General features: G+C 41.6%; 3 protein-coding genes and 1 pseudogene across 3 annotated transcripts; 2 read left to right on the forward strand and 2 right to left on the reverse strand.

Annotated features, from left to right (window-relative positions):
* Positions 1–26,496: 26,496 nt before the first annotated feature.
* Positions 26,497–64,219, reverse strand: ALDH7A1 (aldehyde dehydrogenase 7 family member A1). The gene is made up of 18 exons (XM_054986737.1): positions 63,983–64,219; positions 63,069–63,122; positions 61,111–61,176; positions 53,052–53,132; positions 51,209–51,332; positions 50,397–50,529; positions 46,004–46,048; positions 43,385–43,462; positions 42,691–42,788; positions 41,853–41,894; positions 40,599–40,693; positions 39,014–39,098; positions 37,679–37,785; positions 33,958–34,074; positions 32,598–32,695; positions 32,365–32,438; positions 28,998–29,073; positions 26,497–26,895 (listed from the first exon to the last, which is right to left on the reverse strand). Exons 1-18 carry the CDS (start codon positions 64,178–64,180, stop codon positions 26,841–26,843), a joined length of 1,626 nt encoding a protein of 541 aa, XP_054842712.1. The 5' UTR covers positions 64,181–64,219; the 3' UTR covers positions 26,497–26,840.
* A 4,683-nt stretch (positions 64,220–68,902) lies between these two features.
* On the forward strand, positions 68,903–82,309 carry PHAX (phosphorylated adaptor for RNA export). The gene is made up of 5 exons (XM_054987527.1): positions 68,903–69,135; positions 74,927–75,549; positions 77,616–77,736; positions 79,885–79,968; positions 81,999–82,309. The coding sequence occupies exons 1-5, from the start codon at positions 69,031–69,033 to the stop codon at positions 82,266–82,268; spliced, it is 1,203 nt and encodes a 400-aa protein (XP_054843502.1). The 5' UTR covers positions 68,903–69,030; the 3' UTR covers positions 82,269–82,309.
* A 4,904-nt stretch (positions 82,310–87,213) lies between these two features.
* On the forward strand, positions 87,214–96,130 carry TEX43 (testis expressed 43). The gene is made up of 3 exons (XM_054987528.1): positions 87,214–87,293; positions 92,989–93,097; positions 95,924–96,130. The coding sequence occupies exons 1-3, from the start codon at positions 87,214–87,216 to the stop codon at positions 96,128–96,130; spliced, it is 396 nt and encodes a 131-aa protein (XP_054843503.1).
* A 1,432-nt stretch (positions 96,131–97,562) lies between these two features.
* Positions 97,563–99,675, reverse strand: LOC129335125 (A-kinase anchor protein 17A-like; annotated as a pseudogene).
* Between the last annotated feature and the right edge of the window lie 37,587 nt (positions 99,676–137,262).

Below are 137,262 nucleotides of genomic sequence, written 5' to 3' on the forward strand. Positions count from 1 at the left end.
AACAGTGTGGTATGCTTGTTGACAGCTACCAAAGCACAGGCAGATGCCTGCGGGAATCCCTAGGGACAAGGCCTTCCCTCACGCTATACGGCTGGGGCATTAGGTGCTTGATGGGGAGATCCCATTCCAGGGATAGCCTACACCCAGGGCTGTGGGGCTCACCCAGACAGGTCAAGGCGGAGGTCTGGGGATGACCCCGTGGCTTGACCTGTACTGCTTATTTAGCCCTTGCCGTGGTTTATGTTTAATGGTCATGTTAATAAACGGCCCTTTAATTCCAAGCCTGTGTCTATCTCTTCATTCCGGCTGGGGTTGCAATGAAGTCATTCTTCACTACCTCCATTGTATTTGCAAAGTATCTTGTCCAACCCAGTTACTTAAGATGGTCCATGGGCTAATAACACCTGTGGCAAAGGTAATTCAGTCCAATGCTATTATGCTATTACTAGCTCTTTGAGGATAAGATTACTATCATTTTATTAAAAAATAAATAATTACAAAAAAAGATAGGTAAAGGTGCAAGCAACGAGTCATTACTGTGCAAGCACAGAGTCATTACTGACCTATGGGGGGGGCGGGGACATCGCATCACAATGTTTTCTTGGCAGACTTTTTGTTATGGGGTGGTTTGCCATTTCCTTTCTCAGTCATCTACACTTTACCCCCAGGAAACTGGGCACTCATTTTACCAACCTCAGAAGGATGGAAGGCTGAGTCAACCTTGAGCTGGCAACTTGAACCCGGCTTCTACCAGGATCGAACTCAGGTTGTGAGCAGAGCTTGGGCTGCAGTACTGCAGCTTACCACTCTGTGGCACAGGGCACCTACAATCGCAATTACAATTACTAATTACAGAAATGGTCTTTAAATACAAGGTTTGTTTTGGTTTCGCAATTTATCATTGAATCTAACCAAGCACAGTCTTTTTAAACCTCATGAAATCTTCTCCAACTTAAATGTGAAGTGGCAGCTCTGGAAGTTTCATCCTAGAAGTATGACTACGCAAGTAAACTGGAATTATCTTCTTAAGTGGTATTTAATAGCTATTCAGCAGCTTCACTGAATTATATAACATCTGCGATAACCCTTTTTGATAACTGCTCACATATTTTTCTTAAAATTATACACGTGCTTAGAAAACTTTAAAGCATTATATATCATATGTCAAGTAAATTTCATTAGATTTTTTTTAATATCACAGCAATAAACAAGGCTGTTAGTAACATCACAGATATACTATTTATTTTAAATATTTTTACCATGAACTCTCACCTAACAACATTTAGGTGACTTAGAAACATTAAAACAATATAACAGGGAAAATGATAAAAACAGCAAACTGAACAGCAACATAAAATCACACTATAAAGCCAACACCACAAAATTGTAAACAGAGACTATCATCAGAGATAAAACAAATCAAAATAAGAAATTAAAAATAACCAGAACTACTCTTCAAGTTTCAAATCAATCCATTTAACTCATAGAATAATATATATATTTTTAAAAAATGGTGACTAAAAGTGGTAAATAGGTAGAGATAGAATGTTCCAAAGGAGACTCATCACAACCAAGGGAGTTCTTATAATATATACTAGCTAGCAGTCTGGCTGCAACATATTGAACCAAAAAAAGTCTCCAGTATTCAAAGGCAGTTCTATAGAGAATATAATGCTGGTTGGGATCAGAACGTGGATGGCTGTAGCCAGACTCCACTTCATAAGTGTTTTAACATTTTCACCAGCTCTCTGAAGCCTGACCTTGTACTCTATAGCCTTAGACCAGCTGAAATCAATTTGCTCACAGACTTTGAACGCTGCCTTTTGTTAACTCTCTGACTATAACCTGTCACAAAAATACATTATAGTTATGAAAACTAGGAACTGTAAAATGACAACAATATTAAATAACCTCTACAGAAACAGGAATACAGTATGGGTGCTATCTATGTGAAAGCCTTCAGCCAGAATTAACACAAGTTAACATTCTACTCTTGTTTTTCACTGTCAATATTTCCACCCTAATTAAATCTTTTCTTTTTCTCTGTTCATCTACTTAATCTGCCACACAATTGATTTTCAAAACAGAGATGTTTCCTAGTACAACAGAGTAGAGACTCTGAAAGATCAAGACAGAAATATATTACCCAACTAGGAAACTAGGAAATAAAGAAAAATGGAAACAACACACTGGAGAACAATACAGAAGAAATAAAAAGACGACAGATTCCTTCAAAGAAGAATCTTTTGATGAAGAATCTGCAATTTTAGAAAGTGAAGTGAAAGCTCACCTCAAAGCAATTGGAAGAAACAAATCACCAGCAGTAGATGGGATATCTGTAGCTATTTCAAGCTACATAAATTGAATCCATCAAAATCTTAACAAGAATATATGCACAAATACAGAAAACAAAACAATGGCTCACAGAATGGAAATGTTCGATCTATATTCCAAGGAGTTGCCAAAGATAGCAGCAATTATTGAACTGTCGCGTTAATTTCACATACAATCAAAATGATGGTCAAAGTTTTTCAACAAAGACTCTCACCATATATGGAACAAGAAAATCCAGGTGTTCAGCTTGTTTCAGAAAAAGATATTTTGAGTCTTTATAGATATTACAAATTTATGGTAGTGATGCGAGCGCGCCAGAGAATTTCTGAAGAAAATCAGTTTGTGTCTTATAGATCACAGCAAAACCTTCAAATGTGGATCATGAAAAGCTGTGGACTGGAAAAGACAATGCCAGGAAAAATTTAAAGCAGTAGAAAAAGAGGAAGACCCAACATGTGATGCACAGACTCAATAAAGGAAACCACAGCCTTCAGTTTGCATGACCAGAGCCCAGACTGTTAATGATAGGATGTTTTGGAGGTTGAACTCATTAATTCATAAGTCAGAAGTGGTACATAAAACACATGCTCCCTGATCCTAGTTTGACACTCGTCTCTAACCACGATACAACTCTGGCTCTGAGAGTGTGTGTTTTATGTGCCACTTCTGACTTATGAATTAATGAGTCCAACCTCCAAAACATCCTATCATTAACAGTCCTATCAGGGTGAATCTTCTACATACCTTTTAAGTTTCATGTAATAATTCAAACGACAATATTACAATGAGAACTCTGAAGAGGATAAGAAACATTCAGGAAAGATTATACCATGGTCTTGTTACAAGTGGAATGTACATGACGTGGAATTTGACTTGGTGGTGCTTAAGTACCTGGTTGTGTCATTAAGTACTTGGCAGCTACTGGATGCCCAATTTTCTGATTTTAGATTTATTTATTTTCTACAACAACAACAAAGTTTATTAGCCAGAGGCCATCACATTCTTGACATTTATTTTCTAGTTTTGTGGATCCAGTTGTGCTTTCCCCAAAGTCCCAGAACATTATTTTTTTTAATATCAATTTTTATTGGGTTTTTATAGTAGCGGGAAGAGGTTACAACAAGAAGTCAAATTTTAGCAGGTTCACCACAAGACAGATATACATCAATCCAAGTATAAAAAGCCACTAAATATATAGTTAACGCCCCATATACCTTCAAGTTTCCCTTTTTTCCCCATAAACATTATTTAATTGTTACGCTTTCTAATCCACTTATCCTATTCCTTATGTCATTTCTAACATTCTTTTCTTTTATATATATTATATGTGAGTCATTCTAGGAGCAGAAAGTGAGAATAGCAGAACAGTAAATATCAATTTTACAATGGTATACATCTATATAAGAAGGAAGTATTTTTGTGCTAGTTTTCCTCTTTCTTGCCTCTGTTCTGGCCACACCCACCAAACTAGTGTACTTAGGTTTTCATAGTGGTAGAGGTAGGGAGGCCAGATCAGTATTTGATTCAAAAAAGGAAAAGTCCAGCCAGAGCTATTTGCTTGGGTTTTCATATTAATAAGGCTGGAATGTCTACATAGGCTACAAGGCTAGAGCACAGTTTCACATTTAAAAAAGAAAAAAGAAATAGGTTGTATATATTATAAATGAGTCATTCTAAAAGCAGAGAGTAAGAATAATAGAACAGAAAATAACAATCAAACAGTGGTATAACATCTATATAAGAAGGAAGCATTTTTATGCTAGTTTTCCTCTTTCTTGCCTCTGTTCTGGCCAAACCTTCCAAACTTGTGTGCTTAGATTTTCATAATGGTAAAGGTAGAGAGGCCAGATCAGTATTTAGTTCAAGAAAAGAAAAATCCAGCCAGAGCTATTTGCTTGGATTTTCATATTGATAAGGCTGGAATGTCTACATAAACTACAAGGCTAAAGCACAGTTTCCCATTCAAAAAAAAAGAGAGAGAAGAGAAAACTAGGTCCTTCATCTGTTTTATCTTGAGCATCTGCACTATTACTTGGGTTTTCATAATCGTAAGGTTAAAAAGAGCAGTCAGTCACTTAGCTTAGCCACTCATTTATATTCTAAAAGAAAAAACTAAAATCAACAACAGGTAGAAAGCTTCAAGGGCCCAGCCATCACATCAGCATCATCCCTTTGGCAGTAAACATTCAAAATCTCTCATAATACAGAGCCTCTAGAGCTTTCATTAGATCTATATTGCATATCATTTGACATACAGAAAGAATCAGATCATAATCCATATTTCTCCTTCCATAGAGACAAGGTGTTAGGTCTAGATTATTAGGTATTCATTCTGGAATTTGTCCTTATTTTTTCTTCTTTCTTCCTGTAAAGTGATACATCCAGTCTTTATTCCATCTACGCCGCCGAAGGTGAATTTTCTTATCTTCCATCCAGTTCAGGGGAGGGTCAGCAAGAATGTTGTCACTTCTCTGTTTAATTCTCTGCTTGAGGGACCACTGCACTCCTTTTTCTCCATTCAGTAGTGAAATGCTGAATTCTCTCTTTACAGGTCTGCTTCGTGGTTTTGCTCCTTTCTCAGTACTGCCTTGTATCTTAAAGATGACATACTGGTACAACCGTCCATTTTGTAGACTCAATGGATTATCCCCATTTTGTAAATTTGTCTTACTTCATTCTATTTTTCTTTCAAATGGGTCTGTCTCCTTAGAGACTTGCTCTGTGTTGACATTTTTTATCTTGTTTTTATCCACTTCTGCTCCAAATATCCCATCTGCTTTAATTAATATTTCTGCCATTATTGTCGAAGGCTTTCACGGCCGGAGAACGATGGTTGTGGTTTTTCCGGGCTGTATTGCCATGGTCTTGGCATTGTAGTTCCTGACGTTTCGCCAGCAGCTGTGGTATAGCACCAAAAGACAGAGATCTCTCAGTGTCACAGTGTGGAAAAGATGTTGGCAGGCATTTATATCTACTCAGGAGGGGTAGGGTTGAGCTGAGTCATCCTGTAAGAGTTTCCTGGGGTGTGGAATGCTAATGGCGGGAGGCTTCACTGTATCCTGAGGAGGTTCTTTTGCATATGGATTGGTGCTTGATGTGCTAATCTTCTCTGCAGGGCTATTGTCGGGTATAGAGTGTTTTGTTAGCTTGGTGTTTTTCAGAACTGGAAACCATGCTCTATTCATTCTTAAGGTTTCTTCTTTCCTGTTGAAGTTTTGCTTATGCTTGTGAATTTCAATGGCTTCCCTGTGCAGTCTGACAAAGTAGTTGGAAGTGTTGTCCAGTATTTTGGTGTCCTGGAATAAGATACTGTGCCCTGTTTGAGTTAGTCTCTGTTCAGCCACTGCTGATTTTTCAGGTTGTCCAAGTCTGCAGTGTCTTTCATGTTCTTTTATTCTTGTCTGAATGCTACGCTTTGTGGTCCCGATGTAAACTTGTCCACAGCTGCAGGGTATACGGTATACTCCTGCAGAGGTGAGGGGGTCTCTACTGTCTTTTGCTGATCGTAGCATCTGTTGTATTTTTCGGGTGGGTCTGAATACTGCTTGAAGGTTATGCTTTTTCATAAGCTTTCCCATCTGATCAGTAATTGCTTTGATATATGGCAAAAACACTTTTCCTGTAGGAGACTGTTTTTCCTTGGTTGTTTGATTCATCCTGGGTTTGATTGCTCTTCGGATTTCATTTCTGGAGTAGCCATTTGCCTGATGTGCATGGTTTAGATGATTAATTTCCTCATTGAGAAAGTGCGGCTCACATATCCGTCTTGCACGATCCACTAATGTTTTCATTATGCTTCTTTTCTGTTGGGGGTGGTGATTGCAGTTTTTGTGTAAGTACCGATCAGTGTGAGTTGGTTTCCTGTAGACTTTGTGACCTAACTGAAAGTTTGCTTTGCGGATGACCAAGGTATCCAGAAATGGGAGTTTTCCCTCGATTTCTTTCTCCATTGTGAATTGTATGTTCAGGTGGATGTTGTTGAGATGATTCAAAAACCCCATCAATTCTTCCTCCCCATGGCTCCAAATGATAAATGTATCATCCACAAACCGGAACCATACACTAGGTTTGTGGGGTGCTGATTCTAGAGCTGTTTTTTCAAAATGTTCCATGTAGAAGTTTGCTATAACTGGGCTGAGAGGGCTGGGGAGCATGAGCTCACGAACACAAGGGAAGCGACATTAAATTCCCTTTTCGTTGCCTTCACTGCTACCTCATAGGCTTTCATAAATGTTCTATAAGATGTTCTTGCCTCCTCATCCCAACTCCACCTCCACACTCGCTCAATCCATCTCAGTTCCTGCTTCTTCCATCACAGCTCCTCAGTATACCAAGGAACCAACTTGGGGTGGGGGCAGAGAGGGCAATGGGGGAAATTGCATCGATGGCTTTGGAAAGACTGACATGCCAATCCTTCACCAGCACATCTAACAAACCACCAAGGGGCATCAGATCCTGCAGAGCAGTCTGGAAACCAATTGGATCCATTAGTCTCCACGGGCAAGCATAAATTGCAGGGGGGGGGGGGTTGGTGCACCTAAAAGAGCCTTCAGGACAAGTGATCTGACCATGGCACTGCTTCAATCACATCCAGATCCACATGTATTCCCATCCCAAAGATCGGATCCAGCGTGTTGCCTGCTTGATGTGTGGGAGCTGATACAAACTGAGAGAGTCCCAATGTTGCCATGGTAGACACTAGGTTCATAGCTTGTGCGGAGGCAGCAGCATCAGCATGGATGTTGAAATCCCCCAACACCGGAAGTTTGGAGTACTCCAAGGCCCAGCCGGCTGCTACCTCCAGCAGACTTGACAGGGTAGCTGCTGGTGCACTAGGCGGTTGGTACACCAGGTAGATAGCCAAACTCTCCTCAGCATCCCATACCAGACCCACACACTCAATGCCAGCAATCTTTGGCATAGGCAGTGGCCTGAAGGAGAAAGACTCTCGAATGAACATGGCCATCCTTCTGCCCTGGCCACTTGTCCAGTACTGATGAAGGACCAAGAAACCTGGGGAGGTCAGTTCTTTCAAGATGACTGTCTTGCCTTCCTCCACCCAGGTTTTGGTCATGCATACCAGGTCCATAACATGCACAGTAAAATACTCATGCAGTGTTCTGGTCTTATTATTGATGGACCTGGCATTACAGAACATTAGTGCCAGAGAGGGACTTGCATTCCTAGCCCCACAACCAGCATACCTCGGGATGAGGTGTAGGTTCACAGGTTGAAAGGACACCGAGCAATGCCATATCTCCGTGTCCAGCTCCACCACCATACCTCCCATGTCCCTGGATTACTGGGATCCCCAGCTCTATGCCAGTCTCCTCACCAATGACCGCTAATGCCACCCTGCACCCCACAGTACAGACTCAGAACAATTCCCATCAGCCATGCTACACATTACAATAACAATATCCACCATGCCTACACTTCCCTTGTCAGGCTATGTGTACATGAAATAATCGGCCCTACTTCCTCCCAATAGCCCAGTACAACTTGGCCACAACAATCCCAATCAACAGTCAGTTGAGCAATTTAACAAATTCAACAGAACAACAGCAGGACCACCCCATCCATCCAATAAAATGTACACAAGACATTAGCTAAACAATTCCAAGCCAGAGCAGTCCAGAGGCGGGGCTGAGCAGCTGAAGGGACTCAGCCTCAGGTGGAACAGCCTCCCTGATAGCAGCAGCACAGATAATCACCAGGCAGTCCTAGGCAGCAGCTCTTTTCAACCAGGGCAGTCAGGGGGCAGGGCTGAGCAGCTGGAGAACCTCAGTCCCAGATGGAACAGTCTCCCTGGCAGCAGCAGCACAGGTAATCCTAAAAATAGAGGTGTTACAAGTATGTTATTTTCCTATGGAGGGTATGATGCACAAGTTAAACAATAAGCCTTAAATACATTTTCTTTAAGATACACTAGATGAATCCTATTCATGCATTAGTCTCTATAAAAAGGTGAGCTATAATACGCAGTTACTGCATATGGATGGAACAGACCACTCTCATACTGGCTTACTTCCAAAGCTTACATTTATCTCAGAAACTCCACATAGGACATTAAGCTCATTTGTGTACAGAATTATCTTTAGCTGCCACTCCTACCCAAATACAGAAAGTAAATCCTAGATTAATCCTTCTATTAGCTTTACGCTAGCAAACTAAAATGTTCAGAGAAAGTGTTCACTTGACAAACAACTGGGAAACTAGGAGGGCTAGAAGTTTTCTACAATGCATATGTGATATTCACATATGTTTTTAATAGTCTGCTACTAAGATTTGTGAAGCAGTGTTCACACAAATGAATCTTTCATCTCAGACAAAAGCAGATCAAGACCCCACCACCACCACCACTAAAGAGCAGGTAACAGATATTCTCCTCTATTTTAGGAAGCTTTGCAATGCTGTAGCACTAAATCAAAAACAGAGAGAAGTATTAAAACTAATTATTGCAATTGTGTAGTTCACACAGTTGTTGGCTTGGGCTCTGTGCTAGTTTATGACTGTTCTTTGAAGTAGCTTGAAGAGCCCAGGTGCCTCCACATAACTTTCATGTGTTAGGTAAGGAACCCCTCATCCAGAACAAAGCAAAACATAGGAAGAACTCAGAGGTGCTTCATAGAGATTTGATGTATCTTATTTGTTTAGGAAACAGAGGGACCTTTTTTTTTACTTCTATGCTGGCATAACATAATAGATTCATATAATGCCAAGGATACATGGTTTGTTTATCCCAAGTAAAGGCCCAGTGGCACCCTAAAGCCTAATGACATTTATTTCAGCATGAGTTTTCATGAGTCAGCACTCACTTTTTCAGATACATGAAGAGAAAATTGTTTGGGGGATAATAGGGGGAACTATGGGGTGCAGGGGTTGAGACTGAGAAAGGTTCTTTGTAGTTCTCTGTGTAAGAGACTGGAACTGAATCAGTCATTCCACAGAACTGATTATGAGAGGCACCAACCCCTCTTGGGTTCAAATAATTAAACTATTGTAAAGTTGTATTGATTAGGAAGATGCGTTCTGAAGTTTAAGAAAATGATCTGATCAATACAATAGCAAGATTTGGGTCCAGTATCATGTTAAAGATCAACTAGATTTCCAGAGTATGACCTTTTGAGAGTCAAAGTTCCGTTCTTCAGATACCCTGGAATCTATTTGGTCTTTAAGGTGCTACTGCACCTGAATCTTGCTCTTCTATTGCAGACCCATAAGGCTGCCCACCTGAAACTATGATCAATACAAGGCAATGATAAAACATGTTAGGAACAGCCAATTAAAGTTTCTTTTTAAAAATTGAGAACTATTAGAAACTGTTGTGGGTAAGGAAACCCATTAGTGTGTTTAAACATTACCTGCCACCATGGCTTAATTTATTGATGAATTCTAATTCAGCACTTTAATTTCATGTTGGTTTAACCAAAGCATTTATTTGTTGAGTCTGAAAACCTTAGGCCATTCTGGCATTACCTAGCAGAAGGCTTTATACCAGTGTATACATCATGAGCCAGGTGAGTATGCCAGGACTGAGTCGCATATCAACATTTTCAGGTTAATGGATAATGGACGTCACGCCAGCCTCAGAACAGGGGGAAGCACAGCACGAACAGCATTGGGAGCAATTTTATGGGCATCTCACTCCTGAGCCAGATCATATTTCAAATTCAAACTAATTTCCAGAGTTCAAGTATCTGAATGTGAGAAAGATTCGCATCTTACAGCTTCTAGCATAAAGGGACAAAATAATGAATTTAATCATTTTTCTCAGGCAGCCTCCCCCATTCCAATTTCTCATAGTTAAGGCCTCTTGTGAGAACATACAGTGGTCAGATTATTTCACCATATTTGTTCAATTTTTTTTTAAAAAAATGTGTTATAATATAAATCAGACTAAATGTTTGTAATTGGTGTGGGGGGGGGAGGAATGTAGCTACAGAAATATAACAGAAGAAAAACAAGTGCGATTTGCTTATCCAATAATCATATTGTTAAGTGTTAACACTATTTCATAATATTCTACTCTCTTCTAAGAACCTTCAGAGGCACATTTAAAAGAGACAAGGCATTGTATTATCTCATTAAGTAGTAATGTAGTAATACACTTCACAGTAACATGATAGTTGCTAGACTACAATTACATTGAAACTATATTTTCATCTTACTTTTTGAGCTGTGTGTATATGCACATGCAGAATGATATTAATCAACAGAGATTTAAACTGAGTGAAGTAGAGGTAATTATCAACTAAAAAAAAGTAATGTCCCCAGCTGCGCTGGAAAGTAAAGGAGCTCATAAAAGTGGAGGCTTGCATTTCACACATCTGCCTTAATGAATGCTAAGGCTGATCCACTGTGACCTCATAAGAAAAAAAGAGAGAACTGGGAAAAGCACACAGTTCCTGCAAACAGAGAAGGATGCTTTCTCCTGACCAAGAGCGACACCTAAAGGCTACAAAAGAATAATTGTAAAAACCCATACAACTCTCAAGGTTGCAGTTTCCTCTTCCTCCACAGTTTGAATTCCATTCATAGCTGTCTTTGTTTCTTTTTCCACCTTTAATAAAATCTTAGTGGGGAGATGAATTATTTATCGACAGGTCAGCGGGGACAGAGAGAAGAAGAAAGGCGAGAGGCTGTTCCATTTCTAAAAAGAAACATTTTGTATTAGTGTAATTACTGTACATTTTATTTCAGATTATTACAGCAGATTGTTGGGTTACAGAAAAGACTAATAGATTTATTGTAGCATCAGCTTACTTTGACAGATGTGTGAAGTGTTGCTGTCAGCATATCTAGACAGTTTTTTGCCTGCGTACATACAAATGAGAGAGATTGAATAATCAGGGCTGAAAGGCCATAAGAGGGATGATCTCAAAGATCTCAAGATCTGAATAATGACTAACTTTAGTAACTGGTCATAGATCAGCATAACAAAGTAAACAGCATCAACAACTCTCTCTTGATATAAACCCATGGTCCAAATTAATCTTTAATACAGTCAAATTTGCAGGTGAATTTGCAGCTTCATTTTCAACTACAATTCATCATCAATTTGGAGTTAATTTGGAACATGGATTAGTTTCACACTATAGATGTTAGGTTAGCGGAGCAAAGGTTAAAAAAACCAGGATTGCACTTACCTGTAACTGTTGTTCATTGAGGTCTTCTGTGCAGGCACACATGGGACTGTGCACACTCAGGCCTGACAATCTTCTTTTTTTTTTTTTTTTTGGTAAAACAACCAAAAAAGAGGAGCTCCTCTGGACTCAAAAATTCTAGCAACTAGCAAGGAAAGTTACCGGAAGTACACACAATTCAAATCAATTCATTCAACCATTCATCAATATTTAAATGAATTTTGCTATATAACAGTGTAAAGTGCTATGTGCCAGAGTGCTTATAAATATTAATGGTTAAATATAATCAATATCATAATTAAATACATCATATACATCATACAAAAATATCCCATCTAATAAAATACGTTCGTACAAAAAGTCCAACCAGTGTAGAGCTTCCACAAAGAAGACCAGCAAAGCAACAGTTTTCATTATATATCACTATGTCTTGTTTCCTGATGCTTTTATATTTATCCTTTGCAAGTACTGTATATCGCAAGGAGTATATGGACACCTCCAAAGACAACGTGGTCTGAAAATTCACATCAAATCACCAATATTTGGTTGTAGAGACTGACGGGTTTCGCCAGCATATTCTATCCTGTTTCGACCCTCGGCTTTTTCAAAGGCTCGTATTTGACATGACATACACTATAAAATCAAATTTTAATAAATTTTATAATTGAATATTTATCAGCGTTGTCTGTCAAGCATTACAACTGTCAACTAACTATACACAACCCCATAATACACTATATAAAAATTATTTCTTCACAATTTTCAATACAATTTATAAACAAGTCACCAGGTTGATAAGAAATCTGACCGTCTGTATCCATAGAGGGCAATTTACACCCATTCCTTTTAAGTAGCTCATCCACAGAATCCTAAACCCTTAAAGGGACAATAATATTGCTGTAAAATCACATAAATAATTCTATAAGAAACATGAATACTCCATCTCATTGTTTAATCCATGAGGTGATAATGAATTTAGTCTATGGATCCATTCAGATACTTTCTGTAATAATTTTTTATGTGTGTCATAATTTACAGAGAGTTTGATAACAGTCAGTACTGACACCTTAAAATCCCTGCAGTTGGAGTGACATTCTATAAAATGAGAAACAAGAGGGGCATCCAAAATTTTATTTCTAATTCTAGACACATGCTCTTTCACCCTCACCTTTAATGAATGCAAAGTGCTCACTACATAAAGTTTGGGGCAGCTACATATACAACATTGGTACTCCTACAGGTAGAGACATCAGAACTATAGAGGGGTTTATCAGTTTTTGGATGCAAACTATGTGCTACTTGAATAGATAAATCACAGATATTGCAATTTCCACATGGGAAATGCCCTTCGGTTGTTGTCTAATATTGGAACTCTCCTGGAGGGACTGCATAAGCATGTCCCTTAAGCTCCTAGTCCTCCGATGTCCAATTGTTGGTCTTATTTCACAACCTCCTGTATCCCTGATGATATGCCAGTGTTTATTTATAATCCTGCTAATTTTCATGGAAAGAGGAGTATAATCAATTGCCCACTGCATTCTGTTAACTGATTTCTTATTTTTAGGAGTGAGTAGTGTCTCGTGTGATGTTATAGCTGCATCTTTTACAACTTGCCCTAGGTACTCCCAACTCAGAAAGGATCTCTCTAGAGCTTTCCTTTCCATTATAAAGTCTATATCCCTAGTAGAATTCCTCCTTATGTGCAAATACTGTCCAGTAGGTGTATTGTTTCTCAGATGTCCTGGGGGGAATGAGGTAAAATGTAAGTAAGAGCACTTAGTTTCTTAAAGGGACATACACCCAATTTTCCATTGCTTTCTTTAAAAATGGTAACATCTAAAAAGCTAATGCAGTTTGCATTACTGTCCCAAGTAAATTTGATATTATTGTCTAGGGTGTTAAGCCCATCTGCAAAATCCCCTGCATGATTAGGAGAATTCATGATTACAAAGATGTCACCAATAAAGCGTCTGAAAAAATGTACCTCATTATAATAAGGGTTTGTTTCCTCCTTTAGTATGTAACTACATTCGAGATCGGACATATATAGGTTTGCAATGCTAGGAACAGTGAAACAACCCATCGTCACCCCTTTTATCTGAAAGAAGAACTGGTTTTTAAATTGAAAATAATTCTTTTCTAATACTATATCAAGGAGATCTAGAAGGAAGTGAGCAAGAGGTGACTGATTTTCCCGAGCTTGCAAAGCAGCTTCAATAACCCTTCTAGCCCCTTCATGTGAGTTCACTGCGTAAAGTGACCTAACATTAAGGGTCATGAGGAATGCAGTTTTGGGAATGTGTAAATCCTCTATCATCCGTATAAAGGCAGTGGCGTCTTTAATATATGTAAGTGTCTTTATGACGAAGGGTTGGAAGAAGCTATCAAGGTAGCATGCAAGCAGTTCTAACACTGAATTGGACCCCGATACAATCTGTCGTTTAGTTGTCTATTAAACTCCTGGACATAGTCGTCAGTGTTCATAACAACTATTTCCCCTCTTTTGTCAGTTTTTATGATGATGTGTTTATCTTCATTTAATTGCTTTTTGGCTTTTAATTCAGCTTTTGTCAAGTAATGCCATTAGAAAACACTATGCAATTAGAAAACAGTAAAGGTGTTTTCTAATTGTTCAATATCTCTTAGAACTAAACATTCAAAGGTCCCAATCAATGGGTCTGAAACAGTAGACATAAAAGATGACTTCGAGTGAATAGGTGCTCTTTTGCAAGATGTTTGTGGGAGTGTTGGCTGATTTCCAAAATATCTTTTAAATTTAATTTGTTGGATTAATTTAAAGAGGTCCACCCATGTCCTAAAAGCATTATAAATGGGTGTCAGGACAAAGCCCAAGCGCCTTATTAGGACCGATTTTTCTACCTCACTAATGGACCTGTTGGACAAATTAAAGACTAAGTCTTGAGTTTCCCCTGTCATGAAGGATGTTGCTGTTGTCTTCCTAAAAAACACCCTCTATTATTGCAGTATGGGACAGTCCTATTCTTTAAAGTCCTAGAGCCACCATATTCATCCCCTGAAGTGGCTGTCTCTGATGGGTCGGTGGTTTCAAATTCGGATATATTTTCCATTGTATGAGCCCATGAGACCTTTTTATGAGTGGTGGATTTCTGTTCTTTCCACCACACACAAACATTCCCTGAATTGTAATCCTTCTTATTTCTATTTAACTTTTTTAGTTTGAGTTCTTTAAGCTTAGACTCATATTCCTTAATTAATGATCTATCTCATTCTTATTCCATTCAAATTCATCTCCAATGACAGAAGTCTTCACTTGTTCTTCCACTCTAGTAATATCGGATGTTAATCTGTCAGCTTCATCACTATATGTTTCTGTCAAAAGTAACATTAAATCTAGTGAACATTTGTTCAAAATAGATGTCCATCTTGATTTAAAGGTATCGTTGTCTTTGAACATACCAGGAGGCTTATGAATCCTAAATCCTCTTGGTATAATGTTCAATCTGGAATAATCAGTAAGGGAGGCTGCATGGATGTTTGGTTGCTAATTGCTGTAAGTACATCCAGTCCTCTAATTGAGATTCCTTAACATTTGTAACCATCAAGGGAAACTTAGAAAGAATCTGTTCTCTTTGTTCTGCCAAATAGGCAAAGATGCCAGAATATGAATCCAAATATGTTAAGGCAAAACAACCAGAAAAGAGGGGTTCCTCCAGACTTGAAAACGCTAACAACTAACAAGGAAAGTTACTGGAGGTACACACAATTCAAATCAATTCATTCAACCATTCATAAATATTTAAATGAATTTTACAATAAAACAGTGTAAAGTACTACATGCCAGAGTGCTTATAAACATTAATGGTTAAAGATAATCAATATTATAATTAAATACATCATAAACATCATACCTTGGGGGGGGGTGGAAGGACCTTTTTAATTATTTAGGCAGAAATTAATTGACATAGAAGTTTGCATAACTAAAACTAACCAAGAAGAGGGAAGGAGGGAAGGAAAGGGAAGGAGAATTATGATGTAACTATGCTTAGGTATAATAAATTTAGAATATTTTTTGTTTATTAGGTCAATGTAAGTTTAAATGTATTGCTTATTTAACTTGTAAAAACCATACATATAGCATAGTTTTAAAAGATTGTATGAGTCTCAACACAATTTCCAATCTAATATCTGTATAATCGTTTATTAGCACTTCTTATTTTTATATCTTATCTTTTTAAATAAGGGAACGTAACATATAGTTGAGTTGATATAGTAGTTTGTGTAAGTATAAGTAACCAAGGAGGGGGAAAGAGAGCCATTATACAATGATGTTTAGTTATGACAAATTCTGAATGTATTTTTATATTAATTCAATCTAATTTTAAAGCAGTACTGGTATAAGTCTTAAACTAATTCCAAATATACTGTTTACATAAGTTTGTATGTCTCAATTCAATTTCAAATGTAGTGTTTGTATAATCTTTAACTATGCACTTTGTTTTCATCTTTTTTAAAAATAAAATTGCTATAAAAATAAGTAAACATCATACAAAAATATCCCATCTAAATATCTGAAAACAACATTTTCCCTTTGAAGGGCAGGTCCTCAGACTCGCTACATGTCTCTGTGGGCAGTGCCATAGCTCTCAACCAAGTATGCCTTCTCAGAACGATGGCTGACGTCAAGATTCTAGCAGAAGTGTCACAGCATTCCAGCCTGCGTTAATTCGCTGTCTCGCCAGTCTCAGAGCCTCTTCCTGAATAACTTTGACTAAGGACTTTTGGTCCTCTGGCAGCTTATCATGGAACATGGCAGCCTTGTTCCATAGGAAGATTTGACACACGCCCATCAGGGCGGCGTAGTTGGTGATTTTAATAGTTAATGCAGTTGATGAATAAATCTTTCTTCCAATGGCATCCAGTTTCTTCCCTTCCTTGTCAGATGAGGTGGAATGTGGACCTTACCTCTGCCTCATCTGCATCTCTTCAGTAACTAGTGAAGAGGGGGGTGGATATGTTGACAGGTAAACACAGGAGTCGTCCTTAATCTTGTATAGACTCTCGGCCTTTCAATGGGGACCGTAGTGGATGCAGGTCTTTCGTATAGGGCGTTCATCATGTCCACAAACCCCTCTATGATCGGGAAGTAGATCCCGAGTAGAGGTGCTGTAATATTTTGTTGCTGGGTTTGGGTTCTGATGATGAAATGTCAATCTCCAAGGATCTTGCCATTCTGAGGAGTTGCTCCATGTACGAAAAGAAATGATGCTTGGGTGAAGTTATCTAGTGAGAAGTGTTTTCCCCAATGTGCAGTAATTAATTGTCAGGTAATTAAATTGTAGAAAAAGGTAGAATTTACATTTATTGACGTAGATTCCATTCAGAGGCTAAAGCATAACTTTCCCCCTTACCATGGACAGCTAGTTCAGAATCATGGCTGCCTGAGTGTAACTGATAAATTCCCCATTGCCGGGTAGAGAGACGTAGATGTGACTTTTATTTGCAGGTGTGCGCCCCGATGAGGGTGTGATGATGTCACTTCCAGATGTGGTCACTATGCCCTGCATGCGGAAGCATCACTTCTGTGATGTCATTGCGCCAGCTGTGTGGGCACTCCTGCACTCCGCACAGCTCTGATTCGGCCAGTTTGGGGCCTAAATCGGCCCCAAATGAAATGTGGGGATGCTCCCGTGGCTGGTGCGATGACATCACTTACGGAAATGACGTCGCCATGCCAGGTGGGAGCACATGCCATGTGTGTGCTCCTGAAGTGCCTTCTGGTGGTGGGCAAGCTCTGGTAGTTTGTCCAGTAGTTTGAGGGGACAAATCCCCGGGAGTTTGCCTGACACTGGTGGGGATCTGGGAACCCTACACCATAGAAAGCTGTCCAAAAGCCACCTCTAAGAAAGGGGGAACATGTATGCGGCCTACAATCAGGAGACCCCTGAGGCAAGTTTCTTCATCTTCTGAGTATGAGGGAGCATCCAGGACCTAGTGGCACATCTAGATGCCAGGAAAGGCCAGGGCCCAGAAGAGGTGGCTACTTGGGGAATCATCTGGGGGGGGTGGAGTGCAAAAACCTGCAAAGCTGTCACACAGGGCACAGAAGTCTTAAGATATTATCTAACCTTTCTGACAGATTAGTGCAACTGATGGACAGTAGCTGATCCAGGCTAGTCTGACTTAATCCAGTCCTGTTGCAATGGCAGTGGAACTGATTGACAAAGGTGAGTCCATCTGGCCTGGGAGGATCATTCAGCGCCTCTGGCAGCAACGAGTCTGGCAAACAAATTTGTGGGTTGGATCGTTCCCACACCATAGTAGTAATTGTGCATGGGAATTTGTTTCTGCCCACCCCTCCCCATTTTTGTTATTAATTCCAGACAAGAATGTTTTGTTATTGAAGTGTTTTGTATGGTTTTGTTTCCTTACTTCTTTGGTTATTGCTGTTTTGTTTCATAATTCTATTTCATTATTATCTCCCGTTGGTTTCAATAGCAGATCACCACCCTTTTTCTCAGAATCTGCACCTTCATGGTTTTCCATCCAAATTTAACAAAATTCAGGAGGTTGTAGTATTTCCCAAGGACCATCCACATTGCCAAATCTCAGACAGATAGAATACCCCCCTCTTGTGAGGCAATGTTTAACATTAAAGACTCTGGGAGAATTGATAGGAAAGATTCAAAACAGTAATAAAGACAGCATTGCAGCCACTCAGTTTGAAGAAAAATAGTACGAGCAAGAGGCCAGCTGAGAAGGCAAGGGCATTTGGTGACACAAGAAGTGTAAGGCTTGTGGCAGGCAGGCAGCAGGCAGAGAATCTTGAGGTAGATTTGTTCAGAAGGAGGATAAAATTGGAAGAGAAGCAGACAAGCAGGGGAGTGCAGATGGCAAGGGAAAATTCAATATAGCAGAACAGGCACTGGGAGGAAGGAGGAAGGGAAAGTCCCATTGCATATCCTTCAGGACTGGAATACCTCGCGCATGTAATCCTAGAGGCTGATTACAATCAGTCACGGAAACCCAGACTCTCTCTCCTTCAGCCCCCAAGGAAAACTGCGCTCTCTCTATGCCAAATGCTGGCTGCCTTGTAAAAATGGAACCAGTACAGGCAGAGTTCAATAATGAAAGAAACCAGAACAAAATTAGAGAATCAAGGTTTATTACTGATGCAGAGGAGTTAGCCGTGTTAGTCTGTGGTAGCAAAATCAAAAAGAGTCCAGTAGCACCTTTAAGACTAACCAATTTTATTGTAGCATAAGCTTTCGAGAATCACAGTTCTCTTCATCAGATGCATGATACAGAGACTGGTCACACACAGTCCTTTGGGTAGAATGTCCAGTTTTTTGCATTACTATTACTATTACTATTACTATTACTATTACAGGCTGTTTAAATGGGAATTTGTTTCTTTTTCATGTTAATTATGATCATTACAAAAAACACCAGTTTTGTTATTATTGTAATTAATAATGAAAAAGATACAGAAGTCTAGTAGTAATTAATAAAATAACACCCAGAATACAACTCAGAACCTTTATGCAGGGCTTTCTCACTGCCTGGCAGTTGCATTATTAAGGCAATTTGGGTTGACTTCCCTGTACAAGGAGTGTACAACTCAATACAGGGCCACTACATGAAGTTTTCACATCCAAAGAAGGTTCAGTGTACAACTCAATACAGGGCTACTACATGAAGTTTTCACATCCAAAGAAGGAACAGTGTACAAAAATCGTCCTATCAGAAAATAACCTGACGTCTGAGAGGCTGGAACCCCTGGTACAGAAAAGAGAATAGTAGTAATTATGGAAGAACTCCATGAGATAAAAGCGAATACCAAAAGATCTACTGATCAAACTCTTGATAAACTTGCTGCTACAGAAACAATGCAACTTTGTTTTTCAGATGGCAGATGTTAACCTAAAGATTACAAATGGATTTTTATGGGCCACTGATTCAAAACATATGTGAGCTGATTCATATGCAGACTTTATAAGAATATTCCTGTAATTGCTATTTTCTGTGAGTCCTCACATGTCTGTTTTGCTGTAAGTAGACATAATAGGAAACCATGGCCAGTTGCAACTTCTAATACACACACATCAGTTATACATAGGGATGGGTATTAGAGATGGGCACGAACCACAAAAAAACCAAACCATGAGGTTCGTGGGTTTTCACGAACCAGGAACCACGAACTGGCACAAACTGGGGCCAGTTTACGAACCAGTTCACGGTTCGTGGGGTTTAAATGCCCCTTTCTGGCTGCTTAGCAGCAGCCATTTGACAGACAGGAAGGCTGTTTTCGGCCTCCTCCGCCACCCTGCGGGTCTGTGGCAGCCATTTAAGGGGCGGGAAGGCTGTTTTCGGCTTCCTCTGCCACCATGTGGGCCCGCATGGCAGTAGAAGAGGCCAAAAACAGGCTTCCTGCCCCTCATGGGAGGAGGGGGAGGATGCTGTGGGCCCACAGGGCAAGGTAATTGTGGGGCTGCGGCTGGGGTTTGGGCAGTTTAAAGGGCCCTGTAACCTGCAAGCAGCAGGTCCCTTTAAACTATCAGCTGGCAGGCAGCAAGCGGGAGATCCCGTCCTGCCGCCTACCAGCTGATAGTTTAAAGGGACCTGCTGCTTGCAAGCTGCAGGAAAAGTTTATATGGCCATTTCCCTGGGCCATTTCTCCAGGGAAATAGCCACTTAAACTGCCCCTTTATGACCCAAATGAACCAGTAGACCAGTTTGTGAAAGTTCGTGGAAACGAGCTTTCTTGAACCGACCTGGTTCATGCGTTTTTTCGGGTCGTGATTCAATTTGTGCCCATCTCTAATGGGTGTAAGCTTGCCAGTGATTCCTAAAGTGGGCGATATCACTCCCTGGAGGTGGGTGGGATTACCTGGGAGGGCACTAAGAGGTAAGGGGGTGGAAGGGGGGTGCTAAATTTACTGAACAGTGAAGTAGTTACTAAATGTGATATCTGAGAACCAGTTTGGTGTAGTGGTTAAGAGCAGCAGATTTGATTCCCCACTCCTCCACTTGAAGCCAGCTGAGTGACCTTGGGTCAGTTACAGCTCTCTTAGAGCTCTCTCAGCTCCACTCACCTCACAGGGTGATTGTCATGAGGATAACAACATACTTTGTAAACCACTCTGAGGGGGTGTTGTCCTGATGGGCGGTAGATAAATCTATTATTGTTGTTAAGATTTTTGCTAAATGACTATCAGATTTGAAAAGCTGGTATCACTGTTGACACACTGTTTTGTTGAATTAATTAAAATAAAAAGTTTTAATTGAATTTTGAATAAATGTGCAATTAATTGCAAGTGTTTGGGATTTTATTGCTATTATCTTCTTTAGTGGGTTGTGCAAACTGCTATTCTGAATAATGCTTTTTATAGGGTAGGAAGCATTGAGGATAAGTTTATGTAACCAAGGGTATGGTGGCCTGAAACAATTTGGGAACCACTGAGCTAAACAATGATCCACTGATGGAATATTAGGCCACACCCAGGAGTCAGACTAACTGAAAACTGCTGGCACTTTGGAATACAGCTGGACCTTGCTATGATCCTACAAATTATATTAGAAGAAGATTGTGCTCATTTAGTACTTAAGACAAAATTAATGTATCTTAAAATATCCAGGTTATGCATATAATTTGTGGATCTGAGATAAAAGACCCACACATATACACGTTACTTGCAAGAGATACATCCAGCTGCCCTACATGAAAATAACTGCCATCTAGTTACAGCCTTGTTCAGGCAGATGTTTCTTCACCTAGTTTTGAACCATGAATGGTCATGAGGAAATAATAAATGAAGAACACATGAATTTACACTCTACGAGCGGAACTACAAGTTTTGATGGGAAATGTAGGCATCCTGGTCTTGCAGCTTGGCTCTCTGACTGCTGTCCAATGGACTTTTCAACTGTCACTTGTCCAACATTCCGCCAAGCAGGGCCGGCGCGCCCATGGAGGCCAGGTAGGCGGTGGCCTCGGGCGCGCGGCCACTGGAGGGGCGCTGGAGGGGGTGTTGGGGGCGGAGGCACGCGCAGCAAAGCTGGCATGACTGGGCTGCAGCTACTGCTGCAGCCAGCTCGTTGCTGCTGCCGCCGCCGCCGCCACTCACCTCAGCTTGGGCGCAGCCTCCGTGCGCCGCTCGAGCAGCGGCTCGCGGCTTCTGCGCCCAGCTGGGGCGCACGGCGGCGGTGGTGGCATGGAGCTGGCTGGATGGCTGCAGCAGCAGCTGCAGCCAGCCACGGCAGCTCTGCAGCGCGCTCCTCTGCCCCCACACGCCCCAGCCAGTCGCAGAAGCCGCGAGCCGCTGCTGGCGCATCGCGTAAAGCAGCCTCCGTGCGGCACCCGCCCCAGCAGCAGCTCGGGGCTTCTGCACAGGGCCGGCGCGCTGCCGCCGCCACACGCCCCAGCCAGGCGCAGCCTCTGCGCACCGCCCCAGCAGCGGCTCGCAGCTTGTGCACCCGGCTGGGGTGCGCGGTGGCGGCGGAAGGACGGGGCTGGCTGGCTGGCTGCAGCAGCAGCTGCAGCCAGCCACGCCAGCTCCGTTGCGCGCTCCTCCGCCCCAGCCAAGCGCAGAAGCCGTGAGCTGCTGCTGGGGCGGCGCACAGAGCAGCCTCCGCGCGCTGCTCCAGCAGCAGCTCGCAGCTTCTGCACTCGGCAGTCCTCCGTGCGCCGCCCAGCCCCGCTGTGGCACGTGATGACGTCTGCGATGACGTCATCACGCAGGCCGTGGCGGGCGCGCACATGCACGCCGCCGCGGGCGCCAAAACCTCTGGCACCGGCCCTGCCGCCAAGCTGCCTACATTTCCCATCAAAACTTGAGGGAAGCTGACAAGTGTCCAATCTGTGCCTTTTGTCACTTGTAGTTCCGCTCTCAGTTGCATCAATTGTGGCATCAGCATACGAGAAGCTACTTTTACTTGTTCAGTTATTCAGTAACAGTCATACATGACAGCTTTGTAGCAAGGTTTGTATCAAGCATGTCTACTGTACAAACTCTAAAGGGGCTGTAAGAGGGGAATATTAATTTCAGCCTTTATTTTTCTTCAAGGTCATACTAGAGTGAAGCAATACCAGTGCAAGCAAATTAATTATTGATCATCCTTGTAATTTAACACTCAGGATTCATTGATGTTATGTATTCCACGGTAATTAAGTATATGCTATAGCAGAAACGGCAGATGTATTAAACTGCAAGCAGCTTCCTCCCCCCTCCCTTTTTTGCAGCACATAATACAGTATCAGCTTTAGGACATATTTTACAAGGAAACAGTGATCATCAGGGAACAATAATCAACTAGCAGCTACTGCAGTTTATAATCTGTTCAATGGCCTCTGATAATTAAACCAGAAATTAAGGAACATCGACTTGTTTACAGTATCTTTAAACTCATCTTGGTTTTATTAGCTCCTTGTAAATATACAGCTTTTCTAAAATGCTTATCTGTAACACTAGAATCTATGCCAAGAATGTCTGCAGGAGGCCACATGTGCATATCTGGAAATGGCTCTTCCTCTTATCATATTTGTGAAGGCCACCTAATAATTCTGAATATATTTGTGTGTGTGTGTGTGTGTGTGTGTGTGTGTGTGTGTGTGCGATGAATAATTACGAATAGAGAAATGGATAAACAGACTGACAGATAAATGAGACTGACTTCCTTATTAGACCTGGTCCTTGCATCTGAAAGATCAGATCTTTCTAGATAGAATGGCAGGTTGTGACTGGCAATTTGCCTGCAGGCATTGTAGAGATGAAGGTGGTTGGGAGGTCCTGTGGTTCTACTTGCTGTCATGCATTCAAGTACATATAAAGCAGTTTCCATGAGAAGGAATATACTTATTGAAAGGCATACAAAAGATGTTCCATGATATTTGAACATCATAGTTTAATATAACAGAGCCTCTTTTAAAAAGATTGAAAAGTCACATGTTTCCATAATGTCTATTAAAAGAATCAAAGTTCACACGCTGGTGCAAACCATGTTTGTTGTGGTAGTGGTTTACTTAAAAAAAAAAGATGCAGGCGTGAAGGTAGCTTCGCTGTAGCATCAGATCTGGCTCCATTAAAATGTGAGGAAGGGGGGGGGGTTCCTCTTTGCATTCTTTATTATCAGAGATAGTGGTCAATTGCTGCTGGTGAGCAGCCATTTTAGACTGAAGGGTCATCTAAGTTAGAACAGGCCTATCATCCAAGTGAAAGAAGCATCATGGTCTTGGATGGGTTTGTAGATTATGGACAATACATTGGAACAATTAGGATCGGAAAACTAAGGAAAAAGACAAATGGCATAGTGATATTTTTCTTCTGCATCTCTCCCATAGTATGGAATTTCTGGCTTGACCAACCTGTTCCCTCTTTTTCAGGAGGCAGTCTAACATTTCTTCTTTCAATGTGAATCACTAGCAACAACAGACATTAACCCAAGGGGGAAAAAAAAGACCCAAGAACTTGCAAAACACCCACATTAACTTATCCACTATGATGTGTCAACCATGTCCTTCTCCTGTGTATGCAGAACAGGTCAGCTTTCACCAGGGTTGGACTGGACATTATAGCCACGAGGGAATTTCCTGGTGGGCTGATGGCTTCCCCCAAACTAAACACACACACTTGGCCCAGCCCATGGAAAGCAGCTTCTGAGAGGTACAAGCCTCGCCCAGCCTGGGGAAGGCTGCTCCAGTCAGGGTAAGTTGGGTACAGCATGCAAATAGCTGTACCCAAGCCCAGCAGAGCTGGAGGAGCCACCCAACTGAGCAAAGTGCAGTGCTGGCTGGCTGGCTCCCTCCCTTGTGAAAGGGGGAGGTGTTTTCCTCCCAATCAACCCCGGTCTTTTCTCTCTCCCTCTCCCTCCCTCCCCCCCCTCTCTCTCTCACACACACACACGGCCAGTGTCAGCACATGGTGAGGTGGAGCAGCTGCCATGGCCCACAAATCTCTCATTATATACAAAGTTTGTATTATCAAAGTTAGGAAGATGATAGCACCATTATTGTGGTTCTGAATGGTCACTATTCTTATCCTTTGTATAATTTCACTTTGTATGGAAGCATCAGTGACCCATTGGATAGCTTCATTTCATGGTCTCTTGGCCCCATTTTTGATACAGGACTCAAATTTCAGAATGCAAAGAATTGCCAAAAAATTAACCTTGTTTCCACTGGAAACAATGAATTATGCTTGCAGGATAATCTTAGGATCAATGTTTCTTTGTATATGTATTATTGGTGTACATGCCCATGCCCCCTTTATAACTAGGGATAACATTTCATACTACCTGTTTTGTTAGTTCAAGTTCATGAAAATGTATGCTTGAATAAAACTTCTTTGTTGTTAAGGTGCCACAAGATTCCTGGCTACTACTACTACTACTACTTCAAATTACATATATAGTAGAGGAAGATGTTGAGAAGATCCTGCTAGCTGCAGCTGAATACCATCTAAGCTTTGTTTACTCCTCTGCTTGAAGCTACTTAAACCTGGGTGCAGCCAAGGTACGAGCTGAAGGGTAAAATCCAGAAGACTCTTGGCTCACAGCTTATAGCCTGCATTAACGAGCCCATTATATCAGGAGCAGCTCACAACGTCCTTTCTTTATTTAAACTGAATTGTTTAAATTGTTTGTTTTGTATTTTGAAAATGCCTAAACTGCTTTAGATCTATTTGGGTTACCAGCAAAGAAATGCCCCAGTATAAAACTATATATGGGGATGCAGCTCCAAGAGAGTGCTGGGCTTTGATATTAAGTCTTCCAAGACCAATTCAATAGTCAGGGTTTCAGGCTTGCAGCTGCTATTCATCTGCTTTTGTGTGGAAAGTAAATATTGCCTCCAGGACAGTTTTCCGTGTTGAGAAAACAAAGCTACTGGCTCCTTAAGAGTTAGAAGTGAGACACAGAACCACATGCTATCATGCCGGGTTGCATCACAGAAGCAACACATGGTGAAACTTCAGAGCATTCCCCGAAAACAGAAACCCCCATGCTCATCCATGCACCATAGTGGGCTCTCTCATCTTGCAGTCTTGAAGCTTCAGGCCCAGAATATCAGAAGACAGGTATCAGCCAGCTCAGCAGTGGACATGAAAAAAACAGTATGCAGGGAGAGGAAACAAGAAGAGAACAAAGAAAAGGAACGGGCTACTAGGAGCTATTTGCAATACTGTCATACAACCCTAACCACTTCCCCCTCCCTTCTCTCACATACGCCATAAGAACAAAACATGAGTTTCATGGTATGCTCCTGTGCCACAAATATAGGAGTCAAAACCTTTTGATCCACTGGAAGTAGTATAAATCAGACATGACTGTGGGAGTGTCAATCCACCCACATCCAAGCATTATCTTGGGGCTGCATCTGTTCTGCAAACATACCATATGTTCATGATACTTCACAGACAGCACAGAATTCTGCTGTCTACAAATCTCAGCTTTGATTAACTCCCAACACACACCCCTTTTAAGACTGCAAGAGGACTTGAAGGCAGTATCTGCTAAAACAGCAGATGCTGGAGTGCAGCGTGCACATGCCAGCAAGAGACTGATCAGGATCAGAGAGCGCAGCTGTAGTGCTGCATATAGCTCCTTGACTGCACCCCATAGCTAACACCTTCCATTCATAGTAACCCTGGCTCTTAAGAACCTTAAAACTAAACCTTTGGATCATCCTGTTGTACTGCTCACCTTCCTGTGTTTTGTGTTCTACTCTTGAATGAAACACAGCAACCATTTCAAGCTGCTCTTGAAAACAGTGAAAAAACACAGGATTTTCACATACACACACAGGCAAGGTAACCCCTGTGGATTGTTTCAGCTGAGCCTTAAAGCAGATTTCTTTTTCTTTTAGTATATAGTACACAGAGGCCAAGCAAGTGTTTCATCTCATTCTAAACAATACAACCTTAACTACACAAAAGTCAGAAAATATTGCCTGCCTAATTTCAAGGATTTGGCCAAATGGAAATTGTATCTTGCTCTTCATAAAATGTGAGGTTAAAAAAATATAACTAGGTACACTGTAATATCCAGATGTTTAAAATTTTATTTATGCATTGCATAACTATGTATATTCAGATACATCAGGCACTTAAGTTTTTCTTCCAGTGCACATAAAAAAAACTCTTCTGATTTTGCAGGTCATAATCCGAATTTTAGATAAACATAGAAAAAGATTTAACATATTCAGAGTCCTGTATACATTACTGAAATTACTGCAGTGTTCAACATAATCCGCTTTTCTGAATGTGCAAACTCCAGCCACTACAATAAAGCTAGATGTTTTCATGTAGCCATCTCAGCAGATTCAAATCGACAGGTTCTGGATTCTTAAATGCCAAGCTCAGTCAATGTGGCACATCCGGAAGGCAGCTATTGAAACTTGATCCCTTGAGCCAGAGGCAAATCTTTGCTGTAATTGATTGTACTAAGGGATAAACAGAGAAGCAGATTTGATCACTAAAATCAGTTAGATGTGTACTCTAAGGATGCCCTTTAAAAGATCAGGAGAAAGAGGGGTTAAACAAACTACTTCTCGCTAGTGCCAGAATACCTGAAGAGCTATTGACACACAACTCTCCTAAGGATGTTTCTGCATTCATGCCTATAAATAGGTTAGCAGATGAATGACATGAAAACATAAATTGGCAACATAAGCAGAGAGCAATTCTTTCTTGCATGGGTCTGTAATGCCCAGAGAAAGGAAGTCAGCACCTATGATGTTGTTCATTAGTATAATACCAGAGGGGACAATTAAAGTGAAGACACACAAAACCCCTCTGAACCGCCTGACCACAAAGTGATTGTACTACACTATAGAGATGGGCACGAAATGGGAAAAAAACTAAACGGGCGTTTCCTGTTTCATCACATTCCATGAATCACAAACTTTCACAAAATTGTCCCATTTCGCAAAACAATTTGTTAGTTTCGTGATTCGTCAGAATCCAGGACACTTCAACGGCCCCCTTCATACCCAGAGATGCCAAACTCGCTGGGAGTCTTCAGCAGGCTCTCCTCCACCCACCCTCACTCAACAAGCCAGCAAGAACAAATGTTCTAAATAACAATATAAGCAAAGAAAATTAAAGAAAAAGGTAGGCCTCAGTCAAGCTAGGCCCCAGAGCCAAGCAATGCCCTGAGACTGGAGTTGGGTAGGGTGGAGGAAAGAAGGCACCCTCACTCAATGACCTTCCCAGCAAGGCCAAGAACTGAAAATAAGAGGCTTTTCAGTCTCATTTAAAACAGCAGCAAATCCAACCAAAAAGCTCCCAATTACACTCCAAATCCCAGCAACAGGTCCTCCCTCTTCCTCTCTCTACTGGAACTGAGGCAGAGAGCATGAGGCAGAGAGCTGTGCCTTATATAAGAAATGCTCACATAGAGCAGAACAGGAGGTCTCTGGCTGGCAGACAGACCTGCCTAACAGGGTTTGGAGGGACGAGACTGGTGCTCCCATGGCTACAGAAGGCCCATCTCCTCAGTCGCCTAGGGGATTAACCCCCCGCTCCTTGCAGTATAGGGCAGAATGGAAGCTCTCCAGTTGGCAGGGAGAACTACCTATCAAGATTATGTGGGCTAAGACTGGGGTTTCCAATGACAACAAAAGGTCTGCAGACATTCCGGGCCTATGTTGCCTAGGGAATCAATGGATTGGTGCCAGCCTGTCTGGCATCACAAACTATTCACGAATCGGCCCCAAAATTCATGAATTTCATTAAAACTGCGGCCCCACGAAATGCCTTTCACAAAACACGAATCGGCCCTATTCGTCACAAAATTTGATTCATATTTCGATTCATGCCTATGTCTACTACACTATCTGAGTTGAACTTATAAAATTAAATCCAAACACTATGTAGAAGTATAATTGCAAAACCAGACTGGGAAAAAAGATCAATGCTGTCATGCCAATAAATAAATGAGGTCCAAATCTTCATCAATCTGTACTGCGAAACTGCCACAAACACAGGTCTAGTTAGTGAGTTTATATACTAATGTTGCGCTTCAAATTCTAAAATCTAACTGTGGGTGCTTCAGGACAACTCTATATTCCTGGGAAAAGCTGTTTTCCTTTTTGCAGCAGCTGATTCAATATTAACCTTATTAAAAATCAGAAATGTCCACAATTCCTTTAAGGCAGTCTGGAAAGTCTGTAGCAAGATTAAAAACATACCTCTGGTTGCCCTTCCTGCCACAAAGAGTCATTTTCCAGTACTTTTTAATGTTCTCACACTGTCAAAAGACAGTCATGTTCTCTACTGAAACTGTACTTGTAACTTAATTTGTTTTATATATTTCTGTATATTACATTATTTGCATATTCTTCTAAGTCTATGCCAATTAAATTTTGGGCTACATTACTGAAATAAATTATCTGGTGCACCTCACTTTCCTATTTGGGGGGGAGGAATCTTTTATTTATAAATTCTACATATTACCAGAGGGCATCATAGGACTGGCTGAGTGACAGGCAATTTGGAAACCTGCCAGAGAATGATTCTGCATATGTAGACCCACAGTTCTTACCAGGTGGATCGTCTCATATATTGTTTCCATGAATCACTGCCGGATTCCCTTCCACCACCAGTGTGCTTTTCACCACCTGGAAAAGGGAAAGAAAACAAGAGTTACACATCTGTAATCAAGGAACATTTTTCAAAGAAGTGTTAATAAGTGACAGACAGAAGAATCAAACTTCATCCCTTTCCTCAGGAAAGTAAACAATCCCAAGCATCCTCTTATCTGAAAATACCAATCTCAGTTTCAGACATTTCACAATAGCATGCATTTGTTTTAAAACTGGTAATATTCTCAGATGTCCTTTCAACTCACAGTGAGAAAAATGTACCGAAAGAAAAAAAATTAGTAATGAGCAGGGCCACACAGAGTCTATATTCTCATGCTGCCACTATAGAATCACAGAATCCAGCATGTAGCTTAAGATTCAGGAATATTTGGAATAACTGCTTTCTTTCTGGAAAAAGCTACAGCTTTTTAAAGCCCTTGTGGCTGCACAAATGAGCACAAGATAATCTCTCAGAAGCCATTTAAGAACTGTATAGTTTTCAGAAAAGTAGTGTTTTGAAGTTCTACTTGGCCACTTTTCCCTCCCTTGGTTAAGAGAAAGAGAAAAACCAGCACAAAAGCAAATGTTTCACTTGCTTATTTATTCAAATTCCAGAGTCTTCTTTCTCATCACAGTGCATGCCCAACTTTAGTGCAGAACTAGAATTTTTAAAGTTCAGAATCTGTTCACCTTTAACAATGGGCAACATGTCGTCTGTCAGGATTATGAGTTTGAAAATTTATCACACCAAGGGATTTAGAAGATCACTATCTTTAACAAATGAAGGAAAAAGATCATCTTATGCTGACTAACCTTTCAGAAATCATTCTATAAACTGGGCTGAGGTTCTGTGACAGAATAGGGCATTCTTTTACACTGTTACATTCTACAGGTCACACTGAATATTTAACCTTTTTAAAAATTGTTATTATTTATCCTAAGCCAGCAACTAAAAAGATGGATGGAGAACAGTCACCTGGAAGCAGGCTAGAACCGGCTGCCAAAATAAGTATGCCTGGGCCCTGGGGGCCCTACCAAATGTTAGTCAAGAGATGCCATTAAGTTTTTAAGTAGACATATGCCATAAACTGGCTGTACAAATCCTGTTTTTACTGCCAAAAAAAAGAAAGAAAAAGAAGTACTACAGCTTCTGAGTTGCATGAGAGTCAGTGTCAGAATGTTAGATTGAGACCTAGGATACCCCAGTTTAAGTGCCTGCTTGGCTATGAAGCTCCCTAGATGTTTTGGCCTGGTCACTGTCAATCTAGCCTACCTCATAGTGGTGTTGCAAGGTTAAAATGGAGACGGAAGAACCTCAGAGGGATATAAATATGCTAGAATAGAGATATGACATATAATATGCAAACATAAAATGCTATTTGTTCGTAATGGTGAAGTCCCTATCACTAGATGGAGCCAGTCTACATAGCAAAATATACTTCGGGCAACCAAACCAGTATTAAGAATAGCTGTTCCCAAGATGGAACCCATGGGCGCATCCATTTGATTCTGGTGCCAACTTACTGCTTGAGTCTTAGAAATAAAATCTAAATGGCCTTGAATATAACAGAACTGGGAGCTTGTCGGGAGCTTGATGTTCCCTGCCATGCTTCACTCCTGCTGAAAGCTGGCATGAAGGGCTTGGACTCTAATGCTGAACTCTAATACTGTTTGAATTCTGATGTTAGCTACTGTGGGTGCCTGCTCTCTCTCACAGTCCCAGGAAAGCTTATCGATCTGTCTGCCAGAGAAGAACCACTGTCCTGGATGCTTAACCTTGGAGCTCCTGAACTTTCTAAAACATCTTTATTCCTAGTTGCTTTGCTTGTTGCTTTACATACGGGGGATGGGAAGTGGGAACTTAGAGCGCTGGAAGTTAAAGGGGTGAAGACTGGGCTGTAGTAGAGGCTTGGGGCTTGACGTAGGTTTTCATTCCTGGCAATGTAGCTGTACTAGATTGCTGAACTCATGGATTCTCAATAAAGCTTTAACTCATGCAGTTCTGGCCTCGTGCAGTGAAGTCATTGAGATCTACCTTTCAGAATCCTGACAGAGCTCCAGGCTACACCTTACCAGCTGACTGACTAGCAAAGAGTTTAGCACATCCTGGGCAGATATGTCATAATTAGTAGTGTGGACTCTGCCCTCCCCTGCCCCAAAATCTGAGTTTCAGGGATTAAAAAATCCAGGATCCCTGAAATCTGGGTTAGATTCTCTGCTCTGGGTTAGATTATTCAGGACTTAAACTATTATTATCCCCTATGGGGAAAAATGTCTGGGGAGCATTTTTAAGCAATCTCCATCAAATTTGCACAGAACCTATTTCTGCTTGTGCACTAAGGACCCCCAAATTTCAGGGGGGGGGGCTTCCTGGGACCCCAGGATCCAATTCTATGGGCCTCTGAATGGGCTGCCCCAGCTCCATTGTTTCCCATGGAGGAAACATTTCCAAGGCTTTTAAACTCTGCTGCTCTCCTGCCCTTGCTAGGGATTCTCTGATTTGACATTACTCCCTTGAAAGCTTATTATCAAACCAGAGGGAAGGCTGAAACAAAGGAGGCTGAGGGTTGCTGAGCCACAGAATTTAAAAGGCGGTCAGTGGTGACAGCTTAATGGAGCTCTTCTGGAGCTCAGGCAGTGGGGAGGAGCAGAAAGCAATGGGAGTCCACTCTGCCTGCTGCCTCCTCCCTCACCCCATCAGCCTTATGCTGCTCTCCTGCAGCACTGCAGAGCTTGACTCCATTCACACTGCTGCCCTCTTGCCTCCACTGGGGCTGTCCACGGTGGCTGAATATGACCAGTTAATTTAGCCCAGCAAGTCTGGGTGCCCAGATCCAATCCTGGGTAAAGGCATGTGATCCAGTTTAACAAGATTAAGCCAGATGGTCATAAATTTGACTTTTAAATCAGTTTCTGAACCCAGATCACACACCACTAGTCACAACTGTGCATTCTGGACTTGGCCATGAACAGAGACACTCTTATTTCACTGGGCATGGCAACCTTTTCCTGTTTTCTCTTTTCTTTGGAAACTGAAACCACACAAATGTCTCCCACAGAAAAGAGCTAGTCCTGCCACTCTTGGTAGCCATTCTGTGATTGGTCTGCCTTTTATAATAGCCAATTTGTGGTGACACATACTACTCTTTCATACAATTTCAAAATGTCCAGAGGATCAACTCTTGTTTAGAGTACAGGGCTTCTCCAGAAGATAAAGACTAGTAATCCCTGAACTACATTTAGGGAACTGCTGTTTTATGCCGTCATCCACATCATTTCTGTATCTACAGAACAAGTAATGATTTACAATGCAAAACATCAACGTACCAAAAGCTCCTCCAATTTCTGCCCCACTAGTGGGAATATTGACATTTACGATGCCACAGTCTGATCCCATAGGCCTAGGAATAACATAAATAAATTACTAAAATATCCCCTCAAAAGGGAAAAGAATCCAGCAACAAAGACGAAAATAGAAAGCTCGTCCAGGAGTAGTTTTAAGAAGATTTGTTTCTCTCTTTTTACAAGAAAATTACACACAAATAAAACAGAGACTATACCCAAGCCATCGGAATATCCTGCCCAAATCCTTGGTAAAAATGCTGCTGGAGAGACCTTGTTTTACTTCATTGTTCCATGCAAAGGCTTCTTCTTCTGTCTGGAAGTAAAAGCACCAAAGTTAAATGACAGTTAACGATCTAAGCAAAAAAACCCATATTAGACAGAAGTCTACGCAGATTTCAAAACAGCACATCATGACACCTTGAACAACAATGAAGAAAAATTAAGCCACCATGTTGGATTCGCCCACCACTTTGCCCATCAGAATAGCCAGGCAACATGCAACACTGATCCCACGCTCTCTGCCAATATACTGGACATCAAAGCATCTGAGAATGAGGAAGGTAAACAGGAGTTTTCTAGTACATCATCTAGACCTTAGGTTTCAAATAGCCTTCCCTAAGTTTTAGTGCCATTCGTGCATATCACTTTATCCTTTCTGCAATCAGTTCTCAATTCACAGTGTCTTAGGAGGACACCCATCAAACTTGGACATGATTTTCTCCATGATTATTTCACCCAGATGGAAACTCATACAGTATGAATCATCTGGCTCACAGAAAAAGAAATGGTGAGAAATTATAGATGTGGACACACAAAACTTATGTTTAGTAGTGAGAACACTGTAAGGTACTGGTGAATATGGACCCACAATGCAATTCTTAGCTGAGCCAGAACAAGTCCTGTCTGCTATCTCTGAGATGCATTTGACCATGAGATAATTACTGGTTGAACTCAAACAGTATATTGTGGTTCTGACTATCGTTAAGTCAGGAAATAAGGCTGCAACAGGATTCCCTGATATAGTTAATAATACAGCTGACAGCCATGGAAGAATTCCAGAAATAAAGTTTCATCCCTGTCTGACTGGACAAAAGGGGAAAGTAGCATGCTGTTCTACCCCTTATCAGTAAGAGCATTATTTAGAGATTTGAGAAAGAATACATGCACAGAGAGAGAGAGAGAGAGAGAGAGAGAGAGAGATCTGTGAATTAAGAATGTGTTAATTTTAATTCAGAAAAAGCTAAATATAAGTATAAGACTGCAGTTTGAGTTATAATAAAGACACAGATAATGCATGGTTACAGTGGCACTCCCTGCACAAAGATCAATACCCACACAAGCAAATGCTTTTAAATACAGAGCATCAGCTCTGCTTTCAAGCAGTGACTAGTTCATGTAATTACATTGGCTCATAATCCACTGTTCAACACCATAATCACTGGCCATATAAATTAACCCAAACTGCACGTAATCCCCTTTCTTCCATGATGCCTCTGAAGTTTGAAACAAAAGAGTCTTGGCTAGTGAGACATTAGAAAGCATACCTGCATCTCATCACAGACCTGTATTACCTACCTTGAATTTTAGCACATACAGAATAGGGGCAAATGTTTCTGTCTGCACAATAGGTGCATTGTGTGGAAGACCAATCACAATGGTTGGTTCCACATAGTTTCCAGGCCGCTCTACAATCTGAAAAAAAATGGTACCCATTAGTTTCAGATGGATCAGGTAACACATAAAATGTTCCAAATTCACTAACTTGCTTAACTGTCTCAGTTCAAAAACTGGAAATCGTCAGGGCATAAAGTCATCACCTCCTAAAACTGCATCAGTTTCTGCAGTCATATAAGAAAACAGTGGTCATGACTGACTGTCATGTCCAGAGCTACAGAACCTACAAAGCAGGGTCAAAGTGAGATAAAAACATGGTATATTAATCCCCAGCAGAAGACTATCTTGGCAACAGTTGTTCAGCCAAATCTCCTCTGTGAAATGCAGCATCATATATCAGCTTTAGTTGATAAGCCAGCTATGGTTGTTCTTTGAAAAGCATGCTCTGGCCACAGTGATCCATGCTCTGATTACATCCAGGTTAAATTATTCTAATGTGCTTTACATGGAATTGCTTCTGAAAAATATCCAGAAACTTCAGCTCATCCAAAATTCAGCAGCCAGGCTACTGTCAGGGGTGAGATACAGGGTTTGTATCACTTCCGTGCTGAAAGAACTGCACCGGCTGCCCATTTGTTGCCAGGCACAATTCAAAGTGCTGGTTCCCACTTTTAAAGCTCTAAATGTCTTTGGGCCACAGTTCCTAAAGGACCATCTCATCTCATATTGTTCAGACTGCCAGTTAAGACTTGCCTCACAAGATCTCTGTGCCCCTTCGGAGGGGAAACAAGTGCTAACCAGAGACAGGGCTTTTTCACTAGCAGCGTTTCACTTATGGAATACCTTTCCACTTGAGGCTCGCCTGGCTTTCTTTTAGGCTCTAAACCAAAACATTTCTTTTAGGTTCTAGATCAAAACATTTCCCTTTAACTAGACCTTTAATTAAGGGGCTGATTTTTAAAAAATACTATTTTAGAGTGAGAGATCCAGAGGAGTTAGCCATTTTAGTCTGTAGTAGCAAAATAGAAAAGAGTCCAGTAGCACCTTTAAGACTAACCAACTTTACTGTGATTCTTGAAATCTTATGCTACAGTAAAGTTGGTTAGTCTTAAAGGTGCTTCTGGACTCTTTTCTATTTTAGAGTGGAAATTGTTATTTTAAGCTGCTAGTGGTCTGTTTTTACGATTTATGATTTTTCTTAGATTTTTGCTGGGTTTTGTGCTGATGCTGGATTTTAATTATCTTAATGATTTTTTATTATTATTTTGTATTTTGTAAGCCACCTTGAGTAGTTCCTGAAGAGGTGGCATAAAATTTTTCTAAATAAATTTGCAGCCCTCCAGAGAGCCAAGTTTTTTGTAAGCAGTCTGCATAGCAAATTCTGAACCTGATAACGGAAACACACTTATAGTAGAATTGGACCCGAATCCTTATTCCCATCCACCCCTTTCCTGAGCATAACATGCAGATCTGATTAAGAATAATACAATGGAGCTGAGAAGATACTAGTTGGGGATTTATTTAGTTACAAAAAAGTGACTAAATAGGAGATAGGAGAGAATACAAAGACTGGGTTAGAGCAGAATTAAGGTAAAGTGCCCTGTACAAGCACCGAGTCATTACTAACTCATAGGGGAATGTCACATCACGACATTTTCTTGGCAGACTTTTGTTATGGGGTGGTTTGCCATTGCCTTCCCCAGTCATCTACACTTTACCCCCAGGAAACTGGGTACTCATTTTACTGACCTTGGAAGGATGGAAAGCTGAGTCAACCTTGAGCTGGTTACTTGAACCCAGCTTCTGCCAGGATCGAACTCAGGTCGTGAGCAGAGCTTGGGCTGCAGTACTGCAGCTTACCACTCTATGCCACGGAGCAGAATTGTGTGTCTAAATAAAGAGCAGAGATGAAAAGTAGCTGACTCTCCCTAATGATACTACCTGACCACTACAATCAGCTTTTGAGGCTCTGCTTCAGGTGCCCATACCTTCTGAGATTAAATGGATGACAACCTGGAAGAGGGCCTCTCTCAGTCATGGCACCAAACTCTGGAACTTTCTCCCCAGAAAGACCCACCTGTCCCTTCCTGTTGCTGTTTTCCACTGGCAGGTGAAGACTTTTTTTGTTTTGTCTAGCATTTCCTCAGTGTTTCCTCCTCCCTGCTCTATGTTTTGGTAGGGGTTTTTGGTTTTAAAACCATTTTATTATACATGCTTTTAATCTGTTAGCCACCTTAATAGCACAGATCATAAATTTTATAAATAAATAATAAATAAAGTGTCTGGAAACACAATAGAAAAAATATTACCACCACCCCATTTTGGGTAGAAAAATGAACATTTTGAGAAACATAAGTATATGCAATGTTTATTTTCTTAATAAAACTACGTTTACAGCTTTAACATATGAGGCATCATTTATAACTTAAAAAATTGTACTATTTGGCATATTTATGAAATTTAAACATCTTGGTAGTTTTAAAGGCAAAGTTGTGAGCGTGCCCAATACTGAGGAGAGACAGATGCAAACTGATGCATCCTATTCTACTTTGGCACAGGTAACTGACTTTTTGCCATATGAGAGGTAAGGGAAAAATGAAAGTTGAAAATATAAAAATAGAAAATAGAAAACAATAGAAAACAATTTTCATAACCAAAAAAAGTGTTACCAGCACAGAAGCAGTCTCATATAGCTATAAAAGGGTTAGCAACATATTTGAACATAGAGCTAAACTCTAATTTTAACTTTTCAGTGAATCATAAACATAAAAAATTAATTATTAATGAAATTAGTCTCATTTAAACATTCTTGAAAATATGTTGTAAAAGTCAGACTACACAGGAATTAGCATTATCTAATACTGTATCCTGCCTTACATTAAAATCTTCATACTATACATTCTGAGTGACTAAAAACTTGCCTTTCAAAGCATTTCCATCTTTTAAAAATGAGAAAATATTTCATAAGCATTTTTCTCAGTAGTCCCTCAATATTTCCATTGGAAAAATTCAAGCAAGTCCCAAGGAAGGAGGTCCTGAGCTTTCACAACTCCAGAAGATATTTAACACAAAGGGGGAAAACAATTGTACTGAAAACTACGTTGAAAACTGGAAAACCAAAACATGAGATATAAATAAAGTGCTATTTTAACAACGCAATTGGGAAAAGTGGCTTACAGTGAAATCCTCAGCAGAGTCACTCCCGTTGTCAGAGTCCCGTTGTCAGAGTCACTCTGAAATCAATGGGCTTAGACTGGAATAAGTGCTTAGGAATGCGCTGTTAGTCAGAAGAAATTCTGCTCCCTTTAAAACACCCTCAAGCACACTTCTGGGTTCCAATCATTCTTTGTTCCCTTTGCAGGCCTCCAGAGAGTCTTACACAGTTCAGTCTACCACACATAATCCAGACAACCCACCAATGCTTACAGTACAGCCTGTTCATACACAAACGTGGGCTTCCTATTTGCCGTCCTTTAATGAATGGAAAAAGTTTTAATTACCAAACTGGAAGATAAGCCAGTCATGAACCATCTTTCCATCTGAACTGTACAGAACAGGTTTGTATTCTTCTGTGGTGAAGCAACTGTGAAATATATGTGCTAACTTGGCACTGTTTCTTGAGTCTGACAATGTTGTCAAGCAAAATTAATTTTGAAACCAGAGAGAGAGAATAGATAGTCACCTTCCCACCATAGACCACAGATCCTCCTTGCTGCTTGGCCAGCTCCACTGCATTAAGGAACATCTTCACTGCTTGCTTTGTATGGAGGGGGCCATACAGGGTGTTAGCTACAAAAAATATCACATACTTTTTTTTCTTTAAAGGTTTTATTGAGAAGATTATTCACATACAACAGTTATAAAGACACACAGGAAAAAGAATGTACATCATAACAAACTTTACTATATTAACTATATACATAGAACGCCCCAAAATAGCACATACTTGAGTGTGACCCACAAATATTTATGAGTGCCATGCCCACTTGCGTTCTGTCTTCAGAACATAATTTTTTATTTCCATCTCAATGTTTAAGAAAAAGAAGCTCCAGTTTGCCACATTTGCCATTTTCAGCTGTTTGAACCAGTTTTCTCATAACTGCAATGGCAGCTGTGAAAGGAGGCATCAATAGCTGCTCTACAATAAACAGTACTTTTGGACATCATGAAGCCATGTCCACTCTAAGTTCATGGTAAGGAGTCAAGAGAAGAAGCAATGCTCTAAGCTTGCCAGCTGACATCTTTCACAGCCCAACTGTGAAGTTATAACTGAAGAGGCCAGAGATTAGTCCCAGGCCTTTCAAGGCATATGGATCTATACAGCCTACTGGTTTACAGGGATCACCTGTGTTAAGAACTGCCTTCTCTTACTGGCATATTAACAGCTTGAGATACTGATCTGGATCCAGGGCCTTCCTTCTCTCCATAACCGGTTTGTCAGTTGCTTCGGTGGTTCTTTGCTGTGCAACATATTTCAGCACACTGAAAACTGCTGAACTTGCACAAACAAAATTTCCTACTGCTAGAGGAACATGCTGTGCATTTCAGAGCTATCACGACAATGGAAAAGGGTGCAGCATGAACAGCAGCAAGGCTTCAGATCCAAGCATGTATTATCCCCTTTGTGCAATATAAATCCATATGCATGCACACAGTGGTCCTTTTCAGACCTCACTCTTATTCCCCTGATGGGGTGGGGAGAGATGAGAATTGGGGGGTTGGATCTTATATAAATTCCATGGATGGAAGTGCAACTTTGCCCTTCTGCCCTCCTGAAGCAACTCAAAAATGCCCTCTGAAAAGCTATTTCTGGAGGAATAAGAACCTCCAGGAACAACTGGAGGGATTTTGTGCATGTGGATCCTTTCAAAGGGATCCAACCCAGGTAAAAGGAGGTGCTTCCCTAGTGATCACTTGAAAGAAGCAAAGCCCTAGCCTGTTAGGTTCTACCAACAGCTACTCTTGACTGATTGAAAACCACTACTCTATGCTTCCACAAACAGGGTTAAGCTCTTACCATCCCATGGATCTCCAATGCGGACTTGTGCATAGGCCTTTGTGAGTTTTTCCACTACTTCATCATGGATGCTCTCATGCAAAAGCTAGGGAAAACATCAGGAGGATAAGGTTGTTTGTATTAATAAACATCAGAGACTTGGGAACAGTGACATCTTCTGAAGATCCAACTAATCATACAGATTTAGAGAAAAAGTACTTCCATATCTTCTCTTAACCTTTGAATCTTCAAACTAAAAAAAGTTATGGTTCGGTGGCTTATTCCTTATGTACCTATTCCACGCACATATTTATTCCCAGCCGTAATGCAGTTCATAAGCTAAGTGTTCATTTTATCTCAAGATGATTCTGCCAAGACCTAGAAATGAGGAACTGAAACTTTAACAGACTCTAAAGAACTGCAGCAATAGCAAAGTCTAAAATGTTACCATAGCCGCAGGAAAAGTCTTCTGAATCCAGTCATCTTGCTGTACACGTGCCTTCCTTTATACTACAGCTATGTTGATGGTCTATGTATCCATGGACTGGAAATGGACTAATGCCCATCCCAGCCTTGAAGACAAATATTTTAGCCCAAACCCTAGCAAGCCAGGCACTACAAGCTTCAGATTAAACATCAAAACAAGCAATAACTGCATCAGCCACCTCTACAACACCAGATGTAAAAGAGAAAATTAAATATGCCTAAATCCCTCTAAAATCTATATGGATTAAAAAGGTAGGTGTTAGTAACACTGTTTTAAGTATGTAAGTGCATTGATTTGCAGAACTGGGTCACTCATGGGGCAGTCCAATTTGTTGTTAAGAAGAACTGAAAATAACTTGATTTTAAAAATTGGCAGCAGTCATGAGTTTAGCATTAACGGCAGCAATATAATTTATTTTAAATGGCCTTTTCTTTAATGGCAAGGGTAAACTGAAAAATCAGAATGTCAAGATCTAAAACACACCTTCAATAATGTTTTAAAGATTTAGATTTTTAAAGAAATATTTCTAATTCTATGAACAATAAATTTCTTTGCACTATCGGTTAAATCTGCATGGCTACTGGGTGATTTTTTCTTAATTTTTTTACCACTGGTTACAAATATGTTTGTATCACAAAAGCAAACTGCTTTCACATACACAAGCATATGCGCAAGCGCACACACTGAGCCAGTCTGCTAGCATGAAACATAAAAGCTCCCTAATTATTTAGACCTATTGCTAAAGACAGTACATGTGTGAAATGCAAAGGACAGATTTCATAATGAAATACTTTTCAGCAACACATCTGTGAAGCCACAGATCTTTAGAGACTTTTTAAAAAATCTGTTACCCAAATAATATACAATATTTCTTCCTGAACATTTTGATGCAGGTTTTAAGATCACCCACCTCCTCTCTCATGCCTCCACCAACATACATGCACACACCGCATTACATGCAGAACACAATACTTGAACCAAGAAATGACATCTTCAATAAATGCTGGATAAGACACAGTACCTGGAGGGCAGCTAGAGGCATGCAGAGACTCCAAATCCTGCTCCTAGTGTCACCACAGCAGGGACTATCATCTGGACATTTTTAACATGTCTACTTACCAGCCTCCTGGCAGTGGTGCACCTCTGGCCTGCTGTCCCCACAGCCGCAAAGAGAGCTGACGGAATGACTAGATTAAGGTCTGCATCTTCAAATACTGCAAGGTATTGAGCAAAAGGAGACTGGTGAAAGATCAGATGCAACTGGAAGGGGAAAAAACAGACCCTAACTAGTAGTTTGAAAGTTCATCAAAAAGCATTAGGGAAGAGAGGAAGTGACAGCAGTTTTGCATCTAAGTACATCATATGGCATTTGGAGCCAAGAGCTCAATATTTGCCAAAGCCACTGGACACAGAGCTTGCCAAGGAACAGAATTTTTAACCAGGGAAAAGTATTCTGCTCAGTGCAATGTTGCTGAGACATAATGCATAATGCTGTGAAACCATATACAGAAAGAAACTCTGCAAAGGTTTATAATGCAAAAAGAGCACCTACACATTTTAAGCTAGCTTCAAGATACACTAGCAGTATACTGGGACGCCAAAGGAGAAATCAGGAGGTTGTCATGCTGTTTGTGGTGATGTACATTACCACCACCAGGGCTTTTTTCTAGGAAAAGAGGTGGTGGAACTCAGTGGGTTAGCCTCCGAGAAAATGGTCACATGGCTGGTGGCCCTGCCCCCTGATCTCTAGACAGAGGGGAGTTTAGATTGCCTTCTGCACCGTTCCAGTGGCGCAGAGGGCAATCTAAACTCCCCTCTGTCTGGAGATCAGGGGGCGGGGCCACCAGCCATGTGACCATTTTCAAGAGGTTCCAGAAGTCCGTTCCACTGCGTTCCAGCTGAAAAAACGCCCTGACCACCATATGCTATGATGCCAACTCATGCTCATCGTTTACCAGGAAGGGTAATAGATCCTATTGAGCAGCTTTTGCCTTTTGTTTTTCAAAGCCTGTATGAAGATGACAACGTATAGGAGAAAGAAGGCAGCTGGTGGGCTTTCTGAGGACTGGGAAAGAAGGGGGTATTTTCCAGGCATATTTTTCAGGTTTATTATTCAGGTATATTAACAAATCAGGGATTCCAGGGATTTTTTTTAGCAAGAAAAAGGAGAACAGACAAAGCAAGGAAGAACATGTGCAACAAGGGTATTTAATATGCAGCTCAGAAAGAATAAGTGACTTGCTAACAGAGACGTTTCCCTTCTAGACAAAATGTTATGTACATAGCAAGACTTTGCATTATTCTCACATACAAGATGAAAAGTATTACCAAAATATCAACTTTTAAGTCTAACTGAGAAAACAGATATATTACCAGTAATAGCATTGTTTCCACCAAGCTCCAACAAACTCCGTCCTATTAACATAAACAAACAGTAAGTCATAAGCATACTACTTCCCATTCCCATTAATATTATGCCCTTTTTCTCCCAACAGCAATCACATACTGCAAACTAACTTTGTTACATTAGGTGATAAGGGAGGCAAGTCCCTCTCCACATGATAATTTTAGGATTGCTACAAAAACTAGATTCAGCAGCGTGGGAACTCCTGTAGAACCACTGCATGTCCCACTGTAGGGTAACAAGAAAAATTCAGAACTACTTAGGAAGAGTCTATCATGCAGCTCTTCCTCCAATAGCATTAAGCAAAATTTTGAGGGTTAATGATGGTGTGGGGAAGAGCTATAGGCTGGGCTCCTCTTGCTCAATCCAATCTCATGCTACCAGGCCAGGTAGGAAGGAGCTTCTAGCTCTCTTAGTTATAGGTATCTACATATTTAGTGTGGTGTAGAAGTTAGAGGGTCAGGCTAGGATCTGGAAAACCCAGGTTCAAACCTCTACTTAGCCACGGAAGCTTCCTGGGTGACCGTGAGCCAGTCTCACACACTCAGCCTAACCTTCCTTGCAGGACTACTGAAGGATAACATGGAGGAGAAGAGAACGATATAAATCCCTTTAGGTCCCCACTGGGATACAAATGAAATTAATATATATTTGCTATTATATTTTTAATAAGGCTCAATATAGAAGATGTTATACAAGACAGTATACAGACAAATGTACGTGCAAGCCAAGTTTCACATGTGGACTTCTCTGCTTTTAAAGCAGGCAGAAGAAAGGGGGAGATCTACTGAGCCATACTTTACTCACCAAATCTCTCCTGGACCATCAGTGCGACCTGCTTGCCCACATTGGTGCTACCAGTAAAGGAGAGCAGATCAACCCTTCCATCTTTTGCCATTGCTTTGCTACACAAAGAGAATATAAGAATGTTATTAATTAAACATGCACATGGGACAGAAGAGCATGGACTAACTCTTCAGTTTTAAAACAACTGGCATACTTACAACAATGAAGTATCTAAAATATAATTCATGCAGTACTTTTCAATTAGCTCAATTAGCTATTTGTGTGTCCAAATGAGATATTTTTAAAAGAGTATCTATTTTGATAGTATCAACCAAACATCAAGTACTTTACTGTTCTGCTCTACAACCCAAGCTTCAACTGCACAGAGAGAGAGAGATTTTCTACAATGTAACTGATAATTTACAACCATAACAAGTATTCATTTCCCTCCCCCACCCCAATGGATTACTGTTTCCTAGCTGTTGTCTTGTGTGTGGTAACTGACCACATCAGAATGTCCTCTGAGAAACAATGGATCACCTTTTAAGGATCTCAAAGTTTAAGGGAACAATTAAATTATTATTCTTGTTTCACCAAAACCATAGCCAACAATGAAGGAAACACTGGCAGCAGTGGATTAAAAGATGGAACAGAACACAATTTGAGTTCCACTGGGCTCACAATACTGAATTCTACTTAAAGAGGCTGTACCTACCCAATATCTGCTCCACCGCACGTCAGAGAACAGATCGCACCAGGCAGTTTATTATCCTCCAAAACCTGGGCAATTATTCTAGAACCAAAAAGAAGAATGTATTAGAACCACTGAACCTTTCTCTCTACTTTAAGCAAAGAATGGCACGTGATACCCTTGTTTGGGCATGTTTTTGTTCAGCAAGGCCATATGTACATTTTTTAACCTCTTCTCAAACATGGCAATGTCAATGTTCAGCTTACTCAGTTTTAGAGCAAGACTTAAGTATCAGAAGCAATACTGCAATTCCTTTCAGAAGTGATTTGATAATACCTCCTTCTACAACAGAATGCCAGCTCCCAAGAAAAGACAGCAACAAATATACAGTGCCTTACATGTAGATACAGCATTTCATGAACTGTTAGCTTTTGCTGTGTAAGATAATATAGTTACATAATACCAATATTTTTGTAGTCCAATTCACATGGCACCCAAGCAAAAGGAATGCCACCTTCCTGAAACTGCATTCCTGCAATCCTTTATACTCAGGTTACATGTGAAATAAGGAAATACAAGTGGAGACCGACAAGTTCTTGTGGGGGATATCTCATTTTCCCCTTCCCCACCAAGTCCTCTTTCCCTTCCCTGCCCCTATAACCTGTCCCCCTTTTCCTGCTTCTTTCTCTCCTTCCCACCCACCTTTGTGTGCCCCCCAGACTTTCTCCCTCCCTTCCCAGCAGCCTCTCCCCTACGGCCCAGTTGTGTGGTCCCAGGTGAGCTGGCAGAGAACTGCAAGGATTTGCAGGGGCTACCTCACTTTTCCCCACATGATTCCCTCTTTTCCTCCTCCTGGCAGCCTCCATATGCTCACCCTTCCTTAACTCCTCCTCTCTTTCAAACCCACTAAACTATGCGGCTCCCCATCTTTACCTATATTCCTTAATTTACGTTTATATACTGCCTTTCTCCCCAATGGGGACTCAAAGCAGCTTACATCATTCTCCTTGCCACCATATTATCCTCATAACAACTCTACGAGTAAATTAGGCTGAGAGTGAGTGACTGGATCAAAGTCACTCAGTGAGCTTCCACAACAGAGCGGCAATTTGAACCTGTGTCTTCCACATCCTACTCTGAAACTCTAAGCACTACATTACACTGGCATTTGTAGGGAGAAGGTGCTATTGAATAGCAAGCAGCCAGACCTCAGTGAGTCATGCAATTAATTTCATTTATTTTATTTTTACTTGCCCTCCCCACAAGCGGGCTCAGGGCTGGTTACAAAAATTAAGTAACAATAAACAATTTAAAATACAATACATAGAAGTAAAAATAGTTAAAAATGGTTTCAAGTTAAAACAAGGTTACTTAAGATGGCTAACAGCGTTCACAATACACCCTATAACTTGAGATGTTATGGGGTGGGGTAGGCAGTTGATGTATAATGTAAATAACAGGTGTGCCACAGATCACAGCAAGGGGGGGGCAGTTGGACAGTTCACCCAAGCCACAGTCACAACCATAGGCCTGGCAGAACATCTCCATCTTACAGGCCCTGCAGAACTGTAACAAGTTTTGACAGAGAGGGAGTTCCACCAGGCTGGTGCCAGGGCTGAAAAGCCTGTGGCTCTGGTCGAGGTAAGGTAAATATCCCTGGAGCCAGGGACCACCAGAAGGTGTTTGCCAGCAGAACAAAGTGCCCTCTGGGAACTTATGGCAAGACAATCCCACAGGTTTATTGGTCCCAGTCCGCTCTTCACTGTCGGAATAGGTGTCAACAGTGCCCCAATCCAAGGATGGCAGCTGAATTCCCAAATCTGTCAGCCCATGGCTCAAATACAGGACCTCCATCTTCGTGGGGTTCAGCGTCAGTTAGCTTTATTTTAACCGTTCGGTCACAGCTCCCAGAGCCCTGGCCAAAATGTCTGGGGCAGCATCCAATCTAACAATAGATATAACTGGGTGTTATCTGCATACTGGTGATATGTGGTATCAAGTCATGTGGTATCAAGTTGCTCAGTGGTTGCTTCTGGGCCTGGCCCCAGTGAGTCCTCCCTCAAAGACCAAAACAGCCCTGGCTCCCTCTGCCTTTTACTGACAGAAAATAAGCCTAGAATACTGGCTAAACTGTTATGGTTGCTTAGCAACAGCCACTAAGGGCAGCTGGTTAAAGCTACAGGCTCTCCTTTTATCTTTTTGGTTTTTTTTTAAACCCTCCATGTATTTTTTTTTTTTAAGATTTCAGATTTTTCTGCAAACCTGGGGTATTTTTCAGGTGTGCAGGAAGATCTATACTGTCTATTCATAGCTCCAATCTCTGAATTTAAGTATTCTCAGATCAGGGCCACTTGGTTATTACTATATAAGATATGACCGTGTCAGTATCCCACCTCCAACTCCAAATGTGGTAGGGTCATTAATGTGGGAAACATCTAAATGATCTACCTCTTCTGAGCGTTTCCTTATTGCACACATGACCAAAGCAGCTTAAATGAAGTCACAGGGAAGAAATTTTTGCACAATTTGGATACCATGAAATCAGCCCCCTGGAAGCAAGGTAAGGGAGAAAAAGTTATATCCACAACTTCCAAACTTTTAAAAATAATGTGGAAGAGCAAACAAGAGAAGATAGAAACTCACTTTGTAACAGCTACACTCACGAGGGATGTTGTGGGAGCACCTTTCCTACAAAGAAGGAAAGGTTATTTGTATTCCCGCTTTAAATATACATTGCATAGTATATTAAGGGAGGAATCCTAAGCATTCTTAGGATCGTGGCCTAAGACAAGTCCTAGGCTTATTGCAGTGCAGTCCTGTAACAAATTACTTCATCCTAAACCCGTACTTGTACACGCTTAGACTGGAGCTCTGCATAGAATGGCATAGTTAGAAACATAAAACAACTTCAATAGTAAGTTACCAAAGAGACTGTCATTCAAAATACACACTCAAGTCACAGAACTCTGAAATACCAGTCAATTATCACTCACCTACCCAAGCTTTCAGCAGCCAAAACATAATGGTAAGCTATTCCTATTGTAATGCCAAGATTGCTTCGTTATTTTAGGCCATCATAGGTGTTGAAAAGAGATTTGGTTTAGAAAAGGACATGGTCAGTGCTTGGTTGTTGTGGATTTTCCGGGCTGTATAGCCGTGGTCTTGGCATTGTAGTTCGTGACTTTTCGCCAGCAGCTGTGACTGGCATCTTCAGAGGTGTAGCACCAAAAGACAGAGATCTCTCTACAGCCCGGAAAATCCACAACAACCATCGTTCTCCAGCCGTGAAAGCCTTGGACAATACATGGTCAGTGCTTGTTGGGAAAATCCAAAGATTGCCGAATCCATATATAAATGCTAAGGATATAGCATACTGACAACCATGTCAATACACCCAAATGGTACAAAGGTTCAGGATCAGATTCATGTAGCTAATAGAGATGGGCACGAAATGGGGAAAATGAAATGAGAGTTTTGCATTTTGTCACGTTCCACGAATCATGAACTTCCACAAAATTGCCCCATTTCACAATACAATTCATTAGTTTCATGATTCATCAGAACCAGGGGCACTTCAATGGCCCCCTTCATACCCAGAGATGCCAAACTCACAGGGGGACTTCAGCAGGCTCTATTCTAACCACCCTCTTGGTTTGGCCAAGATTGCAAAACGTTGACTGGAACCCACAAAGCTGGACCCCAGAGCCAGGAAGTGGCCCTGAGACTGGGCTTGTGGGGAGGGCCCCAAAACCACCACACAGACACCTGCCCAGGCAGGAGAGGTGCACAAAATAAAACCAAAAGAAACAAGAGTGTGAGTCCTCAAAAGATCAGAGAAAGAATTAAGAAGAAACAAAGACAAGCAAAGAAAAAATAAAGGAGGCCTCAGTCAAGCTAGGCCCCAGAGCCAGGCAAAGGCCTGAGACTAGGGTGGGGTGAAGGAAAAAAGGCACCCTCACCCAAAGACCTTCCCAGCAAGGACAAGTGAGGAAAATAATAAACAGGCTTTTCAGTCTCTTTTGAAGCAGCAGCAAATCCAGCCCAAAGCTCCCAACTCCACTCTTTCTCACTCCAAATCCCAGCAACAGATCCTCCCTCTCTCTGTGTCTATTGGAACTAAAAGTACAAGGCAGAGGGAGGTGCCTTAAATAATAAATGCTCACATAGAGCAGAACAGGAGGTCAGTGGTTGGCAGACAGACCTACCTAACAGGGTTTGGAGGGATGAGATTGGTGTTCTCATAGCTACAGAATGCCCATCTCCTCAGTTGCCTAGGGGATTAATCCCCCTGCTCCTCGCTGTGTGGGACAGAATGGAAGCTCTCCAGTTGGAAAGCTGCCTATCAAGGTTACTTGGGCTAAGATTGGGGTTTCCAATGGCAACAAAAAGTCTGCAGACATTCTGGGCCTACGTTGTCTAGGGAATCAATGGATCAGCGCCAGCCTGTCTAGCATCACGAATTGTTAACGAATCAAAGGAACCGAGCCAAAAAGTCATGAATTTCATGAAAACCACAGCCCCACAAAACGCATTTCGCAAAACACGAATCGGCCCGAATTGTCACGAAATTTGATACGTATTTCAATTCATGCCCATGTCTAGTAGCTATCAGTTATAGAGAAGCAACTGCATTTTGGTCCTCAAGAAGAAAGCAGGTGCTCTTTCCATCTCCACAGTATTAAGTTTATAAAGCATGCCTGGTTGATATAGCAGACATCACTGGTTTAACAGGGAATAAAATCTAAACCAATTCCACAAAATAAATGCTGCAAATCAATATAACCCTGTTATTTGTTCCTCTATACTCAATAGCACTACTGAGCGGCTTCCCAAATTATCTGCTGCTCAATTCCAAAATGTGTTCATATGTCTGTCACTTCTACTTGTTGCAGCTTGGGCCATGACAATACTGCTGACAACCCATCCTATAAATGCAAGCGTTGGTTATTTGAATACCCACCTAAGTAAAAGTAAAATGTTCTGGATAACTCTTGTCAGGCCTGACTCAGAAACAGATGTGCATTTAAGAAGCCCTATGCATCTAGCTAGCTATCTTATATCAAATCATTTAACTTCTGGCAAGAGGTACACCACTGATAACAGTTTAGGTTAATTACTGAGTATAGTACAGAAGTAATACTTTTTAATCACTGTTTTCGCGACCAAAGTCAAACAGTGAGCCATTACCTACAAAAAGGAAAACCTAGAGTTTACCGCCAGAGTTAGAACGTGATTTTACTACAGCTGCCAAAGATTTAGCCACACACAAAGTTACTTTTTTATCTTCAAAATTTGGCATTTTTATCAGAGGAATGATACCAACTGAAAGAGAAGAACATACTCTCCAAGCTCTAACCAACATGCTATTATAATCAAGATCCTTCAAACGTCTTTTGATTAACTTACTCTCATAGCAATAGCTATCTGTCTCACTTCAAAGGTGCACATTCTTGGCTAATTTACTATCTTATAACTTCAAACATCAGACAAGGTTATTCAAATTTGAAACATCTTAAAATATATAAAAAACAGTTCATTCTTGCTACGTCTTAATCTTAACAAAGGCTATGTAAAATTAGTGATTACAAGTTTCTCATTCATATGCATATACTTTGGCCCTCTACAAATACTTCTATCTGAATTTTTATTTCTGACTTCCATGAAATTAGACTTTTCTGCCACTCTCAGACACCCTCTGCACTTAGTACATTGTATATATCGATGTGAGGCTCTGATAATCGACACATGGCCGTCTAACTGTGTTACTCCATTGTTTCATGCCCCTCTCCAAGGTTGTTCTATTCTGGACCTCTAGACTCCTTTTGTGGCCTGTCTAGTTATGGGGTCGGGCTAGCCCTGCTTCTGTGTGCAAAGGCATAACAACAATAACAAATTTATACACCGCCCTTCAGTACAACTTAATGCCCGCTCAGAGTTCGTTTACAAAGTGTGTTATAATTATCCTCATGACAATCACCCTGTGAGGTGGGTGGGACTGAGAGAGCTCTAGAGAGCTGTGACTGACTATAAAGGTCACCCAGCTGGCTTCAAGTGGAGGAGTGAGGAATCAAACCCAGTTCTCCAGATTAAAGTCCTGCTGCTTTTAACCACTATACCAAACTGGCTCTCTTTTATTACTTTCTTGGTCATATCCAGCAACTGTTTGCCTATAGTTCTAGCTATGTCCATGGCAAAAGTCACCCAGAACTGCCCTGTGATACATCTGTAAAGATCTGGCAATGACTATGCATTTGACCATCTCATAGCAAGTTTGCACTGAGACTGTCAATAAGCATTCTGCGTATGCATATATTCGACTCAGGATCAATATTAAGGAATATCAGGGTTAGGAACCATTAACAATAACATGGGAAGGGTGTTAACAGAGAGAAAAGGTAGTAATAACCACAATCATTTTTAAAGACAAGCATGAAAAGTGTACCATTAGGAAATTCAATGCTGTTGCAAATAGGATTTGATTGAATTACTGTAGCATCGTATATCTAATTCCCAACTGAGACGCATCATTTTTACAAATCCAGGGGAAGCAACCAATTGCAGAAAAATCTGGAGGGAAAAATAAAAAAGCAGTATCTGCACACGGGGATATTTAGTTGGAATTTTAGATTGCTATAGCAACCTAAAATGGCGTTCAACTCTGCTGAGCCCCAAGAGAAGGTGAGAGGACAAGCTGGGAAAGTAAGTGGCAACTAAAGCAGGTGGAAAAGAAACAGAAGAGGACAGGAGAAGAGAAAGGGAAGCAGAAAAGGGGGGGATGGATCAAATCAGGAAGAAATAATGGGTAAACGGAAACAGAATGAGAAAAGTGACCAGTGGGGGAAGCAAGTGTGAGATTTCTCCTCCTTCCATGGGTCTTCCATTTCTAACACTTAACTGACAATTCCTGAACATGTAAGCAATTGTACTTTTTGTATATCTTCTGAAAGCAGAATTACTATACACACATGCTTGCATAATAAATTTAGAAAAAAATCACCATTAAAAAAATTAATCACAAAGATGGGGAGAATCTTACCAGAGACAGACATTGCCACAGACCATTGCAATGGCATTGTTCCAACCATAAACTGCTACCGGAAAGTTAAAGGCAGTGATGATTCCTACCAATCCCACAGGATTCCACTGCTCTATTAAGGCATGCCCAGGTCCTGAAAACAAAAGGTCAAGAAGATGACAGTTTTTGTTTGGCAAGCACAACATTTCATTTCTTGTATTTGTCTCCAAGGAGCTGAGGCAACATACCCATTTTATCCTCACAGCCGCCTTGTGTAGTAGGTTAGGCTAGGTAAGTCTGGTTCAGCAAGCTTAATTTAGTCAACAGCAAAAAGGGCACAGAGCCTGGTATCATACACAGAACAGGAGCTTAATTCAATGGTAATTCCCAAGTCAATGTTGGTTAAAGATAATTTTTGCTCTTATTTTTGAAGGGTAAAGCAATTACGGGAGATATGACAGAACCTAAAATAAGGATTTTAACATTCTCCAGTCTACAATCTTACCCACCTTAAACAAGGTGGGGTTTATTTCCAGGTAAGCATACATAATACCTGATTGTATGCCATTATTTTTAGTACTTGGAGGGGTCAAGATTACACAAGGTTAACAGAAAAGGCTGGTGCAGTTTCCTCCTTCAGCTGGATACAGTTATCTCAGTCTGTTTCTGAAGATAGGAGCTCCTTAAAACTTGCCTGATCTTAGCTGTATGCTTTGAATTTATATACAATGCCTATACATGCAGTCACGGAGCCCACACTGCTGATATTCTCTACAGGGTTCTTTTAACAGTAAGCAGTACAAACGTATAGGAAGACTAATATGCAAGCTTACTTTCGGAAGGCAAGATTGGTCCTCCAATCATTCGGGATAAACCAACAGCATAATCACAGATATCCACATACTCCTGAACTTCACCAACACCTTCAACAAGGATTTTCCCCATCTCTAAAGAAACCTGAAAGGATTAGAAACATGTATCGGTAGTGGACCAGAATAGTGTTTGTCTAACTGTGCTAAGCACCCAGAATGCTTACAATCTAAAAGGACACACACTAGAAGAAAGAGAGAAGGAAACAGCAACTCTTCCTTTTTTTGCATTAAATGAAAAATTAGAACACTATGCAGTAAAGACACTGAATTCCCCCTTCACAGACTTCAGGCAGAGCATATTGTATGTACGTGAAACAGATACCAGTCAATGATGATGAACCTCTGGAACAGTCAGGATGGAACATGGATGGATCTCTGCATGATCATATGAGGTTGAATGGTCAAGAAACTCCACTATACTCAGCACCTGCTCTGCAAGGCCAGCTTCTATGACCCACTGATAAGCAAATCTCTTATAAGGCCAGCAGCCCCCCCCCAACACACTGGAGATGAAGAACCAGCCCCACACAAGTTTATATACAGAATTTACTGGGCACAATAAAACACGTGTGCTACCACCGAGAAGTGTCCATGTACATGCACAGATAATGCAGAGGACATTGTGGGGATGAGAAATCCACATATGCTTCCATATTTCTGTCTCGCTGCCTCTGTGTACAACGCAATTTACACAGCCTTTGAGCACAAACATCTTGCATGAAACACTGAATATATGCCAGATGAGAATATATGGATGGAAACAAATCTCACATTCCCTACCATGTCACTCACACTGCTAGTATTTGAATGTCTACAATTACATTGGCCAGGGAGAACAGGAATGCGTCGAATAACTTGGTACAGAAATACAAGTGTTACTTCATACATTATTTTACTACCAACGAGAAATGTTTACATATGTTCTATGCCACTTAGATACATCTCAACAGCCCTTTACACTTGTACAAGTGTACAAGTCCAACATCTGATTCCCATGTAGCTTAAAAGCAGTTTTCAGATTTGCAGGAAAAAAATACTGTGGCCAGAACTAGTTCCCATAGTTAAGGCAGCCTAATTCAGCTACCAGAGCCACACAAAAAGCAGAATTTAAGAGTGTAACCAAATAAAGAATGGCAAAGAGAGGAAAGTGAGGTAAGATATTTGAGGTAAGATAAATTTGGGCAGTGATATGACCCCTGTCGTTAATACACAGCTTTGAAATTCTAGCATACAGCTTCTTTCACCAGATTTATAGAGACAAAGAATTTGTCCTGTGCTTCCCCCCTCCTCCACCACACAGTATATTCCATTGAGTTTCAGCAGTAGACACGAGATGACTGTTATCTGTCACTGTCAGACGGCACAAGCCACTGGCTGATCTACTGTGACTGCACAGAAGCTTATAACAGTTTTAAACTTCACACATGACCTCAGCTCCCTTGGAGATATTTACAGTAAGGCAAACTTTTGTTTGAGCCATCTACTCAACACATACACATACGCGTGCATGCACACACACACACTCCTCTGAGTTAATGGGATATGACAATTTAAGGATGGCCACATTAAGAATCTTCCGCAATTGAGGGGGGGGGATGTCTTCCACTTCTTTTGACATCCTGCTGTCTTTCACTCAGGTTCCATAGGCACAGCACATTCATATTTTAAAGCATTTCCTCCCTATTATAAATGCTGCTTTTGGAAAGATCTTTAGAAGTCAAAACACAACACAAATGGTACCATTTCTTATGATATTTTGGTAATGTATGTAAGAACAAACCATGGTTTCTGCATCAAAACTTACCAAGTTCCCCAGAACTTTGATTTTCTGTCTTAAGGCATCACCAATTTGTCTCACAATTTCTCCTCGCTTGGGAGCAGGAACCTATACAAAAAACAAAGCTCTTTAAACCCAGCCTTATGAACCTCAGAACACTTTGCTGTAGACACAGTAAAGGTTATTTGGTATTTTATCAAATACCCAGTGTGGTAGTAGTTAGTGTGTAGGACTATGATCTGGGACACCGTGCTTTGCCATGGAAGCTCACTGGATGACCTTGAGCTAGTCACACTGTCACAGCTTAACTTTCCTCACAGGGTTGTTGAGACGATAAAACGGAGGAGAATGATTAAGCTGCTTTGGGTCCCCATAGCGGGGGGATAGGCAGGCTCCAAATGAAGAAAATAAAATAAATAAATTTGAACACTCGGTATAATTTCAAAACTTAATTCTGAATGGCAACCCAACAACACTGAGCCAGAGTGTGATCAGAGTGCTAAAGTTGTCATTAGTTGAACAACAGAATTCATTGATTATGAGAGCAATCCTAAGAAGATCTACTCAGAATTAAGTCCCATTATAGTTAACAGGGTTTACTACCAAGGAAGTGTTTTTCAGACTGCATCCTACATAATGTTACATTTGAGCCACAGTATTACATAATATTACATTTGAGCCATAGTAAAGGTCTGAGGCATTCTCTGGTAAAACCACAAAATTCTGTTCTATAAAAATTGAGATGTTTGACCAATCAATGTTAAATCTGAAACAGTAGATCTTAGGTGAGGGGTATAAGACATGATGTTATAGAAGTTCAAAATTGGAAGCAGAAAGGTTCTAGGTGCCTCCCACTTCAAAAAGAATCAGAAAACATAATTCAAACTCTTCTATTTGGAAGTACAAATGTTTACAAAAGTTCAAGTGTATTACAGAGCTGTACCTTTTATTTAGTTTTTGATAGTTCATTGTATACTTTTAACATTTTTCTATTACTGTGTTATTCATCAGAGATCAGGAGAGGTTACTTAGCACATGTGTGCTCAGCTATCAAAGAGGGAAGAAACTGGAGCCCTGTTCACAAGTCAGTTAACACACATACAGTCGGTGCACATTTATGTTACTTATAGTCTCCCTTTCTCACTGAAACTGAAGACGAATTACATAATGTAAGCCAGCACAACAGGATGAGGAGACAACAAACAATGTAATAGGACTAGGACTGCAGAGAATTTGAAAATTCCCATATCATATTCAATACACATACAGCTGAATGTGTGGCTGACACGCTCTTCTATACAACTCTGTTCACACGTTAAAGATTTTTCTTTGCTCTCATTTTATTCATCACTCCCCCCGCCACATGTGCACACAATGTAATATTTGACTGTTTCCATGGGAAAGGAGTTGGACATCACTGTAATGCTGGAGGCTGCCACTGCAGGACATACAGAGGTGTCAGAGGCACCCAGCAGCTGAGCACCATTGCAATAGTCATCCTAAGATCTGCTGAGAAGAGGAGATTGCAGAGATGCCAGGGCTGTTTCAGGAGCCTGCTCCCTCTTCAGCCTCCCCACATGAGATTCCTTTACATTCCTTCTGCCCCAAGAGGAGAGTAAAGGGATTCAGCAGACCCTACAGGGAGCCAAGAGGAAGCGCTCAAGGGAGGGACCAAGTCCCTATGGAGGGGCAATTCAGATTTGGGGTTCCTTTAAAAATACTGGATTCCAACTAATTTGGTGAAATTCAGTATTACAGAACTCAAAAGGGAATACCAAATCAGATTCAGTATTCCTCAACTGAAGTTTACTGAATTGATTCAGGTGAATTGGTAAAACACAGCTGGGCTACTTCTTTGCTAAGGAACAGCTAAGGAACACTGTTTCTTGCCCTTCCTGGGTTTCCTGCCCAGATGGGAGGGGGGGAGAGGGGAAGGGGAGGGAGGCAGAAGCAGAAGAGAGGGGGAATGTGGAAGGGAGGGGAAAGTGAGCAGCCAATCCTTGCAGGAGCTGTCCTTCTTTGACCAATGAGATTCTCTAGAAGGAGATTGCCTTTTTTAAATGTCCTGCAACGAGTTAAATTGGGCAGGCTTGCCTCTTACCTGCTTCTTTCTACCTTCAAGACAAAGATGAAAGTTTCCATATTAACAGTGCAAACCTAAGAAGAGTTACTCCAGTCTAAGCCCATTGAAGTCAATGGGCTTAGACTGGAGTAACTCTGCTTAGGATGCAGAGGAGTTAGCCGTGTTAGTCTGTGGTAGCAAAATCAAAAAGAGTCCAGTAGCACCTTTAAGACTAACCAATTTTATTGTAGCATAAGCTTTCAAGAATCAAGTTCTCTTCCATCTGACGAAGAGAACTTGATTCTCGAAAGCTTATGCTACAATAAAATTGGTTAGTCTTAAAGGTGCTACTGGACTCTTTTTGATTCTGCTTAGGATAACACTGTAAATGTCTAAACTTCCAGACATCTTTGTTTTCTAGTAGAAGATTTCCCCACTCCCCATATAAGAAATTATTGGTTGTTCCCTCCAAATTCAGAGTTTTCCCAAATTCAATTAACATAAATCAATCACTAACTCAGGGCACATCCCCTCAGCCACTAAAAGAGGTAGTTATCCCACAATTATTTTTAAAAACATCCCTAGACAAAAGTGATGTGACTAGTTATCACCCAGTCTCTAATCTGCCCTTTCTAGGCAAAGTGATTGAGAGAGCAGAAGCAACCCAACTCCAGGTCTTCTTGGACAACTCTGGTGCTCTGGACCCTTTTCAGGTTAGTTTCAGGCCTGGCTATGAGACAGGGACAGCTCTAGTGACTTTAACTCAGTTTGAATATAAACAAAAGCCATGCTTCTTTGTTGCTCCTCCTGGATATATCTGCAACCATTGATACAATAGATCATGGCATCCTGTTGAGGTATTTGGAGGCAGAAGTAGGTATCAAGGGATGTCCCTTGGGCTGCTTTAAATCAGTCCTCATAAAACAAACTCAAAGGTTTGCTGCTGGAGGCTAACTATCTTCAGTGTGGGAAATGTCTTGTAGGGTTCCACAGGGCACTATCTAACCCACATGCTACTCAGCCTCTATGAAAAGCCTTTAGGAGAAATCATTCTTAGCTAGAGAACTCAATCTCATCAATATGTGGATGACATTCCTTCTCTCTCCAAATCCCCTTGGCTATGTGGTGGTGGTGTTGAGCCACTGCCTGACTGCTGAAAGCAAACAAATTGAAACTGAACCCAGGCAAGACAGAAGTGATGCTGGTTGGAAAGACAGATCTTGAAGGTCATTGTGATCTTCACTTTTGATGGGGTTCATCTGACTCTTACTGACTTGGTTAAGAGCCTAAGGGTTATACTAGATCCAGTATTCCTGCTGCAGAAGCAAGTTAACATAGCTGCAAAAAAGGCTTTCTTCCAACTCAGTCTAGCCCTGAAGATGCCCCCCTCCTTTGACACAGCCAATCTAGCCACCTGGATCCATGCCACAGTAACACCGAGAATACACTTCTGTAATGAAGAACATTTAGCTCAGTGTTATGTACTCTGGTTGGTAGAGGCTCTTGAAGTTTTTCATACAATGGTCTGTTCCATAGATACTTTAAACAGGAAATGCCTAGAATCTTCTACACTCAAGACATGTGCTCTACCACTGATCCACAGCCCCTCCCCATGAGTGGGGATACTGAGGGTATTGCTGGGATGTATCTTGCTGCAATACATAAACATGGACAAGATTTGGGGACAGACACAAATGGTAGCAAACTTTGTATATTGTTCACACTTTCTCTTGGGATAGGAGCAATGGACACTCAAGAACCATTAAGCAGAAGCAACAAAGTTTACAGACATGGGATTTGTACTTGGGGCAGCCAGGGATAGAGATCACTGCATACAGATGCTAGGGTAGCGTATAGGGAGGACAAAGCTCCATGTCAGTTGCAGGTACAGAATACCATCTCAGTACACCTCTTCAAATATCTACTATTATTACTTTCCAGGACACTGTTCTGATGATAGCTACTGCCTGAATTGTTACCTAAAAAACTAGAAGTTCAAACAACACTGATGATAAGGATTATGTTTAAAAGATTTGTTCGACAAAAGAGATTGTCTTTTCTATCATACACTGAAAAGATGGCATGGAAACAAACCAAGGCTGGAGTCAATATGACTGGATCAACAAGGAGTTAGCTTTGGAGTCTGAATGGAATTATAGGGAATGCATACACACCCCTTGGTGCCCTATCTTTCTTTCCAAATCATATTCTCGCTTAGATTTGAGTCCAATGGCACCTTAGAGACACCCTACTGAAGAAGAGAGCTCTGACTCTCGAAAATTTACACTTTGAATGTCTTGTTGGTCTCTAAGGTGCCACAGGGCCTAAATCCTGCTATTCTACTGCAGAACCAACATGGCTACCCATCTAAAAACATTCTAACCACTACAAGTCATGACATTTGTTCTACCACAGCACCCATTTCCTTCCTATCGAGTCAACCTCCATTGCCTTCCCCCTTTTCATTTCACTCATTCCATTTACACCCCACTGTTCGCCCGTTATTCCATAAACTCTTTCCCCTCCCATTCCCAAAGATTCCGCTTCATTGTATTCTTTCACTGCCACTTAATAGGATCTGCAAATTATAATTTCTGATCTAGCACTGTTGTTGCTTCTGTCCCACATGAATAACTTCAACATGTAACTAAGCACTCACTACATTTATAAAGCACTCTTCAGGGGTGCCCCCAACCTGCGAAGAAATTTACATACGAGAAAGCACAATACACTTTAATCAATGAAATTTACTCCTACATAACGTGCAAAGGATTTAGAAATTAAGCAGGAGGTTTAATTAGCTGTTCTTATGCATTTTTACTCTTAAACAATGGGTTTTTTTAACCCTAGAACGATTCAAAAAGCATAGTTGCAACTTGCAATATGACTACAATGCTGAACAAAGTGCTTCTTATCAACCAGTGATGAGACAGTACACAAAGTATCTCAGTGTGACAAAACCATCAACAATTCAGAAAGAGATACAAATCTAGCTGCAGCTGCTGAAGCCAAAATTCAGTAACAGAGAAAAAGAACCATAAAGAGTCAATTGATTGTTACAAGATTTGGAAAGTTACAGAAAGCTGGTTTCAACTGAAATCCTCACAAGATCAAGAACACTATGCCTACAGGGAAAGTTTTCAAACAGCCTAATACTTCAAAGAAAATTAAGTTAATTTGCTGCCCGTTTTCTGCCTTACAAAAATGCTGTCCAACCTGAATTCACCTGGAAATAGGAGCATGTTTGCTTTAACTTTTTGCAGTTAAAGGATAATATTAATCCTAACAGTCTGAAAGCTCCACTAAATTTTCTGAATTACAATAAGTATTGTTTAAGCAGCTATGTCATATGAAGGAATCTTTTTTGGATGTACACATTTCTATAGAAATAGATTCAACCGAATACAGTGAAATATGCATAGGATTGATTTGCCTACCCTGAGAAAGCAGATGAAAAAGGCTCCAACCAATACAACACCTCAAGAAATCCATTTCAAATAGCTTTTTTTTAAAAAAAGATCTATGCTCAAATCATTCAAACATTTTGTAGTTTTCAGTAGCTAAGCTGTTAAATGGAAAGATACTGATTTGTTGGCTCTCCGCACAAAACCATAGATTTCAAGATAAGGTTCCTACCTACAGATGTGAAATTTCCAAAAAAGTTGAAGCCCTGGGGAGGGAGGGGCCCCCACTTTTTTTTCCAGGAAGAAAATAATATTTTGAAAAAAAATGAATATATGTAAGACTTACTTGCCTATTAAACTGCATCTTCTTTGTTTAACAACATAGAATGCATCATTTATATTTACCTCAAGACTATTGTTCATCAGTAAATCAATGTACACAGAATCAACCCCCTTACTTCTTAAGTGCCAAGTTTCAAGTTCAGTTAACAGAAGATTGTTTGGGGTGGAATAGATCTGGAGTACCAACGTACCAATGAAAGTAAAAAATAGTACCAATTAAGTGAAACTTTTTGAGCCAAATACTCCAGTAGTCTTGAGATCTTTGTGAGTGCTGCCTGATATTTATCATATTATTCTCCTGCTTGAAGAAAAAACCTGTAACGGCTGCAGGCTGTAAAAGAAACCCAATTTGGGAATATTTTTGTTTAACCATATTAGTTAACAAATACAAGAATACTTATGCTTATTGTTTCAGTTAAAAAAAATTAACAATAACCATTTACATTTATTTTTCTCCTTCCAATTAAGTACAACAGAAAAAAAAATTCCAAATATGCATGATTAACCTATTAAAACTGGAGATCATTCACCTCACAATAATTCCATAAATATCTATTTGGTGTAGTGGTTAAGAGTAGCAAGACTCTAATCTGGAGAACCAGGTTTGATTCCCCACTCCTCCACTTGAAGCCAGCTGGGTGACCTTGGGTCAGTCACAGCACTCTCAGAGTTCTCTCAACTCCACCCACCTCACAGGGTGATTGCTGCAAGGATAATTATAACACACTTTGTAAACTGCTCTGAGTGTGGCATTGTCCTGAAGGATGGTATATAAATCAAATATTATTATTATTATTAGTTACTAAATTGTAAGTAACCAAATAATCATTAGTTTTCTGATATAACTAACTTGAGAAGTTATTGTTCTAAAAATGAAACCTTCATTTATGTGGCAAATATTAAGGTTATACCAACTAGCAAGAATGAGCCTTTATGTAGAAAACCATAATTTAAATCGAGTCTTACCGACTAGTATTTTAAATCAAATCCACCCTGTTTACTACTAGTACTTCACTCCGCTATGGGCAACAAGTTCCTGATTCTATGACTGACTGAGCTTAGGTGGTATGTTCAACATTAAACATTTCATTTCTGAAGCCTCCACACATTTATTCCAGTTAAGTAATTCTGTTTCTCCTGGCCTTTCCCCAATGCACATTTCAACAACAATGTGCCTGCCTTGCAATAAAGTTGTATGAAAGAGACTCTACCCCTAGCTATTTTGGAGCTCATCCTCAAATAGCAATCTGAAAGCCAGACATATTCATTCACTCACACATTCACTCAAAGTCAGTTCCATGTGCATCGAGATAACACTCTCACAGTTCCCAAGCATGCAAGAATTCCCCATTCACTTTAAAAGCAGTAGCCCAACCAATATAACACAAGAGATTGCATTTGGATTGGCTTATTCCTTTTAAATGAATGGAGATGGTCTAATAGACAGAACTCCTAAGGAACGTCAATGTTGTCAGATTGTGGATTAAGAGGATTGCTTTTTTAAACCTGGTTCCCCTTGCAATTATTGGCACCGCAGCTAAAACATTCAGCCATGTCATAAATACACAGGGCCACATATATTTACAGCCTAGGTCCCTGGGCTGTCCTACACTACTGAACTCCATCTTTATGGAATATCAGACAAGACATCAGACATCAGTACACAGACATTAAATGCTGCAATTAAAACTTGGTCAGCTTTATACAGAGAACTTTATCCCAGTGAATAGGAAGCAGAGGTCATCTGTTTCTTACCAACACATACCACAAAAGTCAGACATGTCAGCTATTCAGGTTGCAGAGTGGTTGTTTCACAGACCGTGAGTAACAAATGTTTTTTGATCAATAGGTCATAATGTGAATATCATCACCTTTTTATACCTTGGGCAACCTTGTAACATCTACATTGACACAAAGACTGCAATTCCAAATTTCTAGAAAACAGCAGGTTTTCATATACCTAAATTAAGTTACAGCTTAAGTCATGTCAGCAAAAGGTCGACATGACAGGCTAATATTAAACACAGATCCCCAAAGGACAGTAATGAAATCAGGTTTCTCCCACAGAAACTGGTACTGGTAGAGTAGAAGTCATATAGCAACTTGGAGGAACACTTCCAAGCGGCAGTACCACAAGTAACCTCTTCAGAGAGGACCAAAAAGGAGAAAGAATCAGAAACTGCATGCATTGCTTTAAGCGGGGGGGAGGCTGTTCAATGGATTTGTGGCTCATTTAAGTGTGTGTCTACTCTAGTAAAGATAGATTTGCTTCACTTACCTCTGCCCATACTTTCCAAGCCTCTTTAGCTTTCATTACTGTTTCTTCATAGTCTTCCAAGTTGGCCTAAAAGGTAGAGAGGAGTTTTTTAAAGCAATCAATTTGCTATTTTTGACTGATTATTCTTGTATCAGTCATAAGCAAAGTAAAAGGAATGCATTAGCCCATTCTATCAGAAACTGGAGATGATTTTATTTATTTTATTTTATTTCAGATTTGTATTCCGCCCTCCCCGTGAGTGGGCTCAGGGTGGATAACAACATATTAAAAATACAATTTAAAAAAATTCATACACATTAAAAACAACACATTTAAAACAGGATGGTGGACAGCCTTCACAGGGAGGGTTAAGATTTATACACCCCTTTTTCCAGGCTGGCAGAGGCCCAGCCTCAGCCATATGCCTGGCAGAACAACTCTGTCTTGCAGGCCCGGTGAAAAGTTAGTAGGTCCTGCCGGGTCCTGATTTCAGCAGACAGAGAGTTCCACCAGGTGGGAGCCAGGACCGAAAAAGGCTCTGGCTCTAGTCGAGACTAGGCAAGCCTCCTTGGGACCAGAGACCACCAACAGCTGTTTGTCCCCTGATCAAAGTGTCCTCTGGGGAATATATGGGGAGAGACGGTCCCGTAGATACACTGGTCCCAGTCCGCACAGGGCCTTATAGGTCAATGCCAGAAACTTGAATCTGATCTGGTACTCCACTGGCAACTAATGCAGCTCGCGTAAGAACGGTGTTATATGTGCCTTATTTGGCACTCTCGTAATAATACGCGCTGCTGCATTTTGTACCAGCTGTAATCTCTGGGTCAGGCTCAAGGGCAGCCCCGCGTAGAGCGAGTTACAGTAATCTAGCCTAGAGATGACCGTTGCTTGGATCACTGTAGTTAAGTCACAGGCTGACAGCTTCCAACAGATCATGGGACACATAGTATATTCTTGTTCAGCTCTGTAGATGGGAGTTTTTCCCCCAAAAAGACAAAGCAACAAGGTTATTTAAACAATCACTCTAGCCAAGATGTTCAGTTTTAAAACAAAAGAAAAAATACTGGATTTATAGTTTCACAGACCACTTCCAAATTCTATCAAGTTGAAAAAAATATTTACAAGAACCTAATATTTATAGGCACTTTGAGCAGCATTAGAAAAATAGTCAATCCTATCTTCTATTGCTGCCTTTTAGTGGTGTGTAAGATGTGACAGTAGGAAAGCCTCATCTTTCTCTGAGCAATGGCCCTGTTCCCACTACAGAAGCAGCAACAGCCACTGCTACCTCACTAGCACTTGAGCCCTACATAGTTCCACTACAATGTACAAAAATCAGTAAAGGTGGACTGTGCAGAGAAAGAGCCCTCATGATGTATTGTCGAAGGCTTTCACGGCCGGAGAACGATGGTTGTTGTGGGTTTTCCGGGCTGTATTGCCGTGTATTGCCCTCATGATCTTTGAAAGTGGCTCCCAGAGCATCCCCCCATGGCAGCAAGACCTGGTAGTAAGAGACTAGCAGCCAAATCCCATGCAGAGTTGACTTTTCAAAAGTAAGTTACAGCAGAATTGGCTCTAAATTACCTAGAGCAGGATGTCACTATTGCAGAGCAAGTCATCACATTTGTCAGAGTAGACAAACTGACAACACAGGGTTGTGCTGATTGATACAGAACTCAAGTTTTATTTTTTTTTAATACAGCATATCTGATGCTTTGGCACATCTCCCCTCTGTCAAAAAGAACTTTACCTCAAACAGCAAAAAGGATGATCTAGCAGACAACATCTTTCTCCCCAGGTTCTACAGTGATATCTTGCAGAAAAGCCCCATTTCAACATGCCTGACATAGACAGAAGACTTTGATCATAGGACTTCCAGGGTCCACATTACTCAGCCAGTTTCTTACCATGCAATCCTAAAGAGAAGTATAGGATGTACTTGATAGTATAGCACTGAAGATACAAGAAAATATTACCTGACGAACTCTGGCTATTGGCTCATTGTTAGCAGGGCAACACGTTGTCACAACCTAAAGGGAAGACATTTCTATTATATTTACTGATTAGGAACATAGCTTAAATTCACTACATATTGGGAATGGATTTTGAAATATTCAGTCAAACTCAGTCCAACGTATAGACTGATATTGCACAAACAAATTCTGCACATAGTATGTACATAATGGGAAGCAATACTATGGAGAAAAGTCCACATGTAGTGAGGGGCTGTAGGGACTGTCCAGTAGCATGTCAACAGTCTTTCAGATCTAGATTCAATAGTCAAGCAACCTTGCCATACTAACACAAGTGCATAAGTTACACAAATCATTAGAGGCACATTTTGAGATGCAATACATTTTCATTTGAATCTTTGGTATTTTAACATGTTATTTTAACATGTACACCAAATAAAAGTAAAGGAGTACCATCTAGCCAGTGTCAATTTAAACCAAAGCCAGGAAATATCACATCTAATTTAGATCTAGGAATCCATGCTTGCTAATTCACTAGCCAATGATAATCATATTGTTATCAGCCTCAAGGCCAAAACCGTGGCACACGTGAGCGCTAAGGCGCGAGGAATTCTAACTTTAAGTTGCATAAACGGGCAAACTGGTTTCAGGATCTTGGCTATACAAAAGATTAACCTTTTAAACATTATTAGGCAGAGACCCGCCCCTTTCCTGGCATTTCTAACAGGCGGCACTGCGTACCCAGCAGACCGTGCCAAGCGGAATGGAAAGGAGAAGACCAAATTCCACTGTTTCAAAACGGCAGAAGTGTAGCAAAGGCGAGAGCGGCCGCCTGGGAGGCTGCGCGCCGCTGCAGACTCCGGCTTCAGCACAGATTTTTAGGAAATCAGCCGGGGCCGCTCGGCAATCCGTCCTACCTCTCCTCTTCCTCCCCATGCGCCGTTGTAAACTCCCTCGTTGTCTTCTTTCAGGCCCAGCTCTTTGAGCCACGCGTACCGTGGCTGATTGACCAGCAAGGTCGACATGGGTGCAGCGGGTCTGCAGAACTGCAGGCCGCGCCTCTTCCTCAGGGAAACGTGCCGAGAGAGCGCAGCGAGATTGAGCTTCAGCAACATTGTCCGCCGAAGTCGCGACGCTCTCAACGCCCAGCTAGAGCCGCGAGAGACAGTCCCACCCCCGAACTCGGAGAGCCGATTGGAGAAGGCGCGGCTCCGCCCAAGAGCGGCTCCTCCAACCGTAGTCTCCGGAGAAGGGCCCTCATTCCCGAGTGAAAGGCTAACGGGAGGGGGGCCGGGGCGGGAGTATTGCCTTCTGTCCATGCGGAAACCGAAACAGTCGTTGCTACACCGTTGCAAGCGCACACTTCTAATCGCAGAGCAGGCCAACCAACAGCTATTTGGCAATCAACAACCGCTGATGTTATTTGCGCCCAGCCTCTTCTGGCCACCTGGGTTTCCACTTGCTGTATTCTTTTCCCCATTGTCTATTTTAGATTGTAAGTCCGGGTGCGGGCCAGAGACTTCTCCATTTTTAATTTGAGACGAAATGGGGCCAGGCCGCGAAAGGTTAAGAAATGTAAGTCACCACGCTCCTTTGTAATGATATACAGGGCGACGTACACAATGGATGCTGTATAAATAATAGGTAGTATTAAGGGAGATTCTGAAGAAGGGGGTTTGAATCTCCAGAGTTTATACCCTGAAAATCTGCTGTTCAAGGCAGCGTGCCTGAAATGTCCGTATTAAGTAAGTCGGACTGTTTTCAATGATTAATAGCCTTCATAAAATCTTGAAATCTAGGTTTAATTTGTTTCAGATAATAGAAAATGTTTCCCAATTAGAAAGTGCAGGAAACAGCAGGCGTACCTTTTACTTATCTATATAGTACCACCCTTACACATGCATTCTCTGAGGTCAGGACAGGCCCCAGTCTCCTGGCTTTCTGCAAACAATGTAAAACAGTTATTCAAAAGAGCTTTTTACTCAGCTAGGAGGGCTGTATTGTAGGGAGGGGGGTCTCAGATGCTTTACTAACGATTTAGGGACAATAGACTTCATCACTATGTTGCCTTATACCCTATCTGTTGCTTTAAGTATGTGCTCTTGTGTACTACCTGTGCTTCAAGTATGATCCTATGGGGTAGTTATATGTTGTCTAGTTCTGGCATTGTTTATGGAAATGTCCTTGATATTGATTGTACTAATCTCACATTACATTACATTATGTAATCCACCTTTTGTCTCAGTGAGAAAGGTGGACTATAAATGACATAAATAAATAATTTTTATCCTGATCTTCTTCTAAGGAGCTCAGAACTATGTATATGGTATTCTCCATTTTAGCCTCATAACCATCCTGAGAGGTAGGTTATGCTGAGAGAAACTGGCAACTGTACCACACCATCTATAACCTCACCATCCCAAAGTCCTGTAGCAGAAAGCAGGTCTTCTCAGAATGCTAGGCAAGTATATTCAACAGAAGTTACTCCCAGGAAAGTGTTCTTAGGAAGGCTCTATTAACCTGGAAAAAAACCTTCACAACTGTAATTGCATTGTTGCCTATTCTGCTATAATTACTAAGGGTAGTATTATTTTGAAATTACCTGCTAAAATCTATTAAATTATACAGTTCAGTCCTTGTATTTTTAGATGTTAACTTTATGGCACTGAGTGATATGTTTCTTGTCCTATCCCTTAGTCTCTTCAGTCCTTCTTTTATCTAGTCCCAGTGACCCTTAGAACAAGTCTTATGCCTAAGAGGTTAATTTAGTTCCTAAGATAAAGCAGGTTCCAGCTGTGTCTGTAAGTTATGCACTTCTGACGCAGCTGGAACTTCAGCAGTTCCAGAGGTAGATCAGGTAAGAACATATAGCTCTATGATTTCATTTAATCAAGAGGCTTTTGTGGCCAAAGTTGCTATGGTCTACTATTCACTGACACAATGAACCCCCAGAAAAAAGAACAGCCCGGGCATGTGCCTTTGAAACAGACAAGATGCCTCACAGAGATTATGAACTCAGGTGACCCCTACCAACACTTCAGAGAGATCTTGTTCACTAGTTCTGACTCTGACACTTCTCAAAGAAACCAAGTCAGAATGCTGTACTACCTTACCTAGCTTTTTTCCCATTAGATTTTCCTTTGCTGTACATACCGAGGTCCTGATTCTGGTTTGTAAAGAATGTGGAATAGGTTTAGCATGAAATATTTTTCATCGAGTGCATGGCTAATTTGTTTTGGAAATCTTACAGAATGAAGGCACTGCGCATTCTCAAAACTAATATCATGGACACATGCAATACATTGCATAGACAATACAGACAAATCAGAACACTAAACTGATAACTCTTCCACTTTGCAACAATTAAACTGTAGGTCAAGAGAGATATAATTTCTTTTCATAAACCCAAAAGCCAATGAAACTTATTCTCAAGACTGTGATTTTAAAAATACTGTCAGCAGTTAAGCAGTAATGAACAGATGGGAAGATGAGAGAGAGAGAGTGTCAAGCACTTCAATTCATGGCCACTGGCAAAATTCTATAGGTAGCTTTGAAACAGAAGTATGACTTCTAGTGTCATATTCTAAATATATTCAAAGTTATTCACATTTTCTTGCATGTTCAGTAGGAAAAAAAGCCCACTCCAGACAAAACTGTGATATCAGTCTGCCCCTCCACTGTTCTAAGCTCTTATGAATGGTCTCCAATTTACATCTGTTCTAGCCTCAATGAAATAACCAGAAATTAAGAATAGTTGGTGTAATTCAAGTACAGTGGTGCTATAAAATTGCAGAGAGAGAAAGATTACTCATGCTGGAATGCTAGCCACAATAGTATGCTGCAGGAGAAAAAGTCTATTGTGGCACCTTAAAATTAATATAATATACAAGTTTACAGAGAAAATGTAAACAATGGGAGTAATAGGCCATGAAATATAAGGGGTCTGTGATATATCCATGCAAAGATCAAATTATCCAAGATAAAAACAGGGAGAAGTACTTAGAAGTAAGTTCCATGTTATTCAACGAAGATTACTTCCAGGAAAGTAATTTATTTACAAAGCTCTTTCAGTTTTAACCTGCTCTCTTTCTGCATGAGCCCCATCTGAGGAGATAGAAAAAGTGACTGTTACACTTGCCCACTTTTCTGGCACCTCCCAGGAACTACAACTTACAGTGCGATCCTATGCAGAATTACTCCAGTCTAAGCCCATTGAAATCCTAAACCCTGTTTAGGATTTCACGCTTAATTTTTTTTCTGTATTGCTACATCACCTTTTTTAAAAATTGAAAAAAGCTTTATCTCACAGTTAATCTGTTAGTCTTTTATTAAACATGAAGATAAGACAGTATTGATAAAATGTAAAAGAGAATACTTATTTTCGTATATACACATCTATATACATTGCCTTTTTCTTCATATTTGTACATTACATATATGTCTTAGGTAAAATACCATCAAACTTGCTGAAAACTCAGAATTCGTATAATGAATGTTGCTTTTGTTGATAAATGATTTTCACATCAGTAGGAAAATATTCTCACTTGCTTCTTCTAAACATTGCCAATGTGGATGTCAGATACGTCCTTTTTGTTCCTTTCCACAGATACTAACCAATTAGTGAGAAAGGTATAAATGATATTAATTAATTAAATAAATTTGTCTTATGCAGATTGCGTCACCGTTCTGGTGACAGTGGTTCATAAGCAAACCAACTAACAATCCAAAACCGGTAAGGCAGAAAGATCATTGTCTAGCATGTTTTAGAAGCAAGAAATAGGCAACACCGAACTGACTCTTTCTCTTCTGGGTCTGTCCTTTAGTAGAGAACTCACAGTCTGTTTCTGCATTTAGATTGGTATCTAGTTTAAGAATGCCCAATGTAATTCCTTCAGATATAAATACCAGCTGAAACAAATGCAATTGTATTTTAGAAATGAGCTGTAGATTATAGATTGTGCAATGTCCTCTAGATGCTGCTGGAAGCGTGCCAAGTATATATAGTGGTTAAAAGATTGCCTGTGGTTGCTAGCCTCCAGGTGGTGGTTGCAGATCTCCTGGAATTACAACTGATCTCCAGATACGTTTCCCTAGATACGTTCCCCTAGAGAAAATAGCTTGGCTGAAGTTCCTTCCCTCTGCAAAACTTACCCTCTCCAGTTCCACTCCCAAAATCTCCGGGAATTTCCCAGCCTGGAGCTGGAAACCCTATTGTACCACTGTACTGCGGTTTGCAAATAAACCTGTTTTGTGCATTTGTTCAGACTCAGTTGAATGAAAGTTGCTGAAGCATCCTGTGGGTCAAAGCGACGAAGATCACCATCACACAGGGGTAACACTAACCATTCAAACCTGTCAAGATTTATATTCAAAAAGAGGGATAAATTCCTCCATCAAGATAAGTGGACGGATATTATATTTTATAGATGGGTTTTGCACTGTCCGGTTTTTGTCAAGTCAAGCGCCCTGATTTTCGATTGTTGAACTTTTAAACTCGGTTTTATTTGGGGGGTGGTGGTGTTTCCTTTTAAATTTCCCTTTGAAAAGCCGTTCACACAACTGTTGAAATTTTCCTGAGCTATGACAGTGCGTACCATAAGCTCAACTCAAAATATGTTCGAGCTTTAAAATCGAGATAGTAACAAAAACACCGCAAACCACTGTCCCGGACGGTGCACCATTCTAATCCCACTGACTTCAATGGAATTATGAGGCATTTGAAGAAGAAAAACTACAACTCCCGGCATTCCTTGTAGCTAACCTGACCTGCGTTCCCGCCTTTTCCCTTCCAGAGCAAAGTATTGTGGAGTTCGTAGTCCTAGTTAAGTATTCTCGCCTTTCAAGACGCCCGAGGCGGCAGGGAGCAGGCTTTTGTCGTCGGCGGAAAAGAGGCGTGTGAGCTCCCCACCACCGCCCACTTTCTTTCTGGGTGGCGTCTCTCTGTGTCTGATTGAGGGGCGGGAAGATGGCGCTGGAGGCCCGAGGGATGGAGCAGGACGTGGAGGACGGAGAGATTTCGGGCTCGGACTGCGAAATGCCGGTCACAGCCGCTGCCAGGAGTCCCCAGCAGGTGAGGCCAGCCTCAGAAGAGCCTCCCGCGCATTTATTTTTCCACCCTGCATTTGCGGCCTCACCAGTGCCGCGGGCAAATTGTCCCGCCCTCGTAGGAGAGCAAAGGGGTGGGGGCGGTGATGGGAATGGCCGGATCCAGAGAACCTGTGCATGCTTACTTAAGAGTAAGGCGCATTGAAATTGGTCAGGCTTCCTTTTGAGCAAACCTGGCTAGCCCCTGGCGGCGCAAGAGGCAGATTTTTTCCTTGAAAGCGGCTTCTCGCATCGTTGCAACCCCAAGGGAGGAAAGCAGCACCTGACGAAGGCCTGCTTTCTTTGCCCTCGCCCTCTGGACCTAGCAACCCAAGCTGGAGAATTATTTATCAGTACCTTCCTGCTCGCTGTCACTGGTGCGGCATGCTGAGTTTCTGCTGAAATATATAACTTTGCGACCATGCGTTTGTTGATAGATAGAAAGCCAGCTCTCTTGCTTTAGAATCATGTTTAATAATCGTTGTTAATGCATAATCCTTTTTTGTAGGAAACGAAATTTTTTAGGAATAAGATTTACTTACCTGAGAGTTGCCCCAAAGCTGCACAATATGCCCCCATTTGAACCCAGATTTTCTTAATGTACATTTAGTTGTTTATCCACTCGAGCACACCAACTTATTAAAAACTGTAACAAAAGGTAAAAGGTGTTGTATGCAGGGGTTATTTTGTAGAAAAAGAGCTGGAGGAACTCATTAGCATAACTGATTTGCATATGCCACACCCCCTGACATCACCTATCCTGGCTGCTTTGGACCCAATCCTGGCCATTCAGGGCTGAAATTGGGCCCAAAATGGCAAAAAGGGGCTGAAAATGGCCAAAAAGGGGCCCAAAATGGTCAGGATTGGGCCACTGCTGAACAGGAGCGTGATCCACCACCCATCAGAGGCCCAATACGGGCCATTTCGGCCCCAATCCAGGACGAAACGGGCCCAAAATGGCTGAGAACCAGGTTGGTGGGGCCACCTGACATATGACCTCTTTGGGGAACTGCTGGAACTGTGTTCCTGCGCATTCCCCCTCGAAATGAGTTCTGGTTGTATGTATTAATTAATGGATTCCTGTGGATAAGAGTTGAGAGTGTGCAGATGACCTAAGCATGTATTTATGTTATTCATAGTCTGCCTTTCTTAGTGAGACTGACACATTGCACAGTGTGAGTTAGTAATCAATTTCAAGGATATTTCAATAAATTCTGTAATTGGGTCTATCCATAGTGAATGTGGGTATTTAAGTTTGTTCCGCTTTTGGTCGTCATGAAGAGTGAGAAAGAATATAAGATCATGTAATATATTGGACCAAATTCATTTAAATAAAAAGTATTTATATACCCTTTCAGATCATGCAGGGCTTGTCATCTGGAATGAGTTTTCAGCATCCAAGTAAATAGAGTTTGCATCATTCCTTTTCCAAATTTAAGAGTCTTACTAACTAGTTCCTGTAAGGGTAAAAGAGTATTCTAATCTGTTTGCTAGATTACTGTTGTTCTTGCCATGGCCGAGTCCATAGGTCTAGAACTACAGTTTCATTCTTTTATGAAGAATGCATAACAGCTAACAATATACTCCTGTTTCTGTGTAAGGGTAAGTGCTGGATCGAAGGTAGATAATGCTAAAATGCAGTTTATGCAATGCAGTGCAATATCACATACATGACATGCCTAGTGCCTGCAAACCTTCACTGTCAAAAAAGGAGTAGAAGAGTGACAAATGGGGAGGGGTGCACACAGAAATCGCCTCAGAAACAGCGAGGGGGCTTGCCCATGCAGATCTTCTTATTTCTCTCTTGGCTCCTAGTAACAGACTCCCCTGCTCATCACAGTTTCAAAAATATTAACCTTTACAGAAATATATAAACAGTAATTGAATCCTTATCATTTAATAATTTATATCACTGGTATACATTCAAGCCATTCTAATATATCTACAGCTTCTTCTGTAGGAACTGGCCTTAAGAATTCATAGACTGGCAGACAAAGAGTTCCGCGGGTGACTCATACAATCAGATTTAGGCACCATGTTTCTGTGGCATTCTGTATCAACAGCCATATTTCACCCAGATAGTTGGGACCTGTTATGGTTGGTAGATTTCCCAGATTTGCTATGGCTTGCCAGTTCAAATGGCATTCTGAAGTTATCGTTTATAAACACTTCTTAACTGCTTTTCTCCCAAGGCAGTTTACAAGGTATCCATTAAAACAATGCAATAAAATCTACTTTAAAAATTGAAATCAATATAAAATCAAAAAGTAGCTTTAATAATTCCAGATTGGCGCAGCAGCCACATTGCTGTGGGGCAAGTAATTGAGGGAGAAAGTCTAATTATGAATACGTTGCCTGAGATAATGTAATTCTCCATGCAATGTGCATGAGCATGAAGAGCTGTGTTTCTGAATAAATCTTCACAGAGAACAAGCCTTAAGCTGTACCATACAGGTTGCACCATGCAGTGCAAGATGGTATAATCTAGTTGCCTGCAACTAGAGACTCTGCCAAGTCCCCACAAAGCCCAGCACAGCAGGGATCCCTGTTGGAATCTTCTATGGGTTTTATTAATTTTGTTGTCCCCCTTAAATAGTTTTTCCCAATTCTGCTCAAGGTACAGTTAACTATTGGGAATTTTACTACAGTCCAACAAAGGCAAAGCCAAGACTCATTTGTATGAGCTAAACTATGTATTTAAAAGATTTCTGGGCCACCTTTCTACCCAAACAGGATCCCCAAAGTGACAAATATTAAAACAGCATTTAAAGTGGAATTTGTCTTGTGGAGTGCCACTGGGTTTTTATTCTTTCACTTACACTCTTTGGGGTTGGTGTCGTCAATATACTGATGACACCTACCTCATTTAATTATCCAAGCCTCCAGATGCATTTGTCATGGTTCCGAATCACTGCTTGGAGGCTGTGGTCAGGTGGCTAAGGCAGAATTGAAGCTGTATCCAGACAAGACAGAGGTAATGCTGGTTGGGAAGGCTGATATTCTGGATTGATTAAATCTACTTGTCTTGGATGGAATGAAGTTGGCTTTTTCAGAGTAGGTTAAGAACCTGGGGGTGCTCATGTACCCTGCCTTTGAAAAACCGGCTGGCTTGGTGACCAGGAGTACCTTCTATCAGGTGCATCTGGTTCACCAATTCTCATTACCAACTCAGCAGATCTAGCCATGCTTATTCATTCTTCTGTGATCTCTTAGTTGGATTGCTACAATATGCTGTATGTGGGGATGTCCTTGAAGACAACTGGGAAACTACAACTGGTAGTTTCCAGAATGAGGCAGCCCAACTATTGTCAGGGGTTACCTGCTGAGAACATTGCCCAATTTTAAAACAACTATAGTAGTTGCTTGTCTGTTTCTGAGCTCTATTCATGGTGCTGGTTATGACCTTTAAAGCCCTTCAAGATCTGGGGCCCTAATATTTGAAGGACTGTCTCTTTCTGTATGTCACTATGCACTAGCTGAGGTCTTCAGGCAGTCATCTTCTGGCAATCTCACCTCTTAGGGTGGCCTGTCTGGCATCAATGAGAGTTCAGGCCTTTTCCATTTTGGTCCTGCTCTATGGAATGGGGTTCTTGAAGAGGTGAAAGAAGCTTCCACCTTGGAAACCTTTAGGAGACACTGCAAGGCCCATTTGTTTACCAGGGCTTTTGAAGGGGTTTAAATGATTGGCATTTTTCAAGGGGTGGAAGGAGGGAGGGATTTGTGGATTGTTATTTTATTTTGATTTTAATTCTAAATGTTTAAAATCTATTATTGTATGCCACCTTGAACCATGAGGAATGGAAGGTTAAAAATTTTTTAATAAATAAATGATAAAATGCAAAATTTAAAAAAAACATTTAAATAAATTCAGTAAAACATACAAACACATGTAAGAACACCATCAGGTAGGAGGACCAATAACAATTAGTGGGGGAACTCCAAACAAAAAAATCTTCACCCACTAGTGGAAGACAATAATAGAGGGAGACAGACAAATCTCTTTAGGGAGGGACTTGCAATTTTTGGCAGCATGACTGAGAAAACCGTTTTTTGGGTTGCCACATGTCTGTCCTTAGATGACGGAGGCACCAGAAGCCAGGCCTCTCTGAAGATAACCAGAGTGGAGGGTAGGTAGATATAAGACTAGGCAGTCTTACAGGCATGCTGGCTGCAAGTCATACAGGGCTTTAAAGGTCAATGCCAGCGCATTGAATTAAGTCCGGAAGCAAATTGGGCATCAGTGTAGACGAAGTAAGACTGGAGTGATAATTGTCCCTATAACCCACTCCAGTCAACTTTCTGGCTGCAGTATTCTGTTCCAGCTGTAGCTTCTAGACTGTTCAGTGTGACCTTAATATTCATGTGCACAATTGCTTATGGCAAGTAACAATAACCATCACCTGACCAGGTGGAAAAACTATTGTCAATTGAAAAGAGTGTGTTCTCTGTGTGTGTTCTCTTGTTCTGGCTTTGACATTGCAAATAGTTCAGAACACCAAGTACGTTTTTTCCTGGTTTAAAGCTGTGTATGGGTATTACACAAGTAAAATGAGGTGTTCTGTGATAATAATAGGATAGTCATTTTTTCTTAACTTTCAACATCTTTTATAAAATATGAATATGGTACTGACCTACACTAATAAAGGAACTTGAGAGTTGTCTTTGCTAAAATGTATTTGTAATGTCTTGTAGTATCAAATATCCTTTAAACTCAAAGTACTTAAATATTTCATAATGTGACCAAGATAGCCTGAACACTCTCTGCTGCTGCTACTGCTAGTTGGTACCCAAAGAAGAAACTGTGTTGTGGATATCTATAATTCTTATTGTAATATGTGTAGAGAAATACATATACTTGTATTCTTTAGCATTAGATGATATGTAGCTATGCCTCTGAAGCCAATCAAGGAAGAAGGAGACAAAATGGTATTACTCAGTCTGCCATATTTTCCTTATGTAACATTATAAAATCACTTGGAAGTCCCAAGTGGCAGTGAATTTGTTGTAGCACACTTAGAAACTTTTGAAATTTACTTATCAATATCCTTCCTCTTTGTTAAGCGGAAAGTGGCATTTTAGCCTTCAGAGGTTAGATTGAGCCACCTGTCCTTTCCCAGGCTACAGTTAGCTTCCTAGCTGAGTGGGTATTTGCCTACATCCAAGCCTGATAGGTTTGACCCTGGACATAATACTGAAAATATAGTACTAGTGCCATTGTCCAGATCAGCATACCAGACAATTTTCTGGGGTTTGAGGATTGTAGGAATTGTCAGGGAGATCTAAATAACTCTTTTTCCTGTAATTTATGCTTTTCAAACCTGGCAGTACTTATGTGAAATTCAGAAAAAATAAGTAAGAACCAAAGTGACCAATGACTTTGCTATTCTTCTGTTTATTTTGTGTAAACAAAGATGGTTAACAGGAGAGTAATGGAGCTGAGTTCTTCTTACTTAAATAGTAAACTGGCTGGCTGGACCTCTTTTCTCTCTTCTCTCATGAAGGAATATATGTACTCTAAGAAGTAATCTACCTCTAATTTTAAAATGTTTATATGTACCATGCTAGCAGACTTGATAGGATGAGGCTTCTTCTCCTCTAGTTTCGGTCTTCTCCTGTGGGGTAAGAAATTGTGAGGAAGGTAACTGTACTCTAGTTAACTTTACAATGTTCTGTGAGTAATACTGGTAAATACTTCTGTTTTTCTTTAGTACAGCAATCAGTGCACAAGAAAAAAAGTAGTTTTTTAAAAAAAATAACACGTTCTTTTTAAATTTCAGAAACAGCATGATAGCAACAATTCAGCCAGATCTTTTCCAAGCAGCATTTCATCCTGTGCCCCAAGTGTCCCTTATCGGATAATCAAAAGTGTAGACTCAAGTGATGAGAGCTTCTCAGATTCAGATGAAGAGAGCTGTCTGTGGAGACATAAGCGCCAGAAATGTTCTAACCTCCCTCCCCCTAAAACAGATCCTTTTCTGTTTGGCCACAACCCCCAGAAGCCAGTGGCCTTGGGAGGTAGAAAGATCAACAATGTATGGGGAGAAGTGCTTCAGGAACAGAATCAAGATGCAGTGGCATCAGAACTTGGGATTCTGGGGATGGAGGGTAGCATTGACAGAAGCAGAGAGTCAGAGGCCTACAACTACTTGTTAGCAAAAAAATTGATGAAAGAATCAGATTCGAAAGTAGTTGCAACAACATTGGACAAAGAGTTGGATGATTACATGCAGGATGATAGAAAGACTTTACCAGAAGAGGAGGAAAATGGACAAGGTCTCTTAAAACGGAAACGACCTGTTAGAGATAGACTGAGTGAAAGACAAGAAATGAATTATAAAGGGCGGTATGAAATTACTGAAGATGATTCTGAGGAAAAAGTGGCAGATGAAATTGCCTACCGGTAAGATTGTAACATTAATTACATGTTTGTCTGTTGGATAGATCTTGAATATATTTTCAGGAACAAAGCTGGGTGGACGTGGGTAAACTCAAATATTCATTTTTAAAATTAATTAATTGTACAGTTCAGTATAGGTAGCCAGAACATCTCTTCAGCTTCTGGAATTTATAGGTGTTAGTTCAGTCAGAGTTCTGGGCTGGCCCAGGACTAGTTAAAGTGTTTCTGTCTTTATATAGGGAACTGTACTGGGTAATCCTCAGGTTCCTGTTTAACTCTGTGTTCTTGAAATTGAGTAGCTAAATTCTAAAGGCACTTGCCTGGAAGAAAACCCTATTGAATAAAATGGGACTTACTTAACGTTGAGTTGACCTGCATAGAATAGTTCCCTAAGTTTGGGATGCCTCATGGGAAGAAAACTCAGCCTGTGAAGTGGGCCCATTTCTGCACACCAAGAGATTCCCTCTCTCCAAAGATAAGAACTTTTCAGACTTGCATAAAAAATACAAGTGTTAAAATTTTTGCCCTTCTATTGTTTAATGCTGTTGTATGATCTGTTATCTATGGTACTAAAACACATCTTACTTTATGTGGGTACGATGTTGGAGAGGTTACAAAAAAGAATGTGACTCTTGTTTTGGTAACTATGTTGATTTCTTCTCTTGGGTCCAGATCTCTGTCCTAAAAAATTGTGTGCCATTTGTGTGCCATTTATTTGCTACTACAGACTAACACGGCTAACTCCTCTGGATTTATGTGACAAGTTATCTAAAATTTGTAGGGAATTGCCTCTTTCATGTTAGCTGCAGCACAATGTGAAATTAAATTGTCAGAAGGAGCCTAAAGTACTGGTAGCTGATACGGGACTACAGCTGATTGCAAATATTTCTGAACTTCACTGCATCTTTACAGCGCGAGTTTTTTTCTTTAAATCACTTATTCTTTATATCCTGAATATTATATACTACATTGTATTTTTGTTTCTGCTGTGTGTCTGGCTGATGCAGCTGTTACATCTATGTCATTATGAGGAAGAAAGGCCGAAGCCTTTTGTTTATCTGAGTTGCTTGTAAGGCAAAAGTGTATGTCAGACAAGGCAGTCTTTCTCCTTACCTAACAGAAGTGGCTGCACATGATGCAACTGCCCATGTGCACTTTAGGACAAGTAAGCAGCTGTGCATTCTTCCTTTCAGGCTCCAGATCATGTTCTTCTTGGCCAGCAACCATCGTTAGGCTGATTTTTTTAAAACAACAACAACAGCAACAACTTGACAGCTTATAATACTCAATTAAAATGTTAGGTAGTATCACAAATGAGCAGCCCTAATAGATCAGATTAGCTTGTTCTTGTCAGAGCTTGGATGCTAAGCTGGATCGGTACTTGGAAGGAGACCATCAAGGAAGACTGAGGCTGCTACGCAGAGGAAGGCAAGGCAAACCACCTCTGATTATCTCTTGCATTGAAAACCCAATGAGGTGGAACTTCATGGGGTCCCCATAAGTTGTTTGTGACTTTACAGCACAGTTGACCTTTAAGTATCATAAATAAATGATAAATCTAAAACTGCATCGTTACACCTTATTAAAAGAGTTATAGGAATTTGGGGGCATAACTTGCTTAGGTTCAAGCATGTTTTCAGGTCTTCTGTACACTTTCTTCTATTGTATACAAATTCAGTCACAAGAACTAGGCTTCCATTTAATAATGCAATCCTATATAGAGTTACTCCAGTCTAAGCTTGTTAATTTACATGGGTTTAGTCTGGAATAACTGCATAGGATTTTACTAGAAGACCTTAGACCTAAACCTATGCATGTCTACTAGGAAATAAGTTTTGCTATTTGTTCAGTGAACTTGCTTCCAGGTCAACGTGCACAGAGTCAACATTAGTGTTTTGTTCTAATTTTCCTTTTATTCTCTAGTTGATTAATCACATTGTATCAAATACGCCTCAGTAATATTGGCAATGGTAGGTACATTTTTTTGATGAAAGTTAGTGGTTTGTCACTCAAACTGTTATAAAATGCAAGGGCTCTCCATCTTTTTTAGAATTTTCTTTTCTTTTTAGGCTTTGTGAACCAAAGAAGGATCTGATTGCAAGGGTAGTAAAAATCATTGGGAAAAAGAAAGCCATTGAATTATTGATGGAAACAGCTGAAGTGGAACAAAATGGAGGTCTTTTGATAGTGGTAAGTAATAGTGGAAGTTTGACATTAGAATTAGTTTAGTACCTAGTCATGGCCACTGGCATTCAGATGATATTTGTGTATCTATTTTCCCCAAGTACAAGGATCTCAGCTGCCATGTCTTTTTTTGTGTTACAGTTCTTTAACCTGGTTGGGGCAGGGACTAGTTTTCACTTGGACTATAGCCCAAATGGCAGATTCTGGCTATTTTCTTCAGAGTGTTAAATGTTTGTCCCCAGCATATGGAAATTGTGTATACTAGATATACTAGGATCTGGGAGGCCCAGGTTCAAATACCATGGAAACTTGTTGGGTGACCTTGGAGCAAACACAGACTATCAGCCTAACCTACCTCACAAGGTTTTTGTGAGGACAAAAAAGGAGGAGAAGTAAACAATGAAATGCTTTGGGTTCCCAATGAAGTAAATAAATTATAAATTGAATAAATAAAATAAATAAATAAAGTAAATAAATTATAAACTAAAGAAAAATACTGAAACCCATTTTGTTTTGTTATAAGTAACTGAATACAACACCTGTGTTTCTTATTTATATGGTCTAGTGTATTAGTATTACAATTGTTGTCAAATTTTAAAGAACACACACACTCTTAAACAATCTTCAACAACTAAAGATAAACTATGAGCATATATTTCCTGGTAGTATTGAAAAAGTTTACAATACATAGATTAATACTGTGATAGCTTTAAAATGCATCATCTCTTCCGGTTTATACAAAATGTCCATAGGCTTGAGTTAGGAAATCATCTTCTTTTGCCATAACATGAGATCAGTTAATGTACGTCTGTTGACATTAATTAAATAGATGCAGTCAGAATGTGGTATCAGTATGTATGGAGGTTTCTGAAGTTCCTGTAAAATTAATTGTAATTCATTGTAATATATTCTTTATTTCTTCGAGTTTTTTATACTTTCATGGTATACTTCCACTTCCTAAAAGGTGGCTGTCAATTTGTATGCAGTATAATGGGGATGGGAAGAGAAATTCAGAAGTCTAAAAAACCAACATGAATTGCAAGGTAATAAACACCCTTTTCAGTCTAGCTCTTAAGGTTATTTGATAGTAAGAAAATTTAACATTCTTCCTATGAATTTCATTTTTCAAGGCAATAGGTAGAACAAAAGCTAATTTTTACAAAAGTAATATCTATTCCTACTGCAGAAGCCCCCAGTGAATTCACATGTAACTGTACAGTAGTGTTTTAAGCAGAATTTAGCAGTTGTAACAAAATGTAAAAGCCATGCTTTTATAAATGATTCCCTACAATTTGTTGCTATTATAAGGCTGCAGTGTTACTGTACTTAGGATGTAAAATTCCCTGATTGTTGCTGCCCTGCTTTGGAAGCTTATGGGTGTTTGCTTGGACAGAAAGCCAGCCCTTTTTGCCAAACAAAATGGTCTGGTGTGCCACAGGTTGCCCCCCTTTTAAAACTATCATTTTTCAGGCTTGAAAAATTCATTTGATGACAGCAAGGAAAGCTAAAATCTTCTGCATTTTTGATTATTTAAAGGATGAAGCACAATAATGTGGTGAGAACTACAGGTTTGTTTTTTAAGAAAGTCAGTCCCAGGAGAATGACAGCTACAACTATGCCATTGCAACTCTCATGAAATTCGACTTATCTTAGAATAATCCAAAAGAGACACTTCTGACATAGGAAAACTGAATAGAAGGAGCAACTAGATATAAATGTGCTATAAGTAACATGACTGCACCAGGCAGAAGTAAAGTAAGCTGGAGAGAGGTTTGGGCATGGCCTTACAGCAATATCTGCAGCACCACCCTCATTCCTTTCCTTCACACCCATGGATACATAGAATTTTAGCGAGGGAAATAGGATCTTGGATACCTGCAGTAATATATCTTGAAATGCTTGGTTCTTCAGGGAAGACTTTGTCAGACTACATGATTGTCACCAAATGCAGAACCCTCCAACAATGCTACGGCAAGAAAAGTTACACAGAAGTAAATAGGTTTAGAAAGGTGCAACTCTTTTCATTGTGAATCAGGGTTTTTAAAAATAAATAACTAATACATCTACCCACAGAATTCTGTATGCTTTAGTTTGAGCAATCGACATAGTACGGTTTTGCACTTGTAGCTTCCAATTTTTTTTCCTGTCATCCAGAATGGTACTAGAAGGAGGACACCAGGAGGAGTTTACTTAAATCTGCTGAAGAATACACCCAGCATAACTGGAGAACAAATCAAGGTAAATAATGTCATGTATGCAAATGCTGTTTGTCATATTTTTAAATAATTTTGGATGTCTGTTTAATAGGATTTTGGGGTGCTCCTGTTCCTAATGCTTTCTCATGCCTTTTCATGACTCTTCTGAAGTAAGATGATGTTAGAGATCTGAGGGTCCTGAAATGAGGGGCATCTTTCTTACATTCCTTCTCCCCCTTTTTCTAGTAGAAAAATTGGAAAGTTGGGAGAAATTGAAAAACTTCTTTAAAGTATTTTTAGCTGTCCTCTGTTAATTGCTTAGGAAAAGTAATTTAAAGGAATGACGACTGCTAATTAGTACAGACATTCACAACTGGTTTGGAGTAACTGCATAGGATCATATTGCATATATGATCCTCCATCATATTGCATGCATGTACCCCACTCCTCCAGCTGTAGCCAGTTGGGTGACTTTGGGTCAGTCACAGCTCTCTGGAGCTCTCTCAGCCCCACCCACCTCACAGGGTGATTATTGTGAGGATAACAATAACATACTTTGTAAACCGCTCTGAGTGGGCGTTAAGTTGTCCTGAAGGGCGGTATATAAATCAAATGTTGTTGTGATTATTATTATTTGCCAACAGAGTGTATGGCAGTGAGTGATGACATTACTGAAGCGTTCATATTACAAACTTTAATTTAATATTCATATTTACTGATAATATTTACTATAACAGAAGCTCACTTTTTTCACCTGAGAGCTGGAAGCTTTGAAAGAAGGATAATTGCGTATGGTATTTACACTAACCGCATAGTTGCCTCTGGTAAACAAGAGCTGCAATCTTTTCTAATCTGTTTCTCTATAATCTTAGCTATATGGAGGTTCTTTCTCAGTCCATATCATTAAAAGAAAATAAAAGGTAATGAACAAAAACCACCACAAACCTGATGGTTTCTGCTTGTAGTTGCTATACCCCTCCTGAGATACCTAGGATACCTTGGGATGTACCACCTTCATGTTCCATCTGTAATGCTAGATACGTTTTTAATACTGTCAGAATTAAACTAAGGACTTTATAATTTTTACTTTCAGAAGGAATCAATGAACACTTTTACATACACGGTTCATTTTATGTTCTTAGTAATAATTTAAATTGCTTATTGTGTGTGTTCTTTTTTAAATATTTAAGATGTTTTATTGGTTTTAAAAAATACTGTATTTTATATTATTGTATTAATTGGAATCTGCCCTGAGCCTGCTGGTGTGGGGAGGGCGGAATACAAATCAAATAAAATTAAATAAATAAATAAATTTAGCGCTGATAAGAAACCTCTCACACAGCATTTCTTTTAGGGCTGGGAGCATGCAGTAGGATGTATGGCCTACCAAAATATCCTGGCCAGACTTCTAGCTTTAAAAAGTAACTGCTCATCTAGGGGTAGTTCTAACCCCAGGCACTAGGTGACTGGCTGTTTGTAGATTTATCCCATCTGTCATTTTGGATACTTATTTTTACTTACAGTCCATCTTTCTCACTGAGATTTAAGGTAGATTACAGTACAACTGTTTAATCAGTAAGCCAGTTACAGAATGTGATAACATTTGAAACTAACAGCAAACATTCCTAGTAAAATAAAGCTAAATTGTGTTTGAATAAGGAGATGAGGCCAGTTGTGTCTCTGAATGATTGTTTAAAAGCTGTTCAAAACAAATCATAGTTTGGTTTTTCCATTTCAACATTTTTGATAATTAAAACTGATATTTAAGCATTTTTGCTTTTCTATTTAAGTGGGTAGCCATGACTCAAAAGTATAAATCTTTCTAACTTTAAATTGCATGCTTAGCTTGAAACAAGAATTATTTTCAGTAGCAGTTTTTGAATTTTTTTTAATGTACAGCATTAATTTTAAGATTTTCTATAGCAGTTTCTGAAAGTTTGAGAAGGGGTTTTTGGTTTTTCTCAGAAAGTTGACTTTTATCTTTAGTTTAAAGGTGAGCAAAGGGGACCAGTGGTTCTTGGTAGGTGATTTTATTCCTTAGAACTTCATGGGGTATTAAAATTTTCTTTGAAGGAAATCTTCTATGTTGAAAACCAAAAGGAGTATGAGAACAAAAAAGCTGCAAAAAACAGGAGAATTCAAGTCCTGGGAAAGAAAATGAAGAAAGCTATTAAAGGGCTCAACCTTCAAGAATATGATGATGCCTCTCGAGAGACGTTTGCTAGCGACACGAACGAGGCACTGGCTTCTCTGGATGATTTGCCAGAAGGACACAGCGAAATGAAGCTGGATCCAGAAGATGCTATTGACATAGATCACACTCATGACTTAGATATCTTTTAATATATTGGATGCTTGTGAAATACATTAAATAGCTGCTTTTATATTCTGACTACTTCTTGTTTTCATTAGTTTCAATAGTACATATTATGTCAGTCACTTTTAAGAGGAACTTCGGAATTTTCTTTTAATACTTCAGTTTGCTTCAAATCATGAATATTTTTAGATTTCCACCTTTTGTTAAGTGATATCTGTCCTCACTCACCATCTATTTAGGCTGTGTTCACTCACCTCAAAATTCATCTCGGATAACAGCAGCACTCTTGCTCCAGGGTAAAATTAATTTATGTGAGCTCAAAGCTGCATTAAAGTATTTCTACAGTTAACCAAAGGTAATACACAGCAGGGTGATGCACTGCTCTCTAAAATGTACTTTGACATGGAAGCATTTTCTATGAACATGGCCCTGGTTGGTGAGTTTGGGAATATGGGTTTGTAACATGGATTTGGCTTAATATTCAACTGCCTGCAAACTGCTGAAACAATCTGTAAGACAGAGAACTAAGAAAAGGAAAGAGTATCACATGGAAGGCCTTTATTAACTGCCCTTTCTAAGAATGCCAGTTATGTCCTAAAGAGTACTCTACAGATTTTAAGGAATGTTCACATTTGTTTGCTTTTTACTTTTTATTTTTCTCTAGACATGTGAAGCATGCGTTTCCAGTCAGTAATGCATATTGCAGGTGTTTACAGAACTCTGATCCCATCTTGTGATAGTGGACTAGTAGTATCTACAAAACACTTTTTAATGAAAGATTACAGTGAATAAGACAAGCTGATTTTTCATGCCATCTTTCAGTCATTTGCTACTCAAGCCTGAGTTTTGTGCTACTGCTGCAGCTTTCCTCCAACTAATGTAATTAGGTACAGAATTGCAGTCTCTGTAGACCAAATAAAGGTTTGGGTTCTAAGTCCTGTTCTACCTGCACAGTGCCCTTTTCTGTTGCAGAGGCAGTCCTCTATTGCAGAGCTTGTTCTTCAAATGATAGGCACTTTTCCTTAAGCAAGACCAATGTCTGAAAGATCTGAAAAGTGCCTTATGCTAGAAGAATGTGCTCAACAGTTGAGAACCACCTCCGCAATGAATAAGAGGGTACAAGTGGGAACAACGCTTAAATCCAAGTCACAAATTTTTAGCTGTTCATGATTTGTCTTTTAACTTATTTAATACTTTTTGTTTGCTTCAGTGCTTCATTTTACCTCAAAAAATTACATTCTTTAACTGCATAGCAGTGTTACTTGTATTCAAGAACCATGGAGAGGCATAGGTATACACTCTGGGAAGAAAAACAGCCCCATCTGGTAACCTTTCCAGGCTGATCCTTTGGGCTTATTCTCCTTTATATATTGAATCACAAAGAGGTTGACAAGACTTAGGCTGTCAACCACCAGTGGGTCCAACAATCTTATGTGCAAATCAATTGAGTTACACAGTCTTAAATCTCTATATAGCAAATTAATTGTTTTGTGGGTTGTAAAAATAATAGCAAATAATTTCACTATTGTATTGTCGAAGGCTTTCACAGCTGGAGAACGATGGTTGTTGTGGATTTTCCGGGCTGTATAGCCGTGGTCTTGGCATTGTAGTTCCTGATGTTTCGCCAGCAGCTGTGACTTGCATCTTCAGAGGTGTAGCACCAAAAGACAGAGATCTCTCAGTGTCACAGTGCGGAAAAGAAGTTGGCAGGTAATTTATATCTACTCAGGAAGGTAGGGTTGGGCTGAGTCATCCTGTAAGAGTTTCCCAGGGTGTGGAATGCTAATGGAGGGAGGCTTCACTATATCCTGGGGAGGTTCTTTTGCATATGGATTGGTGCTTGATATGCTAATCTTGTCTGCAGGGCTATTGTCGGATATAGGGTATTTTGTTAGCCTGGTGTTTTTCAGAACTGGAAACCATGCTCTATTCATTCTTATGGTCTCTTCTTTCCTGTTGAAATTGTGCTTACGCTTATGAATTTCAGTGGCTTCCCTGTGCAATCTGACAAAGTAGTTGGAATTGTTGTCCAGTATTTTAGTGTCCTGGAATAGGATACTGTGTCCTGTTTGTCCACAGCTGCAGGGTATGCGGTATACTCCTGCAGAGGTGAGGGGGTCTCTACTGTCTTTTGCTGATCATAACATCTGTTGTGTTTTTCTGGTGGGTCTGAATACTGCTTGAAGCTTGTGCTTTTTCATAAGCTTTCCATCTGACCAGTGATTCCTTTGATATATGGCAAAAACACTTTTCCTGTGGGAGACTGTTTTTCCTTGGTTGTTTGATTTATCCTTGGTTTAATTGCTCTTTAGATTTCATTTCTGGAGTAGCCATTTGCTTGAAGCGCATGGTTTAGATGATTAGTTTCCTTGTTGAGAAAGTGCGGTTCACATATCCATCTTGCGCGGTCTACTAATGTTTTTATTATGCCTCTTTTCTGTTGAGGGTGCTGATTGGAGTTTTTGTGTAAGTACCAATCTTTGTGAATAGAGCATGGTTTCCAGTCCTGAAAAACACCAGGCTAACAAAATACGCTATACCCGACAATAGCCCTGCAGAGAAGATTAGCATATCAAGCATCAATCCATATGCAAAAGAACCTCCCCAGGATACAGTGAAGCCTCCCTTCATTATCAGTCCACACCCTGGGAAACTCTTACAGGATGACTCAGCCCAACCCTACCTTCCTGAGTAGATATAAATTACCTGCCAACTTCTTTTCCGCACTGTGACACTGAGAGATCTCTGTCTTTTGGTGCTACACCTCTGAAGATGCCTGTCACAGCTGCTGGCAAAACATCAGGAACTACAATGCCAAGACCACGGCTATACAGCCCGGAAAATCCACAACAACCAAATTTCACTGTTGTTGCTTCATTGATGATCTTCTACTTTTGAATCTACCAGTTGTTGCTGGGTTTCCCCCGCCCCCCTTTTTGGGATAGAATAGTATCAATGTAGACTTATGCAGAGTTACTCCAGGCTATGCCTATTGGAGTCAATGAACTTAGCTTGGAGTAACTGCATAGGACTTCATTGTGTCATATCTAGGATGTTTTAATATGCTATAATATATAGAGTTTTCTACATACACAACCAATTGTTTGTTTGTTTCCAAAACATTGAACTAAAGGCCCCATTCTATATGTGGACATAATGGTTTATCTTTCAGAGTAATACAGATTACAATTATCTTAATACGTGAGCTGAATAATTTAAAAGATGACCAGACTGTGTTAAATTTGCTTGTCCTGTTACAGTAATCTTTGGAAGAGAGTTGTCACTGAAACACTGGGTATTCTCACACTCTAATCCTTCATATGCTAAGGCTACAAATTTCAGCAAAAGTACTTATTTAAGCATGGTGGGTCTTTCATCTAAGTATATATGAAAAGCAGGCTGTTAGCCTGCTTATCCTGTCTTATCAGTAGAAGAATATAATATTAATGAAATATAGTTTGAGATGTTTCTCTGCTATGGTGATCAATATGCTGCATCTTGAAACTTGCATGTACTGGAGCAAGAGTCAGTAGCACCTTAAAGAACAACTAGATTTCCAGGTTATGAACTTTCAAGAGTCAGAGCTCCCTGTATCTGATGAAGCTCATACCTTGGAAATCTAGCTAGTCTTTAAGGTGCTACTGGACCCAGATCTTGCTCTTCTGCAGATCAAACACAGCTGGCCACCTGAAACTATATGCATGGACTGGCTGCAGCAAGTCTCAGAATCAAACTTGGAATTATTTTTCCAAATTAAGTTACTACCCCAAATTATCTTTTTATCTCCATTGCTGTTTGGCTTTGCTTCAGATTCTAAAATTCACATTAGTCAATAATGCTAAATAAGCCTTTTGATTGTTTTCCCCATCCCTACAGTAATGTAAGTAATTTTAAAAGAAGTACTCTGAATAGTTTAAATAACTGTCAGTTTATCTGTCCGAACCATAACCATGCAAATACCCGTAGCCATGCAAATACCTGTTTTGAAAAGACATTTTGCAAGAATCACAAAATGAAGCTGCATACACCTGGTTTAATTTTCAGTTGTAGAGCACAAAAAATAAAGGTTGTTGGTTTTAAAAAGTCGGGGTTTGCTGAATTTCTTAAAACTTTCTCCTGGAATATTTCATATGGATTCTCAAAAAAGACTGGGAAGTAAAATGAAAAGAGTACACAGTTTGAATTATTGTAGTAATTAATTCTTGTTGCCATTTGTATTAACATAATGAATACTTAAGTTCTCATGCTTCTCATGTGTGAATGCTTCTCTCAACAAGAGATTTTTCTGCTGCTGCTCTGGCTGTATTTTCCTGCACTGGACAAAAGGTATCTGTCCCTTTCCCATAGGACCTGGGTAGCTTAGTCAGTAGAGCATCATATTTGTACAATGAATCACCTTCAGTAAGGTTGTTATGACATTGATGGCACTGAATGTGATACCCTAAATCAAAAAGTATTTGATCACTTAAATGCCTTTTGCAAAGTCCTCCCCCTCCAAAAAAAAGTAGGTTTTTTTTAGTATTTGTAGTGCCTTTAAAAGAACATGTGTTCTCAGGAACTTGGCAGGAAAAAAATGAACCTTTGCATCTGCCTGCAAATACTTTTAAGATTTTACTGAGAAGATTAAAAAGAAGAAAAAAGTTGATGAAGTAGGTATGGGTCATGATGAGCTTTCGTGAGTCACAGCTCACTTTGTGAGCTCACAGCTCACATGATTCATGAAAGTTCATACCTTACAACAGAGTCAAAGCCGTTTCTATAGACAGTCCAGAAATGTAACTCATGATTTTTTAAGAATTACTCATTGCCACTATAAGCTTTTCTAGCATCTTGCTGCTTTCGCTACTGTGTTTTGGTTGCTGCTGTTACGTTGGTGTCATCATCATCTTGACACTTGCTACTGCATCATAATCCTTCCTTAGGCTCATGTGGCAGTTTTCTCAATAGCTCTCAGAAAGCAGCTCCTGCAGCATGAGTGAGCCAAAGCCTATAGTCCCCCAGGGACCCAAACCCAATATGGTTCCTGTGGGAATTAATACTGACCTTGAAGGGTAAGAAGTCCAGTCTAAAATGTTGATTTTTTTTTTGAGCAGGAGTCATTCAGAAAGTGAGGGGCATGTTCCATTTTCTCTTAACATGTAATGGATTATTATGAGTGCTAGTTAGAAATTTAGATGAAGCAAAACATATTTTTCATTTTCTAAATGAACAAGATTTAATTAATAAGAAAATCATTCAAATAATCCAATAAAACCAATCCAGAAAGCAATTATAACGGTTTATTTTTCAAAATGTAAATGTATGTAAAATGGCTTATCTTCAAGTTAAAATAACAAAAGATCTTTAAAGTGAGCTTGACATAAATTATCCTGCACAGTCAGTAAATCATGATTTTAGCATGATATGGAATGTTACAAAGAGGAATTACTGGGAGAAGTTGGTTAGGAGCAAACATATCTTTTCATGCTGCTATCTGTCAATGGGGTTTACAGTTGGCATTCATTTTGTAATTTAAGAGAGATCTGAAAGATAGGTGAAAACTTTTAACTACCAAAATGCTTAAAAAATGATTAAATTTCATTTCACATATTGAAAGGGAGCTAAAGCTGTTGGGCGATCTGAATGCTGCAATGGATTCTCAATTAAACCTAAGGACTTGATCTTTTAAGCTATGAAACCATCAGAGAATTTTAGGAAGTGGCTTTGGAGAATAATTAAAGTTATAGAGAGAGAGATTATACTTTTAGCCTGACATTGGTCTCTCACATACTGACTATATCTGCATCTAAAACTATCCTAGACCAATTTTCTACCTGTTACATAGATGTACAAACTGTCTTTCATTATAAGCCTCTTACAGGTTTGGAGACAGGAGGTTGGATAAGTGCCTCACTTTTATAGAATACAAACATAGAAACTCAGATCCAGGACTTTCACACACACACACACACACACACACAAAACCCCTTCTCTGTCAGTAACATGGATTATGCTATACTCAAGTTTACTATGTTCCTGTGGAAAAGAGAATGTAGAAAGAGCAACAATATTAGCTTTATTCAATGTTCAGGAAAGGTACATAAGCAACCATTGTCTAGTCAAGTTTAAGCCATTGTGATAAAGTGCTGGGTCTATTATCTCCCTTTCAGCTTTCCTTTTGCTTCTTTGCTTTTGTGCATCACAAATTTGTGTCATCCTTGCACAGGTTGTATGCTAATCTCTGTATTGTTCCAGTTTTAGTATAAAAGAAAGCCACCGTGGTCCAGTTTTCAAGATCTGAGTAAGGCTGTTAATGATAGGAGGTTTTTGGAGGTCTTTCGTTCATAGGATCACCATGAGTTAGAAGTGACTTGATGGCACATAACACACACACCTTCTGTGCCCAAGTTTTGCTAAATCTTCCACTTCCTTTAAACGTATTTTAAACTCTCATTGCCTCCTGCTCCATCCAGCGCAAAGGCCAAAAAACAAGATGCCTATCTACTGTACTGAGGAATAAGACCAAAAGCGGTTCCCTGAGGCAACTGTAAGACATAGCAAACAAAATGGTTCCTAAGAGTCCTAGGCAGGGAATATGGACTGGGGAAATGGAGCAATGAGTATAGAGGCTATCTGTCAGCATGGCACTGGTGAAAAGGAGAAGGAGAAACTTTTTGAGGAAAATGCTTCCTACTCTGCAGGGCCCTGTGACACCAGTTCACCAACCTACCCAGGCTTTGTAGGCATACAGGGTTCCCTGTTGACCATCCTGGAGGTTCCTCAGTATCCCTCTCAAGGTCCCCCTGAAATACCTGGGTGGCTGTGAAGAATTTATGTGCCAGCAAAACAGCTATCTCAAGGCAGCCACTAGAGGGTGTAAGAAGATCTGGCTGTAGTCTCCACAGGGATTCAGTTACTAACTTTTTGATGGGAACTCAGTCCTGCAGCCCAGTCAATGTGGGGAGGGTGGCAGTGGCAACTGGCCACCTAAGGCAGCTCAAAAATAATAATCTACCTGAAGAAGTCAGGAAAACTCCCAGTATCCAGGCTGTCTGTTAACTAGGAAAAACTGAATCACTCAAGAAGACTTACTTAAACAGGAGGGCTGTACTGTAAGAGAGTGGTCTCAAAGAGATGCATAAGTAAAGAGATAGGGACTATAGACTTTACTACTATGTACTATCTGTTGCTATAAGTATCCTACTGGATTGTTTCTGTGCTGTTCAATATGTCAGATTTAGAATTGCTTGTGCTCTGTTTCAGCATTTCTTCAGCTTTGTTTTGCGTTTGTTTTAAATCTTTGCAAATCTGCATTTATATACCCTATTACATTTTTTATTGAAATGTCTTTGAAATTGACTATATTGACTCTCACTGTATAATCCCCCTTGAATCTCAGTGAGAAAGGCAGACTATAAATAAATAGAGGGATCAGTATTCCCAGCATGGGGAACTGGATTCTCAAACCCTAATATCTGAGGTGTCTGAAGCCTCATCAGAAAAAGGACAGGGACTTTCAGAAGTAATAGTTGCTGTTTCTGATGCATTTCCTCCTTGCTTCTACCTGTGCGCTTTCCGGCCCTCTCCCTCAGAGCCCATCCACTGGGGCGAGGAATATCAAGCAAGAGTTATTACTGTGTGCTTGCAAAACATCTTGTCAAACTTTCCCACCCTGTGGCTCTAATGAGAGCCAATGTCACTACCCCTTCTTATTTGGTGCCCAGAGCAGAGCATCAGTGAGTAGCAGCAATGAAGAGCAAGAACAGCAGGGCCCATTTTCTTCCTCCTTTTGCACCTAATGGAATAGTATTGCCAGGCAACCAGCAAAAAATGGGGGGCACCCATTGGCAATGGCATGATGCCACTTTTGGGTAAAGCTAAGAATTTACAACAGTTCTTTTTAGGAATTGGCAAAAGAATCTACAGTTTTACTGATGTCACTTAGGGTTTTATAGTCATATCGTTGACTCAATGGCCATTTTTTCTGCTTCTTCTCTGAGTTGGGAATCAGGAGCTGGGAGGCGAGGGTATAGCAACCATGAATGGTGCACAGCAGCTAATGCTGCTGCTTTTCTCACCATTGCCATCTCAGGATCCCAGAGGGAGAGTGAATGAGCTGCAGCAGTGGCAGGGAGAAGAAGCACCCACCAGCACTGAGAGGTATAGCAGACTTGGACAGCCAGTCAAGATGTGTGTGAAAGAGAGGAGGGCCAAGGGAAAGGGAGCCCAGTGTAATTCGTTGCTCGAGGCTCATAAAAAAACAAACGAATTGCTCCAATCATCAATATATCTAATTCTCAACATGGCCAGATCTGTGGATACTTAAACCTGGAGACTGGAGCCATAGACATACAAGACAGTTTCTACAAACCTGAGAAAAGACCCAAGTTTGCAGAAACATCTGAAATCATAAAAAAAAAAACATTGGGGTTTAAAAAAAAACAAAATTGAAGTGGCATCTGTAGCTTAAAGAAACAAATGCCTCAATGGCCATTGCTTGGCAGTTACAACAATATTACCAAGCCTTCCAGCCTTGGTTTCTATCAATGGCCATTTCCACAAACGTTGAATAATGCACTTTCAATACACTTTAGAAATCCTTTGGAAGTAGATTTTTTGTTTCACACATGAAAACCCAATTCCAAATGAAATGATCACTAACCATTGAAAGTGCATTATCCAACATGTGTGGAAGCAGCCAGTAAAAGGCAGGAGGAGAGGCAGGGTCCTTTCCAGGGTTGTTCTGGCATTTGAGGGAGGACTTTCATGGCCAGGGCTGGGAGCAACCACTGGGCACATGTCTTGTATGACTTGCCCAGTGCAGCTGCTTGGTACCATTTAATAGCGACCACTTCAAAAAAGCCAGAGTGGTGTAGAATGAGTAGCATTTCACATTAGGATCTGAGAGGCCCAGGTTCAAATACCCATTCTGCCAAGGTGACCTTGGGCCATTTACACATTTTAAGCTTAAACTACCTCAAAGCGTTGTTGTGGGGATAAAATGGAGGCAAGGAAAACTATGTGAACTGCTTTGGGTTACCATTGTGGAGAAAGGTGGGGATATAAATGAATATAGCTGATGATGGAGGGGCAGATAAAAGGTTGATGGATGGATGCAAAGGAAAAAAGGAAGCATGGAAAGGTGTGAGGGGTTGCCCAGAAGAGGAAAAGAAAGGACTACAGGGAAAGGTTATGTGCTCCCCCACACAACTTGGCCTGGTGGCCAGAACCGTGCAAAAATTGGTACTGAGTTCTCCCAGAGAGAGACCGCCAGGGACAGGGAAAGCTGAAGATTGGGGCAAGTAAAGATAGGTTGGCTGGTTAGTGGGAAGGAGAAAAGAAGCAGGACACTTTTAGGGAAGGGAAAGAGGAGATAGTGGGAGAAGGGAAAATGAGAGCCCTTCCCTCGCAAGTCTTAGTGCCTCTTCTACTTGTCTTATATAGGTTGAGAACATCTTATATCTACTATTATTATTGTGTTACTAAACTTCATTTCTGCACTGAATACACTGGCCAAAACCCAAATAAATATTGGGAAAACTTGGAAGAAAAACTTCAGATATCATTTTTTCCCTTTTAGTCTCATTTATGGAAAGCCCAAGTTTACAAATAAATGCAGCTGAACAATCCAGTTACAGAAAACAAGAGTTGATATTTCTCCCCTTGTATCCCCTTCATTATTTACTCCTCCTGAAACAGAAACGTGGCTGAGGTAAGTGTACAACTGATGTATTTAGAGACCTGCTTGCGCAGGGACAGTTTTTCTCATATGAGAAATTACTGAACAAAGTACAACCTAATAAGATCCCACCCAGGGAGTCCGTATTTACAAGACAGTCATTTTCACATAAGCCATTAGAGATCCTATGGGGTCTGAATATCCAGCCGACCCTTAAGGGGCTGAATCCAAAGCTTTACTTTCTGAGATTTATAAACTTCCCCTAATGGGGACATTGGGAGGGAAGGCAGCATGGTATAACCTGATTTTTGACAAATCTTAGATGCTAAGCAGGATTGGCCCTCATCAGAACTTGGATGGGAGACTGCTAGGGAAGACTAGGATTGCTCTGCAGAGGAAGGTACTGGCAAACCACCTCTGCTCCTCACTTGTCTTGAAAGCTGCTTGCTGAGGTCAAAATAAGTTGGTTGTGACTTGACGGCACAAACATATATAATGGGAATATTGAAGAAGACAGTAATTTATCTGGCTAAATGGAAAAGAAAATTAAATGAGGTTTTAGATTATGTGCATTTATATGTACTCTTACCAATGGAGCAAATGGATGTACATTTGGAGACAGATATTTGTATATTATTTATTTATTTTTTATTTATTTTTGTCTTTTATTCCGCTCTCCCTGCGAGTGGGCTCAGGGCAGATCACATAATTTAAAACCATAATAAATATCACATGTTCCATAAAACCAATAAAACATTTAAAATTCAATCAGCATTCAGCATTTCATACAATATAACCGGCAACAGATGGCAGCAGTCGATATTATGACTGCAGATGGTGGACAAGCCTAATTGGGAGGGTTTCGATCATTTCTCTTCCCCTCTTACCAGGCTGGTGGAGGCCTGGCCCAGCCTCAACCATATGCCTGGTGGAACATCTCTCTCTTACAGGCCTGGTGAAAGGATAACAAATTCTGCTGCGCCCTGATCTCCATAGTGATTTTTGTTTCTCTCTTTACTTACAAAGTTTAAATAGAATTAAATTCATGTTTGTTTCTTTTAAAAATCTATGACATGTTTTTGTCCTAGGCTTGTTCACTGCCACCTACCAAGATTTTCATACAGACATGGGATGATTCCAAAGCTCTATGTGATGCCCTGGAAACAAGACATGGAGTATCGAAAGATAAAGTTAAAGGTACGTAACCAGGAATACAATTACAGTTTTGTATATTATAGTGGAGGCTCACTTCAAAAGGCACAGAGTTCATACAAACCCCACTGCATATTCTCTCCACTCTAGTCTTTTGAAAAGCACTCCCCCCCCTCAAAATAAAACCATCAATTGAATGTCCACTGCAGCGCTTCCCCCTTTAACTTAAACCTTTACTTTCTCTGCTGTTAGCTCCCTATTAATGATATTTAAAATACAATCATATTCCTTCACTGAACTCTTTTCCAATTAATTATTTTTATGGTTGTTGTGGGTTTTCCGGGCTGTATTGCCGTGGTCTTGGCATTGTAGTTCCTGACGTTTCGCCAGCAGCTGTGGCTGGCATCTTCAGAGGTGTAGCACCAAAAGACAGAGATGTCTCTCTGTCTTTTGGTGCTACACCTCTGAAGATGCCAGCCACAGCTGCTGGCAAAACGTCAGGAACTACAATGCCAAGACCACGGCAATACAGCCCGGAAAACCCACAACGACCATCGTTCTCCGGCCGTGAAAGCCTTCGATAATTATTTTTAATATATAAAAGAAATCACTATTATATTCATACAGAAGAAATACATCATTATTCTGCAATATTACTATTTTTTTATTTACCTGCTATCTTAAACTTCATCTGAAGTACTTCCCACATGTATAATCCAGGAAGCATATAATCTCAAAAGCTCACACTCTGGAAATCTAGCTGTTTTTGAAGGTGTTACTGGACCCTAATATTCCTGTTCTTTCATTGTGAACCTAACCTCTATTTTGATATGTAGTAAGTAGCAGTAAATATAAATGTCTTAAACTTCATCTAGCCAATCTTAGTTTTAAGGAATTTCCTCTACTACTAAACTTTTGCATATATCAATCTCACTGCCATAATGATATGTAATACAATTGACAGTTGTTTACTTGGAATCAATACGGCATAGTTTAGTAGGAAGAATTCCAGTTCACAGCCCAATTTAAACAGAATAATGATAATACTAATGTTACCATTTTACAGAAGCACTGTAAAATGGTACAGTGCAAGTTTCTGCGTGCATCAGGGAGTCCCAGAAATGCAGGAAAATATTACTTTGTATATTAAAAAGACTTGTCCACCAAAAATGAAATTCAGTGAATTTCATTGAATAGCTGAGCATCTTTATTGATCTGGAAAGTTGAGAGCCAATTGAGAAAACAAAGAATTCAATTAATTAAGCCTCTAAGAATGTACAGTGTCCTGGAAAATAGGAATAAGGGTCAGGGGATGTGAACCTTAAGATGTATGTTCTCCAACCCTAATTCGTTACCCTCAGGTTGTTAGCTGACAGACCCCTTCTTCATGCTGAGAGAACAGTTTATGGATAGAATATGATAAACCTCTTCCCCTATTCTATAATCCAAGGCACTGCCTGGTCCAAGGCAGAGTGCACACCACTGGGCAGGAGCCTGGAAAACTACCAGAACATGAGTGAGAGGTGGTTGACTGACTGACGGCTCCTCACACCACAGAGAGATGCAAGGATAACAAGATTTCCTAAGAAAACCCTTGTCTAATCTCATCAACGCCCTACTACCCTTCCCCTCACCCACCTATCCTAATTAAAGCTATTGAGCAAACCCGGTAGCTTTCCCACCTAGTTCTTACCAGGTCATCAAGCAATATTTTCATCTCAGATAGGAACCATCAAACCTCTCCCAACAATTTTGTCCACCTCTGGAGACAGCCAGTAAGCTGTTGTTTTGGAGAAAAGATGTCAGTTTTGCCCCAGGGAACATTTTGCCCTATAACTGGGCTTCCCAGCCATGTGTTCTGTGTGTGTGTTGGGACCCACCATACACCCCCAAATTCATTTGGACTTCTTCTCTTCTCCATGAAATGCTGATTATTTTGGTGCTTTTCTCATGGACCTCTATCTTCAAGACTGGTAATTATCGTCCTCCCTAAACTGCTTTCTTCCCCTTTCTTCCCTGATTTTCTTAGTTATCCTTGTATGTGCTGTGTGTCATTTTCTGTACATGTGCCTTTTATTTCTCTTTAATTAAAAAGTTGAACATCTGCCTGTCTTATTTGAGAGTTCTCTAAGGGAATAATCCCCATAAACATTGGTGGAGATCCCTAATTACTCCCTCTCACTTGCCTCCTTAATGCTAATCCTCCCAAGCAATTAATGAGACCTCCTATTTGAGTAACAAAGTCTAGGATAAGATTTCAAGGGCTATGATCCCTTTGAAAAGTCTTGGTGAGGAAGATTAATTAGCATTAAAAGAATAACATTCTCTCTTCACTTTACATACACCCAAGGAATCTTTAAACTGTGGAAGGGGCAGAGACCATAACACCTTATAGTTTCCTGCAATGAGAAGTGAAATAAAGATAGTAGATGTATAACTGTGCCAGCTCCCCCCATACAACATTTGTATACACATCATAGAAATGGAGAGGTTAAAAAATGAAAAATTAACCTCAACTGACCCCCTCCCTATGTAGTGCCATTCATTTTCAGGCTAGATATCCTGCTCAGCAGTCAGCACTACAAGACAATTTTGCTAATGCTAGACTTCTCAGATTCACAGCTGAGTGAGCAGGAAGCTATTCATCGATCTGCTGAATTCAGCTGTCTTTTTTAAGGGGAGTCCTTATTCCCTCTCCACCCCCTTCACAAGTTCCCAGAGGCTCCCATGGTATAGTTTAATCATTGTTAATAGTCTCAGTTTCCCTTCTCCTCCATCCCTTTCCACGTATTTACAAACTTAATTATTAATAGTGGTGTTACTAGTAAACCAGTTTTAGAGAAAGACAAACATTTTGTTTGAATTCTTTAGCATGCTGACCTTGTTGGGCTGTATTCTGGAGCTTCTGAAGACACTCTCTTTCTAGACAAGAGTGAGAGGCATTGCCATGGTGAGGACCGAAAGCAACTCCTACAGAAAATTCCACAGAAGATGGCAATTGCAGATATTCCCATCCATTCTCATCTCTCCAGATACCACAAGTCCATGGTGGCTTATGGATTCAGGCTCAAACTCTGAGTTACATTATTTGCAGCTGGAAATGTATCCACTTAGCTGTAAATTAAAAACTCTGCTGCAAGGAAACGATTGTAGTATCAATTCTTTTTTTTTAATTCAGTTAAATTTTCATCAGATCTGTGAGAGATTCTAGTTAACTAACAATTAGTCATTTGATTTACTTGTCCAGGAATCATTTTAAAGGTCTGGACTAAGTCTTCTTTTGTTAGTATCCAAGCCTTGGAATCCAATTTAACTTTTACATCTGATTGATAGTTAACTACACATTACAGAGTCCTTGGTCTACCACGAACATTTTCAATCAGATATGAGTTGCAAGAAGGATGTCTAGATCTGATGGAATGGAAGAGTAAGCTATATGAATGTGCATCAATGGCAAAATTAACATCTTACATACATAATAAGCCAATGACAGAATTCCAAGAAAATTTTTTAAAGACTTAAATCCATCAATTTCTTGAGTCAAGTCTTTCAAGTCTTTAATTTCCTGAGAACAGTTACCCTAGCTGACTCTATTAATTTTTTACATCTTTAATGTACCAAAATATGAAACAGCAGTTTGGATTCACTATCAATGGCTTTTGCATTTTTACCATAAGATGGTAAAAAAGCTGAGGGGTTTTTTTTGCACTGCAGAAGGAACTTCATTTCTAGAAGCAAACATACTACAAATAACAATTTTGAACCTGAACATTACAAGTAAAAATAATCTAGCAAAAAAGGCTCCTCTTTCAAAAGACCAAAGTCTGTGCAACTGCATGAAGAGAGGTATTTCAACCAAGAATATGAGCAAAATAGTCAAATACTACAATAGCCCCTATGTGTACTTCCACAGGGACTCTTAAAATCCTACTGTTCTTTTTAATGGAACAGAACTTTGAAACATTATATAATAGTATCAAACACATGATCATTTGGGCCCTAGATCATGCTACCAAATATACATTCCTCAAGAGATATGAAGTCATCACAGCAGTTTATAAACATTTGTTTGCCTTTATGGTTGCATCTAAGCACCAACTCAGGTAGCAAAACATCATTCATTGTGCATAACACAACATCATAGTTGTGTTATGTCAAGCATATTTTTACTTGATAAGTTCATGTTTCTCTTTCTAAATATTCACATGCCAGTTTCTGAAGAAGAGGTTACTGTGAGTATACCTTAAAAGAGACCCAGTGGAAGAAATAAGAGAAGATCATGGAAGTTGGTTGCAGTGTGAGAAAGAATGTTCAGTACATATGGTACTGTGATAAACCTGCAGTTAACAAATGAAAAGTTACAACAAAATTCAAAATATGTGGTTATTGCATCTTGGCTCCGTAAACTGTGTTTAAGTAAATTAATTGATCCGTTTTTCCCTTCTCACAGAGATCCATTCTAGTCCTGCCTTAAATCAATATTACAAAAAGGCCAGGTTATTTTAATTACCTACTCCAAGAGCTTCTTTGATTGCTCAAAGATCTCTTTCAGTGTTTTCCTTTGTTTCAGCTGAGGACTAATGCTTTCCTTAGATGGCATGCTGCTTTGATAGAGCTGAATGGGTCTGGCCAAGATGGACTGGACTGAGATAGATCTGACACAGAGGAAGAGAATTACGGGCTATCCTTTTCAAGTGTGTTGCTTCTATTTTCTTGTTCATGAGATTGCTTTAACAGTTTCTCTCTCAGTTCCCTTTTTCCTCTGCAGTCCAAGAGCCCTTTCCTTTTTCTCATCTGCGCAATAGAATTCAGCTTTTTGCAGCTTCCTCTTCTCTTCCAGCTACTGAAGGTGGACTTTCTCCTCTTTGTCTTCTTGCTCTAGAAGCTTTATTGCCTTGGCTCTACTCAGCAGTTCAGCAATTAGTAAAATGGAACAAAGATTTTTTTTCTGACCTAAAGACACTTCTTATCTTCTTGTTTTATTTTCACTTGCAGTTTTTCTGCTCTTTTGCTTGTATTTTTTTTTCAAGCCTTTTCTTTTTTCTATGAATTTCACAATCCTTTTGTTTCTGTTCCCTCATGCATGATTTTTCCTCTTTTTCTTTCTTTCTCCAGTTCCTCAAGTTCTTTCTGTTTTTCTTCCTCTTTTCATCTTTCCTGTTTCTTTTTCTTTATTTTGTTCATCTGTTTTTCAAGCTCATAAAACTTCTGCCTTTTCAAGCTGATGTTTCTTAACTGAAGAAATGCTCAAGTGTTTTGTTGAATCAAATGAAACCTTTAGGAGATAAGCCACTGCTTTGCCATCTTCCCCTTTGTACAGAAGTTTCATTCCATGTAAAGCATTCATAGCCTTGATGAAGTCTACATATTCCTGGTAGCGAATGTTAAAATTCAAATGACCTCCGAAGCTGAATATACGAAAGCTTCAGCCTGTCATTTCTTCCCTATAAAGGTTCAACATGGATATGTCCACATTTTGTATCTCCCCAGACTTACTAAACACTTTGATAAGAACTTCTTCACTTGTTTTTCTGAGTCAGAATCTTTCTGTGCAAACCATTTACAAGGTAACTCTTCCAAGATTATAGTATTAGGACTTTCCCTTGGCAGTGTCTCAGCCACATCTTTTACATAATGAAAAAAGTCATGCTGAGTAGGAAAATCAATTTTGTATTCTGCAGCATGAACTATTAAAATATCTGAGAAGCTAAAGAGTTTGATAGTCTTCCCTTCCCATCCAGGCATACTAAATAGGATTTAACTAAACTCTTATTTTCTCCTTCTTCGAAGTGGATGAAATCCATGGTACTTTTTGAAATCCATAAAGCTGAGAACTGATGACTTTGTACCATTCCTTTTAGCCGTTCCATCATTTCCCAGTTAGAAATGGACTTCACTGTCTGCTTTAATTGAGGAAGTGCCCCACCAATAGTCATTTCTGTAATGATTTTAAGGTAAAGCCTGTAATGTGTACAAAGATGCACTGTTTCTGAAATGTCATGCAGCAGCTGCAGTACGCCTATTCATCTTGAAGGGCACTAGTGGACCTTTTCTTTGAATAAATGACCATTTTAACCTTCTCAAGGGAAAAAAACTTGATTACACTACTTTGGTATTGGGGTCAAAATGATCCCAGCATACAACCCCCCCAAATGGAAACCTGATAGCTCTCTCAATCATGGCATTAGATACTAAGGTGGTGGTGGGGAAAGCCTCAAGAATAACTTTCTTCAGTAATGCAGGACAAAGAAGTGTAAAATCTCGAATTGGGGTCAAAAATACCCCTCATTGGAAAATCAAATCTTCACAGAAATGTAAATGGGATAAAATTGATCCCATCACTTTTAAAGCACAGTACAGAGTTTATTTTAAAGAAAGCAATTATTTTTAACTATTATAATACTGAAACTACCAGTGGGTGCAACTTGCTTGCCGTTGCCACCATGTGCAACTTGCCTGCATTTTGCCACCATGTGTGACTAGCCCACTGCTGCCACCATGAGTGACTTGCCCGTCACTGCCACCATGTGCAACTTGCCTGCTGCTGCCACAATGTACAACTTGCCTGGTGTTGCCACAGTGGCCAACTCACACTTGGTGGCAGTGGCGGGCAAGTAACACATGGTGGGTAAGTCAAATAGTGTCATTTTCAGTATTATAACAGTTAAAACGATTGCCTTCTTTAAAATAAACTGTCTTTCGCTTTAAAAGTGATGAGGTCAACCTGAATTGTTGTGTATGTAGTAGGAGCAGATAAAACCCCTATGTTTGAGCCCTCTCTAAGCTTCCCTTATGTCCATAGCCACATGGAAATACTCAAATTGAACTGTATTGCAATTTTGGAAAATTGCAATACAGTGAACCCCTTCTCATTTTCCAGACTTGAAGGAGCCATTCAGCCTGGAACTTTAGATGACCCCTAGTCACCTGTCCATTGAGCTCACTGTTTCTCTTTGTTGTACTCTATCAAAGCTTCCCTTCTGCTCCATAGATACATTGAAAATCTTGAATTGAACTGTATTGCGATTTTGGGAAATGGGGTCATTCTATCCCCCTGCAAGACAATCCTGGACATGTTTGCAGGCATCATATGAACCTCTTCACATTTTCCAGACCTGAAGGAGCCATTCAGCCTGGAAATTTAGATGACCCCTAGCCATCAGTCCACTGAGCTGATTATTTCCCTTTGTTATTCAGGAATAGCTCTTAATTGTAAGGCTCCAACAGGTGCAGCCTGAGGGCAGGTTACAAGAAGTCTAGCAGAAAGAATGCAGATATTTTCTCTTTTTTGTTAGCCCTTTAACTGGCAGGAATGGAATGCCCCTTACCATTGCAAGGGTCTGTTGTGTGCCTATTTTTTCCCCTTGTCCTCAAGAATAACTTCTTCTGCAATGCAGGACAAAGAAGAGTAAAATTTGGAATTGAGGTCAAAAATACCCCTCATTTAAAACATTAAATCTTTACAGAAATGGGGTAAAATTGACTCCACCACTTTTAAAGCACAAGACAGTTTATTTTAAAGAAAGTAAAACTTTTTAACTGTTATAATACTGAAACTGCCACCATTCCTTCTGTCACTCCACAGTGCCATACTTTCTCACAGCCACACCAGTTATCCCAGAAACTCATTTAGGACTTTAGAAACAGGCTTGGCTATATCCTATAACAGTACCTTTAGTGAAGTTACTTATTTTTTTTCACCTAACCTTCAAAGGTGGATTGAGCTTCCTTTATTGTTTATTTTCACTTGTAATGAGTTATTGATCTTTCTGCAGTGCTTGATATGATGGCATTTGCAGTTCAGATTTTTTCCCTTGAATGGTCAGAGTCAATATCATATTTTTAATCCCATGAAGAAGACACCAACCATTCAATAGTATAATCTTTCTGGCAAATTCAGTAGTGATGTATGCTTTGCATAGGAGTAGCAATTTACTGTAAAATAGTTAAATGTTTATCAACATTTCAGGCTGTTTCCTTTGTGCGGTAGTGTTACATAATGGTGGAGCCCTTGCTTTTTCCCAATTTATGCTGCAAACACCAACCTTCAGTAAATCTGAGCAAACAAATTAATATAGTGGAGACTAAATTTTATCTTGATCCATTTATGGGATGAATGTGTGCTAGCTTTAAAGAAATCTGGTTGCTGCTTGCATGCTGTAATTGGTAATCCTCTAACAGCCTTAAATCACAGATCTGATTGTGCTACTAATTGATTAGTTAATTGACTAACATTCATGTGATAAATCAGTGAAGAGTTGCATTACCAGGGTGACAGCTCCCATAGCAAATATTTTATGCTTCAGTCTTGTGTATACTTATTTGGGAATAAATCCTCCTAAACTCAGAGTCTCTCTACACAAGACATCTCATACGAGTAGGATCAAGTGAAAGATCTTACACTTGTTCTCCGGTTGTGGATACACGTGCACTGCTAGGTTTTTAATCATTTGTCAATGCCAGATTTAAGCACATGTAATGTAGCATATGTCTGCATGGAAAACATCTGTGTCTTTATAAGTATAGTGTTATTGCTTTGAAAATTGTATGAGCTTGAAGAGAATCAAATTTCCTTGAATCAACCTTAACATTTTGTGTACACAGCAGTCATCCAAATGAGTCATCATCACAATTGTTGACTGTGTGTAGAGCTGGATGTATTCTCTCCACCTCACTTATTCCCTGCCTTCACTGAGCATTCATTTTTCCTCTGTGCAGCTATATACCTGTGTCCCTGATTGCATGGAGAATAACGGTATGAATGGGCTTGAAAAGTTTACGAATGGAAACCCTGTATTGATGTCCTTTCTGCCTGAAAAAACTATCCCCCCTTTGAGACATGGCTGAAACAGCAAAAATACAGAAGATTCTAATTTAAAGGCAGATATTAATAAAGAGTTGTATATTTCCAATGCATATTTTTTAATGAAGGAGGACTTGAAAAGATGATAAACACCTGTTATGTTTACCCCAACATAGTAATGTTCCAGTTGTCCCAGAATTTCCCAAAAGTAAAGAAACAGAGCTGTACAACTATCAGTGTAATTATACAGCATTTTGCAAATGACAATGAAAAACTGAGGTCAAAATTCTAGCTCGTTCACAGTGGCTACAGCCCAGCTGTCTTTGTCATTTGTGCAAAGAAATGGAGGGAAAGGAAGGGTGGATGTGGCATTTCTTCTCCTTCCACTGAGTGTCACTCTAACACTTAAGAATTCCTTCACTATGCAGTTGTTTCTTTTTTAAAAGTACTTTATTTAATACATCAGTCTAGTATAATCATTTAATTTTCAAGTCTTAGTAGATCCATGGTTCTGAGGACCTGTTATCACACATATCATTCTTCTGAATTATTCTTGCAACATATCAGAAGCTTAATAAGGGCAGTCTCACCAATTCTACTACAAGCACCTTTGACATTATTTCACACTATTTGGCTGATTGTTGATAATGCAGAGCAGAAAACATTCACTTTAAATCCAATGTACGTTCTGAAACAGGGCTGATTCTGGGGCCCTGGGCAAAAGTCCAAGATGGGGCCCCAGAATCATTGCCACCCTGGTCTGAGCAAGGGGATGGGAGACATTGTTGCCACCAGAAGCCAGCTGGCTGCCTGCGCCCCAGACAGGATTAGTGTGAGCAGTGGCAGGAGCTTGCTTTTCTTCCCCCCTCCTTGAGAAGGTGTGGCCATTGGGGGTCAGTGCCCCTCCCATATCGGGTCCTGGGCAGCTGACTCTGTTTCCCATTGGCTACAGCCGCCTGTTTTGAAAAGTCATAGTGGTTAGAATGTTGTACTATGACAACCTAGATTTAAGTACCAACTGAGTGACTTTGGGTCAGCCGCTGTCTATTTGTCTAACTCATGAGGATAATGGAGATGCAATGTATATGGGCCTGAGTTCCCGAGAGGAAAGATATAAATAATTGCTGCTAGAATTATAGACATGGATAATGTGCAAGCCAATCTAAGCATCATTGGTTAAATTCAGAGTAATTTTTCTGCTAACAGAAGGGGGGCAACATCTGTTGATCCCCCCCCCACGCACACATGTTGCATTCTCCCAGTTTCCCTTCCTGCTGTTCCTGAGGTTCCCATTTCCCCAGAAGCAGCCTTTTGGGCAGGTCAGAGGGCTGCAGCAGAGGGAGGGAGGGAAGGAAGTTCCATTCTGCTGACTGAAATCTTTCCATTCATGGAAAGTTTAGTCTTGAGGATACGACTCCATTTGCGAAAATAAAACATGCCAATTTAATAAAACTATCCCCAGTCATCTGTTTTCTTCAGACATTTCTCATCTTCTCATCGCAGACTGATCAAAATACCATCTTTAAAATGGCCAACAAAATTCAAGAAAAATCAATGCATATGTGGGAACCTAAATAATTACATGAATTTTTATTGTATATGCCTCTGCAGATCAAAATTCAGGAATTTGTTAAGAAAGAACAGCAGCCCTCCTGGGTAACACATATCACATAAACGTACAAATTCTTAAGGAACTTAAATGTGAAATTGTTATCTCCTAATAATCATATGCAGTCTCCCTTCTAGAAAACGAAAGTGGTTTTTGTAATGCTAGTTTTTTCAAAGAGATCCAGAGGGGTCTGAAAATTACAGAACATTTAACCTATATAGTTAAAGAAAAGTTAAAGATAGAGTTAAATAAAAATATAAGGTTGATTCAGCAGACATTAACTACATGGACTTCCAAAAGCTTTTGACAAAGTCTCTCAGCAGATAGTAGAAGTAAATGGACAGTTCTTGCAATGGAGGAAATTGAGGTTCTGTGGGAATTAGTACAGGAGCTGTTGCTATTGAATTTGTGAATAAGTTATCTGGAATCAGGGATGAGCAACAAGTTAGCCTTGTTTGTGGGTGACACCAAATTATTTGGGATAGTGAGAACAAAAAGGATCTCTCCAAAATGGGAGAGTGGGTGAAACCATGGCAAATCAGATTCAGTGAGTATCAGCTGGGTGGCAATGATGTGGGAAGCTTTGGCCTCTGTGTCCTGCTTGTAGGCCTCCTGGGGCATCTTGTTGGCCACTGTGTAGATACTGGACTACATTGACCATTAGTCTGATCCAGCAGGGCTCCTCTCCTTCTTAATCTGGGGAGATTAATTATTGGAAGGAAAATTAATGAATGGTTGTTGTGGGTTTTCCGGGCTGTATTGCCGTGGTCTTGGCATTCTAGTTCCTGACGTTTCGCCAGCAGCTGTGGTTGGCATCTTCAGAGGTGTAGCACCAAAAGACAGAGATCTCTCAGTGTCACAGTGTGGAAAAGATGTTGGCAGGTCATTTATATCTACTCAGGAGGGGTGGGGTTGAGCTGAGTCATCCTGTAAGAGTTTCCCAGGGTGTGGAATGCTAATGGCGGGAGGCTTCACTGTATCCTGAGGAGGTTCTTTTGCATATGGATTGGTACTTGATGTGCTAATCTTCTCTGCAGGGCTATTGTCGGGTGTAGAGTGTTTTGTTAGCCTGGTGTTTTTCAGAACTGGAAACCATGCTCTGTTCATTCTTAAGGTTTCTTCTTTCCTGTTGAAGTTTTGCTTATGCTTGTGAATTCCACACTGTGACACTGAGAGATCTCTGTCTTTTGGTGCTACACCTCTGAAGATGCCAGCCACAGCTGCTGGCGAAATGTCAGGAACTACAATGCCAAGACCACGGCAATACAGCCCGGAAAACCCACAACAACCATTGTTCTCCGGCCGTGAAAGCCTTCGACAAAATTAATGAATACTTGTTGTGGGAATAGAATTTTTGGAAGGGAAAAATTAAGGCGAAACCGAGGTTGTATAGTGGTTAGAGTGCTGGACTAGGATCTGAGAGACCCAGGTTCAAATCCTTGCTGTACCATGGAAGTTCACTGGGTGATCTTGGACCAGTCACACACTGTCAGCCTAATCTACCTTGCAGACTTGTTGTGAGGATAAAATGGAGAGGAGAATGATGTACACCTCTTTGGGTCCTCAGTGGGGGAAAAAAACAGACTATAAATGGAAATAAATATCTTGTGGAGATCTGAAAAGAAAATGAATATTTGGAGGGAAATGAATCTGTAAAGTGAGAGAATATTTTCAGTAAATGTGTGGCAGAGCAATGAGAACTGAGTTTGGTTGTATCATAAGGACATAAGAAAATCACTGCTGAATCAGACCAATGTCTGTTTAAGTCCAGCGTTCTGTTGGTAATAGTGGCTCGCCTGTAGAAGCTCACAGCCAAGTAATTAAGCCATTCATGTCCCCCATCCCCTGAATCTGGTATTCAGAGTTACACTATTTCTGAACTAAGATTCCATTTAGCTATCATGGCTAATAAGTACATTTGTCTAATTCATTTTTAAGTCATCTAAGCTAGCGCCCTTCACAAAAGCATGCTTCAGTGAATTTTGTAACTTAATAATATGCCAAATAGAACACTGCTTCTCGCTTAACTGGATTTATTTTTCCTTTCATTTATGTAAATGTGGGAAGTTCTGGAGGAGCATTTACTATGGTATTGCAGAAAATGCTGAGTTGAGATAAATAAGCCAACAAAAACTGCTGCTACACAATGAAAACTCAATACTACACAGAGATACTTTTTGAGCTGGTGAGCACGTTTGGAATTCAGACACAGGGTGGTGGGCACAGCCACAAAATGCCACCATAGAGGCAGAGCTAGCCACAACATGGCCACTGCAAGAGGAGGAACTAAGCACAAGTGCCAGAGTGGGAGGCTATGCATGTGTCTCACAGTAACTCACATTTCAGGCAGAAGCTCTGTTTAACAGGCTGCCTTTTAAAAATGTAGCAGGCATCATGGCACCCACGGGCACCATATTAGACCTCTGCTCTAATACAAAGAAGAAGCCATAGCAGGGGAAATAAGGCAACTATCAAGTTTTCTAACTAAAAGCTTTGCCAGCCAAATGGACCTACTTTCAAATGTCAGCAGCATAAGCTACAACAGAACTCACCAGTAGAAAAGTGCAAGAGTCCAATAGCACAAGACTAACAAAATTTGTGGTAGGGTATAAGCTTTCGTGAGTCACAGCTCACTTCTTCAGATACCAACTCACCAGCACAGAACTCACCAGTGCAGAGGTAAGAGGATTCTGTGAAAACAGTGGTGGGCAACTTCACTTATAGATCTCTTAAATGCTTAAGAAAACAGAACAATTTCCAGTATGAAAGGGGTAGAATCAGTATCTTCCATCTGGATTTGTTCCGCTTAACTGTAGCCCAATAGGAATATACACTATTTATATAACTCTAATTTTATATTTAGTTTATTAGTTTCTTCCATAGCAACATACATTTACCCTGATCTCTTAATAATTGGAGTTGGTATGAAGAACTCTGACCCTTATATTCATTATGGCCTTGAATGTCACTTTTCTTACTAGCCGTAAAATGTGTGCTGTAGTGGTAAAAAAGGAGCAAAGAAATGGTAACTGGGTTTATTGTTTGGGACTCAGGCTCCAGTTCTGCCTTGTACTAAGTTTACTGCCTTGGGCAAGTTTTTTGTCACCTTTTAATCCAACATGCTGTTTCCACCACTATCCAACTAACAGTGCTATCCTATGCAGAGTTACTCCAGTCTAACACCATTGGATTTAGACTGCATAGGGCTGTACTGTATATGGCTCTGGGAAGGTTAGAAACAAGGGGTTAGGTTGAGAGCATTTCCCTGTTATTTGTCCACAATATTTGATACTCAAAGATATACACTCTGAACATGTACTGAGGGCTGCTGCCACACAGTGACAATTCTCTATGTAGTCTCCAGTGTTGCTGTAAATTCAAAAGAATCCACAAGGCAGTTTTCCTTGCACTTTCCTTGACGTAGCACCTCCCACCCCCATGGCCATTTATCCCATTCACCACTTTAAGTCTTTTTCAGGAATTTTTAAAAAGATTTTATTGCATTATAATGCTATAGTAATCTATTGCCATGACCTACTAACTTCTCTGAATGCTCAGCATTTTAAAGAACATATATTTCTAGTCCTTTTTTGTTGTGGAGATATAAGGGATGCCCCATTCACCTTATATCACTGCAATTAAAAGGGCTAGAGACTTTTTAAAAATTTATTTGTTATTTATAGTACACTTTTCTCACTAAAAAGCTGAGAATTCAGAGATGCTAATAGATTATTACAATAGGCCTTAATAACATTATTGCAATCTAGTGCTGTAACACTTGCTGATTCAAAACAAAGCCTGAAAAAGCCCTCTGGTGATATGGAAACTGCAGCCTAAGGCAAGGAAAATGGCATCGATCTGGGCAGGATGTACACCTGAAGACCTCATGGTTTATAAAGGCGATTGACTGTGATCTTTCTGTCACACCAGTGCAAACCTAGCAACATTCCCATGAACTTCCCATGGTCTGGAAATCAAACTGTCTACCAGAAGAGAATTCATAAGAGAAAAATCACACTAACAATAAACTAGGGATTTACCCAACTCTTTGTTTATTAGTGTGGTTACGTTCAAGATGAGAGTTCATTAACAACCCTATCATGTTTGAACAAGAGAAATTGCCTGCCTATGAGCAAGATTATATGGAGAGTGTCAGATGTTATTCTTGGAAGGACTGGAGTTCTGCGGGAGAGATGAGTTTCAAGTTAGCCATTGTTATGTGCAAGTTTGCCTATGCCTAGCGATTATTCATCACTAAAGAATGCTAACAAAATGTGTCTTAAAGCTTAAAAGAATTATTATATTTATCTTTGCATTCATCAGGTGAATCATTAAAAGAATTTTAATGCACAATCTCTTGTCAGTCTTCCAGGATACAGAACATAAATCCAATATTAATGCATTTCTGCATAGCGATACTAAATTCCTTTTGGGACATGCTATCCTAATTTAACAAATATATTTCCTTTTCCAAACATTGTTAATTTCACCTTGCTGATTATATTATTTGGGCAGGGTCACACACAGCTGCTCGGTCCATGGTCCCTTTTTGCCGGCATTCTATAAAGCTTGGTGAACAAGAAAGTGCAGTGTTTCAGATATAAGCACTAGAAGGCAATACCAGTTGCTATGTCCCGCCTATGCATGCACAGAAAATACTTTCATCTATAACAAATATTTTGTCAGCTATATTTATTAGCTGTTTTTCTTAACATTTGCAGTATCATTCACAATGTTCTGGAATATGAAATTAAAAACCCTGCATTTTTACTGAAAAAATGGAAGCCATGGGTGAACTGCAAATTTCTTTGCTTCTTATTGGGATAATATTGCATTCCATGGCCTATGCATGTTGGTTTCTTTTTTTCAGAGCTTTCCTACTAGAATCCATTTCATGCATATTTAAAACACCTGGTTTTTTTCATATCATAGAAATATGGGGTAGTGTGCCATCCTCCTTATTTCTCCCTTTTTCATACACAGATCTTTAATATTTGACATCTGCATGAAGTAAAAAAGAAAGAGGATTTAAAACTGAGAATTACACAATCCCACATAAAAGCGATTCATTTCCACAGCAAGGATATATAGCTGCACCAGTTATTATCAAGCAGAAAGAAGAACAGTGCTATTATAGTAAGAAATCACAATATTTTATTTATTTTAATTTACAGTCTGCCTTTTTTACTGGGATTCAAGGTGGATTGTTTCAAGTATGATAGAACCATTCAGTCAAACAGTAAGCAGCTTACAAAATACAATAACTTTTGAATGATAATAATATTTAACTCTAACAGCAAAGATCCCCAGTAAAACAAAGCTATTCAGTCAGTCAATTAGTGGATTACAAAATATGACAGCTACCCTCAAGGAGGGCCAAGTGTACCTGAGAGGGCAGGCTGGAGGAGTATGGTTCAGGAGGGGAAAGAAAATAGGCTTCTGGGAAATGAAGCTATGACTCCCCCCACCCCAAAATGTGTGTGTTTCAGCTTGGTTCTTACTGTGCAGCAGCAGCACAGGCAGGCACTGGGCTGGCAGCAGCAGGCTACAGAATATGACTGTTTTCTTAAACAGCAACCAGCCAATCAGATCCCAGGGGGAGAGACTGTGCCCTAGTGTAGTGTACCTCCATTGGCGAGAATGGGGATGTGTGGATTGTGCACGAGTGCATTTTGTCTTCGGTGCCTCCCAAGCAATGGCGTGAAGCCTTGCAGACAGCACAGTGCTATCAGCATCACCTCACCAATCCCTTTCTGTGTGCTTTTACGTACAATACAAGGAAAAGCTGGCAAACAACTTCCATGCAGGCATACATACACAGCAGGGGCGGATCTAGGGTTGCTGGTACTCAATGCAAACCTTGTCTAGGCCTCCGCGCGTGCACACTGTGTGTGCGCATGCTCCCAGCGCTACGTGATGATGTTACTTCCGTGATGTCATCATACAGGGCGGGAGGCGTGCCGCATGCGTGGCAAGCTGGCTGCCCCAGCGCCCATACCCATTGGTATAGCAGGCTAAGTGAAACATAACACTGACTCCAGTATTGACGGCATGGTATCACTCCCCAACATTTTTCTGCAAGTGCTCAATCACGTTTTGGTTATGGCATGAAATATTATGACCCAGTGTCAAGTCAAGATAGATCAAGGGCCAAATGCAAAGAATTATGGTAATGTTGTATGCATGGTCTACTCTGCTCAAAAACTCAGTAACTTTCGAAGAACAACAAGTGCTCAGAGGCATCTAGTGAAATGCCAGTCACAGTTCCAGGAGGTCTCTCCAATGTACAGCAGTTCCACTGTGACAAGAAATCTGATGCTGAAATGAAGATCTTTGTTGGAAACACTTTGCCCTTAATTTTGTAGCCTGGGAAGAGCTCTACAATAATTTTTCCAGGCTTTTCAGTTCTGGACTTAAGATCAGAGCTCAGAAGGGACTTAGATCAGACCCGCCCACATCAACTGTGGCAGGTGGCTCCTCCTGAGCATCAAAAGAAAGGATTCACCCCTCACTGTGGGAACACAACTACAAAGCGCAGAGAAACATGACATCAATAGGCAACAGTAGGATGCAAAGGTAATTTATTGGCACTATCGTAAAGCAGGAAAGTTTTTTTAATGTTCACTGCACTAGTTGGCAATGGAGTGCTTTCCAGCTTGGCTACTGCCCTGCCATTGCCACTTTACCAGCCAGTTTCCTGCCATTGTGTGCACCCACTGACACTCATTTTCTTTGGGGTCCATTGTTGTGTTTTGTGCTTGAGGAGAAACTTGTTGGATCGATGGGTTTTGGAACTAGGAGGGTAGACTAATGGTTGGTAAAAAATTTGCAATTTTTGGTTAAGATTGAATAAAACCTCATTTTGCCAACCCTCCCTGAAAAGAACAATGTGTTCATGCACATCTGCCCAGCACTCACTTTGATGCCTTTCTCAAAGCATTCTTTAGGGTCCATAAATGCCAAAGCCCATTGCTGGGTGTGAGCTCAAACTTGATGGGACAATGATTTGGAGAGAGGACTGTGTTCTGTGCAATTTTAGTGCTGTTGAGTGCAAAACAGTTGCCCCAGAGCCTCATTTCTCCAACTCCCCTGTTGCATGCACAGTCAACACTCACCTTGGATGCGTGTAACAGGCAGAAACTCACGATAATGAAAAAACACAAACAGATTAGATCTGAACCAGCATTGGCCCACCTGGAACAAACCAATAACAGAACAGAGTTTGTGCTGAAACCCTGAATTCAAAACTGAAATGGAAATTTTTTTCAGTGCACATCTCTAGTAGGTAGTCATGAGGGAAAATTGCTTCCCATTAAGCTGAGCATTCTCTTTCTCTAATCCCTTTCAATCTAGTTTTTGACAGAGAAACACTTGGTACAACAAAACTGCTACCTAACAGTTAACCTGATGATAAACTTACAAAACAAACTTGTCTGAATGTCAACTTAAGTTCAAGGCAGTTTCACACACTTGTGCCTACTTGCTCAATTCCTGCTCAGTACCCACAGTATGTTTCGTATCATAGCAACATCCTTTATTTTACTAAACATGAAGAAGTCCAAACTCTTAATACAGTCATATGCAGGTCAATGTTCCTGAAATTTAACGTTTGGGGTTTTTTCCCCCATCAAGCCTCATTTTGGATTTGTCTTTCTTCCCCTCCTCCTCCCAGTCTCAAATACCATGGAACTATCTTCTGTCTGATAGTCAGGAGAGGCTAAGAAATAAGGGTCCTTGTCATTAACACACAAATGACCAAGAGCTAGCAGAAAGCATACTATTGCACCTAATCTGATCATAATTACTGAGGATAATAGCAGTTCTGGATAAATACTGAATTTGACCAGTACCTACCTATCAGACCATTAATTCAGGCACCTCAACAATGATCCCAGCATTTAGTCATAAAAAGAATTTTGCTGTCTTAGCCTTAGAAAAAAAGGAAGCACCCATTAGCATTTCCCACTGAAAGGTTATCTGGACTCTTGAATTTCTCATCAAAACCCATCACAATGAAATATCTACTATCAGAGAATATTCTCCCTACCTAAATACTGTTGCCATCAAGCCTCCATACTGATAGCTTCTCTCTATCCTCCTCCTTGTTCACCTCTTCTTTGCCAGCCACATGGGGTCCAGACACTAATACAAAGGCTGAGAGCCAGCGGAGAAGGGCTGCACAATCTCACTACAAACAGTGGAAAGCCAGCTTCAGAAACAAAGCTAGCTTCAGAGAGAAACAGGCCTACACTTTACCTAGCTCCAGACCATTGATCAAGACCTCTCAGTAATTAATTAAGATGCAAAGGACTCTTTTGCATTAACAGCAAAATTTAGACTCACATTAGTGTTCCATTCACTCTGACCAATAAGGACCAGCTGAAATTTCCTCTCAGAACCCCAGCTGGGTAAAGCCTGGAGAAAGTGGGGTTTCAAGAGGGGAGGGACCTCAATAGGATATAATTCCATAGAGTCCCCCCTCCAGAGCAGCCATTTTCTCTGGGGAACTGATATCTGTGGTCAGCAGATCATTTGTAATTCCAGGAGATATCCAGCCATTACTTGGAGGTTGGCAACCCTACCTCCCCACCAGGACTTAGGGATTTTCTCCTTCTCATATTAAGCCAGAAACCATGACTTGAATTTCCCTCCCCTCATCATAGGGAAAAAGATTCTTTTGTTTTCATTCAAGTCTCCAACCCAATAACTGAGGCCACCATCTACAACAGCCAGTGTAGTGCAGTGGTTAAAATGTTGGACTAGGATCAGGTTTGAATCCCCACTCTGCCATGGAAGCTCACTGGGTGACCTTGGGCCAGTTACACTTTCTCAGCCTAATCTATCTCACTGGGTTGTTGTATGGATAAAATGGAGAGGAGAATGTTGTAAGCTGCTTTGGACCCTATTGAGGAGAAAGGTGGGATGTAAATAAAGTTTCAGATGTACACTTTTCCTGGTTTCACCTCTGAGCGTAGCTTTAGAATTTTTCCCATTTCTGGAACACACTAGGTCCTAGGGTTGCCAGCTCCAACTTGGGAAATACCTGGAGATCTTGTGGGTGAAACCTGGAGAAACCTGGAGAAAGTGGGGTTTGGGGAGGGAAGGGACCTTGGCATGGCATAATTCCATAGAGTCCACCCCCCAGTTCACCATTTTCTCCAGGTGAACTGATATCTGTGGCCTGGAGATCAGTTGTAATTCCTGGAGATCTCCAGCCACTACCTGGAGGCTACCACAAAAACGGGCAAATCTGGTAGACCAAAAGGTCAAAACTACAAAAACCACCAGAATTATGATTTAATTTTAATTCTGAAAATACGAAAGTGCTGCGCAAAAATGCAATACTAGTGAAATTACTTAATAACTACATAAAAAGGTGTTCATATACAAAAAGTGAGTCCATACATTATATACAGAACGCAATAAATACAATCAACAAGTCACTGTCCGAAATATAGGAGTAAAGTGCAATGTTCCAGCAAGGTGGAAAAGTGCTGCTTGGTGGAGAGCCAACCGGGTGTCTTCTCATGGAGGTTCACAGTCCCAAAGTAAATACGTTATGGTGCCGACGGGGTATGACAAGCAATATTTCTGTTTAACCCGTTTCGTGAGGCAAACTCACTTCATCATCGGGCATGAAGCAATTAGGACTGACTATGCTGTAACATGGAAGACGTGAGAAACTTATTACAAGTATAAAACAGGAACAAACATCCCACTCCTTCTAATTAATAAAGTTGTACTCACAAATGCACAACAGTTCTATGCTCTGCTCTCCCACTGCTCTAAAGTTGGTCTGCGGACTATGTAACCAATTAGTGGGACTCAACAATTTTTATGGTCACAAGGGAAGGGTCTAATTCCACTAAATGAAGTATGGGTGAAATCCTGCAGGAACTTAAATGTAGGAGACATCCAGGGAAATTATAAATAACACGATAAATCCATTTACTGATTAAGCCCATGCGGGGCCAAGGTGTCTAATTTAAATATCCATCTGGATTCCGCTTTCAGTAATAATTTGCCTAGATCCATGGCATGGGGACAAACAACCTGGTCGAGGACAGAGACCCTAAATTCATTATTAGGATGTGTACATTCGAGAAAATGACTAACCAGAGGCGCTTCCATAACCTTGTTCTTAATCCTTGAGATGTATTCTTGGATTCTTACTCATAAAGCACGGGTGGTGCTCCCTATATATAACGCAGGGCATTTACACTGTATTATGTAAACTACATTTTCTGATCTGCAGTTAGTGAAGCCCTTCTTGGAAGGTAATAAGTCGGGTCGAATGACTTCACGCTTCACCATTAAGCTGCACACATTACAGGCGCCGCATGCATGATGACCTGTAGATCTTACTCCGGTCTCCTGAGTGCTGGTGAATTCCGATCGGATCAGGATGTCTTTAATTGAATGCGTGCGTCTATAACCTACTGCCAGCCCTGTCTCACACCCCTTGATACTGCTAATGATATGCCAATGTTTCCGAATGATGGAGATGATGTCGGCCGATAGGGGGGTATAATCCAAACCCCACTTAATCCTATTGTCCTCTGATCTTACCCTAGGTGTTAACAGACCTTGCCGGTTTGTTGCGTCGGCACGGCTCGTCGCTTGTTTCACGACATCGCTAGGGTATCCTCTGGCCAAAAAGGAAAGCCCTAGCTCCTCTCTACAATTATTATAGAAACATTGGTTGGTGGAATTACGTTTCAGTCTCAAAAACTGGCCAAAAGGTATATTGTTTTTGAGACCTCTGGGGTGGAAGGACTTGTAAGGTAAATAAGAGCAGCGGTCTGTCTGTTTCTTAAATGGCCGCACCGCCAATCTCTGACCCTCACCGTAAATAGTAAAACAGGGTTAACATACCTGTAACTTATGTTCATCGAGTTCTTCTGTGCTGACACACATGGGGACTGCGCAGGCGCAGGCCAGCCGCCGGAGAATTTTCTAGAGCTTCTATGGCTCCGAAGGGGCCGTTTGTCGCGCGCCTCAGCGACCGTTTTCCCGCCCAAACGGTCACGTGATCCTCCAGCGACCAATGGCCCCTTCCCTCAGTTCTCCCTTGCCGCCGCTTGACCAACACACTTCAGCCGTAACACCTTAAAAACACCAATTTCCGTTACAGCCATTACAGTACTGTGCATTGGAGTTCACAGCGGGGTAGGAGGGAGGGTTGTGTGTCAGCACAGAAGAACTCTATGAACATAAGTTACAGGTATGTTAACCCTGTTTTCATCTTCGTTCTTCTGTGCCTCCACACATGGGAGTGTACCAAGCTTCACACAATGAGGAAGGCGGGGGTGAAGTCCAACACAATTTTATTAAGCAAACAAGATCAACAATAAATAGATATGCATATATACATCTATGTAAAAATACTGTGTAAGGACACATAAATACCCAATATTTACATATATACACACCCCCAGGTACATATATACACACTTTCACTCAAGGGTACCCAACAGGTACGCCAAGAAAGTCATTTCAAAACTCCCTCAGGAAAAAAGGGAGTGTAAGACAGCCTTGGCCACAGATACATCCTGCTCCGCATTGACATCAACGGCGTAATGCCTGACAAAGGTGTCTGCAGAGGACCATGTGGCTGCTTTACAAATGTTAACCAGGGGCACCCCCCTGAGGAGTGCCGAAGAGGATGCTTGGGACCGCGTGGAGTGGGCTCTGACCTGAAGCGGGCAATCCACCCCTGCCAGGGAATAGGCCTTGCCAATGGCCGTCACAATCCACCTAGACAGGGTCTGTGAGGAAGCCCTGTTACCCTTGTCCTTGGCCCCAAAACATACAAACAGGTGAGGACAGGTGCGGAATTCCTTTGTCCTATCCAGGTAATAGGCTAGGGCCCTCTTCAAGTCTAGGGAATGAAGGGCCCTTTCCCCCTTAGAGGAAGGTTGAGGAAAGAATGCAGGCAGTGAGATCTCCTGCGAGAGGTGGAAGGCGGACACCACCTTGGGCAGGAACCCGAGGCAGGGACGCAGGACCACCTTGTTGGGATGAAACACAAGAAAGGGAGGGTCAGACCGCAGTGCAGACAGCTCACTGACCCTTCTGGCCGATGTGACGGCCACCAAGAATGCTACCTTGTAGGATAGCATATCCACGGGGCATGTAGCCATAGGTTCAAATGGAGGCAACATGAGACGTGAGAGCACCAAGGACAGTGACCACTGAGGCACTGGCGCCGACACAGGTGGGTAAAGATTGTACACGCCCTTAAGGAACTGGCGGGATTGTGGGTGAGAAAACACCGTAGCACCCTCAACTCGGGTGTGAGCAGCTGATATCGCTGCCAGGTGGACCTTGAGGGAGGACACCTTCAAGCCCAGGCCACGCAAGTGGCACAAATACTCGAACACAACCCCCAAGGAACTGCTGTCAGGCACCACTCCTTTAGCAAGTGCCCAAAGCTCAAACCTACGCCACTTGGCCGCATAAGCGCGCCTAGTGGATGGCCGACGAGCATTCAGGAGGACCCTCTGTACCTCGTCAGTAAAGCCTATCGGGGAGGAACGATCCGCCAAGCCGTTAGGTGCAGCTTCCTGGGATCGTGGTGGACTAGGCTCCCGTTTAGGAGAAGGTCTTGCCGAGGGGGCAGACTCACATATGTCCGTTGGGACATCCGCAGGAGCTTCGGGAACCAAACCTGCCGTGGCCAGAAGGGGGCCACTAGGATGCAGTCCGTCCCGTCCTCCTCTATCTTGCACAGGACCCTGGGAATCAAGGGGAATGGAGGAAACATGTAGTGCAAGCCCTGCGTCCACGTAAACTGGAAGGCATCCCCAATAGAGAGGGGGTCGCTCCCTGCCCTGGAACAGAACGTGTGGGCCTTGGTGGTCGCCGCAGTGGCGAACACGTCTATCACTGGATGACCCCACATCTGGAAGATCGGCCCAATGCACTCTCCGTTCAGTTCCCACTCGTGGTCCAGCAAAGGGACCCTGCTGAGGGCATCTGCCCGGGCATTGTCTGACCCAGCCACGTGTATAGCACGGAGCGACACGCCGTTCTTGATAGCCCACTGCCAAGTGAGTGTGGCTTCCCGGCACAGGGCCATGGACACTGTGCCCCCCTGCTGATTCACGTAGTACATGGCAGTCGTGTTGTCCGTCTGCACCAAGACCTGACGATCTCTCAGCAGTGCTGTAAGAGACACAAGTGCGAAACGAATGGCTCTTAGTTCAAGCACATTAATATGGAGGGTCTTTTCCCTGTCAGACCAGACATCTTGCACAGACACATCACCACAGTAAGCCCCCCATCCCAACAGAGAGGCATCAGTGGTAACCGTGATGTCATGGTGTTGATACCCAAAAGGGGTCCCTCTAAACAAGTTGTCATCAGACAGCCACCAGTCCAAGGAGGAGAGGATGACCCTCGGGATAGAGAATTTGAGGGACGGAGGGTGCAGTAAAGCATCGTACCTCCGCACAAACCAGTTCTGGAGAGGGCGCATACGCAGCCTAGCGAAAGGCACCACAGAGGTGGCCGCTGCCATATGCCCTAGTAAGCACTGGATAGTGCGCACAGACTGGAACCGGTTCCTTTTAAACATGGACGCTAGACCCCTTAGGGACCGAGCCCTCTCCAAGGGGAGCAGGGCCTTACCCTCCACAGAGTCCAACAGTGCACCAATGTAGGACACCTTGCAGTTGGGCACCAGCTTGGACTTCTCCAAGTTCACCAGGAGCCCCAGGCGTTGGCAAGTGCTAAGTACCAAGCCAATGTCCTGCACCAGCCTAGACTCCGACTCAGCCACGATGAGCCAGTCATCGAGGTACGGAAAGATGGTACAGCCTTCTTCCCGTAGGAAGGAAACCACAGGGGCCACACATTTAGTGAACACTCGTGGGGCCGTGGACAGGCCAAAGGGGAGCACCTTATACCGGAAAACCCTTTGCCGGTAAACAAAGCTCAGGTATTTCCTGTGCTCCTTACGTATGCCCACGTGAAAGTATGCGTCTTTTAAGTCAAGAACCGCAAACCAATCTCCCTGTTTCAGCAAGGCGATCACAGCCGCCAACGTAACCATTTTGAATTTGGTCACCTTGAGGAAGGCATTAAGGCCCCTCAGATCTAAAATGGGACGTAAGCCCCCATCCTTCTTAGGGACCAGGAAGAACCTAGAGAAGAAACCCTTTACAGAGTCCTCATAGGGCAATTCTTCCACAGCACCCTTGGCCAAGAGCGACGCGATCTCCGCATCCAGCTCGGCCATAGTGTTATTGACAGCTGTCAGGGGTGAGCTGCATGTAGGCAGCTCAACAAACTCCAGCCCGTATCCCAGTTCAACAATAGTTAAGACCCATGAGTCAGATGTTATTGACTCCCACTCAGAGAGGAGTGGACTCAGTCTGTCCGAAAAGTTCGGGGATACGGCTGGCGTGACCCGTCAGTACTGCCTCCCGGCGCCCTGCTGATCCTTCTGCTGGGCCGGTTGATGTGCCGGACGAGGCTTGAAGGGCCGACGCCTCCTCTGCTGTTGTGCGGGAGGGTAAGGCCGCTGCTGGTAAGCAGGATACTGTTGATAGCCCGGCCGCTGCTGTTGGTATCTGCCCTGGTAGTGGTAAGGGCCGGACCAGGGAGCGTACCGTGGCCTGGAGGAGGGCTTGTCCGCAGGAGCCAGCCCCAAGGACCGCGCCGTCTGCCTGTCCTCTTTTTTCTTTTTCAGGGTCTCGTCGGTCGATTTGGAGAACAGCGAGTCCCCTTCAAAGGGCATGCTCTCCACCCTGGAACGCACCTCCTGGGACAGGGCCGTAGACCGCAACCAGGAGTGGCGTCTGAGGACCACCGCCGAAGCCATTCCCCGAGCAGCAGTGTCGGCAGCGTGACTCCCAGCATTCATTTGCTGTTTAGACAGCCGGACAGCCTCTGTCTGCAACAGGGAGACGACAGCCTTCTGCTCAGGTGGGAGGTCTCGAGTGTAGGATGCCAACTTCTCCCAGAGGTACAATTGGTACCCTGCCATGATGGTCTGGTAGTTGGCGATCCTCAGACCCAGCGAAGCGACGATGTACTGGCGCCTGCCCATGGCATCCAGCTTCTTGCCCTCTTTATCGGCAGGCACCGAGGAGTGACCCGATCGTCGGGGGTTGAACTCCTCTGTGACCAAGGAGGAAGGTGGAGGGTGCTTCACCAACGCCGGCCAGGTGCCCTGCTTGATTTTGTAGAGCTGCTCAATCCTCTTGGATGTTGGAGGCTGATCACAGGGCACCTGCCACACCTTCTCCACTATCTCCTCAATGCCCTCGAGCATGGGGAAGCCAACATACGCCGGATTGTCCCCGTAAATACGTTTGAGGAGCTTGTCCTTGGTCTGGGGAACTGCTGAAGAGATGTCCATCTCGAGAGCCTTGGCCATCCTTGCCATCTGGTCGGCGTAGATGCGGAGGTCCTCGAATGGCGAGTCCGCCGATGGCACTAGCTCCTCAGCTGGCGATGGTTCGGACCAGGACTCCGACTGGTAGCCGCCAAAGCTCTCCACATCCTCCTCATCGGAACCGAGCTGGGATTCCGGAACCCGGAGCGGAGGGGGAGCCCACGCCGACCTCGATGTCGAAGGCCTCGGTTCCGACACGGAGAAACCCGCAGGTGCCCCCTCCCATTGGCAACGATATGGCGAGGGGAGGTAGGAAGCCTGTCGATGTCGGGACGCAGCGGATCGGACCGATCGGACACTGTCCCCGGAACCATGCCGCTCACGACCGACCGGAGGTGGAGACGGACGGGCAGGCGACGGACGGCTCCGACGAGGAGACGGGCTCGGTTCCAGCCTCGGCGACCGAAGGGGAAGCGATGGTCGGCTCCGACGGTGCGGGCTCGGTTCCGGCCCCGACGAGAATTCTGCGGGCACCGTCTCGAAGGCCATCGGATCCGGCACCGGAACGGAGATGTCTTCTGGCTCCGGAGAGCCCAGATGAGGGGAAGGCGTGTGAGGAAGCACGATGACCTCCTCCTGAGGAGCGGGACACGGCGACCGATGGTGCTTGGTCTTTTTCTTCTTCTTCGGTGGTTCCGAAGAAGACCTCGGAACCGACGCGCTCCTCGCCTTCGAAGGGGACCTCGGCTTCGACCTCTTAGGCTTCATCGGAATCGATCCGGTCGTCGGTTCCGATCGGGGACTCGGTACCAGGATCCTCGGTTCCGAAGCTGGTCTCGGATCCGACCTGGTAGATGACGCGCTACGGGGCGGCCGCCCCGGTCCCTGCGCTGGAGAGGCCGTTCTCGACGCCGAGGTACTCGGGGGACGCGGTTTCGACCCCGACCTCGCGGAGGCCACTGAGCCAGCTCTTGAATGCCGTTCGGCAGAGGGGCTAGGGCCGGCCTTAGGGGAGGGCAACGGAGCGCCTCCGGACATGACCTTCTGCCACAGGGAGGAGTTCAGTCGGGCCTTGCGCTCTTGTCGGGCCTTGCTGGTGAAGCCCTGGCAAATCTTACAGGCCGACACATTATGGGTCTCCCCCAAACAAAACAGGCACAGTTCATGGCCATCGGTTTTGGCCATTTTTGTGTGGCATTGGAGGCAATGCTTGAAGAGAGCCTTTGAGGCCATCTTCAGGGGCACGCGAAGGGAAGGTCAAAAACAGTCCGAGTCAAATTACCGAGTCCACAATAAAGTCCAAAACGAGATCCGAAGAGTAGTCGAGGTCACGAAGTCCGAAGTCAAAAGCCAAGCAATCAGTCAGAATAAAGCACGAAGCACAAAAAAGCACAGAGCAACGAAGCTCACGTTCTCTCCAAGCGGCGGCAAGAAGAGAACTGAGGGAAGGGGCCGTTGGTCGCTGGAGGATCACGTGACCGTTTGGGCGGGAAAACGGTCGCTGAGGCGCGCGACAAACGGCCCCTTCGGAGCCATAGAAGCTCTAGAAAATTCTCCGGCGGCTGGCCTGCGCCTGCGCAGTCCCCATGTGTGGAGGCACAGAAGAACGAAGATGAACATCCAAGTAATCCAGGCTAGAACTGCTTCCCATCCATGTAAACTGTATATCAGGATGCCAGCTGTTGAACCAATTGCCTAACTCTTCTGCCACTGATCCCTCCTCCAAAATGACAATACAATCATCAATATACCTCCGGTAAAGGAGGATGGATTTTTTAAAGGGATTCATAGACTCATTGAACACCCATTGAGACTCTAAATTTGACATGAAGAGGTTCGCAATTGATGGAGCCGCTGCGCAGCCCATCGCTACTCCCTTGAGTTGTAAATAATAGCTGTTGTCAAATTTAAAGTAATTCTTCTCTAGAATGATGTCTAATAAGTTGAGAAGAAAGGATGTGGACGGCTGCTGAATATCGCGGGTCAGAAGAGCATCCTGCACCCCCACTCTAGCCCCCTCGTGGGGGATAGATGTATATAAAGACTTGACGTCTAGGGACATCAAATAAACTGACGCTGGAACATGTAGCATCTCCATCAAAGTTATAAGGGTCATGGTGTCTTTAAGATAAGGCTCTGTTTTGGAAACCAAGGGCTGCAGAAAATAGTCCAAAAACCGGGACAGCAGCTCCAGAATGGAATTGGAACCGGACATGATCGGACGGCCAGGAGGGGGACACCCACCCTTGTGGATTTTTGGAAGGGTATAGAAGACAGGTATGCGGGGGGAGTTGTTAATTAAGGCATCCCTTATCTTTTTGTCTATTTCATTCATAGAAAGGCCCTCATCCAGCACAATTCGAATAATCCGTTGGATTTGAGCCGTGGGGTTCTGCCCTATACGTTTGTATTCACTACTCACCCCCAGCTGTCTGTTGCATTCCTGTACATAATCCTCCGTGTTCTGTATCACTATCCCACCCCCCTTGTCCGCTGTCTTAATACAATACTTCTATCGTTTTTAAGTTCCTGCAGGGCCACCCATTCCGGTTTAGTCAAATTATATCTCCTATACAGTCTTTTAGATTCCAAATGTTTGATGTCCCGCAGTACCACCTTTTCAAAGCAGTCAACCATTGGATCAGATATAACAGGGTAAAAAGAGGATTTATAAGAGATCCCTGTGGAAGGGGGAAGGCCACTGCTGGGACAAAAAAGTCCCTAAGTTTAATCAGGCGCGTCAGTTTAAAGAGGTCCACCCGTGTCTGAAAGGCATTATATGACGGGGTAGGCACAAAGCCTACTCCTTTGTTCAAAACTGTTTTTTCTATATCAGTCAAGACACGGGAAGACAGATTGAAAACTAGGTTCTCTTGTTCTGACGTTTCTGCCGGTTGTAGCCTCTCCCTAAAAAACTTTTAGAGGAAATGTTACAAGATCTGAGGCTACGAGTACTTGTGCCCTCGTCTCCGGAAGTATCCGTCTCCGAGGGCTCCATTGTTTCAAATTCTGAATTGGCAGTAATATTTTTTGCCCAAGATACTCTTTTACGTGGTCTATTATTAGCACCATCCCTCCACTGGTAGATTCTACTCGAAGTGTAATCCCTTCTATCTCGCTCAAATTTCCTGACTTTGAGTTCTTTGAGCTTCTCCCGACTTTTTTGTGAAATTCACCTTTGGACAGCTTGATTGGGAGCTTGTGGCACATCAGGGTGGCAAGGACTTTCCGGACTAATTTTACATGTGCTTCTTTATTTTCTGAATAAATAAGCACGTCATCAAGGTAAACAACTCCTTTGTACAAAAATTCATGTAGGACCTCATTTATCATTGACATGTAAACCGAAGGGGCCCCAGATAAGCCAAATAGCATGACCAAATATTCATATTGGCCTAAGGGGGTATTGAATGCGGTTTTCCATTCATCCCCCTCCCTTATCCTAACATGAAAATATGCATCTTTGAGATCCGATTTTGAGAAGGTCTTACCCTGCACCACTTCACTTAGCAGATCATGGATTAATGGGATCGGATAGGCATTGGTCGTAGACACAGAATTGATGCCTCGAAAGTCTGTACACAGTCGGAGCCCCCCATCCTTTTTCTTCACGAACAACACAGGAGCTGCATGTGGGGAGCTAGCTGGGCGAATGAATCCTCTCTCCAGATTCTTGTCTATGAATTTTCTGAGTTCTTGTCTCTCTCACGGACTCATGGAATATAACTTTCCTTTGGGGAGCTTCTCTCCTGGGATTAATTTGATAGTACAGTCCGTGTTCCGGTGCAGCGGTAGGCTATCCGCCTCCTCCTCACTAACGGCTTGAGTCAGGTCTTGATACTGTGGAGGGATTAAACTTAGCTCTTCAGCGGTTAACAGAGCGACCTCTGAATTCGTGGGGGCTACTGCACCCCATTCTGCTTTCCAACGGTGTTTTTGGCAATATTCCGGATCAAATACTACCATTCCTTTGGCCCAGTTGATGTAAGGATTGTGATCCCACAACCACCTACTGCCTAAGATGAGTGGGTATTTGGCTGCTTGGCTTACAATAAATGGACGCACTTCCCAATGTTTGCCCATGCCTGTGGGCACTTGCTCTGTTTCTAGAACCGCTGGGTTCATATTCGATCCGTCCATTTGTTCAAAGACATTTGGGATTTTCAGTTCATGCATTTCTAGACCCAGTCCATTTATGAGTGCTGGTGCTATAATATCCCGGGAGCATCCTGAGTCAATTAAGGCTTGGACTCGAACGTGGGTCCCCCTCTTAGGATTTACTAGCATAACGGGAACAAACAATATGGTCCCTCTTTCTCTCACCTCCTCCGGGGTGGTCTTCTCCTTGATCTGCCGTTGGGGCCTCTTCACGACAGATCCATCTCGTTTCCCGATGGCGGGCTGAGCTCATCGGCCTCCGAGATCTGTGCTTCAAACTCCATGCACACTTCTTTCGCCTCCAAGCTGGTTTCTGAGCGCCCCTTCTTAGGTAAACCCCGGCCTCTGCTGGATCGTGGGGCTGGAGTGGGACGCGCCGGGGGCACCGGTGCTTGCCTCCGAACAGGGCATTGGGCTGTAAAATGCCTGCTGTCTCCGCATTGGAGGCATAGTCCTTGTCTCCATCTCGTCTCACGGGCTCCTTTCTCAGCGGGAACACCCCATCCTCCCCGCTGACTTGGCGGGGCTCTTTGAGTCCCCGTGGCCTGTTGTTGCTCCACCATTCGAACAACTTGGGTGCGATTCTCCACTTTGCAAGCCAGTTGTATCCACCCCAAAAGCGGTGGATCATCTTGCATTAGTGCCCTGTCCAGTAACCTAGGGTTCATCCCGTTCTGAAAGAGTACAATTTTGGTTCCTTCCTTTTGATGTGGGCACTTGGCTGCCAGCTGACAGAACTTGGCTGCATAATCTCTCACTGACTGGGACCCTTGCTGCAAAGTTTGCAGTTCCATGCGGGCCCATTCCCCTTCTAGAGGGTCTTCGTATTGGGCTCTGAGCGCGGCAATAAAGGCTTGCAGACTTCCCAGCTCTGGGGCCCCCGTATAATAGAGGGTTACATACCACTCAGCTGCTATGCCTTCCAGGCAGGCCACAAGGTGCATCACTCGGCTTTCTTCATTGGGAAATAGGTAACCCCATTGACTGAAGAATTGAAGGGCTTGTACGACAAAGAACCCCAATTTATGAGGGTCACCATCAAAGGGAGCTTCCAGCTTAATCCATCCCATCGGTAGTTCGCCCTCACCGGCTCCTCCCAAGTCAACTGGTTGGGCAGGTGGTTGTCGCGGCACAGGAGGTATACCTTGGGGACGCAGCTGAACTGGCGCAGGTCTTGGCAGCGCTCCTGGAGCAACCGGATGCGGCTGAGGTGGAGGTGGAACAGGGAGTCTCCCTGGTGGCCCTACTCCCCCTGGTCCCGGTTGCGGCAGTGGCACCGGCCCTCGAGGTTGAGATACTGCTGCTGCAGGAATGGCAGGCCCTGGTCCCATAGGGGCCACTCCTCCGGTGGTAGGAGCCGGGGGGGGCCCGCTGGAGGGACTCCTGCTGCTGGTCCCTGGGGCGCTACCTCTCCTTGCGCACCATTTGCGGTGGGTGCAACTTCTCCCGGTGGTGGTGACAATGGGAGTGATGGGCCTTGCGCAGGCGGGGCGGCCGGTCTTGCATTGCCCCTGGCCGCCGCTAGTTCAAGCAACTGGTGTAGTCCCACTGGGGCATGGGCACCGGTGCATCCCGCACCTTCCTCCCCTTGGACTAGCAACGCAATCAAATATGCGGCTTGTGCTAAATCTGCTTGCATCGCCTCCATTTGTGCTTCTAAGGCTTGGCAGTGGTTCTCCTCCTCTACGTTGAGGTCTAGCTGAGTCTCTTCCTCTCCGGGCTGCTGGAGCAAGCTCTCCTTCCAAGCTCTCTGCTGGTGGTCAGCTCTCTCCACCGCTTCCTCCGTGGCTTGAGCTCCTTGCAACTGGGCTTGGGGACCAGACGTCGCAGTTGCCCCCGAAGGGACTTGGTCCGACATCTCAGTCACGCTAGCCACCCAACCCTTTGCAATTCCAGTCACTGCTAGTACTCCGTACTGTAGCACTTGGTCCTGCTCCTGCAGAGCGGCCAAACGTCCCTGTCTTTCAGGAACTTCCACATCACTCTCCCAAGTTCCAACTGAACCGACATCTGCATAGTCCCAGCTCAAGGGCTCCATGCGCGGCGTAGTCCAATCTGGGAGGCTGGTCGTCTCTTCTGGTGGGTTCACTTCCACCAGGCATTGCGCCGCCTCATCCCACCAATACCACGGCTGTGTGCTGGTCCGAACTTCCCTGGCGCAGAGTGTGGACCTCCTGCCAGTTTCCCACCCCAGGCCTCCTGTTGCTCCCAGGTCTTCCGACACTAGCGCGAGTTTCATCATAGAGCGGGAGAACAGAGTGCCGGCATGTCTTTCTCTGGTTTCCCAGGGCTGCGGGCCCCACTGCCGGGGTGTAGGCACGGACGTCAGGGGGGTAACTCCTCTTCCCACGCTGGTCCTGGGCCTGGCGCCTTCCCTGCTCGCTCGCGCCTGATCGGTACCACCGTCAGGCTGTAGAAACTGCCCTTTGCCCTCCGTGCCTGGGTCAGACGGGTCTGTCGGACGCTGTCCGGTATCCATCTCTTCCAGTTGAGAGGTCAGGGAGTTAAAAAGGAGATTCTCAACAAAATGTCAGACTATGGAATCCCAGTTATCTATGGAATCCCAGTCTCCCCCCTTCCACAAGAAGCACAAGGTTTCTTGGTTTCAAAAGGTTTATTGGAAGATTATGCTGAGGATACAGGGGTCCATGATCCAAGGACTTGAGGCCCTTGGCTGAACCAAAGCTTTGTTGAGAATGACACATAAAATGAAAGTAACAACACTTCAAACACCCCTTCCCAGCCTCCCCCCTTAGTCCTGTCTAGAAGGCCTGGGAAGGCGAGGACATCAAGGTCGGCCGGGCTGATAAGAATTCTTCGTTCCCATGGATATAGGTGTCCTGGGCAGCACCTGGGCCTGGAAGGAGAGAACTAAATAACTACAGGTTATAACAGGAGAACATGGCGTAGCTGTGGCTTGAGAACTGACATTCTAACACTTGGATTCCTTCTGCTCTGCTCCTTTACTTTCATTTGCGACTGGGGCGGGGGAGGGGGGAGAGAGAAAAAATGGATGAGTGCAAGGTGAGTGGTGCTGAGCTCCAAAGGAATAGTAAGCTGCTTGGATTCCTTCTGCTCTGCTCCTTTACTTTCATTTGTGGCGGGGGCGGGGGAGAGAGAAAATGAATGAGTGCAAGGCGAGTGGTGCTGAGCTCCAACGGAACTAAATAACTACAGGTTATAACAGAACATGGCGTAGCTGTGGCTTGAGAACTGACATTCTAACACTTGGATTCCTTCTGCTCTGCTCCTTTACTTTCATTTGCGACTGGGGCGGGGGAGGGGGGAGAGAGAAAAAATGGATGAGTGCAAGGTGAGTGGTGCTGAGCTCCAAAGGAATAGTAAGCTGCTTGGATTCCTTCTGCTCTGCTCCTTTACTTTCATTTGTGGCGGGGGCGGGGGAGAGAGAAAATGAATGAGTGCAAGGCGAGTGGTGCTGAGCTCCAAAGGAACGCAAGCTGCTTGGATTCCTTCTGCTCTGCTCCTTTACTTTCATTTGTGACGGGGGGGGAGGGAGAGAGAAAATGAGTGAATGAGTGCAAGGCGAGTGGTGCTGAGCTCCAACGGAACGCAAGATGCTTGCATTCATTCTGCTCTGCTCCTTTACTTTCATTTGTGATGGGGGGGAGCTCTTTTAAGACAAAATATGTTAATTAGTTCAGAGAACTGTATGACTTGTTTCTAAACTAAAACAGTATTCAGGTTTAATTGCAGTGTTGGCACTTTGAAACAAATAAGTTGGTTTTGTGTTGTAGTTTGGGCACTCGGGCTCAAAAAGATTCGCCATCACTGGCCTAGGCTCATAACAGCATCCAATTCCAAAGCTACAAATGATTTATCCTACAGGCTTTTCATAGCATTTGAATAACACAAGGGTTAAGATTGTGCTCTCTGGACCCACAGTGAAGATAGCTGGACTCTTATAGCAACCTTTGAGTCCATTCTGTTCCATGAAGAATGATTTAAACTGGCCCAAGGCACATCCCTTGATACCTACTTCTGTCTCCAAGTGTCTTAATAGGATGGCATGATTCACTGTATCAAAGGTTGCAGGTAGATATAGGAAGAGCAACAAAGCAGCATGGACTTTGTCTACATTTAGATGGAGGTCATCAGCTAAAGCCACCAGAGCTGTCTCATCACATAGTCAGGCCTGAAACTAGGCTGAAAATGGTTCGGAGCACCAAATCTAGCCAAGAAGACCTGGATTTGGTCTGCTACTGCTCTCTCAATCATTTTGCAGAGGAAAGGCAGATTAGAGACTGGGTAATAATTGGCCACATCATTTTTGTCTAGAGATGGTGTTTTAAGTAGTTGGTGAATAACCGCCTTTTTGAGTGGCCTGGGGAAGGCTCTTTGAGTTAGTGACTGATTTATGATAGATATCAAAGGCTCATTTAGATGATATTTACATGATTTCAGTAAGCAAGATGGGCATGGATCCAGTGCACAAGTGGTGCCCTTCATAAATGCCAGGATCTTGACAATATCTGCCACTGTAACTGCTTCAAAATGGTCCATAAGTGGACCAGTCAGTGTATTTTTTCTGCATCACCTAAATTACAGGTGGCATCCAAGTGAAAATATATTCATGCTATTTAACAAAAAACTTTGCAAAGGTGTCACAGCTAATTACCTGATCCCAAGCTGGTAAGGGTTCAGATTTAGGAGTCAGAAGATATTGAGATACCTTTAACAATTGGGATGGAACCACCATTTCCTCTTTATCTTCCCTGAAAGCCCCATAGCCAATGTCTTTCCCTGCTTCCTTCTCTCCTTCCCGCCCACCAGCCAACCTGCCCCTGACTTCAGAAAAAAGCACCAACATCCCATCCTGAATTTCTGCCAATGGCAATACGTTACTCAAGCAAGCTGTCCAATTGGAAAGTGCACTTAACTATGAATACCGCCTACAGGGGCACTAAACATCCAGAATGCTGTTAGTGACAGGTGCTGCTGCTTTTTAGATGTCTTTGATGGCTTTGTCCTAGTGGTTAAATGGCTGCATTCACTTTATGTACTTAATAATTAAAAAGCAAACAGCTTTTAGAAAAACTGTATCTGTGGAGCAAGAAACCTAGCACTAATGTGAAACAGTACTAATAGTGTAAATATTGAAATTAAAAATATAACAGGGATTGACATATCAATTATAAGATGCTGGCACACTGCCAAAAAAGTATCAGAATTACAGTCTTAGAAAAAAATCATAATCTGCAAATATACTACAAAAATGTTTACTGTTTCATGGATGTAACAAACAACATTAATAGAAACTCCATGAGCAACCTACTTTTTATGAATTCCAGTTTTATTATCAAAACCTATGCCTCTCAGCAGTGCTAAATGTACATTCACAGAAAATAGCCAGTCCTATAATGAACTGGATTACATTCATTCTTGAGTTTCTTCTGCCTTATCATCTTTTATCGTGTTTTTATCCATTTTCACTCCAAATATCATATCTGCTTTAGTTATTAATTCAGTCATCAATTTAGCAATTTCTTGCAAGTTGGAAAATACTTCTTCTGGGAAAGCCATTTCAAAGTTACTTATAAGTGTTATGTCCAAACTTTCGTCAAAGTGGTAGAAAGCTTCGCTTTTATTTATATTTTCAAAGGATTTATTGCTTTCCAGCCCGCAGCTGAGAGTTTTCTTTGCAATCAATTTTCCATGCCTTCCTCCCTCCTCCCAGCCTTCGCCCGGGCAACTGCCTTGCAATCAAGCTGGTTAGCCCTCATAAAGTCATAAAACAATCTTCTTTCTTGATGGGAAGTCTTGTAGGGTTGCAATGCTCCGTCTTCCAGTTGTCTTTATTTGTCTTACCAGGAATCTGCTTTGTTTTTGCTTCAATTCATTTTCGCTTGTTGAACTTTCGGCTTTTGTAGCTTCATAGCCATGTTGGCTACTTCCATGGTCCTTACTTTTCAAACCGGCATGGGGGCTTCCCAGGGGTTGCCAGTCCACTTGAGCTCCTCCACCTTGTTCCAGCCTGCCCCCCTCTCCATGGGGGGGACTTGGGGGCCCAAATTCTTGAGTCCCAAGGAACCGGGAAGCTCATGGCAGAGAGCTCATAACTCAGCTGCCGTGCCTTCGCTACTCCATCCCAGAAGTCCCTTATTTGGCAAGCTCTTTCATGGGTCTTGTATCTTTTTCTTTTGGGAGGGGGGAAGGAAGCTAAGTAGATCCTGCCTGCCTGCCTGGGGGAGGGCACTGAACTATCAGCATCTAAGCTGTAGCATCTAAGTGACAGCACCTTCAGCTTTTGCATCTAAGTGACAGCACCTTCAGCTTTTGCCATTCCTGCTACTTCTGAGCAGGGCAGCTCCTTTGTCCGCAGTTGCATTGTTCCTTCGGAAGGAGGTGGACAAGGTTGCTAATATTTCCATGCCTGAGTAGCTCTCAGTCAATAGATATACAAACCCAAAACAGGGTTAGAGCCCCTGTGTGGGCATGGGGGAATGCTTTCCTTTGGATACATCTTTCATTCTTTTCACAGTTGTGTGTAATGATCTGGTATATTTTAAGAATTATATCTCTGACCTAGTCTTCAGCCTGGGAGCTTCCTTAGGCACCAGAAAAGCTTATTTATTTACTACTTTATAACCTCACTGAGACTCAAGATGGATTACAGAACTTTAAAAGATGCAGCCATACAGCATAAAACATTCCCTGAATTGGACTAAAAGTCTCTCTACATAAGACATCTTACATGGGGACTCTCAAGTGACTTACTTTCTATGTGGTCCTATATTCAAGGGTACTCTGTCTCCCTAGCATTGCATGTGTATCCACAATGGGAGAACAAGTGTAAACTTTTTCACTTGAGCATCCCTGTGTAAAATGTCTTGGGTAGAGAGACTATGATTACAGAATTAGTAGACAACATAAGGTTCTCTTTTCAAGGTACAGTGGAATTACACTGATATAAAACAATGCAGTAAATGCCAGATAATACCAAGAATAATCATTGCAGCAGACTCACTGCAGTGGACTACCGTCCTGTTCCATTATAATGGCATCTTCCTCAGTTGTTCCATTCTATTAACATTCTATTCCTTTCATAAAAACGCGCTGCTGAACATTTGCACATTCTGCAGAATGACAGGAGTGTGGGAACCTACCTGACCACCTCACCCAGCCGTTCCATTATATGGAAGCTAGCAAAGAGAATGAGCATGAATAGGCAGTTCCTGATCTTATCTGTTTACAGGATGGCACCTTCAGAAGCCTTTGCTCAGATAAGCAAAGCTGTCATGGTGGAGCATAGAAGAAGAGGTAGTCCTGCACCTATGAGGGTCAAGGCCATTAATGGTTTTGTAGGTGATAACCAGTACCTTGAACTGAACCCAGTAACTGCCTGGTTACTGGGCTGTAGCACTGTGTACCAATTGGAGTTCCTAGTCAACTTTAGGGGCAGACACATATAGAGTGTTACAATAATCTAGCCTTGAAGTAACTATAACATGAATCCATATGGCCAGCTCATGTAACTTAAGACAGGACAATGCATTTTTTGCAGCTGTATTAACTAGCTTATCCAGCAATAGCTCTGAGACCACTATCACTCTGTAGGCTCTTAACTAAGTCAGCAAGTGTCAGCTGTTCAAGAAGATCACAGCCAGCATTGCATCTGTCTTGCAAGGATTCAGTTTCAACTTGTTCTCCATTAGTCATTTAATCACAGCAGTAAGGCATTAATTCAGGACCTCTACAGTATCACCAAGAGATCTGGATGAATAAATACAAAGCAGGGTGATAACAAAAAATCAGCTTCCTTCAAAGCCACCAATGATTTCTCCTAAGAGCTTTCCATTGCAATTGAAAAGCACAGAGGATAAGACTGAGCCTTGTGAAACCCCACAAGATAATTCCTACACTGATGACAACTGGCCTCTGAATACTGCCCATAAGAAATGATGTAAATCAATCCAAAGTGCACCCCTTAATCCCCACTTCTACCTCTTAACATCTCCATGAGATGCCATTGTCCACAGTCAAAAGTTGCAAATTAAATGTCCTCCAGTTCTTTTAGACAATACTACAGCGATCCTGCCTGGATCTGTTTCCACTAAGACATGAGCAACTCTGTCCAATATTTCTTTCTCCAAACAATATGATATCCCCATGGTTTCCCTCTGCTACAAGGCATAGATTTCTGGTCCCTGTAAATTCATTAATTGCAGTCATGGGAGTGAATGGCAGCAATGTTTGGATGATGAAATCTCATGGACAGGAGAGATGATGTGGAATGTTCTCAGATCATGGCCACCAGACAATGGAGGTATTGAACAGTTGTGGGGGTCACTATATACATCTATTCCATGTAATTCTCTCAAGCAAATGCTGCTGATGCTGAAACTGCAAGGATGTCCTTTTGTTTGTGATGGTCTTAGAGGTATTATTGAGAAGGATTAGAGAAGATGACAGTATAAAAGGAATAAAAATAAAAGGATCTTCCTACAAATTGAGAGCTTTTGCAGATGATGTGATGTTTATAGTGGCAGATCCTGTACAAACCCTGCCAAGATTGTTGGATAAAATAAAAGAGTTTGGAGATTTGGCGTGCTTTTATATAAACAAAAAGAAGTCAAAAATAATAACAAAAAATATGACCAAGAAGCAGCAGCAAGAATTAAGTGAATTAACAAACTGTGAAGTGGTACACAAAATCAAATATTTGGGGATAGAGCTCACTGCTAAGAATATAGATTTATTTCAGAATAATTATGAAAAGCTCTGAACTCAAATTGAAAGAGATGATAAAATGGAATAAACTAAATCTTTCATGGTTAGGTCGTATTGCTACAATTAAAATGAATGTACTGCCCAGAATGATGTTTTTAATGCAAACAATACCAATTGTGAAAGATAAAAAAGTTTGAAAAATGGCAGAGGAAAATATCTGAGTTTGTTTGGGCAGGGAAGAAGCTAAGAGTAAAAATGAAAGTCTTATGTGATGCAAAGGAAAGAGGAGGAATGCAGTTACCTGACCTAAGACTTTATCACGAAGCGATATGTTTGGTGTGGATAAAAGAATGGGTGTGCTTGACCAATCATAAGTTATTAACGTTGGAAGGATATAATAAATTATTTGGATGGCATGCATATATGTGGTATGAAAAATATAAAATGGATGCAATGTTTCAGCACCACTACCTAAGAAGAAATTTATTGCTAACTTGGCTTAAATACAAGAAACTCATAGAAGAAAAGAAACCACTTTGGATTATACCAGCTGAAGTAATCAACCCAAATTTGGAATACCAGGGAAAGAAATGGCTTACCCTCAAAGAATTAACAATACTAGAAAAGGATGAGTTGAAGCTTAGACGAAATGAGGATTTACCATTCAAATATGGCTGGTTACAATACAGGCAAATTAAAGACTTATTTGACTCAGATAAAAGGAAGATAGGCTTTAGAATTAAAAATTCAGACTTGGAAGAGTTATTATTGGGAGATAATAATAAAGCAATATCTAAAATGTATAAGTTGTTATTGAAGTGGTTTACAGAAGATGGAACAGTAAAGGTTCAAATGGTAAAGTGGGCTATAAATTGTAATAAAGAAATAACCATGGAAGCATGAGAACAATTCTGGGAAAATACCCTAAAAATATCAACTTGTATTAGTATTAAAGAGAATGGATATAAAATGTTGTATAGATGGTATTTAACACTGAAAAAACTAGCCATAGCTAACAAACAGTTATCAAACAAATGTTGGAAATGTAAGGAGCATGAAGGTTCTTTGCTTCATATGTGGTGGACTTGCCAAAAGGCTAGAGACTTCTGGTCTAAAATATGTGCTGAAATGTCTTTGATATTACAATATAATGTTGCTAAAAATCCTGAAATGTTATTATTATCTTTACACTTAGAAGAGATTAATAGAAAGGATAAGACATTGTTACATTATATGTTAGTAGCAGCAAGAATTCTATATGCTCAATATTGGAAAAAAGAAGAAATACCGAATGTTGAAGAATGGACAAGGAAGCTATTGTACATGGCCGAAATGGATAAAATAACTAGAAATTTGAATAAGCAAGATCCAGAAACTTTTTTGGAGGATTGGAAGAAACTTAAGAAATATTTGGAAAACAAATGCGATGTTAAAGGACAATTGTGGTCTTTGGAGGGATTTTAAATTTTATATAAAAAGACTTTAACAAAAGAAAAACATATTAAGATCTTTACCATGGTAAAAATGATAGCAATATAGTGTAATAATAATAGCTATGAATAAACGGGGGGTTCAAGTGTTGTTGGAAGTCAACAAAGAAAAGGGGGAGGGGAGGGGTGGGGTATATATCTATGTGGAAGGGTTAATTTGGATAAGTTTAATGTATTAATCAATTATTGTATATTGCCTCATCCAATAAAAATTATTTAAAAAAAAAGAAAAGAAATATCACCATCTGTTGGGAGGGTGGAAAGGCATGGTCTGTTACTGGTAAGGGTAGTAATACATAGAGGAGGCCTAATGGCCACTGCAATGTCAGGGCATCTGCTTGTGGGTAGAACAAACCTTGTCATGTACCCCGGTAGTTGATGGCTGTGTTGGGACGCACACAGGTCCATGAGGTGTTGCGAAGTGCAATGTTATCCACTGGACGAGATGTTTCTTAAGGGACTATTCCCCTGTTGTCCCCTCAGCCAGTCTGCCTGGGCATTGGATATGCCTTTGATGTGCACAGTTCTGATCAAAGCTAGGTGACCATCCCCCCAGGTAAGTATCCTTACTGCCACCTTGTGTTGCCTCGAGGTCTTGAATCCCCCCTGCTGGTTTATATATGTTTTGTCTGCTACCTTGTCCATACAGATCTCTGAACTGGAACAGGGCCAGACAAATTGCTCACCTTTCTAAGTCATTGACAGGAAGACAAGCCTAACCTGATTCTTACACCTGTAAATATTTGTTGTTCTTGAGGGGTCATGAATCTTTTGCTTTGCATTGGGTTGGTGACCTTGGCTCAGATGGGTTTTGATCTGAAGTGGTATCTGAATGGGAAGATCTGTCTTCTCCATGATCTGTTGTTAATGAGATCTAAGAAAGGTCTGAAGTGGTCTTGCCTATAGATGACCCCAAAGGTATTGCACTGTAGGTGGCCACTAGCAAACCCATCAGTTTCAGTAGTGTTGTGAGAAGTGATTTTGCACTCTGATGTCAGTCTCAGTCAGCTGTTTGGTCTTCCTGACCTTTTCTTTGGTGAGGGATAGAAAAAGCCCTTTTGGTGACTGTGATCTAACCCAGGTGTTCAAGCTTGTAGGAACTGAATGGTGAATTGAGTGTTGTGGTGAGATTTTCTCTTGAACCGATCAGATCGTCTGGGTACAAGTGAACATGAATACCCCCCGTCTCTGAAACGTATGATGGGGTTGATCATGAATTTTGTGAATACTCTTGGTGTGGTAGACAGGCCAAAACAGGACAGTTCAGAACTGCCAATTTTTTATTTTTTACATAAAATCTTAGGTATTGTTGATGGACTGTCAGAATTGGTACATGGAGGTATGTTTCTGTGAGATCTGTAGATGTCATGTGTTCTTCTGATTGACTGGCCACTGCGACTGAGCACAGAGTCTCCATTCAGAAGTGATACAATTTGATAAACTTGTTCAAAAAACTTGAAGTCTAATAACACCCTCCAGTCCCTATTCTTTTTAGGGACTGTGAAGAAGATTGAGTAGACCCCTTTCTGGTGGGCAGCTTTCAAATTGTATGGAATAGCCCTGTGAGACTATTTGTAAGGTCTGCCTGCTTGTCAACCAAGGCTTGATGGTAAAGAGTAGTTGGCCTCTCACAGGGACAGCTAGCAAGTCCTGTCTTAGAAATCTGGGTATTAAAGTTGTATCTTTCCACGTGTGGAGAACTGTCTGTTTGATCTTGAGACAAGGTAAGCATTATCCCCACAATACAGCTGGAGAGCTGGGACTGAGAGGACTGGTTTATCCAAGGCCATGTGGCAAGTTCATGGCAGCAGTGAGATTTGAACCTGCAGAGTACTGCATCACTGTTCAGTTACTTAACCACTATACTACAAGTGGGGTCTTGAAAGGACCTCCCCTTATTAAAGGGCTGCCTAGATTAACCCCAGGATGGCCATTTGGAATCTTGTCTGGACCTTAGTAGTGTGTGTTGTGAATAAAAGGCTGAGGGCCAATGGATCGCCTCTCAGATTGTTTGAGTGTTTTTGGCAACACATTCTTCTGTCCTAGGTCTCAATCTAGATCATTCCCAGGGCATCCCCAAATAGCTTGTCTCTCTGAAAGAGGTAAGCCAGGACGATATTTTTAGAGTGTGAATCTGCTGGCCATGCTCTTAGTCAAGCGTGCCGGCTTGTAACTGCTGTCAAGACCATAATCCTGGAAGAAAAAGGTAAATTATCCAGGATGACGTCTGTCTTGAAGGTATTGGCCCTTACATTTGTGTTTGCCCCTTCAATGGGGGCAGCTATTGTTGTACGGGAGCAGTTGGATCAGTTTCCAGATCCATACTCCTGACACTCTTGAGGCAATTGAGGTAATAGCTGTAGCCTTAATAGCCATGGTCACGGCCTCGTGAGCTCTTGTTAGCATGAACTCTCTTCTCTTGTCTAAGTGGTCTCTGACTGATCCTTACCCATCGTCTGACCAGAGCCCAGATGACTGAAGTATAGCCACTGGAGTTTCGATCGCAGGTACCTGCAACAACTCATAGCAAAGAAACGTAGTGAGTACAGTGCTGGGTCTTAATCTAGATCTTTCCCAGGGCATCCCCAAATAGCTTGTCCCTCTGAAAGAGGTAAGCCAGGACGATACTTTTACAGTGTGAATCTGCTGGCCGTGTTCTTAGTCAAGAGTGCTAACTTGTTACTGCTGTCAAGACTATAATCCTGGAAGAAAACAGACCTTTGGACACTCACCGTGAAGGGTCCTTCTCCTCTGAGGACAGGAGGACATCGTGGGTGTTTCCCACCATCCAATCGGGGAGGCAGGAAGTTGATTTTTCTTCCTCTTCCTCTTACGTGTGGGACCACCCTCTCCTCTTCAGTTTGGGTGACTCCCCTCAGCAGTTCCAACTCCTAAGTACACCTAGACTATAAGTAACCGGAACCTTAAATAGAGACAGCAAAGAACGCATAAAACATCAACAAGTAACCAACATTCAAAAGAGAATGATTTAGGTAGAATGAGAGAGTGCAGCAAAGGTGTAGTAGGAAAAAACAGGATTATTATAGTTCAGTTCCAACAGTAGACGAAGCTCCTGGGAGGGCACGATGTCCTCCTGTCCTCAGAGGAGAAGGCCCCTTCACGGTGAGTGTCCAAAGGTCCATTCTCCCTCTGAGGTAGAGGACATCGTGGGTGCTCCCAAAGCAGGTCTCTATAATCTGGGAGGGATATAGTCTTTGTCTCCTACTACATGCTGAAGCACTCTTCGTCCAAATGCTGCATCGGCCGAAGCATAAGTATGTAGATGGTAATGCTTGATAAAAGTGGACGTTGATGACCACATGGTGGCCTTGCAAATCTCTGAGATGGAAGCATTTCTCCTCAAGGCTGCGTTTGTAGCCGCACTCCTGGTTGAGTGTGCCATGATTCCAGCAGGAACGTCCATCTTGAGAGCCTTGTAAGCTTCCCCAATGCACGTCTTAATGCTATGATTACGACATGCGATGTCCCACCCTAGGTTGAGAAATGTTGATAAAGAGGGAATCCGTCTGTCAGATTTTTTCCGTCCTGATTATATACGCCTTCAGAGCCTGTCGAACATCCAAATTGTGCCATTCTCATTTCCTCTGATGTTCTGGCCTTGGACAAAATGACGGCAAGTCTATCTCTTCGGATCTATGGAAGGTAGAATACACCTTGGGTAAGAACGCCGGGTCGGTTCTTAAAACCACTTTGTCCCTATGAAAGATGCATAGGTCCGGCCGAATGGACAGGGTCCTCATTTCTGAGATTCGACGCACCGACGTAATCGCCACAAGAAATATGGTCTTAAGTCTTAACCATCTTAGATGGATGTCTTTAACTGGCTCAAAGGGTGCTTTTGTTAGGGCTGAAAGTACCACATTCAAGCGTCAAGTTGGGAATCGGTGTATTGCAGGAGAATTCAGCAGGGTTGCCTCTCACAAGAACCTTTTAATGTGAGGATGAGAGGCTAGAGTTACCCCATCGATCATCAGGATGACCGAACTAATGGCTGCAATTTGCTTCCTCAATGTCGTGGGCCTCAGACCCCTATCCAGTCCCTCCTGTAAGAATCCCAGGATGGATTGCAAGGATGGGTCAAGTGCATCTACTTTCTTT

This window comes from Eublepharis macularius, chromosome 8, assembly GCF_028583425.1.
Source record: "Eublepharis macularius isolate TG4126 chromosome 8, MPM_Emac_v1.0, whole genome shotgun sequence".
In the NCBI taxonomy this organism is placed as follows: domain Eukaryota; kingdom Metazoa; phylum Chordata; class Lepidosauria; order Squamata; family Eublepharidae; genus Eublepharis; species Eublepharis macularius.

What these genes read in the sequence shown, in the direction of transcription:
- ALDH7A1 (XM_054986737.1), bottom strand. Translation starts at nt 64,180, where the DNA reads ATGTTGCTGAAGCTCAATCTCGCTGCGCTCTCTCGGCACGTTTCCCTG. An exon ending in GTGAGTGTAGCTGTTACAAA is followed by an intron (nt 43,463 to 46,003) that starts GTGAGTTTCTAT and finishes TTTTGGTTCTAG; the next exon opens with AATAATTGCCCAGGTTTTGG. An exon ending in TATATGAGACGATCCACCTG is followed by an intron (nt 26,896 to 28,997) that starts GTAAGAACTGTG and finishes TTTATCCCTTAG; the next exon opens with TACAATCAATTACAGCAAAG.
- PHAX (XM_054987527.1), top strand. Translation starts at nt 69,031, where the DNA reads ATGGCGCTGGAGGCCCGAGGGATGGAGCAGGACGTGGAGGACGGAGAG. An exon ending in CTGCCAGGAGTCCCCAGCAG is followed by an intron (nt 69,136 to 74,926) that starts GTGAGGCCAGCC and finishes TTTAAATTTCAG; the next exon opens with AAACAGCATGATAGCAACAA. An exon ending in ATGGAGGTCTTTTGATAGTG is followed by an intron (nt 77,737 to 79,884) that starts GTAAGTAATAGT and finishes CCTGTCATCCAG; the next exon opens with AATGGTACTAGAAGGAGGAC.
- TEX43 (XM_054987528.1), top strand. Translation starts at nt 87,214, where the DNA reads ATGAGTGAGCCAAAGCCTATAGTCCCCCAGGGACCCAAACCCAATATG. An exon ending in ATTAATACTGACCTTGAAGG is followed by an intron (nt 87,294 to 92,988) that starts GTAAGAAGTCCA and finishes TTTTTGTCCTAG; the next exon opens with GCTTGTTCACTGCCACCTAC. An exon ending in ATCGAAAGATAAAGTTAAAG is followed by an intron (nt 93,098 to 95,923) that starts GTACGTAACCAG and finishes TGAATTCTTTAG; the next exon opens with CATGCTGACCTTGTTGGGCT.